Below are 142,408 nucleotides of genomic sequence, written 5' to 3' on the forward strand. Positions count from 1 at the left end.
CAGCAGTAACAGGGCTATTGAAGATGGCTACCATTTACTGAGCGCTGTGTGCCAGATCCCACACTAAGTACCTAATCCAGATTATCTTTCACCGTCACTAGAAAGCTGGTCTCATTATTCCTATTTTCCGAGGAGGAAACTGAGGCCCAGAGAGGTTATGGACCTTGTCCCAGTGACCCAGCTAGAAAATGTCTGGCTCTGAGCACAAAACCACTATGGTACATCCAGGGAAGAGAGAACTAGGCATCGTTCCCAGGGAGAAGCAGAAGCAGTGGGGGAAGTCTTAGGCAAAAGCAGCTTGTCCTGGGTAGAAAGGAGGTAGCCAGAAGGGAAGAACCTAAGGTGGAAACTGGAAAGAACAAGGACGCAAAGAGCGGGCACTGGTCATCCCTAGCTAGGGGCCCAACTTCCAATGTCCGGTCTAAGATACGTCTGAAGAAAGCTAGAGATCCCCACCCCCACCCCAGTCTAAATTTGAGAAGCCAGGTTTTTTCTCCCCTGGGGTCTTGAGATCAGGGAAGTCCTATGTAAACAGATCACCAGCCACCTCTCAGGTCCAGTCACATCAGCTCCCCAGCTTTTTTATAGATGGAAAAATGAATGCTTTGAATTTCATGCTTTCTCCCCACTCAAATGACAGGGTCAGAAGTTAGCAGAACTGGTTGAGAGGGCACGGTGTGACACAGACTAGATCATCCAGAGAGAACTGGCAATAGAGATCCTCAGAGACAGGCTTTCTCCCTTGAAGGATTCAAGAGTTGTAAGACTACTACCACTCAGGACAATGTAAGCACCCTCTGCCCCCCAATACACACACTTTGCCTTTATCCCTTGTCACCTAGTTATAAAACCCCAATTATCTATTAAGGCCTGAGTGCTGTACTTTGTAGATTAAAGCAGCCCGTTTTTTCCATCCTTCTTTGGGTCTAAACCACACTGTCTACACTGGATGCTTTCCAAGGCTGCTTCCTCTACTGGGGAGACCAGAGCCTGCTCTGCTAGTCATAGTTTCTATGGGGCGTGTGTCTCTGTTCCAGGACTCTATACCAACAGGTACAATGAACACAGTGAGGTGCCACCGGTTACTCTCAGTCTTTCCTGTGACATCAAGAGCAGAAATCTCCATCTGAAGAGCCTCAACTTTCTCAACACAATCTAGCTGTGCTGGTAAATGCGCAGGGGGCTGGGAGTGCAAGATTCGGTACAGGAAAAGCAAGATCTTGTTCTCTGACATGTATCAGCTTTCAAGTTAACGTGCAGTTTTAATCCCTGTAACATTTTGTCAACTTCCAACAACAACAGAGGCCACAAGTTATAGTAATGGCTTCCTAAAAGTCAAACCACACAAAGACAGTGATTTTGAATCCTTGGTCTGCCTCCTGAAATGAGGTGAGGTTGCTCTGGGTACGTACTGTAATAATGACAGCACGATCGCAGGAACAATGAAGCAGAGAAGCAGAAGGTGCCTACACAGTTTTACCTAAATGTCTTGTTTGTTAGGATGAAGCTGATGCGCCTGTACCAACGGGAACAATTAGCACTGAGTGGTTCTGAAAAGGAGGAAGAATTCACAAGGCATCACTTATGGGTGAAGGGAAGTCACCATCTGCTAACAGGCCCGGAGTGTCACTGCAATGGAAGGGGAAAAGGAGTGGGTTGGAGGAGATCCAGGGGCCTCTCTGCCCACACGAAGACTGAGTAGCTTCTCTGCCTGCCAGCATCACAGTGTCAACACATTCTCTGTGTGTCTCTCTCCGTCTCACACCCAGAGAAGTAGAAACAATTGACGTAGGAACCCAGGGGAAGAGAGAACCGTACAGATTCATTCTCCTGAAGTGGGGAGCCGTTTTTTTGTTTTTTTTTTTAAAGCCCATACCTCCCTCGGTCCATAAGGCCTTCATACCTCATCTGACTCCATCCTGGAGGGAAAGTGCCTGCTTCCCTTTAGGAGACCGAGGTGGGACAGTACCTCTAAGTCTTCGCTGCTCACAGCCTTAAAGCTGCCCTGTGTGCAAAGGGGAAAGAGCAGAGGGGAGGAAAGGACAGGGCAGCACCTTTAGGCCAGTAAGAGCTTCCGTGGTTAGAAGCCACAACTATAAACGTAGCAAATGGAGAGGGGCCTCGACAGTACCCAGCAGGGGCAGAAGATGCAGGTGTGTCCCACTGGTGTGCACTCAGGATCCTACAAGCTGCCAGAAATAAGTCACTGCATCTACACACCTAAATAGCACTTCTGCTTCCTGGCCACGATGAGATAAGGCCTGTTTGCTTCTCCAAGCTTTAGAGTCTTAAACGCCACTGGATGGAGGGAGGAAGGGGAAGGAGAAGGAAAAGGAAGGAAGAATAAGGAGAAATTTCACAATGAGTGATGAGTGTTAAGTGACACTCCCTGCAGACGCAGTTTAGAATCTTTACTTAGTCACACAACATCGAGAATTGGTTAGTTCCAAGGGAGGTCGCCATTCCGTCACCCGGCTCATTTCTCCCACCCACCCCCCCGTCCCCCATGTGTTCCACAATGCAGTACAACCAAACGGGATGGTCATCTAGAGCCGAATGTTTAAATAATACCTGTCCAATAACTGCCCTTGCTTCTTTGTGCTGTTGGGAAAGGAAAAAAAGAAAGCAACATGATCCAAACACTCTGCACACCAGTGGGTGCCTATCTTCCCAGGGCATTTTCAGTGGAATTTCTGCTGAGCCCTCCTCCCCTCCCCCCAGCACATCAGCAAGGAAAGACGCAGCAGGACAGGTCTGGACATCTGCACTGGAGTGAAAAGAGAAACCAAACACAAGTCGGGCCACAAGTGGACTCTGGCACATTTTTAGATGAGGTTAAAAATGTCACGGTGCGCACAGGAAGCAGGCAAAGGAGTTCTGAGGGAGGTAATGCCCGTAGGCAGAACAAACCGTCCGGTCTACTCTTGGGCAGGAGCTTGGGAGGGACACGGGAGCTAGGGGGCCTCGAGGAAGGTGTTGGTTCGGAAGATGGAGGAGACGATCTTGCCAGTGGCGTTGATGGTGCCTTCACTGTCTGAGCTGGACTCGGAGTCGCTGCTGCCGGAATAGGCACCCAAGCCTGGGAGGATGCCAATACAGACCGCGGCGGAGGGGCAGTGGATGGAAGGAGTGCTCAGGGACGTGCTTCCAAGAGACATGCAGGACGGGGCTTCTGCAAAACAGGAGGAAGCACTGTGACTTCACCATTTTGCCCAAAATTCACAGGGTACTTTCCACGTGCGGGGCACAGCGCCTCGGGCTCTACCCTGAAGCCCCAAACCGCCCTGTGCAGTCATCACTACTGTCCCCTGCATCGGACAGCTGTGTTCCTCTTTTACAACTGAGAAAACTGAAGCCACACTCAGAGAACATTTTAAAGCCATGCAAGGGGTGCCTGGGTGGCGCAGTCGGTTAAGCGTCCGACTTCAGCCAGGTCACGATCTCGCGGTCCGTGAGTTCGAGCCCCGCATCAGGCTCTGGGCTGATGGCTCGGAGCCTGGAGCCTGTTTCCGACTCTGTGTCTCCCTCTCTCTCTGCCCCTCCCCCGTTCATGCTCTGTCTCTCTCTGTCCCAAAAATAAATAAAAAAACGTTGGAAAAAAAAAAATTTAAAAAAAAAATTTTTAAAAAATAAAAAAATAAAAAAATAAAATAAAGCCATGCAAAATGTGACCACATAGCTAAGGCTCTTTTTGCTCCGGGAAACCCAGAGTCACTGCAGCACCCCAGTGATGGAAAGCCTCAATCCAGGGGAATACGGCACTTAGAAGTAAAAAGAGAAGTTAAGGACTCTACTCCACCACTCCTGTTGCCTCTAAATGTTTCCGGACTCAATGAATCACTACAACAACCTGCTGTGTAGGTATCCCCATCTTACTGATGAAGGAGGTCAAATGACCAGGCCAAGGTTAAAGGCCACTTAGAGTAGAAAATGTTAAACTAAATCTGAATCAAAAAATAATGTACTAGAATGATACCAGAGCTCACTGTAGACTAAGTGCTGGACTTTAAACCTCAGTGTCTCAGGCTGACAAGCATATACCTTCCTGGCTTTTGCCTTTACGAGCCCCTAACTGACACTTTATGTAAATGTGAAAAGGATACATGGTTCCAAGTATATGAAGTCAGGAGGAAATCAAAACTACCACTGAGAAGCAAGAAGAGACCTCCAGCGGCCAGTACACAGGGTTGAGAAGCTCAGTGGATTTGCTGGTCTTACAGGAAGTTCTAATAGGGGAAAAAGAAGCTGCTGAAGAAAGGCAGTGTTGAAACACAGAGATGTAAGAACGTGACCTGAGAGCCGACACTGATCGTAAAGACGGTGATTACAAGACTTCATGAAAGCAGAGGCAGATTTTGCAACAAATATCACAAAAGTCAATTTCTTTGTGAGATCAGGTTCTTCTGACACCAACCAACAACCGAATAGAAAACTGGACACAAGGTACAAATAGTTCACAGAAAAAGCAAAACAGACATTTAAACTTGGGAGAGGAAACAATCTATAAGGAGGGAAGGTATAGGGAACAGGCATCTTTATATGCTGCTGAGAGGATGTGGGGCAGTTTGGCAACGTCCTTCAATCTTAAATGATGTTCATATGAGAACATGCCCTGCGGCACTGTTGACAGTAGCAACTGAAAGGTTCATTAATAAGGGACCAGTGTAATGGACTATTATTCGGCCATGAAGAAGAGTAAAGCCTCTACGTGCTGGTACCAAACCACTATGCTATGTGAAAGAGGCAAGGGTATGTGTAAGCTATAATCTGTAGGGAGGGGAACATGCCCATGGACATGCATGACGATGTCTAAAACAATACATATAGGGGCGCCTGGGTGGCACAGTCGGTTAGGTGTCCGACTTCAGCCAGGTCACGATCTCGCGGTCCGTGAGTTCGAGCCCCGCGTCCGGCTCTGGGCTGATGGCTTGGAGCCTGGAGCCTGTTTCCGATTCTGTGTCTCCCTCTCTCTCTGCCCCTCCCCCGTTCACGCTCTGTCTCTCTCTGTCCCAAAAATAAATAAAAAAACGTTGAAAAAAAAAATTTTTAAAACAATACATATAAAACTGGTAACAGTGGTTGTCCTGGGGAGATCAGCAGAGCGGTTGGGGAACAGGGAGACTTAACTTTTTTTATTCCAAACTTTTTAAATTTTAGAATGAATAAATAAACTTTATTTATTCTTTTGCCCCTTTTGAATCTTCTATGCATATACTGCCAATGCAGACAATTTTTTAGAAAAGCAAATGCAAAAGTTCAAAGAGCATCATAGTCTACTTAAATTGGGGAGGAACAGCCCCATGTATCTCTGTAACCTCATGGGCACCCCACTCTTACAGCCAGGAAGGCTGCAGAAGAATGGACAGTCTAACAACAAAACGGGTTGCTTGTCTGTATGCTCTCATTGTAAGCCATTTGAGGGCAAGGGCTCCTTCTTCACCACTCCGTCCCTATGGCATGGGGTCTAGAACAGAGCAGGCCAGCATTTGCCATGTGTTAAAGATATTTTACACATCTCATTGCAAATAGCTAAATTGGGGGGGGAGGGGTGAAAATTTGGGACCCAACATCAAATTGTACATTATTCATTATTTGAACATTCCCTGTATTATTATTTTCACATATACAGTGATACTTTCAGTATTCTGTTAGAAATATTTGGTTAAGGGATGCCTGGGTGGCTCAGTTGGGCTCAGGTCATGATCTCACGGTTCATGAGTTCGAGCTCCATCAGGCTCTCTGCTGTCAGTGCAGAGCCTGTTTTGGATCCTGTGTCTCCCTCTCTCTCTGCCCTTCCCCTGCCCACACACTCTCTCTCTCAAAATAAATACATATTTAAAAAAATGAAATATTTGCTTTAAAAAAACCTGATTCATAAATCAGTTACTCAGAAAAGTAATTTATGTGAAGCTGTTCAATGAGATGTCATTTTATTAAGAATTTCAAGGGTGAATTGAATTTTAGGGTCTATCTTAGATAGAAAAGGAGGATCAAGTTCAGAGTACCTGTGCAAGACTAGAGCTGGCCTAACGGAAGGACGGAAGCCAGCCACGAAATGAAACCAAGAAATCTGGACCACAATGGCATCAGCAGAGTTTAAGCCAAAAGACCAAATCTCCCGATTATCTAGGTTTCAAGAAAGAAAAGAGACTGCAACTCTGACAAATTTCATTCCAAAAATAGTTCAACTGTCCAAAGAGAACAAAATGGTGCCCTCTGATCTCACCCATTTGGTGAAGTTTCCTGCCAGCTTCTGCATTTGCAGGACCACGTTGTTATACCAAATTAACACCGAAAATTACTAATACGGAATGTTCTTGGGATTCAAACAGATGCGTGAGTTGAGAGTCGATGGGGCCAACTTGTGCGTTCACTGGCTCTGCTCAGAGCCTAAGTCCAGAGCCCCCAATGGGGGAAACCTGAATCTCCATTAGGGTCACAGAGTTCTTTTCTGGGCGGAACAAAGGCACAAAGCTTTCTACTGCGAAGGACAAGACTTTCAAGCAAGCTTTTAGGGGATATTCTTCCAATGGGGCCTTACTACCAAAAGAGGGTATCTCTTGCCCAGCTGTAAGAATGCTGCTATGAGAGTGGAAGGGAAGACAAAGAGATTAAAAGGTGGCTCTGAAACATGGTGTCTGCCTTAGATGGTTTTTTTTTAAACAAGTATTATTATTTTATTTTACTCTGAGAGAGACAGAGTGCAAGCAGGGGAGGAACAGAGAGAGAGGGAAAATCGCAAGCACTGCGCTGATAGTGCGGAGCCCAATGCAGGGCTCAAACTCACAAACTGTGAGATCTAACCGGAGTCGAAATCAATAGTCAGATGCTCAACCAACTGAGCCGTTCAGGTGCCCCCTAAGATGGTTTCAAAAGGCCACACAAGTGGGGCACCTGGTGGCTCAGTCAGTTAAGCGTCCCACTTCAGCTCAGGTCATGATCTCATGGTTCATACATTCGAGCCCCGCGTCAGGCTCTGTGCCGACAGCTTGGAGCCTGGAGCCTGCTTCAGATTCTGTGTCTCCCTCTCTCTCTGCCCCTCCCTCACTCACACACTCTGTCTTAAAAATAAATAAACGTTAAAAAAAACAAAAACAAAAACTGCCACACAAGTTTTCCTTTCCACTGACTAATGCAAATAATTCCTACAAGGGAATAAGCACCAGACACAGACAGGGCTAGCTGAAGTACACTTAAGATTTCTATGAAGTTTTATGTACTTGTGGGTATGTGCATGTGTATACGCCCACAGTATACACTTAATCCTATTTACACATCCAGATTAGCAAGTTTCCTATATATTAGAAAGATATCTGTGAAATGGAAGTCCTATATTGCTGATGGGAATGTAAACTGGGATAACTTCTTTGCATGGCAATTTTACAATATTTATCAGAATTACAAATGTCTATCTTCTCTGTCCCAATAATTCTATTTAACCTAACATATCATGGGTGTGAAAAATAACACATGTACAAAGTTTTTAATAAAACATCATGACAGAGAAAGCATGGAAGCAATCTAAATGTCCATTATAAGAAATAGAAAAAACATACTATGTTGCAACCATATAACAGGATACTACATAGTCTTAAAAAGGAATGAAGCTCTTTATGTACAGTCATGCAATGATTCCCAAGATACTACAGGTGAATTAAGCAATGAACAGAGTATGTTAATTAAAATAATGACGATGACAGGAAGTACAAAACAACATATGAGGTATTCTTGCCAAAACACTTGAATTGATCAAGCTCTAGATCTAGTTACCATTTTCACAGGAAACAGAGGAATAAAGGAACACCATGGAGATATAATCAACAAGATCTAGAGCATGGGAAACACCACAGGACAAAGAGACCCAGTTTCTTCACAAAAACAAAGGAAGCAAAAAATAAACATAAAAAGGAAGAAGAACCTATAGGCCAAATGAGACTTAAAAGGCACACTAGTCTGTTGTTAAGATGCTATCTGATGGCAATATTCCCAGACTGATCTACAGATTCAGGTGATCCTTATTAAAATTCCAACTGCCTTTGTTATTGAAATTGACAAGCTGATCCCAAAATTCATATGGAAATGCAAGGGACCTCAAATAGCCAAATGATCTTGAAAGAGAACAAAGTTGGAGGACTCACACTTCCTAATTTCAGAACTTGCTACAAAGCTATAGTGATCATGACTGTGTGGTAACGGCATAAGGATAGACATACAGATCAATGGAAGAGAAGAGAGAGCCCAGAAATAAACCCATACATGTTGGTCAACTGATTTTCAACGAAAGTGCCATGACAGTTCAGTCTGGAAAAAATAAGTCTCTTCAATAAAGGGTGCTGGATACACACAATGAAAATGAATCCCTACTTCAAACCATATACAAAAATTAACTCAAAATGGATCAAAGACCAAAATGGAAGAGCTAAAGCCATAAAACTTAGAAGAAAACACAGGTGTAAGTTTTCATGGCTGTGGATTAGGCAATGGTTTCTTAGATATGACACCTAAAGCACAAGCAACCAAAGAAAAAATAGGTAAGTCAGATGTCATCAAAACTAAAAATGTTTGTGCTCCAAAGGACTCTATCAAGAAAATGAAAATATAACTCACAGTAAGGGAGACAATATCTGTAAATCATATATCTGACAAGTGTCTAGTAACCAGAATATATAAAAAACTCTTTAAACTCGACAGTAAAAAGACAAGTAACCTAATTTAAAAATAGGCTCAGGATTTGAGTAAATATTTCTCCAAAGAAGATATACAAATGACCAATAAGTACATGATGCCAACACCACTAGTGATTAGAGAAATGAAGTATCACTTCCCACCCACAAAGATAAACAAAATAAAAAAGACAATAACAAGTGTTGACGAGGATATAAAGAAACTGGAGCCTTCAGATACTGCTGGTAGAATGTAAAAATGGTGCAGTTGTTTTGGAAAACAATTTGGCAGTTCCTCAAAAAGTTAACCATATAAACACAGAGTTACCATATGACCTAGAAATTCCATTCCCAGGTATACACCCAAGAGAAGTGAAAATAGCTGGTCACACAAAAACTTGTACATAAATGTTCTTAGCAGCATCATTCAGAGTAGCCCAAACGTGTGAACAATCCAAATGCCCATCAACTGATGACTGGACAGAATGCAGCATGCCATACAACAGAATATTATTCAGCGTAAAAAGTCCCGATACGTGCTACCACATGGATGACCTTTGTAAACACGTGAAAAGACACTGGACACAGAAGGCCGCAGATGGAATGATTTCATTTATAGGAAATGTCCAGGAAAGGCAAATCCACAGAGAGAAAAGTAGATGAGTGGTTGCCAGTGGCTAGAGAGAGGGAAGAACAGGGATAACTGTTAATGGGCATGGGGACTCTTTTTGGGGTGATGAAACATTTTGGAATTAAACAGTGGTGATGAATACACATTTCTGTGAACATATTAAAACAAAATCATTGAATTGTGCTTCTTTCAAAGAATGAATTTTATGGCACTGAGTTGTATCTCAATATTTTTTTAAAAGCCATATAGGCCAGATACAATGTATGACTGATCCTTGCTTGGATCCTGATTTTTAACGTTTATTTATTTTTGAGACAGAGAGAGAGACAGAGCATGAATGGGGGAGGGTCAGAGAGAGAGGGAGACAGAGGATCTGAAGCAGGCTCCAGGCTCCAGGCTCTGAGCCATCAGCCCAGAGCCCGACGCAGGGCTCGAACTCACGGACTGCGAGATCGTGACCTGAGCCGAAGTCAGACGCTCAACCGACTGAGCCACCCAGGCGCCCCTGGATCCTAATTTTTAAAAAACCAATTGTCAATGGAGCCCCTGGGTGACTCAGTTGGTTGAGCATCTGACTTCGGCTCAGGTCATGATCTCGCAGTTCGTGAGTTCAAGCCCCTGCTCTCTCTCTGGCTCAAAAATAAACATTAAAAAAAATAATTGAAAAACCAATTGTCAAGAAAAAAATTGTGAGAAAATTGGGGAAAATGAATACTAATATGCTATCTGATATTATTTAGAGATCACTGGAGGGTGGGTGATGGGCATTGAGGAGGGCACCTGTTGGGATGAGCACTGGGTGTTGTATGGAAACCAATTTGACAATAAATTTCATATTAAAAAAAAAAAAGATCACTGTGATGTCAAAAACAAAACAAAACAAAGAACCCTTATTTTTTAGCGATATGTACAGAAGAATTATGGATAAAACAATATAATGTCTGACATTTGCCTCAAAACACTATAGGTAAGGACGTATAAATAAGATTGGATATGTGTTAAAAAACTGATGAAGCTACATGATGGGGTTCCTTATTATCTCAATGTTTGAATATGTTTTAAGTTATCTCAATAAACATTTTTTTAATTTTAAAAGCATATATTTGTAATTGCTTATACAGACACAGAATAGCTCCAGATATACACATAAGAAATGTATAATACTGTTTCTCTCTGGGAAGCAGAATTGGATGGAAGAGGATATATATGTAGAAAGAAGACTCTTCACTCAATGTCCTTCTTAAAAGTAATTCTAGAGCAAAAAGTTATCAGCAACAGCGCACCATTACTGGTGCTCAGCAGATATACATTTTTAAATATCCATTATATTTTGAGGGAGAAATCAATGTAAGCCCTGTTTTATAGACGACCCACTGAGTTTAGCGCAGAATCTCAGTCCCCCAGGGAGTCAGGGGTAGAACTAAAAACGCTCTTGTATTTCTTATCCCCGATCCGGCCCTCAGGAACACTCACCTTCACTTACAACTCTGTGCCACTTAAACAGTGCCAGATTTGATTGCATAAAAGTAACCACCAAAGAAAGTATGCTTCTGGAGACTGTATTAAGCTTCCAGGCTCAATCTGATCCAACCATCAGCAAGAGCCAGGCATTCTACCTCTCACTGGTAGCCAGCCAGGTGAAATCAAGAAACTTGACATTTGGGGGACACAGAGAAAAACCCTTTGTGAGCAGAAGTGATGGGACCAGGGCTTTGGCTTTGTAAGCACTTCTGGGAAAGCACAGTTGTCATTTATCAGTTCCACTGGTTTCTAACATATTGCTTGGCAGGGCAGTTGACATATACTCTTGGGTATAAATCCTGCCTGGTAGAAAACAGTTTGGTAAACTAAATTTAGATCGGCTTGCTCAGAGACCCATGCATTCCTTCACAGCTGTGCTGAGATCCAGCCCTGTACTATGGTTCATGTGTATTACAAGTAAACAGTGAAATGAAAGCTGCCACCCTACCTTGACTCTTGTCATCTGGGTCAGTGTCCGACTTCAGTCTTTTCACGCTGTTCCCGCTCTCTGAGCTGTAACAAAAAACATGGTAATTTGAGCTATGTCCAATTGTGGGGATTAAAACTTTGGGACACAGGAATTCCAATAACCATTATATGGGCCTTAGGTAGCCTCAAAGAACTGGGATGATCTGAAATGAAAAGTCTTCACTTCAGGTTCCTAATCTCCTTCCAGTTACATTACTGTTATAAGGACAGCATAAACCCCTGGCCAATTCAAGGGGTGAAGCAGTAGATCTTCAGGCATCACCTAAACTTCAGATTCTTTGTTGTCCTTATCATTCATCTTGCTTAGAATCACAGATGGATTTTGAGAATATCCGGACAATTTCATACATGATGAAAATTTATTTAAGTTCTTAAAGATTAAAGGAAATCTCTTTAGTGACATGTTAATGATTCTGAAAGTCACCCAAAAGACCTTCACTGAAAGACTATCTAGAGAACGTACTTCCCTTGCTGCGTAGCTTAGTGCAATACCCCAAGCTCCACCATTACTGCTAATATTTAGGGCAGTCAAAAAAAAAAAAAAAAAAGAATGCACTTCAACAAGGAAAGAAATGATCCCAGAAAGAAGGCTTTAATCACAGAAGGAAGGGATAGTGAACAAAGGAACTGGCAAACACAATCTAATTTGTGGTGTTCAACACGACCATACTCAAGTCCTGGACAGCAGTAGCATGTAAGGAAGAGGTGATTAGAGTGCAAAGTTCTAAGGTCAATGTATAATTTTGTAGGAAAGGAAGACAGCTATTTAACTTTAGGTTGTGCTAAGTACTCCTAGTAAGTTGCAAGGTTAGCCACCAAAAGAACAGAAACACCGCATGAATCCAAACCAGTAGAAAGAAAACGAATAAACAAAAGTTTTTAAAATCATAATTAATTTTTTTAAAAATACAAGGAAAAATATCTTTTAAGTAAAAAGACAAGCAACATTAAGACAGCAGAAACTGTGTCAAAAATCCCAACAAATCCAAGCCTACCTGTAAAAACAGATGAACATACTCCATTTAAAATCAGATATTTATGAGACAATCCAAAAGATTTAACAAAAGTAAACAAAAACAAACAAGACCCAGAAAGATTGAAAGCAAAAGAGTAGCAAGAGTCACTAAGGCCAAACCCAAAGAAGGCTGAGCTGCCCGGCACAGTATTAGGAAAACAGACTTTAACACCAAAAACATTACAAGAGGTAAAGTTTATAATGAAACAAAGTTTAATTCATTATGAACAAATAACAATTCTGCACCTGTATGCTTCTAATTAAAGAGTTTAAAATAGATATTCAACAGAACTCTGAAGAAAAATCAAGAAATCATCATTATAGTGGGAGATTTCAAAATACTTAAGTACTGACAGAGCAAGCAGACAAATATGTAAAGAGACAGAAGATATAAACAATACAATTAACCTGCTTATTTGGTGGTACCTACATAGAACCCAGAAATTTACAAAAAAATAAATAAACAAACAGATTCTCCTCAAGCTCACTCAGAACATTTGTAAAAATTAACCTTAGGAGTAGGTCACAAAGCAAGTCTAAAGGAATTTCAAAAGAATTAGCACATATAAACCACGATGTAATTAAGACAGATATCAACAACAAAAGATAAATATTGTATGTCATAGATTCTAAGATACCACTGATAAGGTGTTAAAATGTGGGGGTAGGGGGAGAGCTTCATCTTAGTCCTGTGAAATATAGTTGAGTTACCTGAATATGTTTGGAAACTTTAAAAAATGTTTCTAATTCAGAAGTCAAAGAAGAAGTCATAATGGATATTTAAAAATAGTTGGAAATACAAAATCGTATACAGTGAAAGCTGAGGAAGAATTACACTTTCAGGTGCCTATAACTAAAAAGAAAAGCTGAAAATTAATTAGCTAGGTATCTGACACTCATTTATAACAGAAATTATAAAAGAATAAACTTGAAGTAAAGAATACCCCAGAGAAAGAAGGTAGGAGAAATTAAGAAACCAGCCAAAATAAGAATAAAAATACAAGCCATCAATATATGGGATGAAAAAGGACACAATTACAGATACCACAGCAATCAGAAAAACAAAAAAACACTGGGGCACTTGCGTGACTCAGTCCGTTGAGCATCTGACTCTTGATTTTGGCTCAGGTCATGATCTCACAGTTGTGAGATCGAGTCCCGCATTGGGCTCTGTGTCGAGCGTGGCACCGGCTTGGCCTTCTGCTTCTCCCTCTCCCCCTCTCCCCTACTTGTGTGCGGTCTCAAAAAAATAAATAAATAAATAAATAACCCCGAATTGGGCCCTGTGCTGACAGAGTGTGGAGCCTGCTTAGGATTCTCTCTCTGTCCCTCCCCTGCTCATGTGCTCTCCTTCTCAAAATAAACAAACATTTTAAAATATCAATGAAAAAAATAAATGAATAGGGGCACCTCAGTGGCTCAACTGGTTAAGCATCAGACTTTGGCTTAGGACATGATCTCATGGTTGGAGAGTTTGAGCCCCTTATCGGGCTCTCTGTTCTCAGCATAGGAGACCGCTTTGGATCCTCTGTCCCCGCCCCTCCCCCCCCCACCCCACTTGTGAGCTCACACGCACATGTTCTCTCCCTCTCAAAAACATTTAAAAAATAAAAATAAATAAATAAAAATTTAAAGTTACTAAGAGTTATTAAAGAGTTATTGTTAAGGTTAATAAGAGCTGAGTGACCAGATATAAATACTCCAAATTGGCTGCACTTTTACAAACCAGCAACAAAAAAATTATAAAACGCCTAAGAATAATCTAATAAAATATATGCACAACCGTTACCTTTTGAAAGATAACTTTAAGACTTTATTGAAGAACATTAGAGGAAACAAATAAATGTATATATACCATGTGTAGAAAGACTCATATCCATAAAGATCTGTTTCCTCCATAAATTTATCAAACCATTTAATAGATTCCAATAAACTTGAAGAACTTAATCGAAAATTTAAATCTAGGTGTGCCTAGATCTAGGTGTGGCTCAGTTGGTTAAACAGCTGACTCTTCGGCTCAGGTGATGACCTCATGGGTTCAAGAGTTTGAGCCCTGCATCAAGCACCATTATACAACAGTGAAAATGAATGAATTACTCTGAGCTGACAGCACAGAGCCTGGCTTGAGATTCTGTCTCCCTTTCACTCTGCCCCTCCCCTGCTTGCTCACACACTCTCTTTTTCTCTCAAAATAAATAAAAATAAACTTAGATTAAAAAAATAAAATTTAAATCTAACTAAAATTTATATGCAAGAACAAAGTGGCCAACAATAGACAAAATACCCCTGAGAAAAGTATAAGGGGACTTGCCTTACCAGATATCAAAGTTATTTATAAAGCTACAATAAGTACACAGAGTGGTACTGGTCCTATAGATCCAAGGAACAGAAAAAAGAAAAAGAAAAAAGAGAGAGAGAGAGAGAGAGAGAGAGAGAGAGAGAGAGAGAGAGAGAGAAAACTCCCAAACAAAGCCATATATGTTTGGAAACTTGTTATAAGACAGAGAGTAACACTGAAGATCACTGGGGAAAGAGAGTAGTGTTTAGTAAACGTTGCCAGAAAATTAGCTACTCACTTGAAGAATAAAATTGAAAAGGGATCCCTAGCTCATACCTTCCAAAAAAAAAAACTGATTTCAGGGGCACCTGGGTGGCTCAGTCAGTTAAGCATCCAACTCTTGGTTTCGGTTCAGGTCCTGATCTCATGTTTGGGGAGTTTGAACTCCTTGCTGGGCTCTGTGCTGTTGGTGTGGAACCTGCTTAGGATACATTTTCTCTCTCTCTCTGCCCCTCCTTTGCTTGCTTTCTCTCTCTCTCTGTGTAAACTAAATAAACTTTAAAAAAAAAACTATCTTCAAAAGGTATAAACTTCCAGTTAAAAGTCATGGTGTTGTAATGTGTAGCAGGGTGACTATAGTTAATAACACTGTACTGTGTACATTTACAAGTTGCTAAGAGTAGGTCTTAGAAGTTTTCATCACAAGTAAAATAAAATGTGTAAATATGTATGGTGATGGATGTTAATTAGTCTTATTGTGATAATTTCACAATATATACATATATCAAATCATAATGCTGCATACCTGAAATTAATATAATATTATGTGTCTGCCTTAGAATTTAAAAACCTTAAAATTAATTAATGAGAGTAAAAAGAAAAGCTGTAAACTGGGGGTTGGGGGGGTAGGGAAATGTCAGGACTATATTTAAAAACAAACAAAACACATCTACAAATCATTAAGATAAATACAAATAACCCAGTAGAAAAATGGCAAAATATTTGAACGGACCTACCACAGAAGAGGACACCTGAATGGCAAATCAACATATGAAATACGTCAACTATATGTGAACTGGAAATGCAAATTAAGACAGCAAGGAAACACTATTTCACAAAATCACCACATCACTGATCTGTGCTGTCCGGTAGGGCGGCAGTTAGCCACTTGTGGCTATTTAACACTTGAAATGTGACTAGTGTGACTAAGGAACTGGATTGAAAATTTTAGGGTTTTTTTTTTTTTTTTAATGTTTATTTTTGAGAGAGACAGAACATGAGCAGGGAAGGGGCAGAGAGAGGGGGAGACACAGAATCCGAAGCAGGCTCCAGGCTCTGAGCTGCCAGCACAGAGCCCGATGCGTGGCTCGAACCTGTGAACTGTGAGATCATGACCTGAACTGAAGTCAGACCCTCAATCAACTGAGTCACCCAGGCACCCTGAAGATTTTAGTTTCAATTAATTCAGATTTTGATAGTCACAGGTGGCCAAGTGGCTACCACACTGACCGGCACAGCTCTGGAGAAACATATGCACATACATAATAGAGCACGTCCTGGACCTATCAGCACCATTTATTATAGTTCAAGCATGCATCCACAAGAGAATGGACACATTTTAGTATCTCATAAAGCACTATTATATGACAGTGGAAATGAATGAATTACAGCTATATATACATGAACACACACAAAACTGTTTCAATCACAGAAACAATTGGAGTGAAAAACCAAATTTACAGAAGATCACATACAGAATGAAATTGTTTTTATAAAGTTCAAATACAAGCAAGCTATTACACTGTTTATGAATACGTATATAGGTAGCCAAAACAAAAACAAACACGAACAACCCCCTCCCCCCCACACGCAGAAACTACTAAAAGTAAAGAAAGGCAAAAATATGATAAACCAGACTTGGGAACGTGGTGTGAGAGCAGCAAGGCAGAAAAGCAATGGACAGGGAGCACAGAGGTGGACTCAATTTTGTTGATTATGTTCGAGGCACGAACCAGGCACCAGACTTTCACAAGCATCCGAATCACCTGCGGAACTTTGAAAATCAGACTCCCAGACCTCACTTCAAACTTAATGAACCAGAATTAATGAAAGGCCTAGAAGCCACATTAACAAACTCCCAGGTGATTCTAATAAACCCAGGGCTGGGTAGATTAGGAACTCCTGTCCCAGGAGACTAATTTATCACCTTGCCACAAAAAAACAATAATAATCGATGATCTAATAAAAGGTGATCTAAGGACTAAGGAAAAGAGATGGTTGTAACATCCATTCTGCTAGCAGCAAGACGCTGCTGAGAGGTATCTAACTGCCCACCTAGAGAGCCCTTTCTTGGTGAAGTCCAGTAAAACTGACCCAGGGCCAAATCCTGAAAGACACTGGGCAAGGCACGAAAGCTTAAGTGAAAACATGAAAGGAATAATTAATGGCTCAGGTAATTGGCCCTTTTCAGGTTACTGCTACTCCTCCCCTCCACCGCTAAACCACGACGACATTTTTAGACGTAAGCCATGTCCTAGGAACATCTGCAGCAGATAGATGGTGCACCAAACCACAAGAGTGCATCAATGCGCTCCCTTAAAAACATGTGGCTGGTTGCCTTACTGATTTCCCTAACAGACTGCATTTGAACTTAACATTATTTCGCCCATGGTATGGTTGGTCAAACTGAAATGACCGGATTTAATCACTGGTGCCATTTCAAGATTTAGAAAGGGAGGAGCAAACGTAAGACAGAACTTATCAAAACCTCCAGGCAGTGCTGCCACCCCACATCAGAACCCCAGCCAGGTCTATCATGCGGTCACAGCTTCCAGGGTCTCAAAGGCCACGGTACCTTTGCAGCAGCTACTCCCGCTGCCCGAAATTTCTCCTCTCCCTCGTCCGCCAAAGCCCTACTTGTTCTATATAATCAATATCTCCCTCTAATGCTTTCCCTACCTTCCCCAACCTGAACTCACATGCCCTCTCCAGTGAGTTATGTGTTTCCTCGCCCCTGCTCTCATTACACCCTACCCAAATCTTTTCACAGAACTCGCTCCCTCATTTGCCTAGAAATAGAGGCCCAAATATTGAACTCCATACCTCTGTTACTCTGTAACCTTGGACAAATGTTCTCAACCCATCAAACTTGTACTTCATAGACTTGTGTAAAGAGATCATTCCTGGAAAGCACTTAACACAATGCCTGGCACATGACAGGTGCCCAATGAAGAGTAGCTAGCGTTCTGTTGAATGAACAGTCCGAGAGACAAGGGTCAAAGGCTACAGAAGACACCAAATCTGGAGGGGGAGAGAGAGGTAAGGCTACTAAAGAAACATCACCAAGACTTCCGCTGAAGTATTTGCTCAGGCTACCATTACCAGTGGCATTTCAGAGTACACAGAGGGACATTTCAGTTGTGTGAGTGCTGGCTGACCTCTTATGTTTCACAGCTCCTGCCAACAGCTTCGCCTGGGAGAACTTGTTCTTGGTTTCTATGGATTTCACAGCCACTTTCTTCTCCACTTCCTTCTTGTTTTCTGGAGAAAGTCCAACTTTGTTGAGATTACTGTGTTGTAGGTTAAGGGTCAAACTAAGCAAAAAAAAGAGTAATGGCAGGACAGTGGTAAATCAAGAGAAGCCAGACTCGCATAATCCACTAGGACTTCAGCTCTGCCATGTAATGTTTGGCCTACTTATATTCAAAATAATGTCCTCTCCACTTTTTCTGCCAGGAATATCCAGCTGATTTAAAGAGAGATTGAAGGTGACCACAGAGGGAGAAGACCCAATTTAATATACAGAAGCAAACTTTTTCCCTCTCTCAGTGAAAATCTGAGTTACAGTCTGAAAACCTCCCTAAAGATATGGCCAACATCATGCTTGCTGGCAAAAACAAAAATCTTAATATAAATGCAACAGAAAAAAAACGTGGCTTCCCCCCAAATTTTTAAATATTTGCTTTCTTCCCCCAAGGGTAAAATCAAATCTTGCAGAATGTCCTATCACCAATGGCATTCAATCTTGGACATCACAGAGACTAACTCCTACTCTGCTGGTGCAAGACAACATCATATCACCTTAAGCCTCGTTAAAATACAAGAGTCCCTCCCCTGTCCCAAACCTACTGAATAAGGACCTCCAGAGGCCCAGGAAACTGTCTTAAATACTCTCTTCAAGGTGATTTTACCCAGTGCACATGCAACACAAGAACCAAAACGTCTTTAAAAGCACAACCAGTTCACTTGTAACATCACTTCTTGCAGGCTTGACCTCAATCTCTGGCTGTTAAGCTTTGGCACTTTCTTCTGTTCTCTCCGCCAGCCCCTCCCCGTCCTTCCCTTTCACACTCTCACAAACCATTAGCAACAGATTTGCGTTGGACTTGGTGCAATTCTTTAAGAGGCAGCGATGCCTTAACGGAACAATAGTGACACCTAGTGACCAAAACATCTAAGAAGCAGGTAATATCAGCCCAAAGCAGAGGGGGTATATGTATATGGCCTTTGAATCCTGGAGAAAACTGGGTATCAGAAATAAGGAAATTCTAATTCTGATCACTCTTCAGGCACTCACTCTTTCTTACAAGCACCAGTTACCTTAAATATTTGCAGTGTTCAATGGAGATTACACAGAACACTCTTACTATCCTGAGTTTCATCAATTTAAGGGTTTCAAAGTCAACATGGAAACTGATTGTATGTTAATATTATGTGTTTGGCCTTTTAGAATAAAAAAGAATCAGATTTCATCTTTCTAGTACCAAATGCCAAAAACCACCAGCATGATGATTTTTACCTGCAACTCCTTCATTAAGGGATAAATTCTTTTGAGAGACAGAGAGAGAAAGAGAGAGAGACAGACAGTGTGTGAGTGGGACAAGCAAAGAGGGAGACACAGAATTTGAAGCAGGCTCCAGGCTCTAAGCTGTCAGCACAAAGTCCGACGCGGGGCTTGAACGCACGGACCGTGAGATCATGACCTGAGCCGAAGTCGGATGCTCCACTGACTGAGCCACCCAGGCACCAAGGGATAAACTCTTAAGAGAAAACTCTTAATATTGAAAAATAAAAATGGAAAAACTTAACAAAACACACATATTTATAATACTAGGACACAGACAAAAAACAACACTTCATTTTTTTGGAATAAAAAGGAATATTTTTATTCCTTTAAAGTGAAGAAAAACTGGGGCGCCTGGGTAGCTCAGTCGGTTTGAGTGTCCAACTCTTGATTTCGGTTCAGGTCATGATCTCACTCATGATCACAGGACTGAGCCCCACATGGGCCTCCAAGCTGAGCGTGGAACCTATTTGGGATTCTCTCTCTCCCCCTCAGTCCCTCTCCCCAGCTCATGCTCTTTCTCTCTAAAATAAAAAAATTTTAAAAATCAATAGGTGAAAAAAAACCCTGCAACCTTTTTTTTTTTGGGGGGGGGGGGTAGAGAATAATATTACTTTTGATCCAGAGCCAAAGCATAAGCCATTTTTCCTCTTAAGTTCCTCTCTCCCTAGAATGCTCTATATACCCAAGCACACCTCAAAAATCTCAAGGAATTCATTAGATGAGGCATTTTTTTTTAATTACATGCTTTTTAACACATATAATATCGCTAAATACTGGTTTAATCTGAAGAAAACAAAAGTTCTATTGTTTATATGGCACAAACCACAGTTTATCATCTTTACAAGTATCACATTATAAAATGTCTCCTATTATAACAATCAAGCAAAGTCAAGAATCTGCTCCTGACTTAGAGCTTCAATAAACAAATGTCTAATCCTTCAGTTCCTATTTCAACATGTCTCTGGCTGCATGCATGCCAGGGATCCGTGCATTACAGATCAGTGGGTTGGAAGGCTTGCTTTTCTAGGGTTTTTCTAGACAGTTGGAACTTACCAAGTTTCCAACAAAAGCCACTACCCGTGGGGCCTCTCCAGTGTTGTCCTGTAATGTTAGCAGGGCAGGAAAGTTTCTTTTTGCCTTACTGCTGCCCTGTTCATTCTTTCCTTTGAACTGAAAACTGGAAGGCTTTGCACACTCATGCCAAACCAACACCACGCTCCAGAATGTTGCCTTGGGAGATGTTCTATGTCTTATTTGCTAGCCTGCCAAATTAAGCACATAAAACAAGACATAATTCTAATGATCACTGTAACTGATGTATTTCCTTAGAGGAAAAAAGGCTGGTGCGTGACACAATGCAGTATGTACCACATCTGCCCATCTCTACAAACATGCGCAGTATTCTTCTGGAGTTGCCAGGGAAGGCAGTGGAGGAGGGGAGCGCCAGAAGAGCCAGCTTCAATCCTACAGTTGGGATTGAGGTGTGACTCTCCATCATCTCCGATCTTAAATGTTACACCAGAATCCCACTAGGAAAACCGGGACTGGAAGCCAGGGCTCTCATCACCAGTTCACAGTGGGTTTCACAGCACCAAGCCGCCACCTTATCTCAATTGTTGTCAGTCACCTTGATTTCAGCCAAATCCCTGGGAATCAGTCCACATTTGCTCCTACACAGCTCTTTAACGGAACCTACTGCACATTCCCTGCAAAAAAAACCAACTAGCACATACACGCAGCCGTATCACAAACTTTAGAGGTAAAGCCTGCTCCATCACACCAATGGGGTTATTCAATTTATAAGCTTGAAATATTGAAATAAGTCTTCTCATAGGAAAAAAGCTAGGGTGGCTCTCCTGTGAGTCATTCATTAATTTGTTCACACATACACTGAGAACCTACATGCCAGGAACCAGGGAAATCAGTGGTGACCAAATCTTTATTCTTATGGATCTTTATATTCCAGCAGTAAAAGAGGCACAGAAACTAAGAAGCAAATTAAATTAAGATTTTCTTAATTTTCTTACGAGAATTACTGTTAAAAAGTGACATCATACACACTGATGTGCTTCGGTGAAATTTTAGAGGGGGTGCGGAGGGAAGAGGGTCTCTATGAGGGGGACGAGAGCTGAGACCCAAGTGCCGTGAAATGCCAGCCTTGTAAAATCTGAAGACAGAACATTCCAGGCTGAAAAACAACAAACACAAAGGCCTTGAAATGGAATCACAAAGCTCAGCCTGAGAGGAACATAAAGGAGGCCAGCAGGCTGGAGTGTAGTGAACACGAGGAAGCAGTTCAAGACGCGACAGGAAGATGGGTTGGCCTAAATCATGCAGGGCCTGGTAAGAACGCAGACTTTTAAGCCTAAAGGCCACAGGAAGCCACTAGTGTTTCAAATAGGAAAGTGACAAGATTTCATGTATGTTTTTAAATGTTCCTTTTGACCAAAGTGAGAATGGATTGTTGCGGATGAAAGCAGAAGCAGAGACTAATTTGGTGGTCACAGTGGTCCTGAGAAGCACAGAGAGTCGAACTGCACAGAGGTGGAGTCCATTTTGGAAACAGTTTTTGGGCCAGGCCCATGCGGGCACGGAAGCACCGTTACGGAGATCTGAAAGAGCAGAAAAAGAAGAGATCGGGGGGCGAGGGCAGTGTGAGGAGTGGAGGGTAGGGGTGGTCAGGCACAGAACTGAGAATTCTGACTCAGCCAAGTTACACGTGGGATGCCTATTGACACATGCAGGGGATGACAAAAAGGCAACACTGAGCCAAAGCGAGGTCATCTTTGTTGTCTTCTCGGTTTTCCCCTCTGTGGAAACAGAACAGGCTACACCTCTAGGGAAGATCTTAAGGAGGACACAGGAGAGTCGCTAAACATTTCCTTTTGAAACTCAGAAGCCAATTTCTCCCCTGGATGAGTTTACTGCATCGCCCATCTGTTTCAGAGTCTAATCCCACAAGGCAAAAATACCCTGGTACTGACTATTAGGATTTAGGCCTTTAGTTAATCCTAAAGGATCTGGACTTTTGATTGCAACAGACTCTTGCATGCGACCTAACTCCATAAATCACTGCCAGTTATTCAGTCACAGGAATGTCAGTGTTGAAAGGGAACTCAGAGGTCACGAGGTAGAAAACCTTATTCTCATTCTATTTGTGAAGAAACTTAAATCCACAGACGTTGACGAGGAAACGGACACCATACAGCTCTGTCTCAAGGTACAAAGGATATTCTGTATTCCTTCAGTTCTTTCAGTTCTTCTTCTCTTCGTTGCTTTTCTAGTAGTTCCTGCTGCCGGGAAACCTCGTCGAGGAAGTTAGTCTCATCTTCATCTAAGCCTCTTACCATGTTTTCTGAGGAAATAATTGAACAAGGAACACTTAGCAGGCTAAAGGGAAAACAGAGTCTAATAAGATTTTTCCTTCTCCTTATTTTTAATAAGCAGCAGATCCTTTAGAGGATTAGAAGAAAGAATCTGTAAACACCTCGGCTTCTGGAGAGGGAACACAGCATAAAATCAAGGCATTTCTTCCATTACTAGACATTAGCACAGAATTAAAATGGGTATCTTGAGCTCAAAATAAAAATGTTCAATGTGGTCTGGAAGGCAGCAAGCTATCTCTTTTCCACCAAATGAACATCTAGAGACTGGATAATCAAGACAGTTCCGTGGCTAGTCATGCAAAGTGCTGCATGAGGCAAAAGTGCACCAAAAGGCTGTGCGGAGTGCGCTGGACTGTTTCTGAAGCTTACTGAATTTGAACTGCTCCTCATACTCCTGCTGCTTCCTGTCTTTCTGTTCCTGTAGCCTTTCATACAGAGACCGAGGGTCATAAACCTCCTCTGGACATTCTGAAAGAAAGGGGGAGGGAAAGAAAAAGAGGGGGGAGAAAAGGTACATACTTTAGAATTGTTCACATTATTTTGGAATCACAAAGGATTTCAAAGATAAAGTCAAGTCTCTGCATGATCTGAGGGCAAGGATAACACAAAAATAGCACAAAGTCCACAGCTTCCCTCAGGACCTGAGAGAGGGGCCGGCAGTTCTCAAAGGCAACCACCAACGGCAAGAGGACCCACGGCCGAGACAGTTAACTGGAAGAGGGGCCAGCCCAACCCCCACAGAGCGGAAGCATTCTCAGTCGTTCAGATCTTGCATCCCCCTGTAAAGATGGAACAGACTTGCAGAATCTTCTAGAAGGCAGGATGGTGGCATGGACAATGCATACTGTGCTTCTGCTCCCACCACGGGGGCCTTGCACTGGCTCCTGCCCCACTCTGAGTCTCAATCCCCCTACTCTAAAGTGAGGACGTTAGTGCCTCCTCTGAGGGCTGCTGTGAAGATTAGAGATCGTCACGCTGAATACCAAACTGTAAGCCCACATACCTTCTGGATCTTCAGGTTTTCGAACTTTCTCCCATTCTTCTTGCCTCCTTTTGCGCCGTTCATCTAGTTCTGCCTCGGACACAAACCTCTTTTTGATAACAAGATTACCATCATCCCCTCCATCCATAATGGAACAACTGGTCTACAAAAAACATATGAAACATTTCAAGTGAGAACCGCAATTTAAATTCTAAGGTGAAACAAGGAGATTTAGCTCTGTCTCACCTAGCAACAGATTATAGATCACTGATGTAAGCACATGATTACATTTTTCCTACTGTATCAGGCAGTTTTATTTACATTTATGTTATCTACGAAGTCAGCGAGAGGACCTGGACTAATTCTTATTACCTGCTGTAATTACACGGAAGTCTTACACTGCAGATATTTCTTGGTCCCTCTAATCTAAACCAATTGGCTTCCTGGGCACCCTAACTATTCCCCCAGTTTTCAACCTCTTTTATTTCGGTGACATCTGACATTGTTCCTTCTTGAAATACCTGTTTCAGGGACATTCCACTACCTCCATTTGCGTTATTGTTTCCAAGTAGGTTCAGAATGGAGAAACTCAGGTATTCAAGGAGCCCTGGAAACAAAGTCTAGTTTGTACAACAGGGAAGGGATGTGCCTAGAGGCACACAAGCCCCAAATGGAGAAAGCGAGACGAGAACCCAGATCTCCTAACTTCAGGTTTAATGTGCTGTGCACCCACACTGAGTGGGGTTCAGGTCTTTCCTGACCTTCCTTCCTGTAAACTACAGATCTATGCCCCTAAAGAGTCTATCTTCAATCCTTCCCTTTTCTCACTCCCACAATGACCTCGCCCACTTTATGAATATCTTGATGTACAAGATTCCCAAATCCCAAATCCATATACCTCTACCTGAGCCTCTCTTCGGAAGGAAGAGACAAAGAAATATAGAGGAGTGTGCATTATTCCTTTTAAGCCTTTCTGCTTTTCTTTGCTAGTTTCTTTCTTTCTTTCTTTCTTTCTCTCTCTCTCTCTCTCTCTCTCTCTCTCTCTGTCTTTCTTTCTTTCTTTCTTTCTTTCTTTCTTTCTTTCTTTCTTTCTTTCTTTCTTTCTGAAGAACCGTGGAATTAACTCTCTACTCAGACATGTTGTATTATTCACAGAATTACACCCTAACAAGGAAGCAGATATTCTGCACTACTAAGACATCAACTCAATGTCCATTCCAAGATGATCCTGAATAACAAATGTAAGTCTCTACTGATAGCACAAAAATAAAGAAGCTGCCATTTATTGAGCTCTTACCATGCACCAAATACATTTTTATGTATATTATCTCATTTATGCTTCCATTGACCCTGTGAGAAATACTCTCTCCTCATAGATGAAGAAATGGAAGCCCAGGGAAGTCAGGTCACTCGTCCAAGGTGATAAAAGGTGGTGAATGGTAGAACTGGCTTGACATCAAAAATTCATACTCTTACCCACTTCACCATCCCCTTCCCCAGAAACCTGGGATCCTGGTTAAAAAGAAGGACATGTCAATTTCAGCGTTCTTCCTATACCAAATTCCAGGCTGAAACTGTTCATGTAAATATTTTAATAAAGATGAAAATGGAAGGTAAGAAAACAAATCCAAACATTCTTAACAAGAGACCAGTTTCAGCCTAAATCCTACTGTAGCTGAACTTTAGTTCAATGTAACAACCATGAGAGAGAATTTTGAAATTTACTAGAAAGAAAACCAAATCAATTGGCAGAAGCTACTGTTCCCACCTAAAACCCACAACCTGCACACTTGTGATTTACCCTCAATGTCTCCAGCCAAAGGACTGTTACAGACACAGAATTATTCAGTCTCTGTTGACCATGCCAAAAGTTTCTCAAGTTCTGCAGAATAACATCTTAGGAAACATGAGCCGACATATTCTTAAATGTCTTAAATTAGGACTCTAATGAATGGGAGAGATACACTGGATTCTCGATGTCCCCCCTTTCTTATCCTATTTGATGGCTGCAGCTCTCCTCTCTGACCCTAAATTGGCCACCTGGTTTCTTCACCTCACCCTTATTTCCTGGTAAATAATTCAGAGTGGCTCCGGTCCTTATGTCACACCGAACAGGATTCTCCATCCAACATACAAATCCACCATACATACCCAGGAGATTTTCATCCAACCCACACTCTAAAACTTCAACAGGGACCAATGCACTCATTCCCAGGCAGCTGACTCCCTCTCTGAGTAGATTTGACTGGTAGGATAGTTCTTCCTTAAACCAAACTGCAATCTGTCTCCCTATAAATTCCACACTCAGGTTTAATCCACTGGGACTACAGAAAAGGAGCCAAATCCTATTTACAACATGACAATGCTTCCACTGTTTGAGGACAACTCCCACGGTCCTGCTAATCTGTCACTTTTCTGGACCAAACATCCCTAGTTCTTTTAATCTTATGAAGCAGAGAAAAATAATAGTTTCTCAAAGCAGTAAGCTTATCAGATTGCATAGGATTTCAACCTGGGAAATAAATATTAGGATGTGGCAATGCCCTGGCATTCCTACTGAATGCATCTCTCCACTCTCATTGTACGTTTTAAAAAAGGAAAGAAAATAACATATTAATACTGAAAAAAAGTGTTCCAATAGGCAAAAACAAAACAAAACAAAACAAAACCTAGACTCGCAAATGGTTCCATCTAAATGAGAGTTCAGTCTCTAAGATTTATTCTTATAAATCAAAATTAAGAAAGTAAAATCATTAATTTTCACAGCTTGTTGCATTTTTGGAAAAGGAGAACCTGTCTTCACTTAAACTTTAACCAAGATCCCTGAACTCAAGGGACAAAGCCTTCAAGATACATGTGTTAAAAGATTTGAATTTGAAACAGAAACTAGAGAATCTTCCAACACTTCACTCTGGGGAAAAGACAAACTTATAGGATTCCAAGAAATCCTTATTCTCTTTCTCATCAATCTTTTTTCACTCAAGTGTTAGAATTCAACTTCTACCCAAAGGGTTGAGTCTGTGCCATTCACCATCTTTCACACCACAAGGACAAAACCAGGAATCGGAGATGGTTACCAAAACTGAAAGATGAAGCAGCACGTTGAAAATGAAGCAGCACGTTGAAAAAGGGAAATTTAAAGACAATGGCTTCAGAATTTGACAGAGAAACTACCGCTCTCGATGGGATGGTTTCCTGAAAACAGAGTCAAAAAGAATGAACACTTAAAAAAGCCTGCTCTTTAAAGCTAATATGATAGTCCTGATATTCCCTTGTCTCAAAATAAATTTTAAAAAGCTAGGTGGCCACACCTAATTATAATGAATTTCTGAGCATTAAAGGGATACAACTAAAGCACAGATTGCTCTAGCCTTTCTACATCTTCCACGTGTCCTCATTCCCTGGCACTTCAACCATCATTCCCTCCTTGCCTTCAACCTTGCCAGTGGCCCTCCTGGCTACTGGTCATCTTCCTATGTTAGGAGAGGTCAAAGATAGGGACAGAAAATGCTCATGAACAAGTGGCCATACTCCTGAGTATTCAGATAATGGTCAGGATATTCCCTCTCCAGAAATACTCGGATTTTTTCAGGATTCAAAACTTCACTGTCAATACATACCGCCAAGAAGCAAGCTTAACTTCACACACCTTTCACCACAACTTAATCGAAGTTCCCCACTAGAAAACAAGTACCTTCTGTACCAGTCTCCTTACACAAGGCAGCACAGGTAACGATCAAGACTTTACACTCTGTCTGAAATCAAGAGACCTCAGTTCTGCCAGTTACAAGCTGTATGCCCTGGGCAAGTCACTTAAGTGCTCAGAGTCTTGGTTTCCTCATCCACAGGTTGCACTCACCAGTGGGGATTAAAATAGTCCTGCACAACAGAGAGTTTCTGTGAGGATAAACAAGGTAATTCATGCAAAGCGCTTAGCACACTGTTTGACACATGCTTAAAAAATGCTTTGAAAGGTCTGCCATTACTACAAAGCACTATGCTAAGCTCTGGACTGATTATAGGAGAGAAATACTGTCTGTACTCAAGGAGTGGGGGAGAAACAGATCAGTCACGTGAACAAAGGGATTACATCAAACAGAGAAATTAGGAAAAACTTACATGTATATATAATTTGGTAATTCTATATTTTCCCTTTAGTTGGGTTCTCCATTTTACTTTTATTAGGTTAATTTAAATAAACTTGACATTGTGCTTCCACTAGTCCAGCCAGATTCTATGAGGTGCACAGAAGAAATAAACTTTAAAAGAGTTAGTACCCTTAAGCTAGTTAATACCAGATAATAGTGTATATAATGAATTACTACAATGAATAGTACAAGGGGCAACAATGAAGGGCATAAATATGGATCAATCTAGTTTCCCTGGCTGAAAACCTGGACATGAACCTTTTCCCTCACTGCCTTCCATCTCACCAGTCACCAAGTCTGGTGTTGCTACCTCATAATGACCTCTTTTTTATCCATCTTTCCTTTTTTTCCAAGAGGAGAGTCCTTTCTTTTTTTTTAGTTTATTTATTTATTTTGAGAGAGAAAGAGAGAGCTGGGGAGGGGCAGAGGGTGGGAGAATGAATCTCAAGCAGGCTCTGCACCCCCAGCACAGAGCCCGACACCGGGCTTGAACCCATGAACCGTAAGACCATGACCTGAGCCGCAATCAGGAGTCAGAAGCTCAACTGACGGAGCCACCCTGGCTTCCTGAGTCCTTTCCTTTCTAATGTCTTCTTTTCAGGGCCTCATCCCGGCAAGGGCTACTGCAATAGCCTTCCACTAGTCTCCCTGTTTCTACATTCACCCCTACTCGAGCCGTTTCTAACTCTAACACTACCCCAGCACTTACCCACTGTGTTTTACCGTTTGTGACTGTTCCAACGGCTCTTTGTATTCGTAGTGCTTCTTAGCACAGTGTCTGGCATATATTAGGCAGATAATAATAAATACTTACTGAATAAACCAACCATGAAGAGGATTTCAAGAATTTAAGCAGGGAAGAATGATCTCACATGAATATTCCAAGGTAATGTCCACATGAGTTACAGAAAAAAGTAGATGTTACGTATTTGCTCAAGCTCCTATGTCTCACAGGGAATTCTATTCAAACACAAAACTTGGGTGGCCAGAAACACACGACCAAAAATTAAATCGCTTTCCTATATTACATAATTGATATCTTCTTCAAGAATAACTCACTACTGGGGCGCCTGGGTGGCGCAGTCGGTTAAGCGTCCGACTTCAGCCAGGTCACAATCTCACGGTCCGTGAGTTCGAGCCCCGCGTCAGGCTCTGGGCTGATGGCTCAGAGCCTGGAGCCTGTTTCCGATTCTGTGTCTCCCTCTCTCTCTGTCCCTCCCCCATTCATGCTCTGTCTCTCTCTGTCCCAAAAATAAATAAACGTTGAAAAAAAAATTTTTTTAAAAAAAAGAATAACTCACTACTTTCCTTTAATTTCAACTGACTGAAAAACGCTGTTACACTGAAGAATAAGTATTTCCCACACAAAGCATTTTTCTTTGAAGAGTTCAATTTTCATTGGTTGTTTATTCTGCAAAAGAAGGTGATGAGAACCTGGAGCTCATTCACCTCCTTCTGGAAGTAGGCAAGAACTGGAAAATAAACTTTATTTCTAAATCCTACTGCCCTGCTAAATTTCCACAAGTCTCTTATTTTTCCCCTTTGCTAGAATAATTAAAAACAAAACACAAACAAAGCCCAGGGGCCTGGGACCGAACTATAAAGATTCATGTAGGAATGAAGAGTATTTACAACAGGAATATTCGTTTTCTTCAGTGTTTAATTTTAGAAAGAATAAATGCTGTCAACTTTCCTTTACTCACATTGCTTTTTTCCCCTGTAAGATGATTCAAGTTTAATTATCAAACTAAACATTGCATTACCTTAAAAAGGATTAAGTTCTTCAAATAGGCAATTCATGGAAAACCAAAACCATACCAAAATCACTGTCCAACCTTAAAAGTTACAAACTGACACTTATAAATAAATAAATAGTTTTCAAATTTGCTCGACAGCCAAAAAAACACAAAGTTCTTACATTTCAGGCCAAAGTAACTGTTAAACATAGCACTTCTGTGTTTGTACTGGAGACTGTGGTATTTAATTTCCAGGTTGGAGGGACAAAATGGGCCCGGTGACACCGCATGCTATATAAGATATAAAACTTCCACTGCTGCTGCCCCCAAAGTAATTCCTACTGCTGACTTGAAAAATTATTCCATTTAGCTAGTGCCATGATACAAGTTAATGAGATCTGGTTTCCTATGGAATTGAATTTTGTGATGGCAGACTACTTAAGTGTTTACATCACTGGCCACTACACCTTCCTAATTCTAACATTAGACTGTAGTGTAAAAATACACCAGGGGGAATCAGATTTCTTTGTTATGGTGTTCTGAGGCTTCTCTTTGGGAAGCAAAAACAATAGGCCAATCCACTTTCCTTTCGTCAGTAAATATACTTAAGTCCTGCTCTTCCAACATTTTTACCCTGATGTTCAAGTCACATGGGATTTTAAAATGCAGGACAGCAATTAAGAGGAATTTGCCATCTGGCAAACTCAACTATATTCCAAATAGATAGCTTTCTGGCCACAAGTCACTTCTACCAAGCCACAGTAATTCAGATCAAGATGACCTTCCCTATACATTATAAAACTTCAGAGCACGACAACTTCTAACAGAGAACAAGATGAGCATCTGTTACCAAAGTAATCCTCAATCTAACATTAAGCCTTATTTAATGCACTCCAGTAGCAAAGGAGACTAAAGGAATCTAAAAATCAGGGTACAGCATACGCAATTTTATTCATATTTAAAATGTTTATTATAAAGAGCAATTTGTCACAATCTTCTGGTTGTCCAGGCATCTAAAAAAACACATGCAATAAAAAAAAAATTCTTTTAAAGCAAACGTATGTATACATTTATCTTTTCATAGCACAAGAATAGTCTCATCATATGTGCTTTTACCTTGAATTCATCTATATGCACTGAAAAGAAAAAGAGATCTTAAAATATTGATTCCCTTGACTGATCATCAGTTCCTTAGTTCATGTGTGCCTCTCAGAGTATAATCACTTTCCTCACTATGTATGACGCTAATATTAGTTGTATTTTTTACACATTGTGACTCCTAAATGCCAACCAACTACTTCACCTGGGGTTCAAAGGAAGATAAACTTTGCATTACACAAACCATACAAGGCCAACTAACCCATTCAGTGGTATTGTTGAAGTAAATCTTTCCAGGGGACCTACTGTGTGCAAGGCACAGAGTGCTAGGTGCTGAAATGGCACTCTACAACTTAGCAAACAAAGAAGTTGCATTCAGTAAAAGAGATTAGGTTGGCATAAGCAATTTTAGGAAAAGAATGAGGTTAAATGCTACAAGAGAATAAACAGAAGCTAAGCACTATGGAGTTCAGAAAAGGAAGACTAAAAAAAAGTACCAGGAAGCTTCATGTTGACAGCAGCTGTGACACTACATAGGGAAAAGTGGTGGAAGTTTAAGGTATATGGAGAAAGACGATCTTTAAGATTGCCTGAAATCACAAATTTCGCATTCCAAAATCAACATGAAAGGGGGCTTTCATTTCCAGAAATAGTGGGCTAGGTAATTAAGACCAATCCTCTACCTCTATGATTAAACAAACAAAAACTGGAAGAAATTTTTTAAATGATTCTTAAACAGAAAACCTAACAAGGCAGTAAAAAAAAAAAAAAAAAAAAAAAAAAAAAGGCCCAAAGCCAAGAAAGGTGAAAGAAAATCAGAAATTAAACCCAACATTCAAACTGGTTTTCATCCTGAGGATTTCTCTGACCTTGACCTTGAAAACTGCTGTTCTGATGCACTTACGAAGCAACAGAAACAAAAGTCAAAGCCAGGAGTCCACAAAAGGTGCAGAGTCGGATAACCAACTTCTTCTTCATCTTAACCTAGTGTCCCAAAGAACTATACCATTAAGATAAAGGTGGGGGCGCCTGGGTGGCTCAGTCTGTTAAGTGTACGACTCGTGATTTCGGCTCAGGTCATGATCTTAGGTTAGTGAGTTTGAGACCCGCGTCAGTGCAGAGCCCTCTTGGGCTTCTGTCTGTCTCTCAAAAATAAATAAATTTTTTTAAAAAGGTAAAGGTGAACTGGGAGGAAAAACAGCAGCAATAATGAGCAAAAGAAACAGACTCAAAGGGAATTGACAGTGGAATTAACACATATAGATTATAAAACAATGCTTACTGCGTTGAAAGAAATAAAAACCAAGCCTCTAAATTAACAGCAGACTGTAAAACAATGGCATGGCACATTTGAAAAAGGATGAAATAGAACCTCAGGAACTAAAAAACACAATAACTGAATTTAAGATGTCAATGGAAGGGTGTAATAACAGATTAGAAATAACTTGAGAATTAATGAAGAAAACATTATCCAGGATGCAGTATGGAAAAATAAAGGAGTAAGAGGCATAGACAATAAAGTGAAAGGATCTGGGTTAAATCAGCAAAGGAGATAAACAATGGGGCATAGCAATATAAAATGGCCAAGAATTTTACAGAATAAAAAGAAGTCTGACAAACACCAAGTCCAACAAAAACACATCCATAGTTGGATATATTGCCAGGAAAATGCAGAAAACAAAAAAACAGAAAACAACTTTTAAAATACATCCTACAATAAAGAAACAGATCACATTTAAGAATGAAGACGAAGCATTTTCAAAAGGTGATCAACAGTGAATATACCGAACTTGTTCAATGCAGCTGCCCAAAAGGGACGATTACAGTATGAGGGCATGAATGGCGGAACCACGCACTTTAATTACTTCACTTACCAGCTACGTGGATTTCAATTTCTGAGGCAGCAGCTTAACTCTAACCAATCATCAAGATTCTTAGAAGGTAAAAGGGAAGACTGCTAACCAGGTAAATGGTCTTGACATAATTCTTCCTGATTGTAAGGGATTAAGACACCAACACTTCAGCTGAGAAAAATAGGTGGCCAGCCTCTGCTTTCAGACCCCTATAAATTGTTAACAGCTCCTCTCATGCACCATTTGAAAGACTGTAAAAGCTGCTTTTATCTCCGCTCAATTCCTGGTTATCAAAAGGGAGTATAAACACTGATTCTTTTCAAGGATTTCAGAAGTAGTGCCCTCCAAACTATTTCATGAGGTCCCTGTTTGATATCAAGTCAAACAGCCGAAAATTCAACAAATCTTACCTCACAGCTGGTATACACAAGAGGGCACTGGGAATTCTGACCACCAGGCCCGCACTTGGCTTCCCTGGGTCCCAACTGCAGACCTACTCAGTCAGACTATCTGGGGGGTAGGGTCCGAGAATCTGCATTTAAACAGGCCACAGAAGATCTCGTTTTCTACTAGATTAAGAACCACTGCTATCAACAAGTAGGTCGCCACCTTTACACCTGTGCGCATTGACAACTCACGTGAGCAAACTCTCAATCAAGATCCTTCAACCCAACCCTCAGCCTTAGTTTCCTTTTTTTTTTTTTTTTTTTTTGCGAAACGAGCACGGTGGATTGCTATCTATCAGAAGAAAACGCACTGAGCACAGCAAAAGGTGCATGGTACATAATAAATGTGTTTCCCATCCTACACTTGCACTCTGTGATTCAACCATGTCCAACCAGGCACTCCCACATCTCCTGAGTAGCCTGGAGCCTTTCCAAGACCCCTGGGAGAGAGCCCGCTCCTCACTTGGAACCTGGGTGGCCCCACTTAGCAGAAACAGTGGAAGAGATCCGGTAAGAGGTGCGAACTCCCAAGACCGCTAGAAAGGGCCGGGATCCTTCCCCCAGACGACTTGGAGGCCTTCCCGCGGGTTTCCTCGGCTCCCCTCAGGCTGGCCCCCAGCAAGCCCCTGGCCTCGGTGACTCAGAATACTGGGCAAGTGCGCAGACTGAGAACGGGCTTGGCCCTAAACCTCACACCAGACGTAGCCCACCCACCCCCATCTCCTCAGCGAAGAAGCTGGAGCCCAGGTCTCTCTGCCAGGGCCCAGGCCGCACTCACCTACCAGCGTGCAGGAGGCTAGACCCCCTCACCTCGGCGGCGCCCACCCCAAACCGCCACCACTAAGGCCACGCGCTCTTTAGGGGAAAAAAAAAAGGGAAAGAGAGAAAGAAAAAAAGAAAAGAAGGAAAACAGCCTTTGCTTTTGTATTCCTTTTGACCCTTCAGGGCTTCCTCTTCCTCACCGCCACAACAAAGTTCCGCCCCGCTTCCGGTAGCGTAACCCAATCCGCACCTTTCTTCCTCCCCAGGAGACAGATGGAAATCCGGTACCAGGAAAGCTAGCCAGAGAGACTTGATTGGGCCATTCTCACCTCAGCAAGGGGATTGGCCAGCTCGTGCTTGGGGGGCGGGTCGGGCCGGGCGATCACGTGATACCACCCCTGACATATGATTGGCTGTAAGGGAGAGGGCTTGCCACAGAGGAAGGGGCGTTTCCTAGGGGACTGAGGGAGGGCAGGGGCGGTACGAAGCGGGGGTGGGCCCAGCGCGTAATGGCAGCGCCGTGGCCTCGCGTCCATCTTTACCGCTCTCTCGGACCTGTCACAAAGGAGTCGCGCCGCCACCGCCGCCCCCTCCCTCGGGTGGGCCCTGGAGCTGGAGAAGTCAGTGCCGCAGCCCGGCCGCGCTGCTCTGGGAAACCACTGGGGACGCGGAGCTGGGGGGAGTCCGAGGGCTGGGGACGTCCGTGAGGGAGGGGAACAGCCGCCCGAGTCTGCGGTGGGGAGACCGGACTGGGGCTGAGGGAGACTCCGGGAAGGGGCCCGGGAGGGAGTGGCGTTGGGCAGAGCCCAGGAAACAGCCCGGAGGTTCTCCACTGAGGCCCGCGCTGAAGGCGCCTGAAGCGGTACCTGGAAGAGGGTGTTCCCCCTTTAGCGGATTCGTGACCGGAGGAGGTTGTTGGGGGTCGCCCTTCCGAGGAGGCCGTGGCTAAAAGGGCCCAGGTGAGAGGCAGGTAGATCTTGGGGGGCTCCTGATGTTTAGGGGTGCTCCTCGGGGGTGTCCTGGACGGAAGGGGTAACGGGAGGAGGCTTTGGGAGGGTTTTCTTTTGTGGAGTTTAAGGTTTAGGTGGCACGGGTGGAAGTCGGACCTTCCCCTGGGAGACATAGAAATGCCTTGGGGTCGAGAGACACCTCAGGGCGAGGGGCTAGGAGTTGGGAGCCAGAGCTAGAGGATTCTTTTACTCCGGAGGCCCGATGTGGAAAATGGGTAAGGGCCCTGGAGAGAGGTTGTTGCTGAGCGGTTCTGGAAAGAAGAGACCACCATCGGTAGGAAAGCCCGGCGGAGAATAGTGAGAGGGAAGCAGCAATGGCAAGGGTTTTCCTCTCTGGAGACCGAACCTGTGTCTCAAACACAGGATTCAGCTGCTTCTGGGCAAAGTGCAGGTGGGGTGGAGGGAAGTGCATGCTAACAGCACTCCTTGCGTGACTCTAGCTGTGGCTTTTGTTCCTACCTGGTGCCTCAGTTTCCCTGTGTTCGGGGAGGGAGAGCGAGGCAGAGATGGTTCACTGAAACTGTGCAGTTCCATGCCGTAGAGCTGTCTGCATGAGGCTGGCTGCTCCCCCTTGGAGTGTTGTACTTTGAACTTTAGAAGGTTGGAAGTGTCTACGAGTGACTGAGTAGGGTCCTGCAGACGTCCAGGCCCCTCACCTACCGTGTACCGTCCCTATTAACCTCCTCGGGTCCCTTCTGTAAAATAGGGCGGTGTGTGAAGATACTTTACAAACTACAAGCTGTGTGAGAGTCAAGTACTGCGATTCTACCACCAAAGGGGTTGGAGAAGAAAAGTGAGGGCACTTTCTAAACTGTAAAGCAGTATGTAGATGTAAGGGATTAGTATTAACACGATTGTTGATCACCTCTTGTACTGGGAGCCATATTGTTTGAAAACCTCAAGGTTCAGAGCTTTCTAGGTCATATTATGATCTAAACCCATGGTTTCAGCCCCTGCTTAGATGGGAGTGGAGGGATTTCCGGTTTTTTGCTCCCCAGAGTTTTAATTTACTCTGAACTGCTGATGGTGCTGGCAGGAGGTAGCACTAGAATATAATCTCTTCCTTCAGAAAGTTTTTCTCTGACAGCTGAAATTTGATCTCAGTATTATAAACCTCCTCCCCTTTTTCCATATATATATTTATGGCCTTTGGATGTCTACGTGTAGTGAATATCATGCTTCCTCTCTTGTGATTTTGTAAATGAGACCTCCTTTTTTCCCCCCACGAATATTACGCCTTTCTGCACTCTGCGGTGGCCTCAAACTAGATTATGAGGCACATAAGCAATTGCTTTTAAATTTCTCTTCCAGAATGGTTCTTTTTATTTTTCCCCATATATAGAAGTTACATTTCCTCGAATGACATCTTGCTTTGTAGCTCCCCCTATGAAGCTATGAAATACTTGAGTCCATGTATGACATTTTCCTAATATTTGGTTAATGGCGTTTGTTAGCTGGTTTTCCAGATGTTGGATAATTTGTGATTTTTGAAGGTTTTTTTTTTGTTGTTGTTGTTTTTTAGCTAAAAGCTGGCTTGAAATTCCTGTTTTTCTAATTTTATATTCCATGGATCTTTAAAAAAAAAAAAAAGCACTGTGGTGATTTTATGAGCTTTCTGATTTCCCAGGATACATGTTGTCCTGACCTACTGCTTAATGTCTGTGGCCTGCTTTTGCTGTTTTCACAAACCCTTCATTATTTCTGTATTCCATGATTATTTTTAAGTTATTGATTATAGGAAATGTTCCAGCATGCTCTATGTGGACTTTTTCAGTTTGTCAACAAATGACTTTTCACCTTAGTAAATTGGCCAAGAAACAAGGGGAAATAAAAACTTAGCATTATGTATAAAAGTTTGTTATTCGATACAACTCTGAAGTGTGTTTTGGCAAGAGAATAACAAAAAAAATTGTTGTGTGTTCCTGAAGTGCATTTACTCATTTTGTTTCTACTCATCTTAATTCAGCCTATCAGGAATTACAAAAATAAGTAATTTTTTTAATGAAGTGAGAAGTCATTTTGCATCCTTTAAAATACAACTCTCCTTGATACTCTAATATCTACATAGTTTGAGAAATTATTAGGAATTCTTAATGATGGTAATCAGTATTACTACTTCAAATTGGAAGTTTTCTGTTTCGTGATCGGATGCTTGTAAAGTAGGTGCGATAGTCACAGGGCTGAAAAAGTAAATGGAAAATCATTAGGCACCACAGATGGGAATCACAATGGAACCAGCAGTCTATATCAAGAGTTATTTGGGAGCAGTAAACTATCAGTGTAGCTTCTCTTCAAATATTTGGCATCTTCGCGTTTACCATTGAGTTTGGATAGTTTTTTTCCTTGTGTACAATTTTGAAAATTGAAAAACGGAATAGGAAGTGGTGAATGATAAAACTTGGGCCAAAACCATTAGAAGGAGACTTACAATTTTAGTAGTGCAAAAGAATGAATATTTTCACTTTGGTTTATCTATTCGGTGGTCAGCTTTTGAAATAGCTTTTGCAATATGATTGGGAGAAAAGGTAAAATTGTTAAATTTTACTCTCCGTGTCCATTTCAAAAGAGAATGCTTGCTGGTTAAAGATGTAAGAGCATATTTAACTATAGAAAACTGTATATAACTGTGTGATATATACAAGGCTAAATGAAGCAAACATTTTATAGTGGTTGGCTGTAAGAGAATATTTTCCTTTCTCCCTTTCTGAGCTTTTGAAAATGAAGAATGTGTTTGAAAAATTAAAGAATTGATGCACTCCAGAAGTTTGTTAATGAATGAACCGTGCATGTAACTTTCTTGTTGTTTGAAATTATTCCAGGCATAATATCATGGGTCCTATACACATCAAATAGAACGTTTGAAATACTTGACTTGGCAAGTTTATTATTACCTCAGTTTAATGTGGCAACGTTAGTTTTTTTTTTTTACCCCTTCTACCTCCGGAAGAGTTAAGTTTCTGCTCCTGGGCTCCCCTAATGCAGTGACTCTCCAAGTACGGCTCCTACTCCACCGTTCTTTGTGAGAAGTGCAACTCCTTTTTTCAGTTCTTATTGCTTCATAGTTGTTCATACTTTCATATACCTAAGGGCTGCTTATTAATAACTTATGAAGTGAATTGTTAAGAATTACTAAAATGTGGTATTCATAAGCCAAAACTAGTAAGTATAGCATTAGAGTTTACTGTTGTCCCTGAGTCTGTCCTGGTAAACTTGGCAACAGTGCAAAGCTTCTTACATGTCATATGCAGAATGGGGTTCCTGCCATATTCAGGAAGGGTGCTTATTTAGGATGTGTCCTCAGTATGGTCTCAAATGGATCTTGGGTTTCCATTGTGCTTCCTCTTTTCTGCCCCCCTCCCCCACCTGCCATTTAAATTACTATTAGCTTCATCTTTATCTATTTAATTTATGGGTTTTTGGTTAACTTTTCACTGTGTGGTCAGGCATAGTTGTACCAAAAATGCTTTGGCTTATAATTTAAAACATGAATGTGTTGCAGCACAGATAAATCTTCATTCCCCTTATGCTAATTCTGGTATATATAGTCACCTAAAAACTTGGTTGTAAGAGATACTTGAAGGTCAGTAAGTTCCTTTTCCACTGGAAAAACGGTCGAGGGAGAGGCCTCCTCCTAGTAGACCTAGTGCTTTATCCGTAAGCTTCTATGGCATGTACTGTGTGATGGGTCCGGCACTAGGTGTGTTGTCTGTTGCTGTCCTTTGTCCCTCTGCCAAGAACATGAGGACCTTTCTTTGGCTTTGCTTGGTGCATATAAGCATTGGATTTATATTTATTGAGTGATGTTGTCTCCGTTTTTCAAAGTGATCACTCCTTTGGAAACATTTCATTTTTACAGATTTTAGAATAAATTCACTTAAATTACTTATTGACTGCCTATTAGTTTCTAATAGGTATCCAATTGAGTATGCAATTGACTATTTAAGTAGATCTCTTTAAGGAAAGTATTGCTATACATGCTATTGACACATTTTGTTTTCTTAATAGCAGAGAGTTCTCTGTAACAGTCAAGTCCTTTTCCTTCAGATTTGTGGATGATATATGTGTTTGAGTAACAGATCTATATGACTTCCTGTTATTTGGTCTCCCAGGGGGGATAAATCCCCAATAGTGTGGCGTATTACATGTGGTTTTCCCCTCCGTTCTGTAGCCATCATTAGCGCTTACCTCAGTTCTTCCTTAGCATTTCCGTTTTGGATTCAAGGCAAAATTTTCAATTCTTGAGACCAGGCAAGTATTATTTACTTGTCCTTTTTTACTATTATTTGCTTCTGGAAATTCCTTACTCTATCCCAGCCCTAAATTTTATTTCTTGTTACAATTTTTGAATATTAAAAGGATTTGACTCTTCTCCTTTGTACTGTTTCAGGTCAGGGCTATCTTCTATAATTTATTCTGCTAAAAAATCTCACCTGACCACAGCCACCACTGCTACTGAGTTAAAAAGTTCCCAACGTTTTAGAAGCTTTTTCCAGCTACTCCTTCTCTACCAATTCAACCAGAAAAATTAACTACTTTTCCTCCCAAAGTTGTACTTTCTCTAACTAACCTCTGTGCATAGCAGAAGTATGAAAATTACCCAGTGCTTTTCTCGGACAATGTGAAGGTTAGTTATGATCTCTGGGATAATAGTACCCTATCTGGCTTAAACTTCAAGTGGCCAGCACTAATGCAGATAGTTTTGGACACCTGGGTGACATGTAAAACTATCTTACCAGAGCTGCTTTTCCTTTTGGGGGAAAAGTGAAGTTCCAACCAAATATTTCACAATCTTCCCCCCTCACCCCCACCACAGAATATCAGATGCTTTTGAGTCTAGAGAAAAACACTCTTGTTAAAATGTCTTTAGGTGGTTTCTGTTTCAACTTGTAAGTATACTCTTGACATATAATACACTTTTCTTATCTACTTATTGTACAACTAAATAACCTTGTTGACCTCCAACTTTTCCCCATTTCGACACAGTCTTCAGCAAAAAAAAAAAAAAAAAAGTTATGGTCTTTGGGCTGTTCTGTAGAATATTTTAAAAGCAAAAATATTTATGAGTAAGGTTGTCTACCTTTGAGTTACACGGGTGTATGCATTTGACAAAACTTGGGACATATATTCTTAAGACTTGTATCTTTCATTATGTGTAGATTTAACCTCTGAAAACATATTGAAGGCCAGTTAGTGATATACATGCTGAATTATTTAGGGAGGCAGTATACTAATACCTGTGGTTTACTTTGAAATGCATCAAAAACAGATGGATTGAGGATAGATGTGTGATAAAGCAAGTATAGTAAAATGTTATTGTTAGAATGTAGATGGTGGGTATGTAGGTGTTCACTGTAAAATTCAACTTTTCTGTATGTTTGAAACTGTCCGTAATAAAATGTCGAGGGCGCATTAAACATGATGCTGGACGCTATCCCTGGTCCTATGCATATTCACTATCTTAGGATAAAATCCAAAACTTGATCTAATGAAAGAAAACCATTAAAATTTTCAATGTATTACATGTTGTTACTCTTCATGCTATAGGATTTAGTCTTTGAGAATTGGGGAGTGGCTTGGAAAAAATTACTGCATCCTGGAACACTGTTTTGGAATGATGAGGTGAAGATGACAGCAATGGTAATTTCATGCCCAAAGTGTGTTTTTTCTTCCTATAGCCATTCATTTAACCAGCTTCTCCTTTCTTGGCAGCATAATCCTGAAGTCTTATTTTCAGAGAAAAGAAAGTGTTCTTAATGTCACTGAGCTTTATTATGATTGAATGCAAGCAAATATTTGAAGAGATGAATCATTGATTCCTGGACCATCGTCAGGGTTAGATCAGTTGGCCAGATGTCTCTGTGGTGGATAGTTTATGATGGTAGAGGTCTGTGTTTTGAGTACCAGACCTCACTGCTTTAACACTGAACTTTCTGAGAGCCCAAGTTTGATTTTTTTTTTCCCTTTCAGAGCAGCGCTAAAGTAAATAAAATGTAAAAATCTAATAAATCATAAATGACATAGAAATGGAAAGAATAGTTGTTACTTTATTTTGTAAAAGGAAATGTTTTATAATTATGCATTTGCAGCAAAATGGCTATGAACAGTATAATGATTTAAAACGCATTATCATTTAGATGGTAAAAAGTGTCTCTACTAAGCAATGGCATCCAGTGGCATCATTATAATTTAATCAGTTGGTGGTTGTCACATCAGTTGATGACTGCTACAGCCACAGATCTAGTCCTTGTGTATATTTAAATTATGTGACTAGCTTTTTTTGTTCTCAAAATCGAGCCAACCATCTAATGCTAAGTAGTCATCAAAGTTATGGGGAAGTATATAGGTATTTGAGATGTTTTGCCTTTACATAATCTCTATTCTTATTCATTTTCCATTTCATTCAGTCTGTCAACCATTGAATGACATTACCCATCAGCAGGGTACCATCTCGATTCATGATGCTTCATAGGGTGGGTCTGTTGGGAAAAATAGGGAGCTATTTTATTCATTATGTCAATATGTACTGTATATGATCGTTAATGGATGTAACTGTACTCTAATGGCTTTTTTGGCTGCCTTCTCCAGAAGGCTAAGTTCAAAGATAGTATCAGTTCATTTTTCTGGAAAGGGAGATTAACTTTTTTGACCCCAGAAGAATCACTCTGTAGTGTTTCAATTTGTCCCTTCCTCCAGTTAGTAGGTCCTACCTATTGTGACACATTTCTGTGTTAGGTTCTATAGCACAGTGATTTCCAAACCTGACCACCATCAGAATCAACTGGAGAATTTGAAGAAAATAGTTGCTTGGGTCACATCCTAGAAATTCTGATGCTGGTGATTTGGAGTGGAACCAGGAATTTGCATTTTAAGAAGTACTTAAGCAATTCTAATGGACATTGCCTTTGGGATGATTAAGCTACAATCCCTTCTAAGGTTCTTTGTCTAAAAGTATGGATAAGTAAAAATTATTTTAGTACAGGGTAGATGATAACTCTAAAAGATAACTTCTTTGGTTATCTTAGTGCTGTTTGTTTCTTTGTTTAAAGTTTATCTCGAAAGAGAGGGGAGGGCAGAGAAAGAGGATCCCAAGCAGGCTCTGCACTGTCTGCGCAGAGCCCCACGCCAGGCTTGAACCCACAAACTGTGATCATCACCTGAGCTGAAATCAAAAGTTGGATACTCAACTGACTGAACCACCCAAGTGCCCCACAGTTTTTTTAATTTTTTAATGTTTATTTACTTTTGATGGAGAGAGAGAAAGACAGAGGGAGAGCAGGGGAGGGGCAGAAAGAGAGGGAGACACAGAACCTGAAGCAGACTCCAGGCTCTGAACTGTCAGCGCAGAGCCCGACGCAGGGCTCAAACCCACGAACCGTGAGATCGTGACCTGAGCCAAAGTTGGACACTCAACCGACTGAGCCACCCAGGCGCCCTTCTTAGTGCTCTTAAATCAGGTCTTACTCCAGAGTCCCCACATCCCAGATTATTTAGTCACTCATTTTATAATAACATCTTGCATTTTTGGATCCAGTGTAAGTGTAAGGCTCTGTGCCACATGTTTTACATGCACTATTCCATTTAATCCTCACAGTAGTACTGTGTAAGAACTATTATTATCTCCATGTTTTAAAGTGTGTCAATAGTCAGGGTACTTAGAATGCATAGCTGTAAATATTGCAGAGCTGGGACCTGCGCCCAGTCTTTCTGACTGCAAAGCCCCGTACCCTGTACTGGAGGTGGCCTCTGGCATCCTGTATAAGATCTGTAGGCTGAGTGTTACTGTCTTAAAACAATGGTCCTTCGGAAGAGGACCACATAATGATTTTTGGAATGAGATAAAACAAAGCTGTGTAAAGTATAATTGTTTAACTTCATTACCTAGTCTTTTGCCTAAAGTATTCACAATTTGTTCTGTGAGAGAAGTATAACAAGTGGCAATGATTTCCTGATAAAACCTATACATTCTTTAGTACTGAATAAATCTAAAAGATCATACCCTTGGTTCACTTATGTCCCCTGCCTTTAGATGTGACCCTTAAAGATTCTCTGTATGTTCATTTCAGAAGTTTTTTAAAGATACCAGCTCTTTTTTTTTTTTTTCTTGTATGTTTCAGATTTCCCCCACCTAATTAGCCTCTTCTTTACACCTGGTCTTTAATTAAAGAGAAAGTCTTTAATTTTAAAATATTTGAAAACTTTATTTTTTTACTCCCATTTCCTCCTATGACAGATTTTGTAGTTGGCATCATTTTGGGGTCATTTAGGGAAAATGGCTCCTTTGGAAGAACTTGACCTGAACTACACTTGAGTTCAGTATGAAAATAAGCAAAAGCTCACTGAATTCTTGTCATCTTCCTCCAAATTTAGTCAGATTTTTATAAATACCTATAGGTACTGGATATCTTCCCTTTAGAACAATACTAAAAGGAAATCTGCATAGATTAATTATTCTATATCCAGTTTAGCAAAACATTTTTGGATAGAATGAAGTTTAAGACTTTGAGATTCAACAAGCTTTTTTTTTTTTTTTTTTTTTTAACCCACTGTATTTCTCAGAAGCATTCCCATCATTTCTTGTTAATCTAAATAGCTTTACAAGTGATGGCATTAAACTGTAATTGTAGGATTCTCTGTTCTCTCCCAACACTTTTTCTGAGACTTAATCTCAACTGACATTCTCAAATCATTACCAGTTTTTTAAAATGCCTGATTGGTCTCCCTTCCGCAGTTATGCATTCCCCAATTTAATGTGTCTGAGTGGACTGAATCTTATTTACATGACACGCCTATCCCAACTTCCATATTGATCATCTGGAAAGGCTCAGGAGCTTTAGAGAAGCCAGTAGAATTCCCTCTGCTCCAGTAACCCCAACATCACGGAGCAGTACAGGGTAAGAGAGCACTTGGCCAGGAAATGAAGCATTACCAAATAGAGTTCCCTTGTATTGAATCCTGGACCACTCCCACTACCGTCCCCGAAGTATTAGTTGGTTTAGACACAGATTTTTATGGCCTAGTGGGTAAGAAACTATGACAATCCAGAGTATGGATTCTGATACAGACTTAACTGGGATGAGGACTAGTTTTAGATATACTGGTATAGAAAGATGTGCTGTTGGTGTGCCTGGGTGGCTCAGTTGGTTAAGCATCCAACTCTTGATCTCAGCTCAGGTCATCTCCCCCATTCATGAGATCGAGCCCTGCATCAGGCTCTGTGCTGACAGCATGGAGCCTCCTTGGGATTCTCTCTCCTTCTCTCTGCCCCTCCCCCACTCATGCTCTCTCAAATAAACAAAAAAATGTATTGTTAAGAAAAAAAGCAAACCTCAGATGTTTATGGCATCATCCTATTTAAGTTAAAAAATTGGTGGGGGGGGGGGGGGTGCTGCGCCCGGGTGGCTCAGTTGGTTAAGCATCTGACTTCAGCTCACATCTTGATCTCATGTTCTCGAGTTCGAGCCCTGCTTTGGGTGAGCTAAAGCCCCACATCGAGTGAGCACGAGCCCCACTTCAGGTGAATCCCACTTCTCTTTCCCTTTCTCCTCTGCCCCTCATGGGATATTTTTTTCTCTCTCTCCCTCCCCCCCACCCCCACCCCCCATCCCAGCCCTTTGCTCACTTGCGGCCTCTCTCTTAAAAAATAGTTGTTGTTTTTAAGTATATTAGTGTGCAAACAGACACATGAAGCTTTTAGCAGGGGTTACCTCTGGGAAAGGAATGGGCTATGCAGAAGAGAGGCTTTCACTTTTCTGTAGACTGTATGCAGCATTTCAGTCTTAAAATGAAAGTGCATCCATCTTTTGTTTTAAAAAGTTAACAGATGGGGTGTCTGGATGGCTCAGTTGGTGAAGTGTCCGACTTCAGCTCAGGTCATGATCTCATGGTTCATGGGCTTGAGCCCCATATGGGGCTCTGTGCTGACAGCTCAGAGCCTGGAACCTGCTTCAGATTCTGTCTCCGTCTCTCTGCCTCTCCCCCACTCCTGCTTGTTCGTGCTCACGCTCTCTTTCTCTCTCTCAAAAATAAGTAAACATTAAAAAGTTAACAGATAAAAAACTTTTAATATAATTCTTTGATATTTCATGGGAGTGCTCTAGTGGCATATCAACTGGGCAGACCTATCAGAAAACGTTGGGTTCTTTACCCGCTTCATCTGAATTGTTCCAACAGTGTCTTCTCTGAAATTTCTGTGAGAAGGGCTGGAGCACTGCTTCTTAAATATGTTACTTTTTGGTCTTAGCAGCATAGTTTATAAGATCAATAGAAATTTATAGCAGGGACCCTTTTAAAGCCTTATTTCTGATTTCTGTCTCTTGTCCTTTTAAGCATTGAGATCTCTTAATTATCTACTCTCTGAGGGGAATTGTATGTGTACCATGGTCCCTGCAGTAATGGGAATGGTATTACTTCAACTCTTTGTTGATTCTCTTTTAAGAAGCTGTTTCCAGCAGAGTCCTTGTCTCATGCTCCTACCTATACTTCAGTCACATCCTTTTAAGTATAACCTCCAAATTTTAAAGACAGCCTGACTGGGGAGAACCAAAATACCTATGGTATTACTTGGCTCAGCCATTGCTATCTTGCTAGTCTGGAGAGAGATACTGTGTGTTAACTCTCTTCTTTCTTCCCATCCCTCCCTCCTCTTCCTTCTGTTGTCCCTCCCCCTCCCTCTGTGGGTTATATTAGATTATTATATGTATGAGTAAAGGCTTTCTATCTCCATCTATCTTCTATCTCCATCTCCTTTCCTTTAGTTTTCCCCCATGAACAGTAATTAAACTAGGCAAATATTTAAAAGAATTTGCTGCAAATCTGTCCCAATAATGGAGTTAATTTTTCTCTTGCTTTTCTCTTGCTCCATTGAATTACACATTTTATTTATAGCTATTCCTGAGCCAGTGCTCAATATACACAGATTTAATTGTAAATAACCAAATGTTGAGAGTACACACTAGTCTCTCTTCCTTATACGTCCATTTTGTCCTTATGGGTCTTGTCTCCGGGTCTTGGCATGATTTTTTACTTTCTACTGCCAACCCCCTCCCACTTCTGTTTTCTTCTTCCAAATCCTTTCTAGACCTAACCAGATTTTCTCAGTTTAATGAGGAGGTGGTTCTATCATTAGGTTTTTGTTGATGACCAGACTGTATGGGATGAGAATTGCCATCCATGAATTCCTGGAGGGCAGGGACTGTGCCTTGTTCATTTTTATTCTCCCAGTGCCAGCATGGTGCAGGCATAGGGTGCCTAGTCAGTATTTTTAGACAAAGATCATGGATGTGCTCTTTTGTAACTTTGGAGCAGCAGACATATTGTACAAAAAACTCATCGTTGTGAAAATGTAACTTTGTAATGTATATTTGCCTCTCTCCAAACAGTCTTGCTGACATAACAGAAAAACTTTGTAACTGCTTGTATGATTTCTGTAAATTCTCAAGGGTGCCTCCAAATGGGAAACGTGTACAGTTTGGTGATTGCATTCAAGTGAAACACTCTACTCTTTATTCTCCTTGATATCAAGTGGGTGCTAACATATTTGTGTCATAACTTTTTTTTAACAATAAGCATCTGTAGTTAGATAGTTTATTTGAAATACTAACTTTTCTCATACATTTAAATTTAAAAAGGAAACAGTTCTTTTTTTTTTTTTTAATCCATTAAAGGAGTCTTTGCAACAATGGCACACATTCTTCTAATGTATTTCTGCATAGGTAGAACCATGCATATGGATTTTGGGGGGGGGAAATCAGTGGTAATTTGTGTGGTTTACAAGGATATGGTTTAGCAATCAACTTTATGTTGTAATGCTAAAAAGAAGTTCTTGATCGTAATTCCCTTATGTAAAGGTACCTCTTTGTGTCGGAAACCTATAAAAATAACCAGAGATGATTTCCCACTGTAATCCTATGCCTATAAAGTCAAACTTAGAAACTGTGAGTAATTAAATGACCAAGAATCTTTGATGCATTTTTCTTTTCTTCTCTTTTAGAACTGCCACTGGATGACCCAGATTCCCTGTAATTGATAATGTTGGAGATCGGTTCTGCAACTTTCTTCCATATTCGTTTGTTAAAAACAAATAGAATGCAAGTTCCTCCACTCCAGATTATGAAAACAGTACTTGGAAAACTGAAAACTATCTAAATGATTGTCTTTGGTTGGGCCGTGTTCTTAGTGAGCAGAAGCCTTGGCCAGGGTCTGCTGTTGACTCTTGAGGAGCACATAGCCCACTTCCTGGGGACTAGAGGTGCCACTGCTACCATGGGTAATTCCTGTATCTGCCGAGATGACAGTGGAGCGGAAGATAGTGTTGACACCCAGCAGCAACAAGCCGAGAACAGTGCAGTACCCACTGCTGACATGAGGAGCCAACCCCGGGACCCTGTTCGGCCACCAAGGAGGGGCCGAGGACCACATGAGCCAAGGAGAAAGAAACAAAATGTAGATGGACTAGTGCTGGACACACTAGCAGTCATACGGACTCTTGTAGACAAGTAAGTATCTGACTCCTCGCCACCTCCTATGAGATGACAGCGTTCTATAGAAACCATAACCTTTGACTCCTTCACTTCATTAGGATCTCTTCACCAAGCCTTGAGCTCATAAGGCAAGGGAGAATATTTTATTTCTCCTCTGATGGCAGAGTAAATTATAAGCTTTGATATTTTTACTTGCTAACATCTACTCCTGTCTGGAAATATCTAAACATTTCAATAGCAGAAAGCACAAAGCTAGGATCTTTATTAGGGAATGTAGTAAATAAGGAGCGAGTTTGTGTTGCAAGCTACAATAGGAAATGGTTTCACAAAGACTGATTCTTATCTTGCTTGCCTATCTACGCCACAGACCAGAGATTCAAGATGAGTTATTTTTCCGAGAGCATGGCTGTGTGCACTTTCTGTTGGCGACGTAAGGACATAGATCAAGGAAAGCATTCGTCCTCCTCTCTTTTTGTATCCCTTATTTGGCCATCTTAGATCCATTTGGGAAGCTTGTAAATTGAAACTGCAGGGCACACCTGTACGTGTTTTGTTTCTCCCCTGCTTTGTCTAACTATATGTATGAAATCCCAGATTGAATAACAGTGAAATGAAAGAACATTGTTCAAGTTGAAAAAATATTTTAACTTAACTGCAGTTCAGTAGTTAGGAGCAAAAGTTTTAGAACCATGATCAACCAAGTTTCAAATTTCGGCCCAGCCCCTTGACTAGCTACATAATAGTGGGCGAATTAATTCTCTAAGCCTCAGGTTTCTCATCTATAAGAGGGAAATTATGTCTTTCTTACAGAGATTATCATAATATATGTAAAGCATCTAGAATAGTGCCTTACACATAACAATCACTCAGTAGATGATAGTATTTTTTTTTTAATGCTTATTTATTTTGAGAGAGAGAGAGGGAGCACAAGCAGGGGGGAAGAGCAGAGAGAGAGAGAGAGAGAGAGAGAGAGAGAGAGAGGAGAGAGAGAGAATCCCAAGCAGGCTCCACACTGTCAGCACAGAGCCTGACACAGGGCTCGATCCCATGAACTTCGAGATCATGAGCTGAGCTGAAATCAAGAGGAGCCAGACATTCAACCGAGCCACCCAGGTGCCCCAACTTTTTTTTAAAGTTATATCTGGGTTCTTTTTGCCTCAGGCTCTGCTAGTAAATTTAAGTATCTAAATATTTGATAATCACTTTTATAAAACCTAGTTTTAATTCCTCAAAATTATAGCGTTAAGCAAGGTATACCTGTGCATATTATTCTGAGGGGAATTTTTTCCCTTATAGAAATAAATTTATTTTGTACATCTTAATATCTGCTGTAGAACAGGCTGGGGAAAGGAGGTTCTTACAAGTCTTCTCCATAACCAATTCAGAAAGGTCTTCCTAACGTTATTAATACCAGCCTTTGAAGCAGTTCTGGTATCTGAATCAATTTTGTTTATACTGTGGATAGACTCTTTTTATTTCTTTTTTTTAATTTATATTGTAGTTAATATACAGTACAACATTGGTTTCAGAGGTAGAATTCAGTGATTCATCATTTACATTCAACACCCCGTGCTCATCACAAGTGCCCTTCTTAATACTCACCACCCATCTAGCCCGTCTCCCACCCACCTCCCTTCATCAACCCTCAGTGTGTTCTCTAGCAGTTAAGAGTCTCTTGTAGTTTGTTTCCCTCTCTTCTCTTTCCCTGCCCTTCCTATATACCCATCTGTTTTATTTCTTATATTACACATATGAGTGAAATCATGTATTTTTCTTTCTCTGATTGACTTTTTTCACTTAGCATAATATATTCTAGCTCCATCCACGTCATTGCAAGTGGCAAGATTTTCTTTTTTTTTTTTTGATGGCTGAGCAATATTCCATTGTATATATACATCTTTATTCATTTGACAGTCAAGGGACATTTGGGCTGTCTCCATAATTTGGCTATTGTTGATAATGCTGCTAGAAGCATTGGGTTGCACGTACCCCCTTGGAATCTGTATTTTTGTATCCTTTAGGTAAATACCTAATAGTGCAATTGCTGGGTCATAGGGTAGTTCTGTTTTTAGTTTTTTGAGGAATCTCCACACTTCTTTCCAGAGCGGCTGCATCAGTTTGCATTCCCACCAGCAGTGCAAGAGGGTTTCCCTTTCTCTGCATCCTCACCAACACCTCTTGTTTTGTTGTTAATTTTATGAATTTTAATGCTCATATGTTTGTAGAAAATATTTATTGAATATAAATCTATGCCATTTACATCCCTCAAACTCAGTCAAGAAGCTAGAAACTGTTACTTAAAGTTTCTTCATGGTGCCTGGTTTTTTTTGTTTGTTTGTTTTGTGTTGTTTTTGAGAGACAGCACATGCAAGCGCGTGAGCGGGGCAGGAGCGTAGGGAGAGAGAATCTTAAGTAGACCTGCACCTGGGGGGTGGGGGTGGGGTGCACACACACAAGGCTCCATCTCACAACCCTGTGAGGTCATGACCTGAGCTGAAATCAAGAGTCGACGCTTAACTGATTGAGCCACCCAGGGGCCTCTCTGCATGGTGACATTTAAAACATACTATAAAATTATAATGAAAAGTTTCCCTTCCCAAGTAAGGAAACCACAAGCAGTGTTATTTAAGCCCATTCGAGAAGTACAGAATAGGCTTTGCCGTATTTTTTAAGAAAGTGATTAAGACAGTATGGAAGCAGAGTAGGAGATTTATCTCCAGTCTTTTAGAAAATATTACACATTATAAGTGAACTTGTTGATGAAGCAACTAATTCACTAACCTGAGGCAAATAGCGTACATTTGAGTAATAGGGTCATCTTTACCGTAAACCTGCTTATACCAAATTATAGCTATAACTCTTCTGAGAATGAGCAAATAAGGCAGATGTAGAGCAAGTGTGACGGAACCTGTTCGAGAAGCTAATGGCCAAACAGCGTTCAGACAGTTACAAACATAGTCACTGTAGCTTGTTTTTCAGAAACTACTAAAGGAGAATTTCATACCTATAAAGTTTATAAGGCTGTTAAAACTAACCGTGGAAGATAGGACTGATGGACTTGGTAAGAATATACCTAAAAGGATGTATGCAGATGTCACAATTCTAGAATAATTGGTATTGATTGTTCTCCTCATTTTGCTTGTTACTTAGGAAAGGATGATGTTGATCTGAGAGAGGGGAGCAGTTTCTAAAGCTGTAGTGAGAGGCTTATATAGGAAACACACTTTAAATATACTTAAAGTCGTTTTGAAGTTCTCTTATTTGCATTTTTTTTTTTTTTTTTGGTAGTGACTTTATCCTCAAATTGTCAGTGGTATTAATATTATTCTCATATAGTTTGGGACTTTAAGTTACAGACTCCTCCTGATGGAAGTTTTTTCCTCACTGTGTGTGTGTGTGTGTGTGTGTGTGTGTGTGTCTGCGTCTGTTCTGTCTTCCTCTCTGTCATTCTGTCTCTCTTCCTGTCATTTTTGCTGTTATCTCCATCTACCTTCAGTCTACGACTTAACCTAAAATTGGCAGGTCTGCGTTCCCATAGCCTGAGTCCTGCTACATGGCTTTCTTTGCCTTTTCTGTCACTGGAGACTTGCAGCTTGATATCAGTTGTAGCTCAGATTGTCATTCCTAACTTTTTTCCAACTTCTTTCACTGAGAGGGGAACCCCATCTGAGCTTCACTTCCTGAGTCTGTTCCATCCCTTGCACAGGTGTGGTTTTGGTCCCCATTACCTACCCTGCAGGCATAGAGCTCCTGGTCACCTCTGTCTAGTTCCAGACAGTGAGCCCCATTGTCCTGCAGCTTTAGCTCCTGCGTCCCACCAGGAGTTTCTGCTGCATTTCTGTTCCACAGAGAAGTTTATCTTGTTTTTTTGAATGTAAGGATGTGTGTGTGTCCTTAAAGTGCATCTGTGTAGAATCGAGGTGTTGTAGTCCTCATTGGTCACTGACTCTACCACATTTTTATTATTCTTTCCTTTTTCCCTAATCCTGTTGTCCCCTTTGCCTGACCCACTAACCAAATATCAATGGGTAACCATTCTCGTGAATTTAAGGTTATTTTCTTCCAATCTGCCTGCCATATGTATGTTTGTCTCTCTATAGGAAGTTTATAATAGTATTTTGTGTGTGATTTTAAAAACTTACATAAGTGATACATAAATCTTTGTTTTTAACTTCTGTCAACATTATTTGAGACCTATGTTGCTGTGTATCAAGCTACAACTCCTTCTGAGTCCTGCAGATTATTCCTTTGTATGTTTGAAAGTCTTATATTTTGTTATCCTGTTATCTGGTGATGGCACTTACATTGATTCTAAATTTTTGTTCCTACAAATAGCATTATGACAAATAATCTCCTACACATCTATCACCTGTGTTAATAGTTTCTCTCGCATGTTGGGACATTTAATTTCATTATTGCCAGATTGCTCTCCAGAAATATTTGTAATTTGTCAGTTACATCATTTAAGACAAATCTTTTGAATGGTTATTTGTTATTTCTTCTGAGAGAGAGAGAGTGCGCACATTCAGGGGAGGGGCAGAGAGAGGGAGAGAGAGAATCCCAAGCCCCATGCTGTCAGCTCAGAGCCCCATGCAGGGCTAGATCTCACAAACCATGAGATCATTACCTGAGCTGAAATCAAGAGTCTGATGCTTAAGGAACTGAGCCACCCAGGTGCCGCTAAGGCAAATCTTTTAAATGATAATTTTCCCTTGTTATGGAAAGGTACAGGGTATGTCAGATAACGAGTACCTAATGAGTACCTGAAATTAACTTAATAATTTCCATATCATAAGAGTATTCTGAGGATTAAATGATTGAAAACAATAGTTTTTACAGGTTTCTTCATAGTAAAGCAGAGAGCCACAATATGTAAATAAACCTGAATTAGATCTAAGTAATTAGATTTACCATGGTTTGATGGAAAATATTTCGTTCATTAGTGAAGTTCCCCTAAAGCACTTCCTTAAGATTCCTGGGATCACAGATTGAAAACCCACTAAATTACAGTTTATAATGCCATTTTAGAGCATCATCTACAATATTAAATATCTCCTTGATTAAGTTTGGTTTCTTTTTCTTCTACTGCCATTTTATGAAACTTAAGCAAATAGTGTTATCTCCCAGAAGAACACTTAAAAATGAAGACGTTTATGTAGGCGCTTGCTTCCATAAATCCTCAGTTGAGATTGTAATCTCCCTTCCTGGTGTTTCTTTGAGGTAAGTTGGAGGAAGATGACTTTGGCCTCCCTAGCTCATCTTGGTTGGCACTGGGCCTCTAGAGGAAAGCTGAAAGTAGTTCTGCAGTCTCCAGTTCTAGTCCCATGCTTTTGCTCCAGGCCATGTGGTGGTCCGTGCCTATGCTCTCCCGCCCCTTTTATTTGTGGGCCATCACAGATGATGGTCTTGGTCTTGAAAATGAACACATGTGGTGTATATTTGTCCTCACAGCGTGTATCTCCAGTTGTCTCTTCCATCTCTTTCTCCACAACCTTCCATGTTCATTTCCTCTTTCTCTTTCTATACCACCCTGTCAGTTTGCATTTTTATTTGGAATTGTCATTTCTTATTTCTTCAAGTTTGATGTGTTGACTATTTGTTTTTCAGTGATCAGGAACCTCCCTATTCAATGATTACATTGCACGAAATGGCAGAAACAGGTATTTTTCAAATTTTTAAAAAAATATTTTCTAATGAATTCATAATTATGGAAAATATGGCCACTTTTTTTTAAATAAAAGATTCCAAAAGTACTTAATACACATGACCAACGTGTGCAGAAGTTTTCCTATCCAAAGGTAAAAATTAATAATCACTATATATTGCATCCTGAATATGTAGCTGCACCTCTCAGTAACGGTTTTATTTCACCTAAATTATTAAAAGAGAACTTGGGGGAGCATTGACAGATCTTTGACCAAAACTCTTCCAGAATGGGAAGGGTAGTTTTTTGGCCCTTAATTTCCTAAGTATCATTCTGAAAGTAGAACCAACTGCTTCAGATATTTAATCTTCTCAGTACGCTCCTATGTTATAAACAAGATGCTGAAAACTATTTTAATTATAATTTGAGAACCCAGGACCATAGCTTCAATTCTCTCCAAATAAAGATGCCACCAAATCACCAGGCTCCTGCAAATTAAGAATCTTTGGTTCTACCGTGATGACTACAATTAATGACTGTCTATGCCAAATGTTAACTGCTTAAAAGCTACAAGATGAAAGCCAAAAGTGTTTCTATTTTAATATAAAGTCACCTTGTGTTATAAGTGATATATTTTCACATTTTAGAAATAGTGGCTCTACCATATAATCTTATTGATTTGCTCTTAGATGAAGGATGGTTGGATGTTGTCCAGTCTTTAATTAGAGTTATTCCATTGGAAGATCCACTGGGACCAGCTGTTATAACATTGTTACTAGATGAATGTCCATTGCCCACTAAAGTAAGTTAATACTTCTCTTTAATGAAACTGTCACCTATGCTTAAACACAGGATAAATGCCTACAAAGAACCTTTGATATAATGCATTTCCTCTTTATACATTTGTGGTCTGTTTCATTCAATATTGACTGAATATTGACTGAGGGGCATTATGTAAACTTTTTTATTTCTAATGAAGTGCTACATCCTCTTTCTATCACTAACTTACTATAAAGCTTTGGTTTAAAATTTTAAAATGTTAAAAATTAAAACATTTATATTTGAAACAGCAATCTTCTTGAAGTTGGAAGACGATGTTCAATTGCTGAGCTGATTTTCTTACCTGTCTCTAAACAAATTTCCTCATAACAAAAGGTTTTCTTTAATGTTTCCTATTAAGAGAAAAAGCTATTATACTAAAAGCCCTTGTGAGTCTAACATATTAAAGATTGGTATGACCTTGATTTTCCCTTAAATAGAACAAAAGTATCAAACTTTCATTGCCTTAGTCCATATCTTCTATGGAATGGGTTTTTTTTTTTTTTTTTTTTAATTTTGGGTGCTGGCATCTGTCATTTGGTTGAGCCTCAGACATTTGGGCACAACATGGAAAAACTTATGAACAGAAGAGAAAAGCCTTTGGCCCAATCACTGATGAAATGACCTTTACCTAGGCTTATGAGAGGTTTCTGTTATAATTTGCCTCAAAAACTCTGGTGAGCTTTGTTCTTGCTTGATTAAAAAAAAAAAAAAAAAAAATGTAAGTAACCTTTTACTTAAACATCACTAAGACCCTATTATTATCAACCATATTGGCATTTGGGTGGATTTAGTCTGTTTAATGATTCAGGAGTAAACAGCATATTTTTTTAATACAACTGGTACATTTTTTTTTTTTTAATGTTTATTTATTTTTGAGACAGAGAGAGACAGAGCATGAGCAGGGGAGGGGCAGAGAGAAAGGGAGGCACAGAAGCTGAAGCAGGCTCCAGGCTCTGAGCTGTCAGCACAGAGCCCAACACGGGGCTCGAACTCACGAACTGTGAAATCATGACCTGAGCTGAAGTCGGACGCTTAACCGACTGAGCCACCCAGGCGCCCCTACATTTTGAATGAAGTAGAATTTAGCAATTCATGTAAGAAAACTTCCAGGTTGATCAAATAACATTGGTATCATTGGGTGCATTGTATCATTTTGTATGTGCATTCTGAGTTAATTTCATAACTGGCTATAGCTTTTGTCTCAAATGATTCCCCTGGAGGAAAAAACCTAAGTGATGATATATTTACCAAATTCCCTTGTACATTTTTGTTTTTAGGATGCACTCCAGAAATTGACTGAAATTCTCAATTTAAATGGAGAAGTAGCTTGCCAGGACTCAGGTCATCCTGCTAAACACAGGAACACATCTGCAGTCCTAGGTTGCTTGGCTGAGAAACTAGCAGGTAACTCTGGAAACCTCTACCAAGAAAGATCTTCAGTTTTTTTTGACATGATGGAGAAGATTGCAGGTCTTTAATCAAACCTATATCAAAAAGGAGTGTCTCAAAAGAAATAAAATAAAAATTTAATTTAATTTAATTAATACTGAGGGACAAGAGCTAACTGGAAAAAAAGTACTCAAAGTCCAAAGAGATGAAAGCAATCTAATTTAGCTTTGAGGATTTTCAGAGACATTTATTTATTTTTAAATGTTTATTTTTGAGAGAGAGAGAAAGAGAGCACAAGTGGGGTAGGGGCAGAGAGAGGGGGACACAGAATCTGAAGCAGGCTCCAGGCTCCGAGCTGTCAGCACAGAGCCCGACATGGGGCTCAAACCCACGTACTGGGAGATCATGACCTGAGCCGAAGTCAGATGCTTAACTGACTGAGCCACCCAGGCGCCCCCAGAGAGACATTTAAAAGAAAAAGTTGTACTCATTTGCTTTAAAATTAAGAATAAAAGGTTAAATTCAGTATAATAAATAAAGATTATGGAGGTATATATTTATGCATATAATAGATAATATACATTTATGCACTTTATAGAGTTTAGCTAGATAATAGAGACCTACAAGGTAGGAGAAGAAGAAAAGGAACTGTCATTGGAGCAGTTCCTGAGAAGAGAAGCAGATATTTAACTTGTTTATGAACATTACCCACTTTAGGAAAGTTAGCATCAAAGTGCAGATGAAGAGCTCAGCTAGTTAGAATCCTGTATGGTGGAAGAAACAATGGATTCCAAATCCGGACCCGTGGGTACTGCCTCCGATTCTGCCATGTGCACCCCAAATGCACCAGAATGAGTGACTTCACTGTGGGCTCCATTGCTCAGCTGTGAAATAGAAACAGTACTATTCCCTGCCTCAGAGCAGGAGGCTTGAATCAGACACTGTGCGTGAGAGTACCTTGTCAAAGAGTTCTAAAAAACAATTTTACTGTTATTAGTTACTGATGAAAAAGAATATGGCCCATTTCATTGTATCTTGTGTTTGTTATGTTTGTCCAGGTCCTGCAAGTATAGGCTTACTTAGCCCAGGAATACTGGAATATTTGCTACAGTGTCTGGTAAGTGAGGCATCAAAGCCAGTTATTCTTAGTCATCTACAACTGTGCATTTTTCTAAAATTGCCAGCTTAACCACTGGCACAGAGAATGGAATCAGTTATAAATTTTATTTGCAGGTGTTTCCTGAGTGTTTATCTATTCCCTCCTATGTTCAAAAAAAAGAAAAAAAAAGATGAGGGCGGGATAGGAATTTATTGCAAGCAAAAGCAGCTGAGTTGGTCTGGTTTTAAATTTAGTCCTAAGATAGCTGCTATGATTGGCTTTTGTGTGTGTGTCCTTAGGGTCGGCCAAATGGTAGTAGGGAGCTCTGCAGCGGAAACAAAATTACATGGCATTCCAAGCCAGGAAACTGTCAGGTCAGATTGCCAGTGCATACAAATCTCCACTTCTTCCCTCCCCCTCTGGCAACTGCTCTTATAACTGTTGTCGTGGAGTACTTGATCTATTGTCTGTGAAGCTTGCGGTTTGCTGAGGTTGTACTGTCAGATCTCTTACACTGCTGGACTGCAGACTTGACTGGTCTGTATTTGTTAAAGTTATTTCTGCAGGCCTCCTGAGCATTGGCCTTCTTCAAAATCTCAAAGACCTTATTTTTCAATACTTATATGATATGTACCTAAGACACACCCCACTATGCTAAGCAAGCCCTGTGGGGATACAAAAGTAGTATAACCAGTCCTTTGCCCTTAAGAAGTTTCCTGGTTAACTGGGGGAACAGAACTACTCGGACAAGACAGTTGGCCTCCATTTTATGACAGGGCATGATCAAGGGCAAAATCCCCTCTCTCAGACTAAGTGCCATAAGAGTACTGAGAAGGTGATGGGGAGGTGGAAGATGGTGGTGGTAAGGGCCAGGAGAGCCATGGGAGACAGGCTTCCAGATGAAGGTGGCATCTCAGCTAGGTCACATCATAGGTTAGGATTTGTGCACACTGGAAGGAAAAATGGGTTTTGGCTAAGGGCCCATCACCAGCAGAAGCTCAGAGATAGAAATGACCATGCTCCTGGCATATTACAGAGAATTGTCTGTTCAGGAGACAATGTTTAGAGACAGGAGGACAGGCCTGAACATCCTGATGGGGAGGGCTCTGGGCCTGAAAAACCAGACTGAGGAATTGAGAGTGGATATGGCAGGAAGCAGGGTACCGAACAGGCTTTGCTGCAGGGCATGCTGGTGGTTGCATGAGAGTTGCAGAACCTTTGAGCCCCAGGGAAGTGAGTAGGAATCACCTGATGTTCTAGAGCTCCTTTGCAAGCTGCTAACGTAGCTGCGGTAAAGGATGGCTCTGAGAAGGTGTGATGTTAAGCAGGTAGGTTTTTCTTTAAATGATGAACGCATGTGATGTGAAGTTAAATGTAATTTAAAGAGCGCTGTCCCACCTACCATTAGCATTTGTGGATTTCCTTGCAGAGAACAGACTGAAAACTAAGCCATAAGGTATTCATTCCATCATTTATAATTTTGGAACCTGGTAGTAATGTGTGGTTCCTTTAAGGCTTCTGAATAAAAGTCATTCTTAGCTACAATTCTAGGTTTCTGTTTGGCTTGCTTAAATCACTGTAAGAATCCGCATGGTTTTCTTTCACAAAGCCCTAATATAAATGTTACTAAGTGGAATAACACAGTGCATTTAACAAAATACTTCTGAAATTTGCATATCTGTAAATGAACCCGGTGGCTTCAAGAAAATAATATACAATTTTATGAGACTCTGTCTTGGTTCCTTATTACTAGCAGTATTAGCAAACAGAGGATTAAGGACTCAAATGAGTAAAACTCTTCTGGTTGCTCCAAAAAAATCAAGCACATATTGGGTAAGAAGAAGAAATTGGTAACTCGCCACCTCTGCAGGGGAATGATGTTTTTGCTTTATGTTTCTCTGTCTTTTGTTGTCTTTCAGAAGCTACAGTCCCACCCCACAGTCATGCTCTTTGCACTTATTGCGCTGGAAAAGTTTGCACAGACAAGTAGGTATAGTGACTTCTTGCACTAATGATCTTCTGAATTGGCTGTTAAAAATCTTATTTTTATTACTTACTGGATGAGCTTATGCTTTGAGCCCCATCAAACAGGTACACGTTCCGTATTTGTCTGGGTAGACACTTCAAGGCCAGTGAGATATAACAGGGACAAAAGCCAAGAGTTTTTCACCTAAGAATCAAAGCTTAATGACCATGGTTACTGACTTTTTATAGCTAAAAAGTTAATGATGAGGGGTGCCTGGGTGAATCAGTCAGTTAAGTGTCCAACTTCTGCTCAGGTCATGATCTCACAATTCAGGAGATTGAGCCCTGCATCAGACTCTGCTCTGACAGCACTGAGCCTGCTTGGGATTCTCTCTCCCTCTCTCTCTGCCCCTCCCCCATTTGCACTTTCTCTCTCTTTCTCTCTCTGACGCAAAATAAATAAACCTAAAAAAGAAAAAAAACATTAGTGATGAGATTGCTACTTCCCAGAAAGTAGTCAAGGCTCCTGGGCTATGTCCTTATTCTAGTTTCCAAGTTTTCTAATTGCCTGTCCTCACTCCTTCCCACCCCTTACCTGCCCAGCAAATCATCCTACCCTTTCATGGTTAATTCAAGGTTTATGTCTTCCCAAACAGGTGAAAATAAATTGACTATCTCTGAATCCAGTATTAGTGACCGGCTTGTCACATTGGAGTCCTGGGCTGATGATCCTGATTATCTGAAACGTCAGGTCGGGTTCTGTGCCCAGTGGAGCTTAGACAATCTCTGTAAGTAGCAATTGTCCTTCCAAAAAGGAAAAAGCCTGTTTCCCCTTCCAAACCCATTTCTTACACAGGACCACTATTCTGTAGTGAATGTGACACTTACCTTATAAGGTCCTATACTGTAGCTTGGCTGTATTCTAGCAGAAAAACATTCTAGGGACGCTCTAGATAAGAATTATATGGAATGCTTCTAATTCCAGCACTCTTTCTGTTCACAGACTTTTACTGATACCCTACTTCCTGCTGCATCAGGGCCATTAATCAAATGGCAGTGTCTAGGGGTGCCCGGGTGACTCAGTCAGTTAAGCGTCTAACTCTTGATTTCAGCTCAGGTCATGATCTCATGGTTCATGAGTTTGAGCCCAGCATCGGACTTTGCTCTCATAGCATGGAGCCTGCTTGGGATTCTCTGTCTCCCTCTTCCTCTCCACTCCTCCCCCATGTGCATGCGCCTGCTCAGACTCTGTTTCTCTCTCTCTCTCTCTCTCTCTCTCTCTCTCCCCCCCCCCCCTTTCTCAAAAGTAAACATTAAAAAAAATAGCAGTGGGGCACCTGGGTGGCTCAGTCAGTTAAGCATCCAACTTCGGCTTAGGTCATGATCTTGCGGTTCATGAATTCAAGCCTCACGTTGGGCTCTGTGCTAACAGCTTGGAGCCTAGAACCTGCTTCAGATTCTGTGTCTCCCTCTCTCTCTGCCCCTCCCCTGTTCTCTCTGTCTCTGTCTCTCTCTCAAAAATAAATTTTAAAAAATAGCAGTGTCTAATCAACTCTTCTGACACAAACTATCTCCTCACTGTCCTATAAGCGGGCCCCAGTCATTCCTGCCTCTGGGCCTTTCCCTCACTTGGAGTTCTCTGTCTTTACTCTCCTCCTTATCCTAACTTGGCTCTTCAAAACTCAAGACGCGTCTTACCTATGTCAGGAGGGTTGCTCCCAGCTTTTCTTGTTCCCTTCCAACAGCTGCTAGAACTAAAACTACCCCTACTACTAATCCTCACTCCCCCTCCAGAGTTAGCACTGTGTAGAAGCACGGCTGGACGTGTGCACCCCCTGCTCCTGCCACAGCACTGTGGGGAGTTGCTTTGTGCACTGCCTGTGTGGTGCCAGTGAAAGAATCGTTCTTAGAAAGTATAGTTTGGCTTTGGTTGCATGCAAAATAACAAATCCAGAGAGCAGAAGCGTGAACCTCACAGTGCTGTCCTAGCCTGTCCTAACTTTTGCTTAATTGATCCTCATGTGGTCGTGCAGCAACAGAGCCAAGGTCTTTAAGTCTCCCTACCAATTCTGCCATTTCTGAGCACCTCCCCTTAACTAGAATGGCAGCCAGTGATGACACTAGCTTTTTCCCCACAACAGCCTGCCTTAGAAACATGACCACTTTTTCTTTTGCAGTTTTAAAAGACAGTAGGCAGCTGACCTATGAGAAAGTGGACTTGAATAGCATTAGGGCCATGCTGAATAGCAACGATGTCAGCGAGTACCTGAAGATCTCGCCTCATGGCTTGGAGGTAAAGCTTTCATGGATGGAACATTCAGGGGGAAGAAATCTTGGTCTCATTTTCACACCCTGGTTCTCAACAAAAAAGCAATTTTTTGCAGAATAGATGGAAGTTCATTTCATACTCCAAGAGTGTTTAGAGGTAGAACTGGCAGACAGAAGGTGTTTGGGATATTACTTAGTCTTTTATATCCCACACGTGCTATACTCATAGCAAGTAAGCACTATAATATTTTTTGACAATTTGATTTTTTTTTTTTTTTGTAGCTTCAAGTTTTCTTTAAATTCCAGTTAACATACAGTGTTAATATTAGTTTCGGGTATATAATTTAGTGATGCATCACTTACATACAACGCCCAATGCTCATCACAACCAGTGCCCTCCTTAATGTCCATCACCCATTTAACCCATCCCTCCACCCACCTCCCCTCCAGCAATTGTTTGTTCTCTATAGAAAATTTGATGGGGGCGCCTGGGTGGCTCAGTCGGTTGAGTGTCCGACTTCAGCTCAGGTCATGATCTCACACTCTGTGAGTTTAAGCCCCGCATCGGGCTCTGTGCTGACAGCTCAGAGACTGGAGCCTGCTTCAGATTCTGTGTCTCCCCCTCTCTCTGCCCCTCCCCTGCTCATGCTCTGTCTCTCTCTGTCTCAAAAATAAAAATAAAAACATTAAAAAAAAATTTTTTTTTTTTTAAATTTTTTTAATGTTTTATTTATTCTTGAGAGAGAGACAGAGCATGAGCAGGGGAGGGGCAGAGAGAGAGGGAGGCACAGAATCGGAAGCAGGCTCCAGGCTCTGAGCTGTCAGCACAGAGCCTGACATGGGGCTCGAACTCACGAACTGTGAGATCATGACCTGAGCCGAAGTCGGACGCTCAACCGACTGAGCCACCCAGGCGCCCCAAAAATTTTTTTTTAAAAAGAAAGAAAATTTGATGTAAATATGTCTGTTTTCAATCTCTGCCATTTTATTCAGCTAAAGGTACAAAGACTAGTGTTTCCTAAAGAAGCCCTTCCTTTTTAAATCCCTGCATAACCAGTTGTATTCTGTCTAATGTTCCCCCTCTTCCCTGTGTGTTGGAAATGTTGCCGATTTTGTGGTGCACGTTGGTGAACGCTGCTTCTGTACAAGAAGGCACCATAAGGCACTAGACATGTCAAGATTAAAGAACTGTTTGAAGAGTGGCTGCAGACAGCTCTTTGATCTTGCATATTGCCAAATGCCTCCGTAGTTTTCTGCTTTAGATTATCTTGGGGTATCCCGTCTTATACCCTTCAATGTCCTTCTCTGTCTCCATCCTAACAAGTGCAGGTTAAGGCCATGTTAATGCATCTGTAAAAGATTCCACTGTGAAGGTAAATACCTGAAAGTACTTCAAAAAGAAGCAGGAGCCCTCGTTAATTCTTCCTGTGGCCATCTTTGAGGCCTTTCAACCCTGTTAGGACTCCTTGGGGATAAAACCATAAAACAGAGTGTGCTTCATTCTGTTTTGCACTTTTTGTACCTGGGGATGCACAGAGAAGGAAATGACCATCCACCAGAAGCTTCCATAAGGAAAAAGACTCCACCTCTGAGCAGTCACTTGTCTTTGGTGGTCTCCAGGCATTGATGGTAGACTATGACCCGCTTTGGTTTTGCCAGGCTCGCTGTGATGCTTCCTCTTTTGAAAGCGTGCGTTGCACCTTCTGCGTGGATGCTGGGGTGTGGTACTACGAAGTCACTGTGGTCACTTCTGGCGTCATGCAGATCGGCTGGGCCACGCGAGACAGCAAATTTCTCAATCACGTGAGTACCCTAGAGAACTGTGTGAACAGGGCCAACCTCAGGCTTTTGGTGAGCGGGTGGAGGACACGGCTTTTTCAGGTAGGCTTGCAGCGTCATCGTGCCTCGGGGTGCACCACGTGCTGCCAGATCCCTCACACAGGGGGTGCCGAATGGATTCAGAAAAAGCGAAACACAAGTGAAACCGCCCGTCAGCTTTTTTCCCCCCTCGAGTTTCAAGTTCACATTCGTTTTTACCTACAGGTTGGCTGTGTCCTTTGTCTCTGTAGGGTGTCTCCTCCCCCAGCCACATTGCTGGCTTGGTTTTCGTATTGGGACCCAGCATGACTTTTACCTTGCATTTAAGCTTTAAGAAACTTGTAGGAATTCTCTTCCTTTCATAAAATACTAAATATTGGCTTGACTTCTTTAACTTGACTTTTATCTTGTGATTGGTAGGCACATTTGTTTTCAATATTTAGTATTTATCTTTTGTTGTAGAAAGCTGGCAGGTAAGAGGGAAGATAAATTCCACTAGAAGAAGCAGGATTCAGCTACCGCTGCTCGAGTGTGAGGGCAGGGCTTCCTCTCTTTCCTATAGATATTAATTTCTTGCCAATTTATGCCCTTCTGATGCCCAGCCTGATCGACTTTCTTGTGTTTTTCCAATTTTAAGCTGTTTGGAATCAATCCAGTTTTGATCTGGAATCTTTTGTGTGGATGTATGATTTTTACCCTTTGAACTGGGAAAACACTTTGGATTATTTTGCTAATTTAAACAGTAGTCTCCCATCTGTAAGGTGCTAGGTTGGGTGTTAGAAGTGAACCAACAAAACCAAACTCTGCTTGCCTGCTATAGGTATAGTTTCGGAAGGACCGTTTCAGCAAGGCTGTGTAGCATCTTAGAATTGTGCATGGCCTTTTACTAAACTCCTTGCTGGAGAGACAACTGGAGGAAGAGAGTCAGTGGAGAGGTCAGATTCTTGTCCAGGATAGAAAACTAGACCCCAGTCTGCTGTTGCTTTTGTCGGGACCTTTCTCTGATGAAGGGCCTCCTCACTGACAGCACCTTAATTAACACCTGGATGTGTGAGGCTTTATTGTGGCACCATGTGGTCAGAAGTACACGGGTCTGGAGAACAGTGCTGGTTAGTCTCTTACTTCCCACCTTGGGCACTGATTTAAAGCAGGTAGCATCAATGATCCTGACAATCTGACCCAAAGGAGGTCCCGAAGACAATTTTTTAGACCTTAGGGGGCAAAAAGGTTTGTTTCCAGAGCGTTGTCATTTTGGAGCCCTTCCTCTGACTCCCACAGCAGCTTGTACTGCCACCACGTCCATTTCACATATGACAAATGGAGACTGGGAGGACCTAAAGAATATTGGACTAGAATTCAGGCTCCTTCCTGTTCTATAAGAGTCATCTTCTTTGCATTTGAAAACGGAAAGAATCTCAGAGAATTAGCTAGGTTCCTCATTTGGGTGTAAAAAAAGTTGTTCCAGAACTAGAAGAAAGATGGAAATCTCTAGGGAGGAAGCTCTAGGACAACATTTGTTTCTCGTCATTTGGCGGCAGCACCACCACCGTACCCCCCCGCCCCCGCCGCCCATGAGTCTATGTGTAGTATATCTAATTCTTGATATTGTAAATTTTTTTTAATATTAAAATTTTTTATTATTTACCAGTGAGGCTGCCACTAATTTCTGCCATATCATTGCAGAAACTTTGGCTCCTCAAATTAAGATCCTTAAAATGCTGTTTTCCTATCCTCTAAATTGCTTGACAGACTTTTAATTTCTTCCTTTAAAAATCAAAACCAGGGGTGCCGGGGTGGCTCAGTCTGTTAAGCATCCACCTCTTTGGTTTCAGCTCAGGTTATGATCTTATGGTTCATGAATTCGAGTCCTGCGTCGAGTTCTGTGCTGACAGTGCAGAACCTGCTTGGGATTCTCTGTGTCTCCCCATCTCTTTGCCCCTCCCCAGTGTGTGTGCTCTCTCTCCTCTCAAAATAAATAAATTTAAAAAAATTTTTTTTAATCAAAAAACATTTTTTTCCTGATCTAAGTACTTGTTGATTCTCTATTAGAAGTCAATGAAATCTGATACCTCTTTTCCCAAACGTAGGATTTTAATCATGTTGCCATACTTACAACTTTGCTTCAAATGGACGTTCTGGTAATTCTGATTTTTTTTTTTTTTTTTTTTTTTTTTTTTTTTTGCCTGTACAGACGGGGTGTGGTTTTATGCAATAAGTCATCCCTAGGATACACACAGTCTCTAATGACTTGAAGTCAATCCACAGTGCCTCTTCTTTTAACTCTTACTGCTTGGGCTTCAGTTTTGAAAGGATGATAAAAGTGTTGGGCTCTCATTCACATGAGAAGCTTAAGGACGGTTCTTGTTCAGGTCACCTACAGAATAGTTGGTCTTGTGTATTTTTATGGAGATTTGGGTGAAACAAGTTTTTAAGGGTGCATTTTGAGTTATCTGAAATAACTTTTGCCTTTTCATGAACATCTACCATACTTTCGCGTACTATCTCTAATCTTTTTGAGAGTTTGGGAAGGTATTATTCTCTCATTTAAAGATGAGAGTGAGGTTCAGACAAATAAATTTAGAAACTTACCCGAAGTCACCTGGCCTCCAAGTGCTAGAGAAGAATCGAGACCCTGGTCAAGATAACCCATGCTCCTTCCCCTGGAGTAGCCTCGTCCCTTGGAGAAAATGAGTCTGCTTTCTGAAACAGAAAAGGGGAATAACTCGGAAGCCTATTGGGAACTCCCAGGCTGTTGAGGAGTTTGGGAACTAGACAGGCACCAAGGCAACATCAGAGAGCCAAGAGACAGGAAGTACAACAGCCAGTGTTTTAGGCGCTAAGATGCCAACATTTCTGCCACAAACCAGTCCTAACCATTCCTCCGTGTGGGTCACTCCTACCACGCTAGGTGTCTGCTGGACGGATCCAGCTGGCCAAGCCTAGGTTAAATCCTACCCCTCCAACTCCTGAGCGGGAGGCAGGACATTGTATCTTCATTAAATTCCCTAAAACAGGAAGGGGTTGGGATGCTGGACAGCAGAAAAAAAAAGGGGAAAGAATTCAAAATATTTCCTGAATGGCAAGCTATGGATTAAACTTTTTGTTTTCAGTAATGTTTCCGTTACTAAAATATACATGACCATAAACAAGCATATCAAAATTATTACTCCAAGTACTAAGCTAGCTACCCTGTTCTCCCATTTATCTGTCTCAGCTGGAAACCACAATCCTGCTGGGAATGTTTTCAGGTTGACAGAGGGTGTAGGGCATCTAGCTCACTCTCAGAGATGTCAACTCAAAGGGATTTTTCCAAGTGTATCTCTGCTTGGTAGAAGTACCTACTTCTTAGCCTGTAGACGTTGAGCTCTGGTTGAAATTATTACAGTTCTACCTTTGTCCCACAGTGCCACTCTCCAGTGAAATTCATCCTGGCATGGAAGACATTGCATGGTAAAAGTCTGATCTTAACCAACTCTTCTGGCTAGAAATCTTCTAGGAATGTCTTCACGTTGTTCCACAGAGGACTTGGTAGTACATTAGAAAGTGAATTGCTTGCCTTTTGCCTATGACCAACACGCGTAAAATAAAAAACAATTTTTCCTTGTTCAGGCTTGGAAAGGAGGGATAGCGAGGTATTCTTTCTAGTCAACTGATGAATTTCTTCTCTGCCTAAAGACAGGTAGATGAAAGTTCATTTAACTCTTGAATAATCTGAATAGTGCATTCAGAACAGCTGGTTCAGAAGCCTCACTTTGGAGAACACTCATGAGAATTCAGTATATTGTAGTCCGAAGTAGTCAAGGAATATGTTCGAGCCTTTTCTCTGATCTCCTCACTGCATTGCTTATTCCAGAGAACAAGCAGAACATCACCAAGGACCTGAAATCTTACTTGGATTTGGCCCACTAAGAATCTTTCACCATGAACCTTTAAAGATAGCAGTTGTCTGATCTGCATGCTTCTTCTGTTTGTTCTATTTTTTCATAAGCACTTAAAATAATTTAAGATCCCATCCACCCTTTTAACAATAAAATAATTGTGAAATAATTAAAAGGCAATAAGAAATAAAAGAAGCTGCCGAGGACTTGTATGATGCTCGAGTTGAGCCCACCTCCGAATAGCTATTAGCTGACTGCCCACTATAACCTTTTTCTTGTGTCCAGTTTTGAAATCTCCGTGTATGTGGTTGTTTTGAAGTCTACTACATGCAAGAAAGTTGTTTTCCCAGCCACAGTGAAGTAGAAAGCACACCATTCTTAGGATCAGAAGAGTCCAAGGTCCAAACGTGGCTTTCTTAGTAATGATTTGTCTTTGGGTGATGTGGTTGACCTCTCTGAGCCTTTATCTCCTCTTAAAGTGGAGCAGGATGCCATCAGCCTTATGGTGGCTCATGAGAATTAAAAGAACTAACAAATTTGTTGGTGAGGTCATTATCCAGTCATGGAGAGCCAGGCTTCCGGGTCAGCATTTTGGTATCTTCTAAGAACCATAGGCTCCCTTCATCTGGAAAGCTTAGAATTCCAGCCACCAGGTCTATGGTTACAAAAGACACACCGTCTTTTCTCAGAACGCAGCAGGCAGAGCCTTGCTAATCTTCTGGGCCCTATCTCCCTCCAGGAAGGCTATGGCATTGGGGACGATGAATACTCCTGTGCCTACGACGGCTGCCGGCAGCTGATTTGGTACAATGCCAGGAGTAAGCCTCATCTACACCCGTGCTGGAAAGAAGGTACCCGTTCCTCTCTGTCATGAATTTATCGACTGGGTCCAGACATCTGGTTATGATGAAGGCATCTATTATGTTGGGCCTTAAAATGTTTTAATGGAAGAAGATGTAACATGAAAAGGGATATGAGCCTTTGTATTCCCCCTCATAGATGTAAACAGCGTTCTGATAAGTTCACCTCTGGTAGAGCCCTTCCTTTTGCAAAAGCATTTCAGACTATAGAATTCTTAATTGAGTGGGGAAAATGATAAGATTAATATGAATTCTAGTTTTCTCTCTGGGTATATGCTTTTTTTTTTTTTTCTTTGTTGAGATTTTATTTTTAAGTAATCTCTATACACAACTGGGGCTTGAACTCACAACCCCAACATCAGGAGTCACTCGCTCCACCAACTGAGCCAGCCAGCCGCCCCTCTAGATACATGCTTTGAATCAAAGCATTCAGGGAGATATTGAGGACACTGATATTGTAATGCCAGTAAAATGAGGATATTTTTAGAGGCCAGGTGGCTATGGAATAGGCACTATTCAGTGGCCACATTCTGGGCCCCACTAGAGCAGCTTTTAAGGATGAGTTGAGGGCACCTGGGTGGCTCAGTCGGTTAAGTGTCTGACTTTTGATTTCGGCTCAGGTCATGATCTCACGGTTCGTGAGGTCGAGCCCCGTGCTGGGATCCATGCTAACAGCATGGAGCCTACTTGGGATTCTGTCTCTCTGTCTCTCCCTCTTGGTCTCTGCCCCTCCCCTGCTCATGCTCTCTCTCAAAATAAATAAATAAATACTTAAGAAAAAAAAAAAGAGGCACTGTCAGCAAAGACTGTCTCATTTTTGTTTTCTAATAATTTTAAAAAAGATTACTGAAGTAATATGTTTAGCATAAAAATTTGGGAAATAGGGGAAAGGAGTAAAATGAAAATCCCTTATAATTCCTCCATCCAGAGATTTTTTTTTTTTTAAACACTTAAAACTTGGTGTATGTGTTTTTTGTTATTGTCTCACTCCTATGCCTTGAACAGATTTCCAGGTTATTAAATAACATGATTTTTTTGTGTGTGAAATTTATTCATTTTGAGAGAGAGAGAGAGAGAGAGAGAGAGAGAGTGAGTATGTGTGCCAGGGGGCAGACAGAGAGGGAGAGAATCCGTGCTCTTTTTTGCCACCCAAGTGCCCCAGCAGCATTTTCTTCTTAATCGTAGTCTAAAATATTAGACCAGTTGCAGAAGAAGCAAGACTGGTGAATGTGTTGATACATAGCTACAGATGCAGACTTGACTTGATACAATGACTAAAACCCTTGAGACACTGAGCAGAATCCTGGTAGTAGTATACACCCTAACCCTTAGCATGTTTCACTTTCTCCTGTAGGAGACACAGTAGGATTTCTGTTAGACTTGAATGAAAAGCAAATGATCTTCTTTTTAAATGGCAACCAGCTGCCTCCTGAGAAGCAAGTCTTTTCATCTACTGTGTAAGTAGCTTTCCTCAGTCAAAAATTTGAGTAGATGCATGGAATTCACTTTTCTCCAGAAAAAGACTTTGTCCATTTATGTAGTCAGTTGTGATGAGAAATCATTTTATTTAGAGTAATTAAGGACCCATTTGATCATATCTATAACCATCCTGAAGCTTAATATAAGAAGATGAGGTTAGGACATTGTCAGGGTCACAGTCCTGTCTAGGTTAGTAAACAGAATCCATTACCCTTCCTTTCTACTAGGGGATAATGTCTAAAAACCACTTCCATGTATGAGCTTTACTTTGTTTTCATGAATTCTGTTGACCTCTGTACTCCTTTTCACTTGTAGATCTGGATTTTTTGCTGCAGCTAGTTTCATGTCATATCAACAATGTGAGTTCAATTTTGGAGCGAAACCATTCAAATATCCACCATCTATGAAATTTAGCACTTTTAATGACTACGCCTTCCTCACAGCTGAAGAGAAAATCATTTTGCCAAGGTAAGGAATCTGCTTAGACTAACTGTAGACTTTCACGTGCATCTCATAAGAAGCTGAAACAGTTCCTGAAAGACTTTTTACAAATAATTTTGAAGACCTGAATAAAATGGATGACCTCCTAGGAAATATAAATTACTCAAACAAATCCCGGAAGAGATATAAACTAACCAGTTATTATTACAAAATTAATTGAAATGAAGTAAGAGATATGTCCCCCAAAACACACCAGACCTGGGTTATTTCACAGGAGATTTCCACCACATTTTTTTTTTTAATGTATTTATTTTTGGAGATGGAGACAGAGTACGAGTGGGGGAGGGGCAGAGAGAAAAGGAGACACAGAATCCAAAGCAGGCTCCAGGTTCTGAGCTGTCGGCACAGAACCCGGCACAGGGCTCAAACTCATGAACTTCGAGATCGTGACCTGAGCAGAGGCGGACACTTAACTGACTGAGCCACTCAGGCACCCTTCACCACATTTTTAAATAAAAGATAACTATTTAAGTATCACTATTTAAAATGTTTCAGAACCAGAAGGAAAGAGCACTTCCAAATAATTTTTATGAGCTAAATAATATCGGTATAAAAACCAGGCAATATAACACATGCACAAACACACAAACTGCAAACTAACTTTACCTGAATGTCAATGAAAAATCTTAAACATTAGGAAATCAAGTACATTTTTTAGCAGATATGCTTTTAACTTTGGAGTTTGTTGAAACATACTTCTCTCTCTCTCTCTTTTTTTTTTAAAACATTTCTTTATTTTTGAGAGACAGAGAGCATGAAGCAGGGGACGGGCAGAAAGAGAGGGAGACACAGAATCTGAAGCAGGCTCCAGGCTCTGAGCTGTCAGCACAGAGCCTGATGCAGGGCTCGAACCCATGAGGCATGAGATTATGACCTGAGCCAAAGTTGGACGCTCAACCGACTGAGCCAACCAGGCGCTCCAGAAACATACTGTTGCACTACCAGCACTGTTCTACAGCCATTAGGACAGTGAATGCCATCTTGCATAAAATTCCACAGCCTTTCTTTGCCGAAAAGTGTGATAGACATTAGTTATCTCCTTGGAAGAGTATCTGCTTTTCTTTCTTATGAGATGAACGTGGTCTGTTCCTTAAGCTGAGAAAGACTCAAGCTGCTTCCTGGTAATGATCTGAACTTGAAGCTTGTTTCACAATATGAACCAAAGCTTATCATTTTTTAAATTTTTTTTTTTTTCAACGTTTTTTATTTATTTTTGGGACAGAGAGAGACAGAGCATGAACGGGGGAGGTGCAGAGAGAGAGGGAGACACAGAATCGGAAACAGGCTCCAGGCTCCGAGCCATCAGCCCAGAGCCTGACGCGGGGCTCGAACTCACGGACCGCGAGATCGTGACCTGGCTGAAGTCGGATGCTTAACCGACTGCGCCACCCAGGCGCCCCAAAGCTTATCATTTTTTAACAGCAGTTTTCTAGATCCCTGTGGGGAAAGGGATTCTTGCCACATGTATTATATCAATGACAGAGATCACACTGGCCATGGTGCGGTCAGTGTTGGGCTGTCATGCCCCGGAAGGTATATGTAACATACTGTTATAATCCTAGCTCCTGTTTTGGCTCAAAAAGCAGGTCTATAAACAGCCCTTCTGGGCCATGCTTCACCTTGGACGTAGTGTCTCAAGCCTGAAGAGCGGCTCAACAATTTGCAAACAAACCAGAAAAGGTCACAGAGTGACCCAGCAGCATTGCCTGCTATGGCAGAACCTCCGTAATATCACAAGAACAGAAGGGCCCCTTACATACCAGCTCAGGGACCTGAGGTTCATTCCTAGAACTTCCCTTCAACTTGTGTTGGTGCCTGACAGAGATTATGAACTTTAAATTCCTCTTGAATTTGGTGAAAGTCTGAAGTAATACCTCTCTTGTCTGTTCATACCTCATTCCTTTTTAATTTAGCCTGTCTCACTGGAGGCGGCCCATCACTAAGCCTGCCTTGTGACGTATACCCTGAAAAGTGAGGGCAGGCTCCAGGAGTTCCCCTGGAGGCTGGCCTTAGTTAAAACAGCAACAGCATTTAGAGGACCACCCCCTGCAGAATTAAGCTTTGTGAAAGTCAGATGGCAATAGGTGCCAGCTGTTCAAAAGTCTCCTTTTACGGGCAGCTTCCAAGTACTCAGTACCCTGTCAGGTCAGCACCCAGATGCAGCCTGCCTTGAGTAAGAGCAGAGTTCCAGGTTAGGGCATCTTACGTTGCACTGTCTCTGACAGTGACACCAACACGGGAGTTGCTGGAGGCTCATTGAGTGGCGTCCTCCACGGCACAGAAACCTGCCACTGTCTTTCCCCTCTTTAACATCTCAGTTGCACCTCATTGTGGCATTAGGTGTGAATGTGCCTGAGACCATTTCCTATGCTGTTAATATTTTCAGCCTGTGTTCCAAAAGCTTATATTCGGCTTGTGTTTGTTTATTCACTGGAATATATTCCTTTCTGGCTTCATGGTAGGAGATCATGGCCCTGTTGCTTTCTGGGATTTTGTAAATTGCTCTATATACTCTCTGTATATACTCTCTGTCTCTAATTCTCATTCATTTATTCACTCTTTTTTTTTTCTCCTTCTTAACCTTTTTATTATTTGGAAACTTCAAATACACACAAAAGAAAAACAGACTATATGGTGAACCTAGTCACAGACAGGGTTAGAGGGGAACTACTGTCTTCCTTTGTCTGAGCTCCGTTGTCATTCCAGGTTCCCTGGCCATAATCCTAGAGGTTCTTTGACACCTTACTTTCCACCATTCCTACATCCTACTCAGAAAATACTGTGGGCTGTGCCTTCGGAATATATCCCACATGCAACTACAGCTTGTCACCCTCACTCCTGCTACCATCGTCCAAGCTGCCTTTTTTTTTTTTCCCTTTAGCTAGTCTCCCTGTTCCTACCTAGACCCCCTTCAGTCTATTCAACACAGCCTCCAGAATGATTTTGTTACAACTTAAATCAGATCATGCCCTTCTCTGCTCACAAGACTCTAGTAGCTTCTCGTTTCACTTAAGATAAAAGCTTAAATCCTTACAGTGACCTCCCAGGTTCTACATGATTTGTCCCCTTCCTTCCTTTATTACTTCTCTGACTTTACCTCCTACTTACCCTCTCCCACTTGTTCATGCTCCTTATTCAGCCACCCTGGCCTCCTTGCTGCTCCTGAAACATACCAGATCTATTATAGCCTCAGGGCCTTTGCACTTGCTGTTCTTGCTGCTAGAATGGGCCAGTGTGTGTTTTCCAACACCACCAAGCAATTAACTCAATTCTGACACTGCCTGACTGGAGACAGTCAGTGTCAGGTCCCACAAGTTAAGGTCTCATTCCTACAAGGCTGCCCTCTACCCCGACTTTAAATGCCAGTCGCAAGTTCAGGTTTCTATATTTGCTTCTGGCTGACTGGCTGTAAATTGAAGGTTCCCATGATCCCCCTCATCAGGTTTGATTAACCTGCTAGAGTGGCTCACAGAACTTAGGAAAGTAGTTTCTTTCCTAGACTGACTACCAGTTTATTATAAAAGGATTTAATCCAGGGACAGGTGGAAGCAGTGCAGAGGACAGGCATGTGGGAAGCAGCCTCCATGACCTGTGAGTGTACCATCTCCCCAAACCTCCACATGTTCACCAACCTTGAAGATTTTCAAACGGTCCCCTTAGGGGTTTCTCTGGTGGCTTCATTACAGAGGCATAGTTGATGAGAACATTGGTCATTAGTGAGTACATTCAATCTCCAGCCCCTCTGCCCCACTGGGAGGTGAGGGGAGGAATGAAAGTTCCAGCTCACTGATTACAATGCTGGTTCCCCTGGCAGCCAGCCCCAAACTTAGGTTACCTGGGGGCTTGTCAAAGCTGCCTAATTAACATAACAAAAGACATCTATTGCTCTCATCTCTTAGAGAATTCCCAGGGTTTTAGGACCTCTGTGCCAGGAACCCAGACGAAGACCAAATATGTATTTATTATAAATCATAATATCACAAATGGTGTCTCTCCAGATATCCACAAGACTCAATCCCTCGCTCCCTTCATATCTTAAATGTCACCTTAGTGAGATCTTCCTTGGCTGTCATATTTAAAATTGTACCTCCCTGCTTCTATACACACTGCCTTTACTCTTCTCCCTGCTTTATTTTTCTTCATACTGCTCATCAGCGCTTAAAATTGTATATATTTTACTTTTTTACCTGGTTTCTTTCTGTCTCCCTTCACTGGAGTGTAAGCTCTCTGAAGGCAGGCATATATGTTTTTAGTCCTCTCTTCACTGCTGAGTCTCCAGGCTCAGGCCAGTGTCTGTCACTTGGTAAGGCCTGAAGTGAAGAGAATGAATGTTTCATGTTTCTCTTGCCCCCTGGCTGTCAGGGCTGCACTTTTAGCAAAGCAGTTCTGCCTGTCCACTTTTCCATTTCAAACTGAGTGGAAGTGTCATGCAAGGATTCTAACCTGAGGTGTGTGGACTTCCAGAAGAGTCTGTGCTGGCCTATCATAAGCACCTGAGACTGTATAGAAACTTGTGTGTGTGCATTTTTCGTGGGAAAGACTCCGCTGCTTTTCTTCAGACTCTCAGAGCTCTGTGACTCAAAGGTGAAAATTTGCTGGTAAAACAAAGAGTACTAGTCTGAGAACCAAAAGGTTGGCATTTGATTCCTGAATCTGTTTCCCATGTGTTGACCTTATGCAGATCACTTCCATGAACTGTTTCTTTGCCTATAAAATGGGATTGATCACATCTGTGTCATTCTCTACTGTAGAAAATCACTGTCAGGTTGAAATGAGATGCGTGTGTGCAAACCTTCCTGAACAAAGCTTAAGGAGTGCGTAGCATACTTCACACGGACAGAGCATTTTCACAGCATTTCATATGCATCACTGCTCATAGGCCCATTGATTTGTTGACCAAATAAGTTGTAAACTACACTTTCTACTCAGGCACCGGCGTCTTGCTCTGTTGAAGCAAGTCAGCATCCGGGAAAACTGCTGCTCCCTGTGTTGTGACGAAGTAGCAGACACACAGTTGAAGCCATGTGGACACAGGTAAGAGGGTTTGCTCATTTCTTCTTTTTTGTATTACATTAGGCAATCATCCTATTCTTGTTTTTATGGTTATCAGAGAGGAAGAAATTTTCCTCTGTCCAGGGTTCTTCTAACTGGACTAAGAATTAAATATATATGATACAGATTAACAGGAGAGAATCAAATGTAGTTACGTGCACATGGGGAATCCACACAGACATGAAATTCCAAAGACAGGCAAAATGAGGTATGCATGTCGTCCTCAGTTAAGGAAGGGGGTAGGGGTCTGGGGGTAAAAAGGGAAGGAAAGCCCTTAGCAGGAAGCAGAGGGGATGTTCGGAAAACAAAGGTTGCCCCGTTGTGCAGATATGTTTCTTAGGTAAAGAGGAATCTCTTATTAATAACTCTCTTCCTGGTAACAGGTCCTCTATTTAAATTCTTTTTAGGCAGTTGCAGGGAGGTCAAAGTTTCTTCCTGAGTCTTTTGGACCTTGATTGTTTTCAGCTCAGAATAATCCGTGTGTCTTTGCAGCCCGTCTTGGGCTGTCTACCCTTGTACCCCACACGATGTTACCAGTTCCATAGCTGTTCTTTAAGGTTTATTATATACCAAGTGGGCTGAGAAATTCGAGTTTGCCAGACAGTTCATGGCTGTCTTCCAGAAAGTACCTGAAATAGAAGAAGCTGTTTGATGGAAGGCCTCTGTTTTTATCTTGTTTACTCAGTACTATATTTTAATACAGTTTTACAAAATGTAAAAGGCCTAATACTACTTATGATCCTCTTGGGAAATCCCTTTTAGCTCTATTTTTAGGGCCTCCTCATTTACTAGCTACTTAACCCTCTAACCATTGAGAAGGCAGCACCTCCCTCCCATGTAGCCAAGTTGAACTAGAAGGCAGCCTGGATCCTGTAGAACAGTGTCTAAACATCAGCAAGAGCCGCAAGTATGATGTCCCCAAGAAGGCCTCCCAACCGAGTTTGGAAGCAGAAAGAGATGGGGCACCTGGGTGGCTCAGTCGGTTAGGCCCTGCATCGGGCTCCACGCTGGGCACAGAGTCTACTTAAATAAATTTCAGAAAGGAAACAGAAAGGAGCTGGGCGGCGGGCTGGCCCTGACCTGGCCCAGGCATGTGTGCTGACTGTGGGTGAGCAGTGCCCGGGCCAGTCTTCCAGGCCAGCTCCCTGTAACTCAGCACATCCTCTCTCCTGCCCTGCTCTTATTTTTGACAGAGCTTTAGCCACCAGAGCTCCTGAGGGTCCAGAGTCTGAGTGATGGACCCCAATTGTCACCTCCAGGTGTGGCTTAGTCTAGGCCCTTCACTCTACCTTGCCAGCTTTTGCAGTGGGTTGTTATCTAATTGGCTGACAAGGGAGGTGCATGCTGTGTATCTCATGTCACTGCTCACTGTACCAGTTTCTCTTCGAAAAGAAAGGCACGGTGACTCCAGCGGTAGCTGTTTCCTTGGTATCGACTCTGCAGCCTAGAATTCTCAGTTTGAGCACCTTTGAAGGTTTTAGTTATTAGGGCCTCACAGGCAGATGCAAAGTTTAAAGGATGGATATCTCGATACCCCTTTTGATCTTTGTTTGTGGGAGGATGTTAAAATCCCAAAGAGCAGTATCTGGTCTTAACTCGTCTTCGCGCTCTCTGGGCTTCTCAGTGGGTTTGCTCACAATGAGCACTTGTAAATGAGGGCTGAAATCTAAAAACTTAGAACCAGGTATCTTAGCCTCCGTAATAGATATATACAAAACAGGATTGGAAGAGGAAATGTAAAGAGTTATAAGAAAAGTTAGCTCAACTTTCAGCAGCAACAACAATTTTAAAGGGTTAAGAAAGGAAATCCGGATAAACTGAATGTCGTGAGCTGACCCTGGGAAGAAATGGACAACCTAGGCATTTCTATTACCGTAGAAGAAAATTGAAATGATTATCAAAGGTATATTTGCCCTCCATTCCCTCTGCCCCAAGCACTAAGCCCAGATGGTTTCACTGATAATTCTTTCAAACCTTGAGGGACTGGATAGATTCTATTTAAACCTCTCCAGGCCAGGAGCACCCAGCTGGCTCACTCAGTGGAGCATGCAACTCTTGATCTCGGGATTGTGAGTTCGTGCCCCACTTTGGGTATAGAGATTACTTAAACAAGTACATAAAAAAAATAAACAAGGGCTGTCTAAGAATACGTACCAAGAAATATGTGGTGCCTATGAGAAGAAACCTTTTAAACTACTAAAGAATGCAAGATAAGATTTGAATAAATGGGTCTGTTCTTGGATAGGAAGTCCTGTTGGTGTTTTAAAGGTGACACTTTTCTCTAAACCGTAAGTTTAATCTGGATTAACTTTTTTTTTTCTTCTGAAAATAGAAATGCTAGTTTAAAAGCTTGCTTGTGTGCTGGGACACCTGGGTGGCTCAGTCGGTTAAGCATCCGACTTGATTTCAGCTCAGGTCACGATCTCACGATTCGTGCATTGGAGCCCCGTGTCAGACTCCACACTGTCAGCGTGGAGCCTGCTTGGGATTCTCTCTCTCCCTCTCTGCCCCTTCCCTGCTTGCCAGCTCACTCTCTTAAAATAAATTAAAAACTTTAATTAAAAGAAATAAGTAAAAACTTCCATGCTATAAATAAGACAAGAAAATTCTGAAAGAGAAGAGTTACAGAGGGGACCAAACTACCTACCACATCTTAAGATATATTAAAATAAATGCTAATAGTTCGCTCCCCATATATAAAAAGAATGGCAGAACTGTGGAGAACAGAATAGAAACCCAGAAATAGAACTAACCGCAAGTGAAAATTTCACATATAAAAGCCTCGTGTCAAGTCTGCAGTGCAAGATGGACTGTTTGATATTTTGGGATAAGTGGCTGTCTGGGAAACAAAGCGTGTCGTGTTTCGACCTACCATACACGTCTGTAAGTTTTTTTCGTGTACATACAGACTTGGTGGGAGAATATACTTGAACTTTTTACTTACTCCTCACAAGAGGATGAGGGAGGATCAGAAATGAGAGAGAGACTTGTTTGTTCATATATTTGCTTCGTTTTTTAACCATGTGTAATGATTACCCTTTCAATTAGCCAGCTTGTTAATATTTTAGACTGAGTTGGCACATTGTCAGTTTGACCTCCTGAAGCATTAACCTAACTGGCACTTGTATCTTTCTCTTTAGTGACCTGTGCATGGATTGTGCCTTGCAACTGGAGACCTGCCCGTTGTGTCGCAAAGAAATAGTGTCTAGAGTCAGACAGATTTCTCATATTTCATGACACATGTGAAGAGGCATCATGGACTTATTTCTACTCAATTCCAGCCAATGTTGAAGAGAAAAAACAAAGAAAAAAAAAAACATCTCTAATCAGTTGTGCGCACATTGAAACTTATAGCCATGGCCAGATTTTATGCTAAAAATGGTAGTTTGTCAAAGACAAAATTCTCTTAGAATCTAACCCAACTTGCCAGCCCTGAGAAATTCCTTTTAAGGCCAAGGAAAGCTGAGTGCTAACAGCTAGGCCTGTGGTACTTCCATGGAACACGCTAGGAGACAGTGCCCTCCCAAGTGCTGAAACCACACCGGAATTCTCCCATGTTGGGTTCATGTGAATGTCTAACAGGATGTTTTCTCTCCTATTCTAAAGTTTTTATTTGGGGCAGAAGTCATTGTGGAGAAGTAAATGACAGCGGTTCTGGGTTAAGCATAACTTCCAACCGGTCAGAGAGGCCCCGGTGTTTTAAGCGTGGATATTGCCCTGCAAAACTTGAATCTATAAACCAGAACCACACAGGTCAATACTACAAGCAACATGGAGGGCCCGAAAGAAGGTGCACAGACTGTGGAGAAAACCCAATTTTTGATATTTCCGTGATTCCAAAGAACATTGTAGTTTTTTTTTAACTGCAGAAAACTGGTGTATTTTCACATTCATGGTGTTTCTATCCAGTTTCAGTATCCGCATTTTGTGAGGAAAAAATGTTTTAACAATGCGGGAGGAATTCTTAAATTAATTGCAATGTTAGACTGGAGAAAATTTGGTATTTAGGGTATTTTTAAGGTACCATCAAATCAGGTTTTTTGTTTTTTGTTAAAATTTTTTTTTAATCAGTATTGTTTCTGGAAGTAATATACTTTGAAACTCTTGAACTAACAGTCTCAAAAACTCTTAGAGGACAGTCTGAGAGCACGTATTCCTGTTGTTTTAAATAAATACCTGTTTTTGAATAGTATATTCAATCATGGATTGCTGACTATGTCTTCATCAAAAGTGTTAATCCCTCTCAGGGTCTCTGGTGAAGACCTTCAAGAGTTTGGTTTTTTCTCCCAGAAAATTGGAAGGTAGAATTGTAAATTCATAGAACTTATTTTATAATGGTGTACCTCAGCAGCTGCCTTTCAATTTATGCCAAGTCCTTACTGAGTTTATACTTGAATAGTAAATACGTCTTCTGAGTTTTACAGTGTCTTAAACTCAATGCACATCTTTCTTTCCTCCTTTCCTACCCTTTCTTGTTTGTAATTCATTAAACTGTCCTATTATAGAGATGATTTCCTTCCTGGCCGTACTTGTTGGGGTGCTGGATTTTTTCCATGTCTTTAGTCTTCCATAAATTCAAATATATATATAAATACATATATATATATATATATATGTTCTCTTCTTTAGCTTGTGGTGAATACAGTAATTTGCATTGAAGAAATAAAACATTTGTTGCCTTTTTTGAGTAAGATTTCACAACTTTCATTGGTGCCTGCTGCCAAGGTCCCAAGACCTCATCCTCTCCGATTTCAGGGCTACTTTCCAGGGCAGGAGAGAATCAAGTATTAGATTTTAAGAAGCAAAGGTAATCACTTACTCATCCCACAGATCTTTATTGAGCACATAATATGTTCTGGGTACTGTGCCTAAGTGGTATACAAAACAGATCTATTCATGGAGCTGCTGGTAGTGGGGAGAAGACAATATATTTGTTTGTTAATGCCTTACAAGATTAGGGTGCTATGAGAGAATGAGGGGGATTTAATTTAGATGGGTGGGAGGGGCAGAAGAAACCTCCTTGAGGAAGTAATATTAGTAAAAACTCCCTTTTTTAAAATTTTTTTTTAATGGTTATTTATTTTTGACAGAGACAGAATGTGAGTGGGTTAGGGGCAGAGAGAGAGGGAGACACAGAAGCAGAAGCAGGCTCCAGGTTCTGAGCTGTCAGTACAGAGCTTGACGTGGGGCTCGAATTCACGAGCTGTGAGATCATGACCTGAGCCGAAGTCGGACGCTCAACCGACTGAGCCACCCAGGCGCCCCAAAACTCCCAAGGAAAAAGTAGGACATGGCCAGGCAGAGAGACTGAGTGAGGACAAGCTTCCAGGACCATGTAGCTATGGGAGCACAGCATTACAGGTGAAGGCCTAACGAAGGAGAAAAGGAGCTCAGCCTCAGGATCTGATGGACGACCCCTGTCGCTAACAAGCGGGTAGAATAGTATGCTCCCATGTTGGAGAGGTGAGGAGATTGCTCATGAAGCCATGTTAAACATTTAGTATTTTATCCCAAGTTCAATAGAAAGCGAAAGAGTTTAAGCTTTGTTAAAGTGCTTTGTTAAATCATTTTAAAAGATAGCTCTGGCATCTATGTGGAGAATGGAAAAGAGAGGTGTGGGGTGGGGGTACAAGACAGGACAAGCAAAATGTGGAACTAGTAAGACCAGTAGAGGGACTTTGAAGTCCAGCAGAGAGGTGAAGGTGGTCTATAAATTTAGTGGAGATAAAGTAGACAGAATTAATAGGTAATCTGTCACAAATCAAAGGAATGCAGGAGCCTGTTAGCTTTCTAGAAATCTACCCTTGAATTTTGTTCCTAAGATGGTCTATTCCAATTCTTCACTGCTAGACCATATGACAAAAGGACTTCAATATTGATAAAGGTATTCAGGATGGAAGCAAAGTTATAATCTTGGAGCTGCTTCAAAGGGAAAGACCACATAGAAAAAAAACTAGGGAACAGCAAGCAATGTGGAAGAGAATAAACAGCTTTATATTCTGCACTGCATGTAAACATTTTAAGAGAAATTGAAAGCTAGGCTGGGGCAGGGAGGGGGATTAAGTAATGGCATTTCTCCAATGATTCATTGGGGTAATGCTACTAGGGTTCCAGCCAAAAAAAAAAAGGTTTTAGTGAATTGCCGTCTTTTTGGAATGAGCTTGATAAAGCAAAGTAAATTTGGTGCCATTTGCGCACCAGGAAACAGGATTCAATCACAGAAATCAATTTCGTTTGCAGAAAACGACTTTTGCATGAATTTCAAACATCTTGAATATGTATCCATGAAACAAACTATCCAACTAAGATCAGCTCTTTCCAAGATTGTCCATTATTCACTTAAAACCATTTTTAATGTCAGGGCGCCTGGGTGGCTTAGTCCGACTCTTGATTTCAGTTCAGATCATGATCTTGCAGTGGTGAGATCAAGCCCTGTGTTGGGTTCCGTGCTGAGCACGGAGCCTGCTTAAGATTCTCTCTCTCTCTCTCTCTCTCTCTCTCTCTCTCTCCCCCCCTCCCTCCCTCCCTCTGCCCCTCTCCCCTGCTCATGCTCACTCTCTAAAATAAAACAACTTTTTAAATGTATTTATTTGAGAGAGAGAGAGAGAGAGAGAAGGAACAAGGGGGGAGGGGCAGAGAGAGAGAGACCAAGAATCTCAAGCAGGAGTGTTTATTTTTGAGAAAGAGAGTGAGCAGGGGAGGGGCAGAGAGAGAGACAGAATCTGAAGCAGGCTCCAGGCTCTGAGCTGTCAGCACAGAGCCCAACGCAGGGCTCAAACTCACATACTACAAGGTGATGCCCTGAGCTGAAGTCAGACACTTAACCGACTGAGCACCCCAGACCCAAGCGCCCCTAAAATAAAATAATTTTTAATGCTAACCCACAAAGGATTTAAGAAATGACTTAATGAAAAATATTTAATATATTTAATTTTTCATTTTTTTTCTTTAAAGGCCACTTCTGTTTTCAGCAGAAAAACTTCACATTCTGATTTCCAGGAGTATTTGACAACTCAGGAATTGGAGCTATTTATAGCATGATGGTTAAAACATGCCCTTGGGTGTGAGCTTGGACCCAGTTCCAGCTTGTTTAGCCTTTCTTTCTTTTTTTTAATTTACATCCAAGTTAGTTAGCATATAGTGCAACGATGATTTCAGGGGTAGATTCCTTAATGCCCCTTACCCATTTAGCCCATCCCCCCTCCCACAACCCCTCCACTAACCCTCTGTTCTCCATATTTAAGAGTCTCTTATGTTTTGTCCCCCTCCCTGTTTTTATATTATTTTTGTTTCCCTTCACTTATGTTCATCTGTTCTGTGTCTTGAAGTCCTCATATGAGTGAAGTCATGTGATACTTGTCTTTCTCTAATTTCGCTTAGCCTTTCTTAATCTCTAAAATGAAGATTATAATACTTCACAGGAATTGTGGGGTGTTGTTATTGTTGTTGTTTTCTCCTAGAGTTTCAAGTATTTCAAAAAGAGACCATGTATTTATAAATTTTTAGCACGGGGTGCCTGCGTGGTTCAGTTGGTTGAACCTCCAACTCTTATTTCAGCTCTGATCATGCATGATCTCAAGATTCATGGGATTGAGCCCTGAGTCGGGCTCTACACTGAGAATGCAGAGCCTGCTTGGGATTCTCAATCTCTCTCTTTCTCTCTCTCCCCCTCTTCGCTCACGTGCATGCTCTCTCTCTCAAAATAAATACTTTAAAAAATGTTTAGCACAGTAACTAGCACATGCCTGAGTATATGGGTACCTATTATTATCTTTATGCCCATTTGTTCTTAAGGCCAGACATGATGAAGTGGATTAAAAATAGCCACAAATTCTTTGATAGCCCTCTCATCTACAAATGAAGTTTATGCCCCTCCCCTAAAACCTGGGTGGATTCTGTGTCTGTTTGACCAATAGAACTCATTGGAAGTGATACTGTGCCAGTTCCCAGTCCTTAAGTGACTGGTAGCTTCCACTTCCTGTCTCTTGATATATTTGCCCTTAGCCCCAGCAACCATGGTGTGAGAAAACCCACGCAGCTCCGGGAAGACCTACATGGAAAGAAACTGAGGACCCCCTCCCCTCCAACCACCAGCCACTGGCCAACATCCACAGCTGAGCCCCCAGACAAGAGTCAACAGTTACTTGCCAGGCATGTGAGTGAGCATGTCAGAAGAGGCTCCTCTAGCCCCATTCCAGCTGCCCCAACTGATGACAAGTAGGACAGAGACTAGCTGTCACTAACAAGTCTTGCCCAAATTGAAGATTAGTGGGCACAATAATTGTTTTCGGCTACTCAATTTTCGGATGGTTTGTAACAGCAGTAGATAATAACCAGCAACAGATGAAATCACAAAGTTTTCTCATCTACTCTGATTCCATATATGGTTTAGAAGTAAGAAAAGGGTGGGCAAGTTCATTTAGTCCAGAAGAAATAAGTAGTTTATAGAGAAAATAGGTCATGAGGAAATTTGCTGAGTTTGCTTTGAGCTGCAAAATGGGTACTTGACTTAAACATAACTCAGTCCAGGTAATCAGCAAACCTTTACAGATACCTGTCCTCTACTTGGTGCTGAATATATATATATATATATACTATATATCTATATCTATAGTATAGATATATATATATTTATATGTATATATATATCTATAGTATAGATAGATATATACTATATATCTATACTATATATATATATATATATATATATATATATATATATAGTATAGATATAGATATATAGATAGTATATATCTCTGAGAACTGATCTCACCCTGGATACAACTATGTCTTGGTAACCATTTTTAGTTCCAGACCCCACCGATATCTATTTTATGTCCATTCAAAATGTCCATTCAGGCTGGCCATCTGACTCTCAGATCAAACCTAAGTCAGACCTTAAACCACTCTAGACAAGTAACACACATTTGGCCCAAAAGTATAATGCAACTGAACAGCCATGCCTAGTGATCCAATAAAGAGAAATCAGCTCTAGGGAATCCTTTTGCAAAATCTGGCAGTTTGGGAGGGGAGTTTTTCTGAAAGTTATCCGATTTCTGGTTGCGTTGTCCAAAGTGAGTGTCAACTTTTATCTTGCCCAACTAGCCAAGAAACTAATAAGTGCCGGATAATGTTTATGATGTGTGTGTGTGTGTGTGTATGTGACAGAGAGAGAGAGAGAGAGAGAGAGAGAGAGAGAGAGAGAAAGAGAATACTGTATGATGTAAGTTACGTCTACTTCTTGCAGTGGGGCTTTCCTCCCATGAAAAGGAGTAACTATCTTGAGAGCCCCAACAGGCATCTGGCAATCAGGCAGGCCAGAGGTCTGCATTATCCGATTCAAAAGCTGAGGGACTGGTTCTCAAGAAGTCTGCAGTTCATAGTGCTCTTACAACCCTCTTTAAACTATTTAATCTTCTTAAATCCTGTAATTTACCGACAAGTTGCAAGTGAGAAAACTGAGGCTCTTAACTTCGATTCCTTCCTCCTTAAAATGGGGGCGATGTGAGACTTAACCCCACACCGCGAGAGAACACCCAGTAACCCCTAGGCTTGCCTCTTGAAGCCCAAGGAGCTTCCCCTCGCGTCTCTCTATCCCTTTCCTGGCTTCCTCTCCCTATCTTTGCCCCGCCCCCGGCGTCGAGCAGCGCGCGCCTGTGATTGGCTCTTGGGAGCCACGAGGCAGCGGATGGGGTTGTGGTGGCCATGGTGACGGGAGGCGGGGCGCGGCGGTTGTGGGTAACTGACGCCTGTACTTCACGGTGGCTGCGGCGCGCGTGGAGAGGCCTGGCCCCGCGTGGGGCCGAGCCGGCGCTAGGCTGCCGCCGGTGAGCCTGAAGCACGGGCCACGCACGCAGGGCCCAATCTTTTGGGCCGTGAGCGGCCGCGGCGTTGGCGGCGAGACCTCCCAGATGCCGGTTGGGGCTCTTAGGAGCGGAGCGCAGGCTGGGCCCGGGCCGCGGGCGGGATAAGAGTCCGACGGGCCTGCTCGCCCCGCGCGTGGATGCGGCGGCGGCGGCGATGGACGCCCTAGAGGAAGAGAGCTTCGCCCTGTCCTTGTGAGTGACGCCGTCGGGCCGGGGAGGCCTCGGCTTCCGCCCTGGGGAACGGGTGTCCTCGAGGGGTGGAGTGGGGGTGAGGGACCGCCAAGGCTCCTCCCTAGTTCCCGCTGTTGATTGTGCGACCTCCGGGTTCAAGCCCTGAGGACGGGAGTGCGGGGCGAGTGTCTCGCGATGATCAACGCCTCCATCACAATTCCCCCGGCTTTGACCCTGGTTTGAGCTGCCAAGGTCCCACCACGGGTCAGAGGACCCTCCACCACCTCCACCTCCAGGGACTTCCAATCCAGTTGTCCCCTGGCCAGTATCTCGCTCGCGCCAGTTTCACGCTCACAAGCCGATAGGTGGGGGTGATAGCGAAGATGCGGTGAGTAAACCCGAAGGAAATACATAAATACGAGGAGCCTTAAGATGTGCCATGTGAGCCTTTGCTCCCTTTATATGTCCCTTTTGTAGTTCTTTGTGTCATAACAGGTTTTCTGAAAATGGAGCCCTTGAACCCTAATGTCACAAAAATACGTTTTCTTCGGAATTGCTACAGTAGACAATAATCATTCTTAATTGTTGAAGTTGGGTGATGGGAAGTTCATTTTTCTGCTCTCTTTTGCACCTGTGTGAAAGTGTCTCTAATACAGTTGTTTAAAGTGAATTATTTGAAACAGCACCTAATCCAGGTATATTTTTCAGCTCTTCCGCCTCCGATGCAGAATTTGATGCTGTGGTTGGATATTTAGAGGACATTATCATGGGTAAGCTTCCTTACCACAGTCTCACCTGTGCTCTCTTTAGTTCTTAGACCTTTGCAGCTTGGAGGGTTAATTTTGAGAGAAAACAGCAAGCTGCATATAATTTTTAATGTAGCACAGACTCATGTTAAGTGAGATAAAGTGGTTTTAGAGGCAAACGTTCTTCTTGTTTTAACAAGTAATAATCATAGTCAGGTCTTATAAGGCAGCTATCCAGGTAGTGGGGCCCTAGACGTTACGGACCTCTTGGCAAAACTTCAGGAGCGACTTATTTCAAAGAATAAGAGGAATTCCATTTTTTTTTTTTGGTTTTTGAGTTTTAACATTTTTGTGCCATAAACCACAGCATAGTGCCATAATCATAGCGCGCGTGTCCGTGAAGAAAATAAAATGCCATACTTCCGCTGGTTCTGTATTTTCCTGGGTTCTGAGTTCCTATTCGTGCATTCATTTTTTGGTGTGCACAGACCTGCTAAGTAACGAGCGGTAACAGGCACCCGAGGTTTAAGACAAATGTATGGGAAGGGGAAACAGAAAATTTTTGTCTGAGTTTTCTGAGAATTAGGCGAAAAAGAAACCTTTACTGTGGTGGTGCTAGTGATGTTTCTTAGTCTAGTTTAGTCTGAAAATCACTGACCCACACGTTTGTCATCTTCAGGTCCCAAGAAAGTTCATGCCCTTAATGCCTAAATACAGGTGTTTCACCATTAAGCCCTTGTCCTGTGTGGAGGTGAAGATTTCTGGGGAATACTGAGGAATACCTTGAATTCTTTTGTCCTTTGCTTACCCTGTATGCCATGGGAAAATGAGCCTTTTTTGACCTCAGGGTGTTTACCCTAAAGTCTAGGTCATTTGTGAAGCTTTCCTTTTATTTTTAGAAGTAATTATTGTATGCACTTGTTAAAATTCCCTGTTCTCTCAAGTTCAGGTGTTTGCTATAAGCCAGTCTTTCTACCAACCCTCCTCTGAATTCCACCTGGCAATCCTATGCGATAGGTACTAGGATCATTCTCATTTTCTAGTTGACAAAACCGGGGCTTAAAGAAACTGAGAAATGTGCCCAAGGTCACACAATTGACGTGGCCGAGCTAGGATCAGAGCCCGTGTGCTTGATCACTACACTGTTCCCACCACAGCTGCTGAAATCCTATTCAAGTAAGAGATCCGTTTCATTCCGTTGTGGAAAAGGAATGTGATGGAGTTCCCAGGCCACCCCGTATGGGTGTGTTTAAAATGGACTCAACGATGGTGGTAATGGTTGTACAACAATGGGAATGTACATAGTGCCACCAAACCACACTTAGGGGCGCCTGGGTGGTCTGACTCTTGATTTCAGCTCAGGACATGGTCTCACAGTCGGGGGCTCCCCACTGGGCATGAAGCCTGCTTGGGGCTCTCTCTCTCTCCCTCTGCACCCCCCTCCCCCACCTCCGTGCTCTCTCAAAAAAAAGTGAATTCATGGGAATGCAAACTGGTACAGCCACTCTGGAAAACAGTGTGGAGGTTCCTCAAAAGGTTAAAAATAGAACTACCCTACGACCCAGCAATTGCACTACTAGGTATTTATCCAGGGGATACAGGTGTGCTGCTTCAAAGGGACACATGCACCCCAATGTTTATAGCAGCACTGTCGACAATAGCCAAAGTATGGAAAGAGCCCAAATGTCCATAGACAGATTGAATGGATAAAGATGTGGTATATAGAGACAACGGAGTATTACTCGGCAATCAAAAAGAATGAAATCTTGCCATTTGCAACTATATTGATGGCCTAGAGGGTATTATGCTAAAAGCAAAGTTAGAGAAAGACAGATATCATGTGACTTCACTCATATGTGGAATTTAAGATACAAAACAGATGAACATAAGAGACGGGAAGCAAAAATAATATAAAAACAGGGAGGGGGACAAACCCTAAGAGACTCTTAAATACAGAGAACAAACTGAGGGTTGCTGGAGGGGTTGTGGGTGGGGGGATGGGCTAAATGGGTAAGGGGCGTTAAGGAAGACACTTGTTGGGATGAGAACGGGGTGTTATACACAGGGGATGAATCACTGGAATCTACTTCGGAAATCATTATGGCTCTATATGCTAACTTTTGGATGTAAATAAGATAAATAGTAAAATAAAATATTTAATGTGTTTCAAACTATCAGGAACCACAGAGGTATGAGAGTAAGGATGTAGCTAAACTCTTAATAGAAGGCTTCACCTCCCCTGCCTTTCCTCGAAGACTCATTGATGTGGAATACTAAATACAGGACTTAGAAAAATGTGATATTATGACTCTTGGTTTTTTAGCATACTGCATTTGATATGTTTCTTAAACTTTATGTGACATGTTAGAAGGGCTTGCAACAAAAAAATAATGAATTTAATGTTAGGTATTTTACCACTATTTTTAAAATATTAATATTTATTAATAAAAAGACTGGGTTTTAAAAATATTAATATTTTTAAATTATGAAAATATTTTTAAATTTAAATATTTTAAATTACTATTTTTAAAATATTAATATTTATTAATCAAAAGACTGGGCTACTTGAACATCGGCGTCCTATTGAACACTTCCCTAAAACACTGTTAGCTTTCCCTCTCCTAGAGACTGACCATTAGGAAGCAGTTCTGCTGACATAGAATTTGGCCTATTTATAAATCAATGGTTTTTAATCTCCGTTGAAAAGAATAAAATTTTCCTGTTGTTCAGATGACGAGTTCCAGTTATTACAGAGGAATTTCATGGACAAGTACTACCAGGAGTTTGAAGACACAGAAGAGAATAAACTCACCTACACACCTATTTTTAATGAATATGTAAGTCATTTTCTATTTCTTTCCCCAGAGATTAGAATTTCTTTAAAATGTGAATTCAGAATCCATATATGTTGACGTTTCGGGCACCTAGGTGGCTCCGTCAGTTAAGTGTCCAACTTCGCTCGGGTCATGATCTCACGGCTTGTGGGTTTGAGCCCCACGTGGGGCTTTTTACTGACAGCTCAGAGCCTAGCACCTGCTTCGGATTCTGTGTCTCCCCCTCTCTCTGCCCCTCATTCGCTTGTGTTCTTTCTCTCTCAAAAAAATAAGGAACATTTAAAAATGTTTTTTAAGATGTTGACATTTGGAGGACTTCAGAAGTTGCCACCAGTAACTGCCAGGAATTGTAGTTAGAATCTCCCATTGCTGGGGTGCCTGGGTGGCCCAGTCGGTTAAGCGTCCAACTTCGGCTCAGGTCATGATCTCACGGTCCGTGGGCTCGAGCCCCACATCGGGCTCTGTGCTGACTGCTCAGAGCCTGGAGCCTGTTTCAGATTCTGTGTCTCCCTCTTTTTCTGACCCTCCCCTGTTCATGCTCTCTCTCTGTCTCAAAAATAAATAAATGTTAAAAAAAAAAAAAAGAATCCCCCATTGCTTTCTTCTGCAGTTCTTGAGGGTGTTTGATGATTTTTGTCCAGCTCCTATTTTTATTTCTTTCTTTTGAGGGAAGGAGAGAGAGTGAGCAGGGAAGGGACAAAGGGAGTCCCAAGCAGGCTCCACACTGTCGACTGTGAGATCATGACTTGAGCCAAAATCAAGAATGGATTCTTAACTGACTGAGCCACCCAGGGGCTCCTCCAGCTTCTGTTTTAGAAAATGCTTGGCTTGATCAAAATCCCGTTTTCAGTTACAATATATGGGTTCGCTAAACCTTGCATTCATATACTCTGTGTGTATGTATATATATGTGTATATAGCGTACCATATGTATATTGTATTCATATACAATATATTGACCTTTTGACTTGCACACAATACAGTTAAACAACATGGGGACTAGAGGTGCCCACACCTGCACAATTGAAAATCCACGTATAAGGGCCCCTGGGTGGCTCAGTCAGTTAAGCATCTGACTTCAGCTCAGGTCATGATCTCACAGTTAACAGGTTTGAGCCCTGCGTCAGTCTGTGTGCTGACAGCTCAGAGCCTGGAGCCTGCTTTGGATTCTGTCTCCTTTTCTCTCTGCCCCTACCCCGCTCACACTCTCTCTTAGTCTCTCAAAAATGAATAAACGTTACAAACAAAAAAAATTAAAAAAAACAAAACCTGTGTATAACCTTTGACTCCTGAAAAACATAACTACTAATAGCCTATTGTTGACTGGAAGCCTTACCGATAATGGAGATAGTGGATAAACACGTATTTTATATAGATACTCTGTACTACTGTATCCTTACAATAAAGGGAGCTAAGGAAAATGTTACTAAAATCATAAAGAAGAGAACATATTTATGGTATTGTGCTGTACTTATCAATACAAATAAGTGGAACCGTGTAGTTCAAACACTTACTGTTCAAGTGACATCTGCGTTTGTTTTTGTTTTTTTTTTTTTTCTACTGTGTAATCAGGTGCACATGACTGTTAGGTAGAAGCAAAAACCAAGGCTAGATCCCCAGGAGTTTCAACTCTGGACCCTTGGGCCTTCCCATTGTGCTGAGGCCTCCAGTAGCCTCCTAGAACTCTAAGTCTCATCTGAGAAGAGGTTTGAGCCTCGAGAACTTTCTTAACCTTAGAAGCATGGCATACCTGATGGTTTCCCCAAGTCAAGCCTCAGCTTACAATGAGGAACCTGTGATTACCTCCAATAGTATGCTTCTTTATATATTCCTTTTTAAACATTTTTTTAAATGTTTATTTTTGAGGGAGGGAGGGCCCAGAACCCCAAGCAGACTCTGAGCTGTCAGAACAGAGCCCGACACGGGGTCCAAAGACAAACTGCGAGATCGTGACCTGAGCCGAAGTCAGACGCTTAACCAACCAGGGGCACCTGTACGCTCTTTTTGCACAGATTCCATCTCCCCAAGAAAAAAGGCCCCGCTTCGTTCCTTACTTCCTGCCGTGGGGGGTGGGAGCCCTGCTGTTCACGGTCTCTACCTACATTAGCACGTTCATCTTGTCACAGGGTAATTACCTGCAGATGCCTCTCTCCCGTGGTGTGCCAGGGCACATGCTCACTGAGGACAGGAGCTGTATTTTGGTTCTCTTTAGTATCCCCTGTGCTCAACATGGAGCTTGGCACATAAAATAGGCCCTCAGGAAATGTTTGCGAATGCTGGAGGCCAGGCTTTCTGAAAAGCCGCCTTGTTTTCCTAAAACCAAGATCCTGTCCACTCTTACAGATTTCTTTGGTAGAAAAGTACATTGAAGAACAGCTCCTGGAACGGATTCCTGGATTTAACATGGCAGCTTTCACGACAACTTTGCAGTGAGTTGAACTTGACTCTGCATTTTTGCCTGTTTTCCCTTTCTCCTTTACTCTGAAAAAAGACCTTTTTTTTTTTTCATTGCTTGATCATGAAGGTTTACAGCCCTTGGCGGTTAGGTCCTGGGTGGGAAGGCCCTTAAAATCTGCAAATGGAATCTTGAAGGGACAGAATGTTCCAGTCTTCCATGAAACAGCCATCCTTTTCTTTTGCAGGCATCATAAAGATGAAGTGGCTGGTGACATATTTGACATGCTGCTCACGTTCACAGATTTTCTGGCTTTTAAGGAAATGTTTCTGGACTACAGAGCAGTAAGTCCCTCTTGCCTGTGTCATTAGCCACATGGAACCATTGAGATAGTTCCAGATAGTTCCTAGTAGACCAGCTGCCATGTTTCTCCCCATGACTGGCCAATATCAGTCTGGCAGCTAGCAAGGTGTCCAGAGTGAGCAGCTGTCTTCTGGGCAGGACCCAGGTTCCTCTTAAAGTAATCCCTAAATAATCAGAGGGACAAAAGCAAAAAGCAGGTCTAACTGCCTTGCCTTTCTTATAAGGCAGACTCTTAATAGGAAAAAGAGGTATTTTTCAGTGAAGAGAGGTATACTTTTTATGAGTGACCGGGCCAGTGCTGAACAAGAATGCAAAATAACCCCCTTCCACCCTCCCTCCCTGTGCCATAGGCAGGGTTTGGAGCTAGGAAAGGACTCGTGTTTTTTCCCTCTTCCTTGCCGCTTGGGATTCTTTTTCTCATGCAGGAAAAAGAAGGCCGGGGACTGGATTTAAGCAGTGGTTTAGTGGTGACTTCATTGTGTAAATCATCCCCTATGCCAGCTTCCCAGAATGATCTGCGACACTAGGCCCTGCCACCAGGCAGAGATATCTTCCTGGACGTCGCCAGCCCCATAGACTGGAAGAGGCTTTGGCTATGTGACAGAATACATCTTGGAAAGACGGGCTCTGTTCCACAACTCATTGCTGACGTTAAGTATTGATGGGTCAGAAGACAGTCCATCTGACCCTCCTAAGCCCCTAAAGCACCTTGTGTTCAGTAATCCTAGCACTCCTCCCCAAGTAGACCCCTCTCTCAGGCCTGAGTCAGGCTCCTCTGGAGCAAGCCTGAGGCCAGCATCCCCCCGGGGACCCCATCCCCAGCATAAACGTTGGTAGGTCAGCAGCATTTGGAAGAACCCACCAGCTCCACCCCTCTTTGGCCCCGCCTGTCCATCGGGCTTTTTGTGTGCTAACAGCTTCCTGTATGCATCAGTTTCAGTCCTGCAGCCTCAGAGGGGTTTCTACCCATGTGGGAACATTTCTCTAGGCTGTTCCTCAAGACCACTGCCCTCTGCAGCAGCTCCCATCCCAGCTGGTCCTGGCTGTAGGAATAACCGAGAGATGCCCCTTACCTGAAGGTACCTGTGAAAATCACTTCCTTGTCTTACAGTCGGCAGTCCCTGCATCACTCTGTCTTCTGCTGGTCCTGATGTAGTCTGTTTCTAGAATTCTTTTAAGCATTTATAGATAACTATTTTTATAGATGAATACTCAGGCTAACCTAGTGGCTATAATCTTGGAGCTTCCATGATTACCCACTTAAAGATCAAAGTATTATATACTGTGTGCTTTTTAGCTATTAGTGCTATGAAAGCAAAGATGCTTTCTACGTTGGTGTACCTAGTTTACGGGGCACCAGTGAGTGAGTGTGTGCTTATGCTGGAAGTAGGCTAAAAGGACTCCCTTTCTTACAGCATGTTAAGTGTTCGTACAGGTTTGCTAAAACCCCTTCTGTATAAATCAGTTTGTTAGGTTTTCTGTTGGAGTTGGGACTCTGCAGTTCCTTCCTGTCCAGATCTCCCTACCAAGGCGGTGTTCCGCTGGGTTGGCTCAGCACGAGTAGGAGAGCGCAAACAGCTTCACTAGTCATATGTATGCCTTGATTTAGCAGTGTTTCATAGAAATCACCAGAAAACATGGATGTCACATCTCTAGAAAGACAAGACATAGTATTTCAATTCTCAATGTGTACCTTCCATATATATCTTTTTTTTTTAAGTAAAAATAAGACTATACTTATAAACTTCGGTTGGCTGTTCTGGTCTTAAAGTGTGAGCTGTAGACTCTTTCTGTACTGATGCGTGGCACTTATTAAATACTTTTGTACCATGAATAAACTCGGAGGTGCATTGCAAGAGCCGTCATTCTCCACGAGTCCCTCCCCTTTCTTGGCTATCACCCCTGCCCTCGGGGTCACTGCTGCTTTGGTCCTTCAAAGCCAGAGGCCCTCGCAGAGCCAGCTTTTTCCATTGCTGCCCCTCCTGGCCTTGCTTTCCCTTTTTGCCCTTTTTCTATAAAGGGCTACTTCACTGTAGGCTGGGCATGTCCGAAGTACTTGATGAAGACCTGGTTGAGAAAACCCATGTATGTGGACTTAACGAAAAATGAACAACAGCAGAGGCAAACGGTTCTTTTCCACTCAGGGGGAAAAAAAAAAAAGCAAACCTGTTGCTTACTATTAGCAGATAGGCTTTCTGATTTTATAAAACCGGAAACCTGTCTCTGTCCACACAGGGACTTCCGTCATCGTGTGCCACCTTTGATGGGGCTCAGGGCTGGCTGGGATGAGAAAGCCCGCCATCCTGCCCAGTCTCCGTGACAGCTGCCCTGTCATATTGCTCAGACCTCCTCGCCCATGGGAAGCGCAGACCCTTCAACTGCAGGGTCTGAGGATCAGGGAGGCATCGGCCTCACCGAAAGGTAGTTGTTTGAGGAAGCATGTTAATATCCACAGTGCAGTGGGCTGTGTGTTAGGTCAGAAACTGGTAAGACCTTGCCTAGGACTTTGTTTCCTCTTAAGCCAAAAGAAAATGAGTTGATCTTAACACTAAACTCTCTCCTTATGGCTTAATCATGGAATGACTCCGTTTATCATATTCTGAGCCACTTGAGAGTAAAAAGCAATCCTGTTAGTATCCACACCAGGACAACAGGCAGGCCGTGGGCCTGTCCCAGGCTAACCAGGACATGGGTGTCTGACTTAACCCCATCCCTCTGTTCTGGAGCAGGTCCCCCACAACTGTTGGACTCAACAGTAGCCCCCACCTGCAGGGGATCTGTCCCGAGACACCCCCTCCCCGTGGATGCCTGAGATCCTGGATAATACCGAACCCTCTTCACACTCTTTCTCCCTGTACGTCCACACCTGTGACAGAGGTTCAATAGAAAGGCATGGTAAGAGGTTAACACCAAGAAAGTAGAACAGTTACAACAATATACTGTAATTAAGAGTTACGTGACGGTGGGCTCTCTCAAAATATCCTACTTCCTATACTCTTGTGATGATGGGAGGTGAGGTCTGGCCCCCAGGCTGAGATGAAGTGAGGTGACTGGCGCAGCTTGACCCTGCTGGTAGCCTCAGGAGGAGGACCGCCTGCTCCCAGGCTACTAGCTGACCGCGAGTAACTGAAAACGCAGAAAGCGAGAACGTGGATAAGGGGAGCCTACGGACTACTGGAGTTACATCCTAATTATCCCCGGGTTTTTGCAAAAGGACCAAGGGGTGCCCAGAAATGCCCTCCCCTCAGCCTACTTACTATCCAAAGCATGTTACTCTGTGGCAGCAGAAACATAAGCTCGGTCGGGAGGACTTCCTCTCTGGGGTCTGCCGCCGGCCCCCCGGATCCAGCCTGTTGTTCGCGTTGATGACTTGATCTCTGAACTGCGCACTTTCAAGGCAGGGGACAGGATGGCAGTCTCGCCTTCAGCAAGGTGACCTTGATGTGCCTAAAGCTGGGATGACTGGCTTAGTGTTAAAAGGACACCATTCTGAGAATGGGCGGGGGGGGGGGGGGGGGGGTCTATTAAATCTGTCAGGACAGCTGGCATGAAGGGGAACTATCCCTGGCAAAGAAAGCAAGCAGGAAGGTACTCAGGTGGCCTCAAGTCAGAGTAGCAGCTGGGGGTGCTAAGTCCAGAACCGGATTTTGAACCTCCCAGTACAACATTTAGCTGCGGCTTCCTGGGCTGTATAAGCGTCTACAACCATGATTACCCAACATCTTTTCCAAATAGGTTCTTCCAGCTTTATTTTTGTAAAAAACAACAAAAAAAAACCCAAAGAGAACCAAGTCACCAAGCACGGGACAACTTACCAGGCAAGGTCTTGAGTCCCTCCCTCCTCCATGTCCCATGTGCCTAATCAACAGCGTCCGGGAAGCAGGTGGCACGGTTAGCTTTTCCCAGAGGGGATATTACAAACAAGGGCTTGGGTACCGGACGGAAACCTGGCCAGGTTTTTAATCACTGAGAAGTTGCTTCTCAGTGCTTCTCAGACCGATTGCTTTAAATAACTGGTATGTTTGAAATGCAGGAAAAGGACAACCATGCTGTCAGAAATCCTAACCCTCTTTCCACAGATGACTCCCTAGAAGCCACCTGTTGGCTTGAGGGAGGGAGGGTCAGGTCAGAATTGTGGTTGAAGGAATGAGGCCGGTTTCAGAGACCTCGCTCTGCAGTCCCAGGGCAAAGACTAAGGTAAATACGCACGGCTTGTTAGGCTTATTCTACGGTGGGCCAGCGGCTACAGGTCTGGAGTCCTCGTTAGTGTATTTAGTGTTGGTGAGAAGACTGGGCTCCAGCCTTGGACACTGGAGTCTTCTAAAGACAAAGCAGAGAGTCCCGCGTCCCCCGTCACCTTCCACTAAATACGGGGGACGGGCAGGTGGTGTCAGCCATGGGCCTCTCTCCAGCCCAGGCGCTTGCCGACTTGGGCCAAACCAGAGGAAGGATCCCGATTCCGTAGGAGCGCTGGGTGAGCCCGGGTCTGAGGAGCAGAGCGGAGCAAGCGTAGTCCCTCCAGGCCGACTCCACAAAGGGCTCAGGCCTCGGGCTTGCAGGGCGCCCCGCGCTGTGACCCAGCTGTGACCCAGCTGCAGCCTTCGGCCCCAAGGTGGGCCATGACACAGGTGGCCTAGGCGTAGCCGCCAGCCATCTGACTGGTGGCTGCGTTGCTGCCCACGCCCCGCCAGGCCTGGAAGCTGAAGAAAGCGCTCACTCCGTAGGCAATCATCACTAAACATGCAAAGAACTGAAAGGAAGAAGACACCAAAGCTGAGTTGGTGTGCGCTGTGGCACTGGGGGGTAGGGTGACAGGGATCCGAGTGCCAGACAGACCGCCTCAGACCCACAGTCAGCAAAACCTTGAGCAACACCCTGCCATTAACCAGAACAAGTTGCTCTGGCACCCGCACCAACTCCAACTTAGCCATACTCTCCTACAGCAAGTGTCTGTGGGGGTGCCGATGGGTGCCAGGTTCTGGGGCTGCCGACATTACATTCTCGCGGGGGAATCTATTAAGAACCACACAGGCAAGGTATGTCAGACTGTGATGAGGGCGACTGGATGATGTGCTAAGAGTGACCGAGGGGTAGGAGCTAGTTCACACACACATCAGGGATTTCGTTTTAAAAAGACAACATTGTGATTCCAGGGAATCTTCTGGAATCGGTTCATAGGTGCCCTACGCTAGCACCGGTGGCCATTTCCAGAAGCTCCGTGTCTCTACCACGGATTTCAAAACCATCTTCTTCCTGGTCTAACTCCTGCCCTACCCTGGACTTCCCCTAGGTGTGCTCACCTCTCTGAGCCTCAGTCCTCCTCACTGTGGGAGTCAAAGGGTCCTGTGAGGAAAGGTCTGTGTGGGGCCCCTTGGAGTCAGGCAGGACAGGTGTGGCGGGGGTCACTGGTATTTCACTGGCTACCTCACGGGGAGCCCGAGTTTGGCCTTTCTGAGAGACCCTGTAAATCCCCCCAAATGGTTTAAGCCAAAAGGTTTTGCAAATGCCCCTTTCAAGAAGGGCCGACAGTTTTTAACAGGTCCTCCCAGGGGCATATGACTGTCAATCAGTATGGAACACCCGGGTTAACAACAAAGTTCAACGGTTAACCCAGAACTTCATTTACTACCACAAAGTACTTCCCAAGCATTCTGGTTCCTCAAGGTTTTACTGTTAATTATGGAAGACTGAAAGCTCAGCTTCCCTGAACCCCTGAGATGATAACCCTAGCGGTGGTGGATGCTGGCCTCAGTCCAGAGAGTGGTGGGAGTCCTGGGGCATAGACTTGGTCTGGCCCGTCTCCCCTGTAACTAACTGCCAAGGACGCCCCGGGGAACCATACTCACAGAGGCAGCCGCACGCTGGTTATACGGCCGGGTGCCCTTCAGGGACGTCAGCTCGACGGCGGCAGAGCAGGTGATGAAGGCCGTGATGTAGAGAACGGTGGCGCCCACGTTAAATATCATTAACTGGGGGGCGGGGGGAGGGGAGAACAGGCTTAAGACAGCAGACTCTTCCAGGAAGCGTGGAACCTCTTGGTTCCCAACGGCACCCGCCTTTAGTATCCAGGACCGGGGCTGGGGCTCAAGGAAGGGGAGGGAGACCTGGGTCTTTGCCACTAGAAGGGAAGTCCACATGGGGTCAGGCCGGTGGCCATCTGAGCTGGGAACGTAAACACACCTAAGGCTCAGCGGGGAGGGGACACGATGGGGAGGCCCGAAGTGATCTGGTCAGGAGCAGCGGCGGTCCCAAGAGGCAAAACCCATTGCCAATGGCAGGAGATTGAACCAAGGCCTGCTAAAGAGCACCAGCTAAAGAACTCCAGGGCCACGCTCTTCCATGTTGGCTCGGCGCAAGCTCGGCCCTCCCTCTTGGCACTGCAGGCCTTGGTCCTGAGGCTGGGCCTGGGAGCACCTCGAATCCCTCTCTACCCCGGTGGGAGGAATCTATGTCTGCCTTTTGGCCACATCTTCGGCTCAAGGCCCCCCAGAGTCAGGACCCTGCAGGGTTCTGGACCAGACTGACAGGGAGGACCCTCGCTGACATTCAGGCTGAGTCCCATTTCCCCTGTGCTTGGCCCCTGGAGGCAGTAAATAGTCTTAGCAGACAATGCAAACTGGGGGCCCTCAGGCATGTCTGGTTCAACCTATAGATTTTTTTTTTTTAAACTACCAACATTCTAGAAGCACCTGGGTGGCTCAGCCGGTTAAGTGTCCGACTCTTGATTTCGCTCAGGTCATGATCTCACACATGGGGCTCTGTGTTGACAGATCAGAGCCTACTTGGTATTCTCTCTCTCTCTCTCTCTCTCTCTCTCTGCTCCCCCCACCCCCTCGCTTGCTGGCTCATTTGCTCGCTCACTCTCAAAATAATAAACATTTAGAAAAAATAAAGGTTATTTTCAATAAATAAAAATCACCAACATTCTAAAATCAGATTTCATATGAAAACCTGAAGATTTCATATAAAACTTTCGATCCTAAAATATCAAGAGTTGGCACCAGGGGGCCTGCACTCCCGCTAACAGTAGGAACTAGGAGAGGTGGCTCCCTATGGCATCCCTACAGGTGGATGCGGGGTCTCCGGAACCCCTCCTGATCTACTTCACTCACTCATCTTGCCCGGGCCCTGTAGGGTGCTGGTGGCCCCTGTCCCAGACAATGACCATCTGGCGATCCCAATCCAATCTTCTCTGGATGCAGTCAAGCCTTCCCTGCCCTATCTGCTAATGGGCCCAAGAAAGGAGCCTCCTTCCATCAACAGCTGGGGCTAGAGCCCCAATCAGGGACACTGAGGCCTCGCCATCTCGGGAGATCTTTCTTCAAGGCTCCTGGGACACAGAGCAAGGGCTGGATCCCAGCCAGGAAGTCCGGCCACCCCTCCTCATCCCAGGATCTTCCCTCCAAGCCCAGCGCCCGCCACGAACACTGCCTGGCTCCTGCCAGTGATGTCAAGATCTAACAAACCCGGTCTGTCTTGAGGATGACTCACGTTTCCTCGGTTTAAAAAGTCATTGAATTCCAAACAATGCCGCCTAGTCCCAGCCTCGCTTGTCTTACAATCATGTGCCTCTCTTGCCTCGCAGCAGAGCTGAAAGCCTCAGACCCCAGCTGCAGGGGTTTTCCGGGTCAGAGAAAAAAGCCCAGCAGCTCTCTGTGTGTCTGGCCGGGGTCCTTCCTATGGACGCTCTCAGCTCTGTGTCCCGAGGAGACTGGCCCGGACGAACCTGGGACACCACCCTCTCCCAGGCTGTGAGGGCCTCGTCCCGGGTAATTCCGGACAGCTCAGCCCAGCCTCCAGACACAGGGCTGCCAGAGTCCGACAGACCCTTGGCAACACGGGAATCCCCACTGCCCCCAAAAAAGGAAAAATACTTTCAAGATCCCAAATGGCCTCTGGGCTCTCCATTCAAGAGCTCCTCGCTTCTACTCCCTCCCACGGAGAAAGCCAAACCTGTGTCCTCCCTGGTTTGTGGCCATCGATCTTCCCTCCCCCACTCGGCCCTGCAGGCTGGCTGAGGGCCAGCCCCCACGAGCCACTCCTCACGTAGGGAAGGTCCTACCGTCACAGCGCCTCCCCGAGGCAGAGGGGTCAGCCTGGAAGCACCCCCGCCCCCCCCCCCCCTCCCCCGGCTCCCACCCAGACTCACCACCAGTGGCCAGGGCACCATGTACAACTTCATGTGCAGCTGAAACAGGTAGAGGATGAAGAAGACAATTGTCACCAGCCAGAGGAAGACAGCAACGAACATGACCCAGCCGTAGGCTGGGTACAGGTGGTACGGGGTATCGGCAATCAGGGCCCACACCAGCAGCCCCAGCACCTGGAGGGACGAGACAGGGCCAGAGTCCCCCAGAACCCCCACCGCTCTGGCTGGAGGCCACAGGGCTCCCTCTGCAGGACACATTTCTCATTTAGTCGAGAAAAATATTTATCTGGCTCCTACTGTATACCACCATGTACCAAATCCTCAGGTGAAATGTTAACATACCGTGGGACACCTTCCCTGCTCCTCCAGTCTGGGTTCTAGAACGTTCTTTTGTGCTCGCATGGCCCCCCTGGGCACCTACCACCCAGGACTGGGATACTGTTTCCTTCCCAGCCTTTGAGTTCCCTGGGGGCAGGCCAATGACTGTCTCACCCATAGCTGCACCCTGGCTGCCAGTACCTGGGCTCAGTAAAAGCTGCTGAAAGGTGAAGTCGCCATCCTTGAGGGATGGACACAGTCCAACTTCCAGAGGTGGGAAAACCCACAGCCTGTGCTGTCCTCCCACCCAGGGCCTCAGGGTGACTTCCACGTGACACCCTACCAAGCCCTTCCCACCTTCTCTGACTCTCCTAACTGCCTCTCTATACAGGTGCTACCATCCCCAGTTTCTCAGGGAGAAACTGAGTCTCGCACCATTCCCACATGGCAGGGTGGGCTCCAATATCCCTGCAGTGTGTGAAGCAGCTAATGGCATGGACCTTGCAGCCCACTACCTGGTTTTAAACCCTGCTCCCTTCCCAGCTGTGTGACCTTGGGCAAGTTCACGACCTCTCTGTGCTTTGGTCACCCGATCTGTAAAATGAGTATAGTGACCATACCTACCTCACAGGGCTACATCAAGGACCCGTAAGTTCACGTATATAAATGGGTACAACAGACGTTTGCTTTTATTATTCCCCGCTGGATACACTGCCCTCCGGGCCACGGGGAATTCTGCGCAGACAGGCTGATACCGGCTTGGGGAACTTGGCAGCGTGGGACTGAGCAACGGGCTTGCTCTGAGGCACGGCCCAGGAGGCTCAGGAGAGCCCACAAGCAACACCTCACATGTAGCCATCCCCGCCTCCTCCATACCTCTCCTACCCTCTTCCTTGCTGCCCAAGACCCCTAGGCTGAGGCGTCCTCCCTTGTCCCCAAGGGCATTCTTTGGAATCTCTGGAGCTAGGCATGACTCAGGTCTGGCTGCTGAGGCAGGGAGGGTCTACCATGGGGCTTTGGAGAAAGGCTCCTTTGCTGATGAAGATGCACAGAGAGAGCTGCCCTCTTCTTCCTTGGGTGGCACCCAGGCACGTGGCAGCAGGCCTCGCAGTGACCTTGCCACAGCCTGAGAATGAGCAGACCGTCGGCTGGATCCCAGAGAAGCGCCTCAGAAGCAAGATCCACCTCTAGCCGCTGGTCTCAGAGACAAAAAGTGCCCCCCTCCCGCCCCCCAGGCCAAAAGCTCCTCTGCCGGCCAGTGCTGGGCACCTGCTAGGCACCCCCACCAAAGTACCCCTGCCAAGGACCAAAAGGGAGGTTTCAGTACCCATCTCCCTACACTTGGGGGGCAGGGCAGGAACGGCCTTAGGTGAGTGGGCCCGGAGTCCGGCAACCCCTAGAGCGACCTGTGACCTTCCCTTCTCGTCCTCCTGCCGCTCGGGCACAAGAGGCTGGGGAAGGGTGTGGTTGATTGGCGTCCCTCCCACAGCACCGCTGGAAAGTGGGAGGTGGAGCCCCAGGCCTGGGAGCCAACAGCTAGGGGTCAATCCTGCCCATGCTGTGGGACACCGGGCGAGCACCTTTCCCTCTCTGTGCGGCTCCCGGGGCAACTCCAGTCCGTCCACCAGAATGCAGGCCCCGTGAGGAATCCAGGTTTGGTCACTGCTGCATCTCCGGTGCTCAACAGTGCCTGGCATATACCTGCTCAATACCTATGTGCTCGGAGCTAACGGGCCTCAGTTTCCTTACCCATGAAGTAGGAGTCAGACACCTGCCCTGCACAGGTGCTGTGTACTAAAAGAGGAAGCAGGTGTGAGTCAGTGAATGTGCTGCGGGCCTTGCCCTCCCCTCCACCCGGGGAGAGATCTCAGCCCAGGGCGGGAGGCGGGAAAGGCATCCACTCCTCCTCTCCAGAGCCCTGCGCCTGTTCCCCGTCACCCAGTGGGGTGGGTCCGCAGGGACACCACCCATACTGCACCACGCCAGCCTCAGCTGCCCCATCGGAGATGGGCAGGCCCACTTTGCAGGTGAGGAAGGTGGGACAGGTGGCAGGGCTTTGCCCACAGGCACACAAACTGGGCACAGAGCCGCTCCCAGTGAGGCCCGTGAGCCGGGTTGTCTCAGCCCATCGCCCCCACCTTCTACCACCCATCCTCAGCATACCCTGCTCAAAACAAAGCAGCAGGACCCTCCCAGGTGAGAACTCGGCACATCAGGGACAAAGAATGATCTTAAAGTAGGGTCCTTACAGGCCTCCATGCCATTGTGCTGCAGGTTCCAACTACCTAAAAGGAAGTTGAAAACGCAGTGCAATGAAAATCAAGAAAAGACCAATTCGGGGGCGCTTGGGTGGCTCAGTCAGTTAAGCGTCCAACCTCGGCTCAGGTCATGATCTCACGGTCTGTGAGTTCAAGTGATGCACTGGGCTGTCACCGCAGAGCCTGCTTTGGATCCTGTCTCCCTCTCTCTCTCCCTCTCAAAAGTAAGGAAATACTAAAAAGGAAGGAAGGAAGGAAGGAAGGAAGGAAGGAAGGAAGGAAGGAAGGAAGGAAGCAAGCGACCAATTCGGTCTACCCTAATGTACACCTATGAATTATCAGTATTATTACTCCTAGATTTGGTCGCAATAACCACTTAATGCTCTCCAGCTCGGTGCCGCACGGGCCTCTGGAAAGCACCTCCCCTTTTATTTCACCGTTTCCCTGTAACCCCCTCACCAGTTGGTACTATTTATTTTCCCCATTTTCCAAACAGAAGCTCAGAGGGAAATGAGCCTGTGGTCACCCATGATCACCCGTGGGTAAAGGGCAGGGCGGAAGTTGAACCCAGATCTGTCCTCTGGAACCCAGGCTGCTGATGGTTACTTAGTGTTGTGTGAAAAATGAGGACACTTGAGCTGTCTCCTGGCTCTGCCCTGCCCTCCAGCCCTGGTTTCCAGACCAGCAAGCGCAGCCTCGGAGAGATGAGCTGCTAGATAAGCAGCAGGAATTTCTGGTGTCCCTCCTGGCTGCGCCCCGCTGGCCCCGTGCCGCGGTTTCTGCCTCAGACAAGGAAAAGTCCACTTCTCCATCTGAACCAGACAGACTGGTTTTTCCCGTCCGCTCTCCCCCAAGAATCCCAACGGGGCACCCCAGGCCAGGGCTTCAGGGAGACCCCACTCAGGACAGGGCACAGCCCCACATCTGCCGACCCCTCTGCCAGCCTGAGCAGCCCTCCTGCTGTGGACCCACACTTTAGCGGGAAGAAGGGGTCGGAGGGCTTGTCCTATGGTCCACTCTAGGAGAGTAAACACCACTTTTCAGAAGGAGGGGGACAGCGGTAGGTAGCTGAGGGCAGAGAGCAGGAAGCCGCCTGTCTCCAGGGCCTTACCCGGGCCCCTCTGTCCGCGACAGTCACCTTGCAGCTCTGGTGCCCTGAGCACAGGCCTCGGCACGTGCGTCTCGCTGAGATCATTCATTCAACCAATATCGAAGTGGCCTTTACCTCCGGGTCCCTGTCTCTTGCCTACACATTCATCATCTGCCCCCGTGTTTCTCTGTGAGAAACAGACACACAAACACAGAACCAAACCTTATCCCCTCGCTCCTTTAATGCATCCCTTGCAACATCTCCTTCGGGCAAGCACTATAGATAAAGAGAACTGTCTGGAAATCTTGAAGGTGCAGGCCTTTTTTTTTAATCCCCCTGAGAAAAAAATCTAAAGACTTCAGATCCGAGATTTTTCTCTTTAAATGAGGACTGTCAAAAAGGACACATTCACGCATTCCCCAGGACCTTTGCACCTACAAAAGAATTTCTAAACAATTGAAGAACAGCGATATTTTTGTTAAAATCACCTGCAAAGAGGAGAGATTCATCACAAATGCCAGACAGAAAGGCGTTCCTTGATTAGGATGGGCCCTGATCCAGTGACTGGTGTCCTTATAAAAAGAAGGAAAACGGACAGAGATACACAGAAGTAGAAAGCCATGTGAAGATGGAGACAGAGACCAGAGTGCTATGTCCCCAAGCCAAGGAACACGACTGCTGGCAACCACCAGAAACTAGGAGACAGGCAGGGAACAGGTTCTCCTTCAGAGCCTCCAGAAGGAACCCACTATGCCCACACATTGATTTTGGACATCTAGCCTCCAGAACTGCGAGACAATAAATTTGTTTGAAGCCACCCAGTTTATCGGTATTTTCTACAGCCCTAGGAAACCAGTATGTCTTTCTCAGCAACTTTTGACTGCAGATGAATGTCATGATCTGACCTGTGTGACACCGGCATCAGTTCTGACGGAAGGCTGGCCTATTAATTCACTGGGTTCGAGCTCTGGCCCTGCCAACTTCCTAGCTGCGTGACCTAGGGCAAGTTGCTGAACCTCTCTGTGCCGCAGTGTCCTCACCTTCAAAAGGCGCCTACCTCATAGGGTAGTTCTGAGATTAAATAAATATAAGGTACTCAGATCAATACCCAACATGGGTTTACCACTCAATACATGTTCTACTGTAATTATCAGTCTGAGAGGTTGGAATATGGGTTTTCCAATCCATTCTCTGCCTGGTTCCTGAGGTAGTAACAATGTGTGCAGTTCCTTGGGGCGGGGGGGGGGGGGGGGGGGGGGGGGGGGGGGGAGTCGGGGAGGCCTCCCTCAGGTAAAGAATGTATCTAACCTTAAGCACCAGACACCGTGTATTAAGTGATAAGCGTGTGCCCCACCCGTCTTTCAGATAAGGCAGCTGGGCTTATCTGGAGAGGAGGCCCCAGAACGTCAGGCGGCCCAGCTCAGTTCTAGAACACCTCCTGGAAGTGTACTCTCTGTTCCTCACAGGTTGAAGGGCCCTAGGCAGAACACTTCAGCCCTTAGACCTCGGTCTTCCCCTTAGTACAACAGGAACAGGGAAGGTCTGCTTAGTGTTCCCCAAGGCTCCCTTCAGTCTGGGCCTGGCACTCCTCAATGCACACCCCCTCCCCCCCAGGGGGACCCAAAGCCCTCTCCCCCCCCCCCCCAGTACGGGAGGGACTCCAGCAGCCCAGCACTAAGCTAAGTCCTCTCCCACCCAGGGACAGTCACCCCCACTCTCCTAACCCTCTCCACTTCTGGGCCAGGTCAGACCCTTGTGGATTTGCTGTGTAGCCTTGGGAGAGTCACCTAACCTTTCTGGTCTATTTCCTCATTTGACATGTGAGACAGCTGGGCAGGCACACCTATCCTGATCACCTCGCAGGTGTGTCATTGCAGGTAAAGGAAAAAATTAACAGCTGTAGGAGTCCGGAGTGACTTCGGGGGCTGTCAGACTGTCCCATCCCCAGAGTGAGGGAGCCACGAGGAGGGACAGCACCTCAGAGCCTGGAGTCTGACACTGGGGACTCAAACTCAGCCAAGGCAGGCAGGTCACAGAAATGGCCAAGGTGGGTCAGGTGGGGACTGCGGAGCTGAGAGCAGCCTGCTGGCACCTGGGGGAATGCAGCCCAGGGTTCCAGGACTTCCAATTTTCCAAGAGACACTAAACATCTGAATTTCTATGTGAAATTTTCAGCTTCTTAAACGTTGACAATAAACCCAAAGGTTTTGGAGACGATATGAGGATGGGGCCCGCCCAAGAGCCCCCAGGACTCCCTTCTCCCCACTGCACCATCCAGGAAACTGAGGTCCAAGGGCGACATGAGCCCTTCCGGGGTTCCCCCTCACAGGGACACATCTGGGCAGCTGAGGACACTCAGAACTTGGCCTGGCCAGGCCCAGTCTCCACCCCCGCCCTGGCCCTTCTCCCTACAGTGAAAGGGACTTTATGGGGACAAAAAGCCACCCATTGTGTCACAGGAGACAAAGGCGCAGGGGACAGAGGCTCCGGGTGCCTGAACTGGCCACAACAACCCCACGCACCACCCCCTCCCGGTGCAGAGGAGGCGGGCTTGGGGGTTAGGCTCCGCGGAATTCCCGCTCTGTATACTCTGAGCGCTCGCTGTATACCCTGTATACCTGAGCACTCAGGGGCCCTGGGGCCACCTCCCGGCTCCACCAGGCCTGGCACCGTGTTTACCTCCTCTCAGCCTCCCTTTCACTGGAAAGCGGGCACGGGAGAGCCATTCGGTCACTGAACAAAGTCTCCTGAAGGCCGGCTGTGCGCCAGGCTCCCTTACGGACCCTGGGAAAGAAACACAGAGCCTGCCACCAGAATCTGCGCACGCAGCACGTGGCTCTCCCACCCCGGGCTGTGGCAGGGAGCACGGGGACGGGAATACTGGCCCAGGGTCTGGCTCACCCAGAGGCAAGGCTTTCCAAATGCGGCTTTTGTCACATTACTTGTTATTCTTCAGTCTTGAGTCTCGGAACTGAAAATTTTAAATCCCAGAGGTGGAAGAGATTTCTGCACACCCACCCCAGCGGCCCAGCTGCCCCTAGAGCCCCCTACCTCCAGTGCCTGTCAAGGAGCCCGCTGCTACCCTGTTACTTTGTGGTCTCCCTCAGAGTTTTAGAAAAATCTTCCCAATGGACTGCCTCCTGCTTATCCCCGGGCCAGTTCCCATTCTCCACTCCGGGGCCAGACAGCCCATTTCACAGATGAAGAAACCAAGCCCTTAGAAGATCTGGACCTGGCCCAAGGTCTTACACAGTAGGGGGCGGGGCCTGGACAGTTCTGTGGCCCACCAGCTGGAGACGCCCAGAGGAGGACGGGTCTCCATATTACGGGGTGGGGGGGGAGACCAGGGCAGAGAAGGGGCAGGGCAGACCTTGAACCCTGGGGCAGAAGGGATGACAGAAGCTTATGTACTTAGCACCCTGGGGGGCCTGGCACCACAAACAGGTCCCAGTCCCGCCAGTGACCCTCCAGAGAGAGCTGGCTGTCGGGAGCATATGGAACTTCACTAAACCCATGCAGCCTGGCCCCACCTGATGGGGAACGGGGTGGTACAGAGAGCCTGAACTGAAGGTCATCCATACTCCCTGACCCTCCTTCCTCAGACACTGGCTCTGGTCCTGACTCTAGAACTGTTGTGGGTGACAACCCACAAGCCCTGCCCCATCTTAACTTCAAGGAGGGACAGGTGACTCCATCTGGCCAGCCTCATATAGGGTGGCAGGTCATCTGATGTGTGACTCCCTCACCCCCAAATGAAAGCTAGAATGACCTAGAACAGGCCCAGGTCTATCGCCTAGCAGCTTGAATGCTGAGCCCTACATGACCTTCGGCCCTTGCCTTCGTGCCCTAATCTCCCTATGAGACCCTGGGGTGCCACCCTGGCCTCTCCCCCTTGGGCAAACAGGACAGGCCAACCCAGACCAACAGCAAAGGGCTTGTTAGTATCGAGGGCTGAGCTCACTGGGCTGCCAAGAAAAATAGTTCACCCCTCCCTGCCCACCATACAGGTTCCTGGTGGCCATGGGGACCAGGGCGGCACCCCGGTGGCTCCCCTAGACTTTCTATGAACAGGAGATCAGGGCCCGGTCCTCACTGAATCCCGCCACACAAACAACTCACCAGCTCTCAAGGGCTGACCAACACCTGACCCTGCCACACGGACAGAAACAGCAACCATCCACCAGAGTGGACGGCTTTGCAGGCTCCTTCCATTTATACCTGGTTAAGGAGACCACCCCAGGTCACCCAGCCAGTAACCCGGAATTCAGGGCTACTGCTTGCTGCTGCTGTGTGTTCATGGGAAAGTGTCTTCCCCAATCTGAGCCTGAGGGGCCTTCAAGTGCCACCTTTGTAGTTTTTGCCATACCCACAAACTACCTGTACTACTTTTGGACTCTGTATTTTCATTTAAAGGTTTGTCAATACGTTATTTCATTTATTTTTTAAATACATAATCTGATTTTTTAAATCCTAATCTGTAGGACACGGGAGGCAGTAAAAGGGTGTTTTTGACCTGTCTCCCTCCTCCCCTGAGACTCCACTTCTTCCCCAGGGGCAACAGAGAGTGGTTTCTTATGCATCTCTCCAGAGATCATGTGCACGAGCACACACACACTCTTTGGACAGGTGTCTGGCTACAGTCTCCCTATTTCTCCCATACAAACGACAGTATTTTCTTAAAATGTTGTTATCTTTGAGAGAGACAGAGACAGAGCACAAGTGGGGGAGGAATAAAGAGAGATGGGGAGACGCAGAATCCAGAGCAGGCTCCAGGCTCTGAGTTGTCAGCACAGAGCCCGACGCGGGGCTCGAACTCACGGACTGTGAGATCATGACCTGAGCCGAAGTTGAATGCTTAACCGACTGAGCCACCCACGCGCCCCAAATGGTAGTATTCTACACACAAAGTTTTGCACCTTGCTTTTTTCACTTAACCGTACAGCCTGGAGGCTGTTGGCCATCACATACAGAGCTGCCTTATTGTTTTCTCCAAGGGGTAAGACATTATCTTTTTACTAGCTGCATGGTACGCTATTGTACAAATGTATAACAATTTACTGTAATAGCGTCCAATGCATTTCAATTAAAAATAAACAAACTGGAGGGGTGGTGCCTGGGTGGGTCAGTCGGTTGAGCGACTGACTCTTGACTTCGGCTCAGTTCGTGTGATCAAGCCCCATAGTGGGCTCTGTGTTGACAATGCAGAGCCTGCTTGGGATTCTCTCTCTGCCCCTCCCCTGCTGGCTCACTCTCTCTCTCTCTCTCTCAAAAACAAAGAAACATTTATTATTTTTTTTAAATGCTTATTTGAGACAGAGAGAGACAGAGCATGAACGGGGGAGGGTCAGAGAGAGAGGGAGACACAGAATCCAAAGCAGGCTCCAGGCTCCGAGCTGTCAGCACAGAGCCCGACGTGAGGCTCGAACTCACGGACAGCGAGGTCATGACCTGAGCTGAAGTCAGCAGCTCAACCAACTGAGCCACCCAGGCACCCCACAAAATAAACAAACATTTATAAAAATATATATATAGAAGTCTGTGTGGCATAAAAAAAAAAAAACAACACACCATGACCAAAATCAAAAACAAAACTAGGAAAAAGATGTTTGCAAGTCATCTGAAGCTCCTAGCAATTGAAAGACAGACTTACAACTTTATAGAACAGAAGAAGTATACAAACAGACAACGATATATAAACAACTCTTAAACATGCTTTTAGGGGCGCCTGGGTGGCTCGGTCAGTTGAGCGTCCAACGTCAGCTCAGGTCATGATCTCACAGTTCGTGAGTTCAAGCCCCGCGTCGGGCTCGGAGCCCGGAGCCTGCTTCCGATTCTGTGTCTCCCTCTCTCTCTCCGCCCCTCCCCCGCTCACACTGTCTCTGTCTCTCTCTCACAAATAAACAAACATTAAAAAAAAAATTTAAAAAGCAAACCATGTTTTTTTAAAGGTCAACCTCACTCATAAGAGAAATGCAAACGCTACTTACTGCCCGTGCTACCCTGACCTATCAGACGGGAGCAGGTGCTAATTCACCAGGCTGGTGACCCCTACGGAGGGCGTGTGGCAATCTCTCTCAAAATCACACACACATACCCTGAGCCAGCAGTCCTACTTCTGGAAATGTACTGTACAGACGCACTCAGGGGCTCGCGTGAGATCATTCCTTGAGACAGCGTGTGCAGCAGCAAGAGTGGAAACGCCACGTGTCTGTCCACAAAGGAACGGGGCCGCTCAAGTCACACAATGGAACGCTGCAAAGCCCGAAGACCAATGTGATCGTGCTCCACACGCGGAGACAAAAAGACTGCCAAGACACATTTTTGAGTGGAAAAGGCGAAGTGCGGAAGGACGTGGAGAGACCATATCCCTTGGGTAATGTGGGGAGAGGTGTGCCACATGTGCGTTTCTCTCCTTAAAGAGAAAGTCTGAGAAACAAGGCAGCTGGGAAACAAGAGTGGGGGGTGGACAGGGCAACTCGAAACCAGGAAGGGACAGAGATTTGTCACCGCGCTCTTGCCCAGGCTATTTTATTCTGAACCGCAGTAAATATATTACCTATTAAAGAATGAAGAACATAAAGGATCAGAAAAAGAAACACAGTGCAGTGTGTGCTGACATAGAACATCCCCAAGGGTGTTGCCAGGCAGGTGGGCACACACACCCAGTGTTCCCATCTGTGGTTTTTAAGCGAGGACACGGTTATGTGTAGAAGGCTTCGACTCAGCGGGGACTACGCCTTCGTACAGGTGGCTGCCTCGGGGGACGCGTCCGGGATGAGAGAGACGAGGCTTTCATTAATTACCCTTTGCGTTGTTTGAATGTTTTGCCATATGCCTGTATAATTTTCTCAATACAACAGTTTTGAAAGACATACTATTTGTTAGAGAGAGAAAGTGTGAGCAGGGGAGGGGGGCAGAAGGTGAGAGAGAATCTTAAGCAGGTTCCACGCTCAGTGCACAGCCGGATGCGGGGCTTGATCCCAAGACCCTGGCATCACGAATGAGCTGAAATCAACAGTCCGACGCCTAACCGACTGGGCCACCCCTTAAATGGGCCCCTCGACAGGGAAACAGTGACACTAGGGCAGACCCTGAAACCGTTAACAGGGAGGGACACAGCTCGGTATGACAGAAAGGATCTCAGGTGCCTGGCGTGTAAGAAAAGCAAAGTGCTGGACAAAGGATACAGAATAAAAGCATCCATGTTTTTTTTTACAATGTACAGGAAAAAGAACCAGAAACACCCAACAGTGGTCCCCTTGAGGAGAGGGGCAGGTGATCCAAGAACAACTTTGGCCTTCTGTGTTATAAGTTTTGACATTTTAAGGAGAGTGTGCTCACATATTTACTGCGAATACTCAACTCCCTCCTGGCAGGACCAAATGGGCTTGTGGGTGGAGCTAACAATACAAAAGCCCTGGTTTCCTCTGGACACACGAGGCAGAAGAGGAGCTCGCAGGGCCTGGAACGCCGCACCAAGGAGGCTAAACCCCCAAGTCTCAGTGCTCAGGAAAGAGGAAAGCCCCGGGAGGCCCCGGCACTGCAATTCCAATGTGGCTGACCTCTGCACGCACTTCTGAGACCCCAACCACCTCACCCGGGGAAGCCTCCTCCCTTCCTCCTGGAGGAGAGAGGTAACTTGCCCTGCCCCCCACCTGGAGAGGAACAAAGTGCCTGCGGGGCGGCTGGGGACAGAGCCAAGATCACCTTAAGGAAGAACTTTCTAACACTCCCAAATACGCAAGGATGGAGCAGGCAGCCTTGAGAGGAACTGAGCTCCCCGTCCCTGGAAGCATGCAAGCTCGAGGGACCTCTGGAAGCAAGCATAAGAACCCTAGGATTCTATGGTTTTGTGAATCCTAACTGCCCTTCATTCCAAAACACGCTGCACCAAGCCCTTTACAGCATCATCTTTCGTATTCCTCGCTATCTCACCATCACTCTTTTACCGACAAGGACACGAAGGCTCGCTCCCCCCAGTACTCTGCAAGACCCATGGATCACAGTGATCTAGTGACAGGTGAAGCTTCTGAGAGCTGTTCATTCACCTGCAAAAAGGAAGGACAGAAGGTACCAAATACTGACAGCCCTGTTGCCACAGTCTATTTATCTGGGCTTCTGCGCCTGAGGCCTCAGGGATGCCTTCTGACTGCTGGACTTTTACACAACCTGTTCTGAGGTTCATTTGTTCGGAATCTCCTTCTTACTACTCCCTTCCTTGTAACTAAACCCTTCAGAGCCCACTTCTGTCAGGAAGCCTTCCCTAGTGGCCCTGGCCCCTGACGAGTCTCCCTTCCTGAAGTTCCTTTCCTTCTGCTCCAAAGCACACCAGAAACCTCCACCCCCCCCCCCCGCACCAAAAAAAAAAACAAAAAAACAAAAAAACCAAACACAAAACAGGAGGCTAGAGCCAAGCTTCGGATTCCCAGATCTGAGTGCAAATTCTGACTGTGACACTCTACCAGGTGTGACCTTATACAAGTTCCTCACCAGTAAACCCAGGTAGGATCATCTTTTCCCCCAGGGCCACAAGTACCAGCCGACCACACGTTGCACAACTTTCCTGCCACATCCTAGCCACACAAAGATTGGCAGCATCAAAGCCTCCAGTTCTTTCTGGAACTCTTTATGACCAAGAGTTATCTCTAGATCAAACTCGTCTGCTTGCTTTTTAGATGCTACCTTCATAAATGCATCATGTTTCCCCCTTTGCCTAGGCCGCTAGGAAACTCAACAAAGAATCAACAGCCTTCAGGGCATGACCTTGTGGTTCCTGAGTTTGAGCCCTGTGTAGGATTCAGCGGCTTCCCACTCTCTCCTTTCTCTGCTCCTCCCCCACTCGCCCGTTCTCTCTCTCTCAAAATAACCTTAAAAAATAATTTAAAAGAATCAACAACCTTAAACTTGCTATAGATTCCTAGTACAGTGATCTCTTTTTAGCTCTCTTTAAATCAACCCTTCCCCCTCCAACACACACACACACACACACACACACACACACACCAACTTCAAGAAATATATTACTTTAGAGGTGCCTGGGTGGCTCAGTTGGTTGGGCGAGCTACTCCTGATTTTGGCTCAGGTCATGACCTCATGGTTCGTGAATTCAAGCCCTGTATCGGGCTTCTCACTGACAGTGTAGAGTCTGCTTGGGATTCTCTCATTCTCTCCCTCTCTTTAAATAAACAAACAAGCTTTAAAAAAAAAAAGCAATGTATTACTTTAACTTTTCTGCTGTACATGGCTTAATATCACATTCCATTTAAATTCTTTCTGGACCCAGATGTGGGGGTGATAAATCAGTGAACACTGAGGTTCTTCAGGGCACATTTAATACCAAAAAGCACATCTCCTTCCCAAGGAGCTGGGGCCTTTCTGCCCACCCCTCCTCCCTCCTCCCACCATTTCTAGAAAACGTCACCAAATCCTTTGGGAAATAAAGGAGAATTAGCTTTCATCTCCCACTTACTGTCTCCTCCATGCAGCCTTCCCTGATCCGTGCACAAAACGTTCATCCTCTGGGCACCTCCCTCACAGACTAAGAGCTCCTGGAGAGCAGGCAGGTGTCAGGGATGACCTCCATCACTCCCTCAAAAGCACCACACCTGTCACCTGTGGGAGCACAGCTGACCGTGGTAGTTAAGAACATGAGCCAGAAAAGTCTGACCACCCAGGGCTTAGATCCCAGCTCTCTCACTCTGTGAAATCTCGGACAAATAGCTAACCTCTGAGCCTCAGCTTACTCACCTGTAAAATGGGGAGAATAAGAGGACAGAATGCCCTTGCCAAAGAACCTGGAGCATGGTTCGCACCTGACTGGTGGGAGCTTTCATGGCTTCCCAGCAGATGGCGGTGCCTGTTAGGTGGAACCAGGAAGCCATCCATTGAAACTGTCTTTTGTGGCCAAAGAAACAGCTCAGGAAACAGCTTCTCCCACAAGTGGATTGGTTAAGGCACTAAAAGGTGCAGGTCTTCAGAACTCTGATGAGAGACCCTCATCCCCCCACCTCCAGGGGCAAAGGCACTTCCGGGAGGGCAAAGGAAGGCCACCCCACTCACACCCAGTCCCTAGGAGTCCGGAGACCTAAGTGCCAAGCTTCCCCACAGGCCTCTACACTCTACGTAGACCTCAGTGTTGATATCTGTGCAAGGGGCCCAGATGCTCAGGGCGGGGCTGCTGGGCCCACAGGGACCCCCAAATCAGAAACAGCCTCCTGCAGAGGAATCGACCGGGGATCTGGCAGGGACAGCAGGGCCCTCTTATGTGCTCAACCCCAGCTCTCTGTTCAAATGCAAAAGATGCCAGACAACCAGGATCACGGCCTAGGGTTCCTAGGGTTCCAGCCCACCAGCCTCTGCAGAGCCCCGTAGAGATCTCCCCGTTGTTGCAAACCCCGCTGAGGCTGCCAGCTGAACAGGGTTCCCATCTCCCGCGGTGGTACTCGAGGCCCTCAGCTTCCGACCTCCTCAGAAAAAGGGCTTCAACTCCAGCTTCACCAACCGGATTCCTACTCCCCCCAACTTCCTCTCCACTCACCCATCCCCAAGCCCTGCTCACACAGCACCCCACACTCTGAACCCCCTTTCCTTCGCTCTGCCACAGAGTTCAGTGAAGTCCCACTCAAAAGCTCCCTCTCCGAATTCATCCCCCCTCTCCTCTGCCCCCAGGGCCCGAGGCTCCCACCCAGGAGGAGCACGGCTCCTGAGAGGTGCTTTCTACCAGCCGACTTCAATCAGCCCCCAACCCGACCTCCTACCCACCTTCCAGAATCTCCCAAACAACTGAGAGAAGATTACAAATGTAGGTTTCTGGGCTGCACTTCCTGAGATTCAAATTCCAATTCCACATTTCTTCCGGGGTGGGGATCAAGAATCTACATTTTAAACAAACCTCTCCAAGAGTCTGAGACTGGGATGGAGGAGGGGGCCCCAGGGAGAGATTTGTGAAGTTCTAAAACAGAGCCAGCACTGACCCAGGTGCAGATGGAGGCGGGCAGACACCTGGGCGGCGGAAATCTCGACCACCTAGACTTCCAGCCTGGCAGTCAAGCTAGGACCCGGCAGGAGGGGACGGCGGGAGATGCCCTAAAAGAAAATGGATCCTGGCCCACCTCCAGTTCCACCCTAGTCCTCTGAAAACGGACCCTCAGTTGGTGGGGAAGCTTCCCACAAGGGCAGCCACCCGGCTTCCTGACTGCCACCTGAGGGTACTATGGGCCTGAACTGATGTGTGGAGGAGTGGGGCGTCCCCACCGGTCTGTCTCTCCCGGGGTGTGCACACGGTCGGGGAGGCATCCGAGCCTTGCCTCTAGCTTCCCACAAATCCCTCCCGCCTGCATCGGGCGGGGTATCTCGGCCCCACCGGACCGGCCAAACCGGCTGGAACCTGGTGGGGCACCCAGTGGAAGCCAGAAAAGCCCGGCTCTCGCGCGGGAGCCCCCAGGGCCGCGTCTAAATGTACGCGCCGGAACGGATGTGCCCTCTTCATTAGACAAGGAGTGTTCTGGGGAGTGACTACGCGGAGCCACTCGGAGGGGACTTTGCCTCACTCCAGCCGAGTGCCCTGGAGGGCTGGGGCCACGTCCTGGCAAAGGCAGAGACTGAGAAAGACAGTTGTGCGCAGCGATTGTGCGTCTGTGAGCGCTCCTTTGGTTGGCCTCCAGTGACCACCTTAGGGCTCGACGGGCGTGCGAGAGCGGGCCCCCGAACGCGGGTGCTTGCAGGGTCTGCAACGGGGAGGTCTCGAGGCGAGAGGCCTCCAGGGTGGTCTCGGGGGCGTGCGTCCCGGAGGCGCCCCGGGATAGGCACCGCGCGTCGCGGCCCACGGGAGCCGAAGGTGACGGTGTACTAGGAGCAAACCAGGCAGCCCCCGGAGCCCCGACTCCTCCCGTCCCGGCCGCCCCCGACCCCGCGGGCCCGCGCGCGCTCACCAGCTGCAGCAGCATGAGCGCACCGAGGCTGGAGCGCACGAAGCCCAGGTCCGGGCGCAGCGCGGAGACCGAAGTGCCGGCGCCCTGCGCGGGGCTGCTGGTCCGCGTGCTCACTTTCGACGGGAACTCGGCCATGGCGGCTCCGCTAGCCTCCTGACGTCGCTCCGGCCGCCGCCGCCGCCGCCCCTCCCGCCGCGAGTGCCCGCAGCCGCGCCGCTCTCCCCGGGGGCTCCGGCTCCGGCGCTCCGCGCAGTGCAGGGGCGGGGAGCCGCGAGCCCTCAGGTGCTGTCGAGCTGCGGCCCCGCCCCCGCCGCGGGACCCGCCCCTTTAACGCTTCGCTCCCCGCTGGCCGCCCCCACCCACCCCGCGCTGTTCGAGGCCGCGTCCCACTTTCCAGACGGGGACACCGAGGCCGCGGCCGATGAGATGGGTCTGTGCCACAACCAGCCTGGACGGCGGCTCCGTTCTCTAGCGAGGAAAGCCGCCTGCCGGGACTCGCCCTCACCCTCGCCGCAGCCTTGACCGCTGCTCCGCGCCCTCCTAGCCCGTCACTTCCAAGCTCAGGGTAAACTCGGCTGGCAGAGCGCAGTGCTACAGGCCCTCTCCTGGATGCCTCCAGGGCTCTGGGTGCCCTTCTCTCTGAGCTCTCTCCTTAGGGCGAGGTCCGCCCCTCTGTGCAGCGCCGCCTAAGGAGTCCGGGAGACCTAGCACCCAGGAGGTGAGGGGCTGAGTAAACTGTGGCTGCACCTGACTCCACTGATGTGGTTTTCACTTCCGAACGCGCTAAGCAGTAACTTAGAAGATCGTTGAGCCTCGGTTTCCTCGTCTGTAATAGAGGGACTGTTGTGTAAAATAAATGAAGCCCCTGACATACCGTGATGGGGGGAAGCCACTCACAAGGTGGGAGACGATGTTGGAGTTAGGGTTTCATTGTTCCACCTGCACCCCGAAACACACGCGCGCATGCGCATACATGGACACACCCTTCGGGCCTTGGAAGCTTGTACAGATTATTTATCAACCAGTGTTTGCAGAACCCCTACTATATGTCAGGCCCTATCCCAGGCCCTGGGGATACAGCAGGTACAAGCCAGGCGAGGCTTCTCAGATCCCACTTTCTACTGGGGATGACAAGTAATGAACTGGGAAGAAAAAATGACTTCAGTGACAAATGCTGTGAGTAAAATAAAATAGGAGGATGTGACAGAGATGGCCAGGAGTCAATTTTTAGATAAACTAGGCACAGAAGACCTCTCAGAGAAGTGACATTTATGCAGAGAACTGAATCATCAGTATGGTCTGCCTTAGAGAAGGCCTGGGAGAACAACTTCGTTAGTGCAAAGGCCCTGGGGCTGGGGGAAGCTAGTTAGTTTGAAGAACAGAAAGATCCTTGCTGGGGCTGTGTGCAAAGAGAGCAAGGGGGAGATTTGACAGGTGGGCAGAGACCAGGTCCCATAGGGCTATTTAGATGATCAGAATAGCTTCCCGTGGCTGCCACCTGAACATGGTGGCTTAAAAAACAAACAAAAACAAAACAAAAACAAAAACAAAACAAAACAGAAATGTATTCCCTTACAGTTCTAGAGGCCAGAAATCCGAAATCAGTTCAGTGAGTCAAAATCAAGGTATCAGTAGGACAGCTGTTTCCTCTGAAGGCTCTAGAAGACTATCTTCCTTGTTCTTCTAGCTCTGGGTGGTGGCCTTGACCTTGACCTGTGACCTCATCTCCCCAATCTCTGCCCACCCAGGTAATCCAGATTACCTTCCATATCAAGAATCTAATCTGCAAAGACTCTTTTTCTTTAGACAGTAAATTTACAGATTCCAGGGATAGGATCTGCTATCTTTGGGTGGCCATTTATTCAGCCTACGCAATAATGGAGGGGAGAGGTTAACATTTTATTCTGAGGACTGGTGGGTTTCAGACAGGAGGGTGACGAGATCTGATGGCTAATATCTGATGGAAAATATCACTGGTGGATGATGACGGAACCACTGGGTGTCCAACCCCCTCTGCCACAATGCACCTGAGCCCCTCCTGCCCACCCCACACACACTCAGGAGATGAGGAGAGCTTCTTGGTAGCCACAGACTCAGAGACCAGCCTCTCTGCACACTGTAGGAGCCCAAGTGCAGAACACAGCTCTTGGGTAAACCCTTAATTTTACTATGACACGGGAAACAGTAAGATGATTGTTTCTGAGGCAGATTCTAGAACAGTAGAGTGTTTGGGTTTTGGTTTGGGTTTAGATTTTGCTTTTTTGGTTAATCCCACTTTCATTCCTTTCAAATGGCAACAAGCAAGACTCAATCACTGCATTGTTTTTTACTTTGACATTTTCTTCCAAACCAACTTCACTCGCCGCCCTCCCACCCCTCCGTCAGAAAAAGTGGGAAGGAAACTGCCACCCACCCAGAGTCTCCACTGGCGCCTTTGAAGGTCTGGGAAGGGGTGGGGGAATGAGAGCCAGGGATGAGGCCCAGAATGCCTGTCCTTTCCAAGGGTAGTCTCCGTCCCTGGGGTCTGAGCAGGCCATCTCCACACAGATCACCAGCAGCGCATGCCTTGTCTGAGTCCTCAGTTTTATAAAGACTCTCTACTCTGGCCAAGCACCTACTATGTGCTGAGCCTCCCTCCCTTGGGGTGGGATGAGGGCATGCTGGAGAGGCAGTGGAGATTCAGGCACTGGGCAGATGTTTAAGGTGTACCTTGCATGGGCTGGGCACTGAGGACAGAGCTGTGAGCCATCCAACCAGAAACCCTGCCCTCAGGAAGTCTGATGGGGGAGACAGACAATCTAGATATACAAACCCACAGATAAATTGATAGTTACCAGTTGTGATAACATTACTACAGGAAAAGAGCAGGACCCCATGGGAGAGAATAATTGAGGGTTGGAGAGTGTCAGGGAAAGTATAAACATTTAAGCAGAGATCTGAAGGATGAATAGGAATCAGGCAGAAAAAGAACATTCCAGGCAGAGAAAACCACCATATGTGCAAAGGCCCTGGGGCAGGAAAGACTTTGGGGTCTTTGAGGCGGGACAAAAGATTATGAGCTGAAGGGATTGGGGAGAGATGATGTTTAAGAGGCAGCCAGGGGCCAAACCACCTGGTTATTAAACCCTCGGTAATAGAGCGGGTTTTATTACTTTAAAAAATAACGCCCTTTAGAGGGCAGTTATATCTTTCAATTTGCAATTTTTAAAAATTCGCAGAAAGGTTCCCCTGGGGCTCATCCAGCAGCTTCCAGAAGCCAACTCTGGGAAGTTGCTGATTATAATCAGCAACTATTAATTGAACACTTTTCCATCCGACTCTATGCTTAGTGCAGTAGGGTTGGTTCGATTTCTTTATTTTTAATCACACAACTAATTCATTCATTGATCTTGTTGCACGGCACACACACGTCTCCAAAGCTGCACCTTCACCTCCAGTTAATCGCTGAGAAGACTTTGCGTATCTGGCATATCTTGCGTCTTCTTCTCTCGCTACCACATCGATGTGGGGGGAAAAGGCAAAACGGAAATGTAGATAAAAGTAAATTTCCTTATGGGGTGTCTGGGTGGCTCAGTCGGTGAGTGTCTGACTTCAGCTCAGGTCATGCTGTCACAGTTTGTGAGTCCAAGCCCTTGGAGCCTGGAACCTGCTTCGGATTCTGTGTCTCCCTCTCTCTGCCCCTCCCTTGCTCACGCTCTCTCTCTTTCTTTCTCTCCCAAAAATAAATAAACATTAAAAAAAATTGAAATTAAATTTCCTTATGACCCGCAGCCCACTATAACATTCCTCCAGGAACTCCTGCCAACCTTGGCTGGACTATAGCTAGGCCTCCAGGATCCTGTGGATCTTTAGCAAATGAGAACGCTTTTGGAAACTTCCCCAGGTCTTTACCTTCACCACCCCGCCCCCCAAGCATATAATCGATAGCTCTTCGGGATCCCAGGGCAGCACCTCTTTCTGCCCCTGAGTCCTATCCCTGTGCTTTAATAAAACCACCTTTTTACATTGAAGACGTCTCAAGAACTCTTTCTTGGCGGTTGGCTCCGAACCCCAACATTTTCCACATTAACATAACGTGTAGAAATGTAAAGACTTGCTTTGAGTGTCATTTAAAAAAATTTTTTTTTAATTTTTTTTAAACATTTATTCATCCTTCAGAGACAGAGAGAGGCAGAGCATGAGCAGGGGAGGGGGAGAGAGAGAGAGAGACACAGAATCCGAAGGAGGCTCCAGGCTCTGAGCTGTTTGTCAGCACAGAGCCCGATGTGGGGCTTGAACTCCCGAACTGCGAGACCATGACCTGAGCCGAAGTTGGACGCTCAACCGACCGAGCCACCCAGGCGCCCCTAAAAAATTTGTTTACCAAAAAATAAGTTTCTACTATATATATTGAAACTTGACTTGCACTTAACATCTTGGAAATTTCAATGTCACACGAAGACTGACCTTTTTACATGTCATGTAATACTGATAAAGTGGCTACTAATTCCCTGTCCCTTCCCCCCAATTGATAGGTGATTTCCAAAGCTCCTCATTACAAGAAATATTATATAAGCCTCCTTATTTACACATCTTTCCTCACATGTGAGATTTTCTATGGATCCAGTCTTCAAAGCAAAACCACTAGATTGAGGGTATTTACATTTTTTGATAGATACCGCCAAATTTTTGTCGATTCTACAAAAGACCATATTTGTTGATGCCCCTGTTAAGAGTGAGCTTGACTATTTGCCCAGCCCCCAATATGGGTGATGAGCATTAAAAAAAAAAAAAAAGTCTCTTGTTTCCATTGGCATTTTCTAATACTTAGCTAGTGGGGCTGGGTTCCTACTTAAGCCTACTGGCCATTCATATTTCTTTTTCCTTGAATTTAAGGTTTGAACCTTATGCCCTTGTATAGTAAGGAATTTAAAATTTCCCGGGGGCACCTGGGTGGCTCAGATGATTAAGCTTTCCACTCTTGATTTCTGCTCAGGTCAGGATCTCAGGGTTCTGAGATCGAGTCCCACATCAGGGGAGCTTGAAGTGTGCTTTGGATTCTCTCTCCCTTCCCCTTTGCCCATCCCCCCTCAACAAAATAAATAAATAATAAATAAATAAATAAAATAAATTTGCCCAAAGAGAGGTCTGGTCTTTGCTCTTGGCTTCTGGGAGGTAATCTCTAAACCTCTGGAATGTCATGCCTGATAGAAATGTCCTTCTTTGTTTAGGGTGGGGTCTGGCCACACCACACATTCTAACAGTGTGGTTTAGGGTCAGGGAACTGGATATCAGCTCATTTAGCTCTACCTGGAAAAGCTGGAAACTGAGATCAGCTATGCGGGAAGTCAGTCAACTGTGGCTCCATGATGAAGGGCCTACAAAGATTTGGGACACCGAGGTGGTGAGTGTACCTGATTGGTAATAGTTACACATCAGTGCTGAGGAAACAGTGCATGGAATCCGTGATTCCCTGAGGAGAGAACAATGGAAAGTCCATGTTTAGAACTTAAAAAGCACCCTTTTAAAAATTATACAAGTCATGGGTTTCAGTATATTCACTGTAATGAACCATTACTGCTCTTTAATTCCAGAGCAATTCCATCAGCCCTGTGTGCCCTCCCCTTGGCTGATTTTCATCTGTATCCTTTAGCGACAACAAACCGTAACTGAGCCTAGCCGTTTTCATTGCTTTCATCGCTTTCATTGCCTTCTAACTAATGAATTATTGAACCTGAGGGAGGTTTAGGGAACCCCCTGAGCCCTGCCGTTGTGTCCGAAGTGACCGTGGATTACTGTGCTCCCCTCTGACACCGCAGCCCTGTTTGTGCTTTCAAATGCTCTGAGCTCTTTTTATATTCTGAATGCTCATTGTTTGTCACTTTTATATGTTGCTATTGTTTTCTCCCACTTCGATTCTCCCACTCTGTAGCATTTTGGCAAATGTGGATAGTCGTGGAATGACCACAAAGATTAGAGTATAGATCACCCCAGAAACTGCCTTTATGACTTCCACCCTGGCCCCAAACAACCACTGATGTGTTTTCTGTCACTGTTTTTTTGAGCCTTCTAGAATGTCATATAAATGAAGTCTTACATTATACAGTTGTGGCAGGTTGAATAATGCCTCCCCTGCCAAGGTGTTCAATTTTGATCCCCAGAACCTGTGAATGTTACCCTGTATAGCAAAAAGGGACTCTGCAGGTGTGATTAAGGATTTTGAGATGAGACTATCCTAGATTATCTGGGTGGGTGATAAATATAACCACTGTATACTGATAAGGAGGAGGTAGCGTCACCTGCCTAGTTCAGTCTGTGGAGCAGGTGACTCTTGATCTCCAGGTCATGAGTTCGAGGCCCCATGTTGGGCATAGATTACTTAAAAAGGCGGGGTGGGGGTGGTGAGTGGGCACCTGGGTGGCTCAGTCAGTTAAGGGTCCAATTTTGGCTCAGGTCATGATCTCACAGTTCGTGAGTTCGAGCCCTGCATTGGGTTCTCAACTGTCAGCACAGAGCCTGCTTCAGATCTTCTGTCTCCCTCTCTCTCTCTCCCCCTTCCCCCACCCTCAAAAATAAATAAACTTAAAAGAAGAAGACAACAGCGGTGGCAGAGAGGGACATTTGATAACAATAGAAGAGAAAGCAATGTGAGCAAAGAAAGAGAGACCACTGTGGTGCAGCCAGGAGCTGCCAAGAAAGGCAGGCAGGTGGCTTTTAGGAATGCAAGAGGCAAAGAATGGATCCCTGCAGCCTCCAGAAGAAACCAGTCCTGCTGACGCTTTGATCTAGCCTCCTAGGATTCATTTTGGACTCTAGAACTGTAATAGAATACCTTTGTGTGTGTGTGTGTTTGATTTGTGGGTTTTTAAATGTCTTTTAATGTTTGTTTGTTTGTTCTGAGAGAGAGAGAGAGAGAGCAAGTTGGGGAGGGGCAGAGAGAGAGGGAGAGAGAAATCTGAAGCAGGCTCTGCACTGACCGTGCAGAGCCCGACAAGGGGCTCAAACTCAAACTATGAGATCATGAACTGAGACAAAACCGAGAGTTGGATGCTTAGACTGAGCCACGCAGGCGCCCCTTAATTTCTGCGTGTGTGTGTTTTTAAGCCATTAAGTTTGTGATAATTTGTTACAGCAGCCAGAGGAAGCTGATACAGCAGTCCTTTGTGAAAAGCTCTGTCCCGTTAACATAAAGCTTTTGAAATTCATCTGTGCTGTTGAGCATAGGTTAAGTAGATTGTTTCTTTTTAATGCTGAATGTATTCACTCGTATTGATATACCACAATATCTTTATCCATTCACTAGTTGTTGGACATTTGGGGTTTTTTCCAGCTTGGGCAGCTATGAATAAAACTGCTGTGAACATGTGCATGCGTGCAAGCTGTGTTTGTTTGTTTGTTAGTTTGTTTGGTTTTAAGATTTTATTTTTAAGTAGTCTCTACACCCAACATGGGGCTTGAACTCACAACTCCAAGATCAAGAGCCGCACCTTCCACTGACTGAGCCAGCCACAGGCCCCCGGGGTTTCTTTGTGCGAACAAATGTTTTCATTCCTCTTGGGTAAATACCTAGGACTAAAATTGTTGGAGCATATGTTATGTGTATTATTAACTTTACAAGACATTTGCGAAACTGTTTTCCAAAGTGGCTGGTCATCATTGGTTTTACAGATGAGTACACCAGCTGGAAAAAGGGCAGAAACTTGCCCGGGGTCACCGGTTGAATTAGAGACATCAGCAGAACTAGAATCAATGTCTAAGGCTTCTCATGACCAGCAGGGATCCTGAGGGGCAATGGTCCAGGGCAGCCATCAAACATCTATGATGCTTCATTACATGCACTCTGTTTTTAACTTTGCTATCAATCTGATTACGCCGAGGAGAAAACCTCCCTTGGTGCTGATAGGTCTTCAACACCTCATTCTGTTCATTCTTTTCAGTGAGTAAAGATTCTGGCTAGAATTTAATGACATTGGTTTGGTTCCCATTGTGCTTACTTTTACTGTAACCTTCCATTTCTGGGTAATGAGGTGGGTTTTCTATTCTAGCCGTATTATAAGTTTCTTCCCATAACACATTTATTAGTTTTAAAATGAGGCCATTCCAAGAAAATATTTAGTTTTTGAAAAGTGCACAAAAACCCCTGCATATATGGTCAAGTGGTTTTGCCAAGGGTGTCGAGACCATTCACTGGGAAAAGGGCAGTCTTTCAACAAATGTTGCTGGGAAAAGTATACACACACAAAACAATGAAGTTAGACCCTTACCTTACACCATCTATGAAAATTAACTCCAGTGAATCAAAGACCTAAAAATTAACTCTAAAACTATAGAAGAAAACATGGAGGGGGGGGGGATATCTTCATGACACTGGATTTGGCAATGATTTCTAGGGAACCATGCCAAAAAGCACAGGCAACAAAAGTAAAAACAAATACACCGGACTATATCAAAATTAAATTTTCTGTGCATCAAAGGACACAATATGTGAAAAGGCGACCAACGTATGGATTGGGAGAAAATATTTGCCAACCATATATCTAACTCAAGGGGTTAATTAACTCAGTATACAAAGAACCCCCTACAACTCAATCTCAACAATGAACTAAAAAAAAAAACAAAAAACAAAAAACAAAACAAAAACTGGACAAAGGACTTGAATAGACATTTCTCCAAAGAAGATACACGCATGGCCAACAAGCGTATGAAAAGATGCCCCGGGGCGCCTGGGTGGCTCAGTCGGTTAAGCCTCTAACTTCTGCTCAGGTCATGATCTCACGGTTCGTGGGTTCAAGCCCCAAGTCGAGCTCTGTGCTGACAGCTCAGAGCCTAGAGCCTACTTTGGATTCTGTGACTCCGTCTCCCTGCCCCTCCCTCACTCATGCTCTGTCTCTCTCTCTCTCTCTCTCTCTCTCTCTCAAAAATAAATAAGCATTTAAAAAATAAAAAAGAAAGATGCTCAACACCACTAATCATTAAGGAAATGCAAATCAAAACCACAATGAGATATCACCTCACATTCATTAGGGTGACTGCTATTAAAAACAAACAAGCAATCAAGAGAGAAAACAAGCGTTGGCCAGGATGTGGGGAATTAGAACCCCCGTGCCCTGGTGGTAGGAATGCAAAAATGATGAAGCTGTTGTGGGAAACAGTAGGATGGTTTCTCAAAAAATTAAAAACAGAACTACTGGGAGGCGCCTGGGTGGCTCAGTCAGTTAAGTGCCCTCTTGATTTCCGCTCAGGCCATGCGCTCACGGGTTCGTGAGTTTGAGCCCTGCGTCTGGCTCTTTGCTGACAGCAAGGAACCTGCTCGGGATTCTCTCCGTCCCCTCTCTCTCTGCCCCCTTCCACATGCTCTCTCTCTCTCTCTCTCTCTCTCTCGCTCTCAAATTTAAATTAGCGTTAAAAAAACAAAGCCCAGAATGACCATATGATTCAGCAATTCCACTTGTGGGTATACGTCCAAAAGAACTGAAAGCAGGGTCTGGACGAGATATTCGTACACCCATGCTCACAGCAGCATGAGTCACAACCACCAAAGGAAGAAGCCTCCCAAGTGTCCGCCGATGGATGGATGCACAAACAAATGCGGTATGTCCATACAGCGGAATGTTATTCAGCCTGAAAAACGAGTAACATTCTGACCCATGTTATAGCATGAACTTCGAAGACATTATCTTAAGTGACACAAGCCAGTCACAGGGACATCTACTGTTTGATTCCACTTCTATGAGGAGTCACAGTCACAGGAACAGAAAGTGAGACAGTGGTGGCAAAGAGGTGCAGAAAGTGAGGATTGGGAGTTAATGTTTAATGGGGACAGAGTCTCACTTGGGGCAGACAAAAAAGTTCTGGAAACGGAATGGGGTGAGAGTTGCAATAGAACGTGAATGCCACAGAACCATATACTTCAAATAGTAAGAATGGTAAATCTTATGTTTATTTGTGTCTTTAAAAATATTATTACTACCAATTTGACAATAAATTTCATATATTAAAAAAAATAAAATAAAAAAATTAAAAAATTAAAAAAAAATAAAAATATTATTACTATTTTTAACATTTATGTATTTATTTTGAGAGGGGGGGAAACATGAGCAGGAGAGGGGCAGAGAGAGAGGGAGAGAGAGAATCCCAAGCAGGCTCCACACGGTCAGCACAGAGCCCAACGTGGGGCTTGATCTCATGAACTGTGAGATCAGGACCTGAGCTGAAATCAAGTCTGATGCTTATCTGACTGAGCCACCCCGGCGCCCCTATATGTATCTTACTACAATTAAAATGTTTTTGTTGGGGTGCCTGGGTGTTTCAGTCAGTTAAGTGTCCAACTTCGTCTCAGGTAACGGTCTCGTGGTTCGTGAGTTCGAGCCCCGCGTTGGGCTCCGTGCTGACGGTGCAGAGCCTGTTTAGGATCCTCTGTCTCCCTCTCTCTCTCAAATAAACATTAAAAAAAAAAAAAAGGTTTTGTTAACATGCACAAATGGTATACAGATAAGGAAAAAGCGGGTAACGAGTGCCTAAAGTTTGGGAAGTGCAGTGATCCAGTCAAACTCCCTCCCGTCGCCACTGGGACATCTGTCCATTTCAGGGAGGGACAGGAGTTACCTCAAGTTGCACAGTAAGCCTATGTGACCAGGGGCCAGATGGTTCCTCCTGTCACTCTCCAATCTCCTAACCTCTTTGGGTACATCCAAGGGGCAGGCTGGAAGTGGGGTGAGCCGGAAAATCAGAGCCAACAGCGTTGGTGGGCTTTACGAATTCGAAGCAAAGACCCATTTCCATGAAATGCCACCAGGCTTGAACTTCCTGGTACAGAGAGAAGATGTGGGGCCTTCAGGGTGGAGGTGCCGTTTGAAAAGAGCCTTGAAAAGAGCAATTTGAGAAGGAGGCATTCCAGGTGGATGATACCAAGAGCAAAGAGCAGACATCAGGACGCTGAGTGGTTTGGGCTGACGCCCTTTGTGTGCGTGTCTCTGTTGAAGGACACAGTCAAGGCACGGACGCAGTGGGTGGGGTGCTGGCATGGCCCTGCCAACCTCTGGGCCAGTTACTGATTGGCTCAGACGGAGGCAAAGGTCAGACTGGAGGTTTGGTTATTTTCCCTGTCCGGGCCCTTCTGCCTACTGGGATTGGAACAGGGGTTGTTTGGGATGGGAGGTCCAGAGCTCCAGAGAGAGGGCGTTGGATTAACTATTTGTTCAAGGATGCATGGCTTTTATTCCTGGGCGATGGGGGCAGGCCAGGGCTCTGGCAGAGTGACCCCATTCTGTCCAGGCGCCAGCTGCCCGAGGAGGTCTGGGGTGGCATTTCCAGGACTTCCTGCCTGGGCACACCCCTATCCTGTTGTCTCATTCATTATTCAGTCTGCACTCGTTTATCTCCCTCTCCACGTTTTTGTGTCCTAGGCCCCAGGGTTTCAGTGGCAAAGACTCTTGCAATCCCTGCCCTTTTGAAGAGCTCAGTTTTAGAAACAGGAGAAGGCACACATACCTAGACAGGCCATTCCAATTCCATTGCTGGGAGGGGTTTGCCTAAGAGCTTGCGGGAACACAGAGGAAGCCAAAAATCCTCGGTAAGAGAAAGGAGCATCAGGGAAGGCTTCCTGGAGGAGGTGACATAGGAGAAGCAACCGAGGGGAGGAAAACCTCTGCTAATCTCCTTCAGCCTCCCTTTAGATGGTGGAAGATCCAGCTCCAGCCATGGGAGGGGTGGGGGTGGTGTCAATACTGTCCCTCTCCTGACTCTGGCCCTGGGCGCTGCTGCTGGGAATTGTCCCTATCCCTTCATCCTTGTCAACCAAGCCTGCATGCAGTTCCAGGACCATTCCCAAGACCTCTTCTCCAGGACAGGGGGCTTCACCATCTCCATTATCTCCCAAATGTCCTTTTTTTCTTCTTCTGCCCAATGGGAAATTGGCACATCTACAGCAGTCTGTAGATGCCACAGTAGTACCCATCTATAGATAAATAACCCTATTTTCCCACTGGATGTGGAGTACATTTTGTTAAAGGATAAATTTTTATTTATTTCTTATTTTAAAGTTTATTTATTTTGAGACAGAAAGGGAGCACATGGAAGGGCTAGAGAGAGAGGGAGAGAGAGAGAGAGAGAGAATCCCAAGCAGGCTCTGCACCAGCAGAGTGGAGCCCTATACAGAGCTTTTCCACCAAGTGGATGTCCAGCCTTGTCTTGATTGCCTCCACTGACGGAGTTATCACTATCTACACAGACAGCCTGTTTCCTTTCCAGCAAGCTCTTTCTTCTATGAAAAGCTTCCTCTCTAACTACCTACCCCCTGCTTGCCCCCTCTTGGAGCAAGGAGAGACAGACACAATCCCAATCCCTCGTACACATCAGGCTCTTATAGACAGATAAATTGTCTCCTCTCCAAGTTTAACAGCCTCCGGCTTTTCCCTTGTTCAGTTTATTAAAAAGGTATAAAAGCCAAATTTCTCTGGCTGTGGCTCCAGTTAAACACGCGTGGAATGGGATTCCACGGCTTCCAATCCTGAGGAGCTCAAGGCAAAGTTCTTCGCAGAGCACCTCCCTTCCAAAAAGAATCGTCTAAATCCCCTCCCCACTACCCTCAGGGGCCCAACAATAGTCCTGACCCTGGCGACCGATAGTATCAGTCGTTAAATACACGTCACATTTTCAGGTTCCAAGCATTGGCGAATGGCTAGAATTTAACAATATAGTTTTGTTTCCATTGTGTTTATTTTTACGGATATTTTCTAGGGATGGCAAGGGAAACTGATTTCCCAGGCTACACAGCTTACATACATAGAAAAAAGACGGAAGAAATTCAAGGATAACAGCGAGTCTCGGCAACAGGGGTGGGTTTTGGGGTTTTTTTTGTTTTTTGTTTTTTTTTTTTAACCTGTGGACGCCTGGAGCAGTGCGGCAGGACCTGGGGCTGCCAACTACCCTAAAACAACTTGCGGGTTCTCGAATCACGTGGCATGGAAATGGTAACTACTATGAATCTTTGTAGAACACTGGCAGGAAGTCAGGATGGCCGAGCGGTCTAAGGCGCTGCGTTCAGGTCGCAGTCTCCCCTGGAGGCGTGGGTTCGAATCCCACTTCTGACAATCCTACCCTTTTGCTGTTTTCTTTCTGCAACGTTAGACAACGTTAGAGAAAGGTGCATCTGACCACACTAAAAAGGGCTCTGCGGCACGCGTCGGGGCTTTCTTCTTACAATCCAAAACCAAATGAATGTCACTAAGAAGAAAATGCCTGTTAGGAAGGAAATACTTGTTTTGTAAAGAGAGGAAAAGAATACCCAAAGGTGTAACGTATTCCCAAGTTGATTTGCGGCTGTTCGTGGAAAACAAAACTGACTTGCAGCTGTTGGTGAAAAACAAAACAGCACTTGTCAGGAGTGGGATTCGAACCCACGCCTCCAGGGGAGACTGCGACCTGAACGCAGCGCCTTAGACCGCTCGGCCATCCTGACTGCTCGGGTGCTGCTTCGCAAGCAAACCTCTTCGGAATAGTTCTACTGTGCGCATGCGTAGCGAACAACCGGCCCGGGCTTTGTTTTACGCCGGGTGCTGGGAAGACCTGGAAAGAAAAGCGCTCTGGCTCAAAGGGGAGGGACGAAATGGGACGAGAAAGGGCGGAGCGAGGCGCGTTGGTGGCAGCAGAGGGCGCGCGCAGCGTGCTGGAGAATCGAGGCTGTCACTTTGGCCCCCAGGCATTCGTGTCTCGGACACGTATTCATTATGCATGCGTGCATTCATTTACGATTCGTGTCGGCTTTGATACTTGCATATCTTCGAGCACCTTTGCATTTCTGCATACACTTCCTGTGCATTTCCTGCACGAGGCAGTCAAGCACACATTCCCGAACTGGCTTATGTAGATCTCTGCTGGCGCCCCTACCAGGTGAAACCCAGGTATTTCAAGGTCTAATCGCAAGCACCTCGCGTTCTCCTTCCAAACGTTTGTTGGAACCGCAACTTCACATTTATATGCGTGTTAAAGCCATTTATTCAGGCTCGGGGTTAGACCGCGTCCTGCAGGGCACAACCGGATACGCTCTGTTCCCTGACCGTGTCCTTAGAGCCCAAACCGTGTTTGGCACACAGTGGGCGCGCAGGGAATGTCCGTGGGTTCATCCTTACCTCGCCTCCTCCTTCCTGCATTCTGTCATTTTGTGATTCACTTTTCCTCCCCAGCAGCCGCCTCTCACCCGCATCCTCACCCCGCCTCTGCGGGAAGCAGATCCGGACCCCTCCCCGCCCGCCCCCGCAGCACCTTCCGCCCCCTCCTGCCATAACCCCAGATTTAGGCACGCACCCGCCTCTGTCCCGGGATCAGAAGATTTAGGCGCCTCGAAGGCTCCTTTCTCCGCGGGATTTCCGGGAGGCAAAAAGGCACCTCCCCTCTCGCAGGATCTCATACGCCCCCATTTCCAGGCTCCCCAGAGGCCCTGGAGAAGATGCATCTCCTAAAGAAAGACGGGCAGAATGAGGGCACAGGAGACAGAGGTTCTGGCGTGGCTGGGCCACTGACTTGCTGTGTAACGTGAAAGAGAGCGCCTGAGGGCGACTTCTGGGGGTCGACCCTAGAGTCCAGGAGACAGACCCTAATGTGCGTGGTGGAGTCACATTCGCCCCTCATGCCCTCTGACTTACCTGACATGGTATCACAGAACAGCCTCAGCCAGAGAACTTTCCCTACCAACTCCGGGTCAGGTCCCTTTGGGGACCCTCAGGGCTTGGGCTGCCAAGAGGTGCTGAGGCTTCTGGGTGCGCAGAGGTCTTGGTTATTTAAGGAGTGATGAACCTGCAGGCGCCCTTTCCTTCCCACAAATGCCCCCTCCTCCTTGGCTGTCAGAATTTATTTCTTTAGGCTCAGCAATGACCTCTTTTGTATCTTCTCCTGAAATACAAATTACCCTGGACACTGGAAACAAACATTTGCCGAGCACTTGCTATGTGCTTGCAGATGGTGTTACAAAACACAGTTTCTGCCTCAAGATGAATGGCAAACAGCAAAGAAGGTCAGGTGCTGGTAAGTGCCAGAAAGTCAGGAAACCTGTAAGATAACCAAGGAACTCTCTGGAGCACCAATCCTGGCCATCTGATTCTATAGGCGCCTGCACCTTTCATTACCTTTCATTACTTGAATCTCATCCACAGAAACGCAAGTGGATTTTGTTGGGGTGGAATGCAATTAAATATTGCCCGCTGGATATTGGCCATTTATCCATTTATTGATTTATTTACTTATTCTGAAACAGAGAGAGAGACAGAATGCAAGAATGAGTGAGGTGGGGGACGGGGGGGGGGGGGGGGGGGAGAGAATCCCAAGCGGGCTCCCCGCTGTCAGCACAGAGCTCAACATGGGGTTCAATCTCACGAAACGAGAAATCATGCCCCAAGTTGAGATCAAGAGCTGGATGCTTAGCCAATTGGGCCACCCAGGTGTCCCTATGCATCTCTTTATAAATTCATTTCATCATTCCTGATTGCCAATATACACGTGTCTTTGAATTCTCCTTAGAACCAGTTCTAACACCTTCTGGTTTTCTCATAAATTAATGCATTCCATGACATCTGACTTGTGTTCATTTTATATTTCTTTTTTTAATATAACGTTTATTTATTTGTTTTTGAAAGAAAGAGAGCGAGTGGGGGAGGGGCAGAGAGAGAGGGAGAGAGAACACCCCAAGAAGGCTCCACACTAGCAGCTTTGAGCCTGATATGGGGCTCAAACTCACAAACCATGAGATCATGACCCGAGCCCAAACCAAGAATTGGCTGCTTAGCTGACTGAGCCACTCAGGTGTCCCCATTTTACATTTCTATGAGAATCACGGTATTACCTTTAAGAAGTCCCCTTTAACAATGATCAAGAATGCCCAGGGGCTCTCATAGGAAGAGTGGTCAGGGAGGACCTCTCTGAGGAGGTGACACAGTTCAAAAGGGAGAGACAAGCAAAATCAAAGCCGGTGGCCTTCTAGGTGGAATGCATAGCCAGTGCAAAGGCCCTGAGGCAGGGAGAAGTGTGGTCTGTTGGAGAGGCAGCAAGCCAGTGGGGCAGGGATAAGGGTGGGAGGAGGCTGAAGTCCATATCACACAGGGCTGGATGCCGGGGAGGGGAATTTGGATTTTCTTCTGTGTGTGATAGCATCGTTGTCACTGGAGTACTTTAAGCAGGGGAGTAGGTGACTGGATCCAGTTAGCCTTTGAAAACGATCCCTTTGGCAGCTATGTGGCAGGTGGATATGAGAGGCCAAGAGAAAAATCAGAGCCCAAGGCCGTGAGAGATGGGGATGGCTAGACCGGGGAAGTGGCGATTGCAAAAGGTGGCTGAATTCAAGATTCAAGATGTGTTTTGGTAATAAAAAAGGACAAGCCCCACTGGCTGGCTGGTGTGTGCACTGGGTGCAGATGTGGAGAGAGGGGATGCTGGGATAGGACAGAAAGTCACTAAGGCCACAGAGGGGCCAGGTTACCAGCCACTCACAACTTCTCTTTAAGACAAGTGCTGCTGACTCCCCACTCCTGCTCCATTTTGCAAGGAGTTAAGGCTCAGACATTCTGAGTGACTTGCTAAGGTGCTCTGGAACCTTCCCCTCATGCCTTACACATCATTTTAGAGATAAGAAACCAGGCAGGCCAGAGCTACAGCCCAAGCCAGCCCCGCTCTGCCTGCTGCCCTCCTGGCCTGGCTGGAGGAAAGTGCTGGCTCGATGGGGGTCAGTACTGGAGCTCCACTCAGCACTGTCTCCTGGGTTGGGCTAGATGGTCGGCCCTCCTCCCTCGACACCTTTCGGGTACCAGACTGCTGGCCTGGAGGAAGCTTCTCAGGATCCCATTCCAGCCTCAGGCCCCCAAGACCAAAAATGGGAAAAGAGAGTTCCTGTTTTTCTCATTTTCCACTTATCACCAGTCTTGGCGTCAACAGTGGACCCTAGAGGGACAGGCCTCCCCCAGGCCCCCTCTGGGCATTTGTCCAGCTTGGAAGAGGAAAGTCCCCTGACCTCAGCCTGGAAAGTCTACCGGTGGTGGGGACGCCCCAGCATGACTCCCCCTGTGCCCAGCCCCAAAGTGCGGATGAAGTCAGACCGCCAAGTGACAAGCTGGTGCTCAGCCAGCCGAGGGGCCCGAAAGGGGGATCCTAACATCCCTGTGACCTTGGCACCCATCACCACCTCTGCGTGGAGAAAGGGTGGCAGGAAGCTGAGTTTTAGTGAATGCCTTTTTTACGTCCATTATTTCACTTGGTGTTCATAACAACACCACGACACAGGCTGTCTTTGCTCCCATTTTACAGATAAGGAAAACGAGGCTCAGAGAGGCCAAGTAACTTACTCAGAGTCTGACAGCTGGTAAGTAGAGCCTGATTCTTCTGGCTCCATACCCCTTTCTTGAGAACCATCCTGGGCCTGGGACTGTGATAGGTGCTTTCTCTACATTGTGTCCTTTAGGAAACAAAACCAAAAAACAAAACAAAACAAAACAAAAACCATGAAGTTTGGCCAGCTGGACTTTGTGATGTTATTTTTACTCCTGTTTTTATTATTGAAAGAGACTTAGAAGAAAGGGTAGGATTTTCCCAGCAAGCCAGTCTCAGCAGCATGGCCAAGTTTTTGTGTCCAGGCTCTGGTTTCCTTGGCCAAGGTGGGGAGACAGAAATCACCAGGCGCCAGCACTGAAGCCCTGCCAAGGCCCTGGGTTGGGCGTCTTGGCTTACGGAGTGGGAAACCCAGGGGTGCAGTGGATGAAGCAGGCGTGGATCTTTGATGGGATGGGATGGGAAAAGCTCCGTCCACCCAGGTCCACCCGTGACATGGAGAGAGGTGGATGGCCCAGTTCCCCGATTTTGAACGAATCGCGTGGACGGTGGTGACCAGAATGGACCGAAGGCCACAAGCTCACTTCCAAGTTCTCTGGACTACATATCATGCCCCCAAAGCCTTTGGTCACCCTAGAAAGAGAACCCCATGGATGAGGGAGGCCCTGTAGCTTACCATAAGCAAGGGGTACAGAGCCAATTTTAACTCGAGGCAGCATGGCCGAATGTGTGTATGTGTTTGGACTCTAGAACCATCTGAATCCAAATCCTGCTTCTGCCCTTTGCCAGCTCTGTGACCATAGGGGAGTCACTTAGCTTCTCTGTTCCTCTCAGTTCCTCAATTTCCCTGTGTGTAAAATGGATTTAGGGATAGTATCTGCCTCAAAGGGCTGTTGGAAAGCTGAAAGGGTTCACGCATGCTGCGCGGGGAGAGTGCTTGGACTAGAAATACACGCTTTGTGCGTTGGCCCAGAAAAAGAAAGTCCTGTACCCTTTCTTGCCCCTGGTGAATATTGCGGGGCAAGTTTTCAGCTGCCAAACTTGACTTTGCGGAAAGACGGTCCGCAGTGCCCTCCCCACAAGCACAGCAGCCCCTGACTGCCCCATATGAGCCAGCCTCGCTCTCCTCTCCAACCCCACCAGCCACCTCCAACCCCTACCCCATCTTTCTGTTTCTCTAACACACAAAGCCTGTGCCCTCCTGGGGCCTTTGCCCTGGTATTTCCTCTGTGTGGAGTCGTTTCCCTCCAGCGTATGCAGGACTGGTTCCTTCGGTCTTTCCCATGTCAGCTCTGCTGTATCCTGGCTGAAGTGGCCCCACGCCTTATCTCCCACTCGCTTTCCATCTGGCCTCCGCCTTACAGATGCAAAGCCACTGGGCTCACTTGCTGGCTTATTTGATGATCGTGCCTCTCTCCTACCAGGGTCTGTGCTCTGTAAAGGCAGTAACCTTGGCCATCTTGTTCACCAGTTATTCCCAGCAGGAGCTTGACAAAGAAGTATTGCATGAGTGGAGGAATGGACAAATGGATGGGTGGATGGATGGATGGACGGATGAGTAAATTCCCTGGGTTCCTCAAACCAGTTTTCTGTCCCTCTCAGGTGGAGCCCAGGATGCCTCCCCAGGTGAGGCCATCCACGACCCTTGCCTGCTCCAGCAGCCTTCATCTCTGACCAGTATGTCCAGCCCTCTGCATGGGCACATCAGCCCATTTGGCCCATCTCGTACTCAGGGACCTCCCGGCCCCCTCACAGGCCCCATCTGCTCTGCCTCTTTCAGATAAAAGATTTTGTATTCTGCTTACCTCCCCGCCCTCAACCCCAGCCCAGGGCTTTCTCTCAGGACTGGCCGAGTGCTTAGTTTAGTGGTGAGGGGACACGTAGTGTGTGAGGTCTAGACCACTGGCTAGTCTCCTGTATACTCCCCATGCCCACATCCGCATGATGGAGTAAGCGACTGCGGTACTGGTCGGTTAACAGGGCTGCCCTGTGTCCTCACCACCTCCTCGGCCCCTCCTCACTCCTGATTCCCACAGTTGACCAACCCCGCCCGCTGCAGCACAAAGGCTGTTATCCGTCCTCATTGTCAGGTGCCATCCTAGTCATTAAATCTTTTGAATATCTCCGCAGGACTAGATTCTGGCTTTCTTGTTCTACCTGATGCTCCAGTACTCTCTGGGAGCCCCTTTGAATTCAATCCAACCCCCACTCTGGCTACTTCCTCCTCTCCCTGCCCGCCCCTCTTCCTCTCCACTCCAGTCTTCTGCTACCAACCTGGATCTAGCTGTGCCTGAAGCCGCCCATGCCTGGCCTTTTCAGTTTCATGAGCTAATGCCTCTTTTCACTTAAGCCACTTCAATGTCAACTTTTGCCACGTGTAACCCAAAGATGAATACAGCCTATATCTCTCTTCTGGCCAATATGATGGTCACAAGCTCGTTACTGAGCATTGGGAATGCGGCCACACTGGATTGAGATGGGTCTTAAATGTAATCTACAAACTGGATTTCAAAGAAAGGAGGAAAAGAAGTGGAAATGATTTTATTATTAATTTATAATATTGATGACTTGGAGAAGAGAATGTTTTGGCTGTGTTTTACTAAACAAAAAACACTATTAAAATTTATTTCAACAGTTTGCGTTTACTTTTTCAGTGTTGCTACTGGGAAAATTTAATTGTCTATGCATCTTGTGTTGTATTTCTATCATACGGCGCTGGCCTCGTGACTCACCAGCAAAACCTCAGGAAGCAGGAGATCAGAGCCTACCCAAGGAAACTGTGCAGTGTTGGAAAAGCTCCAAAGGTGTCAAAGAGAAGATAGGCAAAGAAGGACAGGTCTGACCTGCAGGGATGGAGGGGAAGGGGAGGACGTCCCAGGCAGGGGTGCACAACATGAGTGAAGGGCTGAGAGTTGGACGCAGATGAGATGGGTCTGAGGAGAACCGAGGGTTAAGATGGGCCACGGGTTCCTCCAGGGAAGCAGGGGATCTTGGGGAGAGGGCAGTACAAAGGGACGAACATTCCACTTTCCCTCCAGCCACCATACATTTTTTCTGTGCGTCATGAAGACCCAGGGCTGGTGCTGCCGTGTCCCTAGCTGTGTAGAGTAGGTTGGCCCCAAAATGCTGGGACCCAGAATTGCAGGCTATATCCGATGCCCATGCCCATCCAGGGAGGGGAAGAGGGGCCCCACTTCTGGGCAGGGGTGGAGGGGAGACAGAAACCAGCAGCTGCAAAGCCTTTCCCATCAGCGTGGAGCCAGTCAGAGTTTTAACATTTCTTCCAGAAATTCGTTCATCCTCAAATAGCTGGCAGGTTTTCCTGAGCTATTACTGTGCCTCACAATTTCTGTTTTATCTAGGAAATAGAAACACTGTGTTTTTTTCCTGGTTCCTGCAGTGCTTTTCTTTGCTGGCATCCAGATTCTAGAAAAAATACTCTCGTCCTGGGGACCTCAACAGATGATGTGCCAGCCAGCAGGGGCCTGGGCAAGTGCCAGATGGACTCTCGGGGTCCCAGGAGTCATTATGGAGTAGTACAAAATCGGGGTGCCCCGTCCTCTAGCCAGAGACTCCTTGGAGGAGCCATGTCCCCCCAATTCACTGCTTTTGCCATGCAAAAGAAAAAAGTCGTGACAATTACTTCTCATTCTAAAACAACAACAACAGCAACGACGAAAACGAAAAGACATATTACTGACCCCTCTTGTGTTCTCCAAAGGTTTCAGCAGGTACGTACAGCAAGTGTCTTGGTTTATGAAGCTCCCAATAAAAAAGAGGCGGGTCCTGATGCAATATTTTTCCAGGTCAGGTGTTCTGAAAAAGATTCAGCGCTGTTGAGGAGCTCAGTGCCTTCACCTTGTCCTCAGCTCCCCACTGGACATCCCCTCCCCCTGGGAAGCTGAGCTCCAGCCTGGGTCAGCTCCCCTGTCTGCACCAGAACCACAGCAGGGTGTATAGTTATGTATGAGTGTGTGTGTGTGTGTGTGTGTGTGTGTGTGTGAACCTCAGGCCGCATGCGTCCCCACCAGACCCCCACATTGCATATGGGCAGGGCCTGTCTGGGCTCTTCATCCCCCACTGATCCCCAGCACCCAGCACCTTGTAAGTCCTCCAGAAATATTTATTAATTGAGCAAATGAATGGATAAATCCTACATTCAGAGTCTTTTCCCCAGATATTTACAGCACCCCCACTGAAGACCTCAGTCCTTGGGTTCTAATCCCCGAGATTATATTATGGAGGAAGCGATTCTCTCCTAATATCTGGAACATTCCTTTCTCCACCTAGTTGGTGCCCCGGTTGAGTACCCACTCTGCGCCAGCCCTGGGGGCCCCAAATAGGTGTAGGGGCAGGAGTGTGTGTTTCCATAAAGTCTATTTCATGTCCCTGTTGCCTTAAGGAGGCATGTTTACAGGGATCTTCAAGTTAGACTGTGCAGGTTTCTACCCTTTGAGAACTACTGAGGGAAACTGAGGCAAGGGATTCAGAAACATTCTGTGACACTGGGCAGCTGGAGAAGACAAAGATCACCAGGCATGGGCTTCCACCTCCAGCCTGGGATTTGTGTCTTTCAGCCAAGGTCCCCTTCAAGATATCTGTGCCCATAAACCCCAGGAGGTGGAAACTCCACGAGCTAGAAACTCCGTGAGCTACCAGGGCTGAGGGGTGAGGACAAGAGCCGTAGAATCTTGGCCAGAAGGGGAAGGGGTAGGGTGCCCAGCTCTGGCTGCGGACGGGAAGCATCCGCTGGCACGAGAGCTGGTTTAGAAGACAGCAACTGGAATTTGATGGGATAGAAGGTAGAACCTTTGAAGGCAGCTTGGCCAGGAGGGGAATGTGGCCTCTCTAGGGTGGGGTCTGGACCGGCTCTAGGAGTCTGATGACGATGGGGTTGTGCCAGCGTCTGTGACTAGGGTGCGTAGAAGTGTGTGTCTCTGGGAGTGAGAACATGTGTGTCAGTGTTTATGCAATGTGCACATGTGTGATTAAGTGTGTTTAGAGACGGATGTGTGTCTGTGGGGGTGAGGGCACCCTGCTGGGCCAGTATGTGTGTGGGAGGCATTTTTGTGCGGCAGGCTGAGTCGCTGGGTGTGCCAGGGTGAGGATTTGCCTGTATGTGTGGGACAAGGCATGTGCAAAGAAGCACTATAAACTTGGGATGGAGCCATTCAGGGCTTACACGTCTGATAGACTCATGGCAATTTGGAGACTTGAGGGCAGGAGAGTCAAGTTCAAATCCCAACTTTGCCACTTTTCAGCTGTGTGGCCTCAACGGTTTCTTCTCCCCTTCAATTCTCGGTTTCCTCATCTATAGGATGGGATCATTACCCTTATTGCCTCCCAGGGGTGACTGACAGACGACTCTGGGGGGATGCCAAGAAACCTGGTAACTCAGGCTTGCTCTGGGGAGAGGTGATGAGAAAGGGGTGCCCATTCTCTGTGCCCCGGACTTTCTAACCGTGAGCGTGAATTCGTTTTGTCATAAAAAAGATGTTGGGAAAAGGCATTTGTGCTCTGGAGACCCCTCACTACCTTTTTCAGTCTGGCCAGGGAGATGCTTGTGGTTCTGCTGAGAGATGACCATGGTGGCCACAGCCAGGGAGAGAAGTTATTTGCCAGGGGACAGGACCTGAGGCTGCGCAGGCCCTAGGTGGCCTCCCTTTCGCCAGGAGCCAGCTGGGGATGTCACGGTCTAACTTTTGGAAGACAGGAATGTTGCTTCCAGGAGGCCTCCTGGCTTGCATTCCTGGCCAAGGAGAATGGAGACCAGGACTTGCCGAAACAGGTCCTACAAGACATAAGGGGTTAAATGAAACGGGAACTTGGGTTCACAAGCCAGTTTTCTATTTCTTCCTTTCATAATTGTTTTTGTTTTCATCTCCCGCATGTTCCCCTCCCCCGCAAAGCAATGAATCACAGAAAGCTATTATCAGAGATTACCTCTGGGCAGGAAGAAAGCTTTCACTATCCTTTTCGTACCTTTCCTGATAAGGATTGAATTTTCCAACCATGTATGCTTTTCTTTCTGTCTCCCCCTCTTCTTCCTGCAGACATCAGGAAGTCTCTGGCCAGACATCCTACCCTTTGGGGGTTTTCTTCTTTGAACCTCAGTGTGTTACAAGGAAATTAAAACTGCGGTCACTGTTATATTATTAAAACTTTTTTTTTTTAACATTTATTCATTTTTGAGAGACAGAGTGTGAGTGGGGGAGGGGTAGAGAGCAAGGGAGACACAGAATCCGAAGCAGGCTCCAGGCTCTGAGCTGTCAGCACAGAACGCGAGGCAGGACTCGAGCTCATGGACTGGGAGATCATGACCTGAGCCGAAGTCGAATACTTAACTGACTAAGCCACCCAGGCGCCCCTTTATCATTGTAAACATGCCAGAATGATGAATTTCAATACTTTACACATTTTTTACATTATACACATTAAAATATTTTTAATGTTTTTATTTTTGAGAGAGAGGTGGGAGGAGGGGCAGAGAGAAGGGGAAATAGAGGATCTGAAGCAGACTCCATCCGTACTGCCGGCACAGAGCCCCATGTGGTACTCGAATCCACGAACCCGTGAGATCATGACCTGAGCTGAAGTCAGATGCTTAACTGGCTGAGCCACCCAAGCTCCCCTCATTATACATATTTTTAAAAAATTTAACAGGCACTACATTTACAAAAGGTGAGAATTTGAAAAAATGCAATGCCCCTTTGTGATTAAAAAAAAAAGCACACACACACACACACACACACACACCAACTCAACACAAGAATACACGGGAACTTCCTTAGCTTGATAAAGGGCATCTATGAGAAGCCCACAGCTAACATCACACTTAATGATGAAAGACTGGATATGTTCCCCCGCTGATCAAGAACAAGACAAGGATTTCTGCTCTGTCCTCCTTTATTTGACAACGGGTTAGAGGTGCTAGCCAGAAAATTAAGCAACAGAGAGAAATAAAACGTATCCAGATTGGAAAGGAAGAAGTAAATTATCCCCATTTGTAGATGACATGATTATATAGACAGAAAAATTTCAGGGAACTAGCAAAAAACAAGCAAACAAAAAACCCAAACAAGCAAACAAACAAACAAACCCCACTAGAAACCCTACTGGAAACAAAAGTAATGCTGTAAGATTGTAGACTGGAAGAACAATATGTAAAAATCAACTATATTTCTATATACTACTCATGAATAATCCACTAATAAAATTAGGAAAACAATTCCATTCACAACAGTACCAAAAAGAATAAAATACTTTGGGATAAATTTAACAACACAGTGTAAGAAGATTTGTACAGTGAATATTATAAGTCTTTGCCAAGAGAAATTAAAGAAATCTAAATAAATAGACATTCTATGTCTATGGGTTGGAGGACATATTCAATAGGCAATTTCTCTTCTATTTGACCTATAGATCCAACTCAATTCTTACTAAATTCAAATTCTTTTTCTTTCTTTTCTTCTTTTTTTTTTGGCAGAAATTGAATAGCTGTTTCTAAAAGGTATATTAAAAGACAAATGGCCTAGATTAGTGAAAGCAATCTTGAAAAAGAATAATAAAGTCAGAGGGCATAACTTCCCAATTTCTAAACTTTCTGTAAATCAACAGTAATAAAGAAGAGTGTGGGACTGAGTAAGGAGAGACATGTGGATCAATGGAATAGAAGTGAGAGCCCAGAAATAAACGCTTAAATTTATGGTCAGTTGATTTTCAACAAAGGAGCCAAGGTAATTCAATGGAAAAAGATTAGTCTGTTCAGCAAGTGGAGTGGACAACTGGATACACACATGCAAAAGAATGATATTGGGCCCCCTGTAGCAAACCAGTCACAAAATTTAACCCCAAATGGATCAGAGACCAAAATGTAGAGTTAAAACTGTAAAGCATTTAGGAGAAAATCTCTGTGACCTTGGGTTAGGCAAAGGTTTCTTAGATATGACAGCAAAAGCATAATTCATAAAATTAAAAAATTAATTAACTGGATTTCATCAAAATGTAATACTTTATGAGTCACCATTAAGAAAATCTAATCACTAGAAGAAAACATTCACAAATACTGTATGTGCTTAAAGGTGTACAGAATACTTTGTAGAACACTTATGACTCTGAAACAGGAAGACAAGTAACCCAATTTAAAAACAGGCAAAACAGGGGCTCCTGTCTGGCTCAGTCAGTAGACCATGTGAGTCTTGATCTTGAGGTTGTGGGTTTGAGTGCCACCTTGGGTGTAGAGATTACTTAAAATGAAAATCTTTTAAAAAATTAGGGAAAATATGGGAATGCAAGCTGGTGCAGCCACTCTGGAAAACAGTATCGAGGTTCCTCAATACTAAGTTCCTCAAACTAAAAAGAGAACTACCCTACGACCCAGCAATTGCACTACTAGGCATTTATCCACAGGATACAGGTGTGCTGTTTCGAAGGGACACATGCACCCCCATGTTTCTAGCAGCACTATCAACAACAGCCGAGGTATGGGAAGAGCCCAAATGTCCCTCGATGGCTGAATGGATAAAGAAGATGTGGTATATACATACAATGGAGTATTACTCAGCAATCAAAAAGAATGAAATCTTGTCATTTACAACTACATGGATGGAACTGGAAGGTATTATGCTCAGCAAAATTAGTCAGAGAAAGACAAAAATCATATGACTTCACGCATACGAGGACTTGAAGAGACACATAAGGGAAGGGAAACAAAAATAATATAAAAACAGGGAGGGGGACAAAACAGAAGAGACTCATAAAGATGGAGAACAAACTGAGGGTTGCTGGAGGGGTTGTGGGAGGAGGGATGGGCTCAATGGGGTAGGGGCACTAAGGAATCTACTCCTGAAATCATTGTTGCACTATATGCTAATTGGGATGTAAATTTTAAAAAATAAAAAATTAAATTAAAAATAAAAATAAAAAAAATCAGGGAACATAACTGAATAGATATTCCCTGAAGAAGCCATATGAGCATCCAGTAAGCATATGATAAGGTGTTCAACACCTTTAGTCATTAGTTCAATATAAACCACAATGAGATACCAATTTGTACCTCAAGAATTACCGTAATAAAAAAAGACAGATAATAGCAAGTGTTAGCAAGAAACTAGAACCCTCATAAATTGATGGTGGAAATGTAAAATGATAACGTTCAGTTGGGAGAAGTTTGGCAGTTTCTTAAGAAGTTAAACAAAAATGTTCTGTGTGATGTTTCTAACATTTACCAAAGAGAAATAAAAACGTAGGTCTTAACGTTTATATATAAACGTTTTATATATATATATATATATATATATATATATATATATATATATTTAACACTTAAATATAAATGTTCAGGGGCCCCCGGGTGGCCCATTCAGTTAAGCGTCCGACTCTGGATTTCGGCTCAGGGTATCACCTCACAGTTCCGTGGGTTCGAGCCCTGCGTTGGCTTGTGCTGATCCGCTTGGAGCCTGCTTGGGATTCTCCCTCATTCCCTGCCCCTCTCCCGCTCGCGCTTTCTCTGTCTCTCTCCAAATAAATAAATAAACTTAAAAAAAATCTATATAAAAATAAATATCAATGTTCAAAGCAGCATTATTCATAATAGCCCCAAAGTGGAAACAACCCAAGTGTCCATCGATGGATGAACGATGGATGAACGAAGAAACAAAATATAGTATACACGTGTGATGGAACGCTGTAATTCAGCCACAAATAGGCATGATGTACTGATACATGCTAAAACATGGATGAACCTCCAACACACTATGCTAAGTGAAAGTAGCCAGACAGGATGATTCCATGTCTGTGCGTTGTCCAGAAAAGGCAAATCCGTAGAGAAAATAATTAGTTTAGTCGTTGACGGGGGTTGGGGAAATAGAAAGGGAAATGACTACAGACAAGCGTGAGGGCCCTTCCAAGGTTTAATGGAACGTGCTAAAGATTTGTGGTCATGGTTGCACAACTCGGTACATTTAGCAAAAGTCATTGAATTGAGGGTGCCTGGGTGGCTCAATCGGTTGAGCCTCTGACCTCCACTCAGGTCATGATCTCCCAGTTGGGTTCGTGAGTTTGAGCCCCAGGTCGGGCTTGCTGCTTGTCAGCGCAGAGCCCGCTTCAGATCCTCTGCCAGCCCCCCGCCCCCGTCCCTCCCCTGCTTGTGCTCTCTCTCAAAAATAAATAAAACATTGGGGCGCCTGGGTGGCTCAGTCAGTTAAGCGTCCGACTTCGGCTGGGGTCATGATCTCACAGTTCGTGAGTTCGAGCCCCGCGTTGGGCTCTGTGCTGACAGCTCAGAGCCTGGAGCCTGCTTCAGATTCTGTGTCTCCCTCTCTCTCTGCCCCTCCCCAACTCATGTTCTGCCTCCCTCTGTCTCAAAAATAAATAAACATTAAAAAAATTAAAAAAAAAACATTAAAAATAAATAAGAATCATTGAATTGTACACTTAAAAACAAAGTAAAAAGACCTGGTCCAAAACAAAACAACCACAACCCAAAGAACATACAATTTGTTTATCTGTTCTACTGCTGATAGACATTTGGGTGGTTTCCAGTTTGGAGCGATTATAGATTCTGCTAATGTGGACATTCTTGTATATGTCACTTGGTGGACATCTGCACACATTTTTTGTAGGTGTGTATCTAACGGTGGAATTATGCATACATTCGCCTTTGGTAAATACCGCCGAGGAATTTTCCTGGGTCTTCCCCAATTACATCTCCCTTCCTGACACTTGGATTATCTGTCATTTTATTTTCAGCTTTTTTGATGGGTATGTAATGGTGCCTCATTATGGTTTTAGTCTGCATGTCCCTGATGACTAATAAAATTGGACACCATTTCAAATTTGCTTTGTTTTTGTTTTTTGGCCATTTGGAAATCCTCTTCGGGA

The 142,408-nt window shown here is 44.7% G+C and overlaps 4 protein-coding genes and 2 non-coding genes across 15 annotated transcripts; 3 read left to right on the top strand and 3 right to left on the bottom strand.

Moving 5' to 3' along the window:
* Positions 1-2,808: 2,808 nt before the first annotated feature.
* PSME3IP1 (proteasome activator subunit 3 interacting protein 1) lies at positions 2,809-34,361 on the bottom strand. Of its 6 annotated transcripts, none has more exons than XM_042968738.1 (7): positions 34,184-34,361; positions 23,833-23,974; positions 23,199-23,297; positions 22,677-22,798; positions 18,035-18,168; positions 11,264-11,328; positions 2,809-3,172 (listed from the first exon to the last, which is right to left on the bottom strand). In XM_042968738.1, the coding sequence occupies exons 2-7, from the start codon at positions 23,957-23,959 to the stop codon at positions 2,955-2,957; spliced, it is 765 nt and encodes a 254-aa protein (XP_042824672.1). In that variant the 5' UTR covers positions 23,960-23,974; positions 34,184-34,361; the 3' UTR covers positions 2,809-2,954. The 6 variants fall into 6 exon arrangements, with proteins under 6 accessions (XP_042824672.1, XP_007090267.1, XP_007090266.1 ...); XM_007090205.3 differs by having other exon boundaries at positions 34,105-34,194; XM_007090204.3 differs by lacking the exon at positions 34,184-34,361 and adding an exon at positions 34,055-34,124.
* RSPRY1 (ring finger and SPRY domain containing 1) lies at positions 34,337-78,809 on the top strand. 3 transcript variants are annotated; one of them, XM_007090207.3, is made up of 15 exons: positions 34,337-34,813; positions 46,854-47,358; positions 52,951-53,003; positions 53,677-53,789; positions 55,087-55,213; positions 56,257-56,315; positions 58,217-58,283; positions 58,919-59,050; positions 60,440-60,555; positions 62,190-62,333; positions 66,966-67,077; positions 68,441-68,543; positions 68,881-69,033; positions 73,996-74,100; positions 77,259-78,809. In XM_007090207.3, the coding sequence occupies exons 2-15, from the start codon at positions 47,009-47,011 to the stop codon at positions 77,353-77,355; spliced, it is 1,731 nt and encodes a 576-aa protein (XP_007090269.1). In that variant the 5' UTR covers positions 34,337-34,813; positions 46,854-47,008; the 3' UTR covers positions 77,356-78,809. The 3 variants fall into 3 exon arrangements, with proteins under 3 accessions (XP_007090269.1, XP_007090271.1, XP_042824668.1); XM_007090209.3 differs by having other exon boundaries at positions 34,337-34,474; XM_042968734.1 differs by lacking the exon at positions 34,337-34,813 and adding an exon at positions 45,678-46,384.
* A 5,035-nt stretch (positions 78,810-83,844) lies between these two features.
* LOC102960848 (ADP ribosylation factor like GTPase 2 binding protein) lies at positions 83,845-92,363 on the top strand. 3 transcript variants are annotated; one of them, XM_042969736.1, is made up of 6 exons: positions 83,845-84,176; positions 84,864-84,925; positions 87,632-87,738; positions 90,079-90,164; positions 90,378-90,474; positions 90,995-92,363. In XM_042969736.1, the coding sequence occupies exons 1-6, from the start codon at positions 84,139-84,141 to the stop codon at positions 91,067-91,069; spliced, it is 465 nt and encodes a 154-aa protein (XP_042825670.1). In that variant the 5' UTR covers positions 83,845-84,138; the 3' UTR covers positions 91,070-92,363. The 3 variants fall into 3 exon arrangements, with proteins under 3 accessions (XP_042825670.1, XP_042825669.1, XP_042825672.1); XM_042969735.1 differs by having other exon boundaries at positions 83,848-84,176; positions 90,919-92,363; XM_042969738.1 differs by lacking the exon at positions 83,845-84,176 and adding an exon at positions 84,405-84,543 and having other exon boundaries at positions 90,919-92,363.
* A 1,891-nt stretch (positions 92,364-94,254) lies between these two features.
* LOC102965717 (plasmolipin) lies at positions 94,255-114,480 on the bottom strand. Its single transcript, XM_042968751.1, has 4 exons — positions 114,239-114,480; positions 98,643-98,816; positions 96,340-96,462; positions 94,255-95,243 (listed from the first exon to the last, which is right to left on the bottom strand). The coding sequence occupies exons 1-4, from the start codon at positions 114,371-114,373 to the stop codon at positions 95,127-95,129; spliced, it is 549 nt and encodes a 182-aa protein (XP_042824685.1). The 5' UTR covers positions 114,374-114,480; the 3' UTR covers positions 94,255-95,126.
* Positions 114,481-127,225: 12,745 nt separating this feature from the next.
* On the top strand, positions 127,226-127,308 carry TRNAL-CAG. Its single transcript has one exon. It is a non-coding gene; the product is annotated as a tRNA-Leu (tRNA).
* A 285-nt stretch (positions 127,309-127,593) lies between these two features.
* Positions 127,594-127,676, bottom strand: TRNAL-CAG. The gene has a single exon. It is a non-coding gene; the product is annotated as a tRNA-Leu (tRNA).
* Between the last annotated feature and the right edge of the window lie 14,732 nt (positions 127,677-142,408).

This window comes from Panthera tigris, chromosome E2 (genome assembly GCF_018350195.1).
Source record: "Panthera tigris isolate Pti1 chromosome E2, P.tigris_Pti1_mat1.1, whole genome shotgun sequence".
Classification (NCBI taxonomy): domain Eukaryota; kingdom Metazoa; phylum Chordata; class Mammalia; order Carnivora; family Felidae; genus Panthera; species Panthera tigris.

Coding starts and splice junctions, on each gene's coding strand:
- PSME3IP1 (XM_042968738.1), bottom strand. CDS start 23,959: ATGGATGGAGGGGATGATGGTAATCTTGTTATCAAAAAGAGGTTTGTG. Junction 23,298..23,832: donor AAAACCTGAAGATCCAGAAG/GTATGTGGGCTT, acceptor CCTTTCTTTCAG/AATGTCCAGAGGAGGTTTAT. Junction 18,169..22,676: donor AAGAACTGAAGGAATACAGA/ATATCCTTTGTA, acceptor AACCTACAACAC/AGTAATCTCAACAAAGTTGG.
- RSPRY1 (XM_007090207.3), top strand. CDS start 47,009: ATGATTGTCTTTGGTTGGGCCGTGTTCTTAGTGAGCAGAAGCCTTGGC. Junction 58,284..58,918: donor GGAAAAGTTTGCACAGACAA/GTAGGTATAGTG, acceptor CTTCCCAAACAG/GTGAAAATAAATTGACTATC. Junction 68,544..68,880: donor CAAGTCTTTTCATCTACTGT/GTAAGTAGCTTT, acceptor TTTCACTTGTAG/ATCTGGATTTTTTGCTGCAG.
- LOC102960848 (XM_042969735.1), top strand. CDS start 84,139: ATGGACGCCCTAGAGGAAGAGAGCTTCGCCCTGTCCTT. Junction 84,926..87,631: donor TTTAGAGGACATTATCATGG/GTAAGCTTCCTT, acceptor CCTGTTGTTCAG/ATGACGAGTTCCAGTTATTA. Junction 90,165..90,377: donor GCTTTCACGACAACTTTGCA/GTGAGTTGAACT, acceptor TTTCTTTTGCAG/GCATCATAAAGATGAAGTGG.
- LOC102965717 (XM_042968751.1), bottom strand. CDS start 114,373: ATGGCCGAGTTCCCGTCGAAAGTGAGCACGCGGACCAGCAGCCCCGCG. Junction 98,817..114,238: donor CGCTCATGCTGCTGCAGCTG/GTGAGCGCGCGC, acceptor TCGTCCCTCCAG/GTGCTGGGGCTGCTGGTGTG. Junction 95,244..96,339: donor ACCAGCGTGCGGCTGCCTCT/GTGAGTATGGTT, acceptor TCTTCCTTTCAG/TTCTTTGCATGTTTAGTGAT.